The sequence below is a fragment of the Phocoena sinus genome, chromosome 3, assembly GCF_008692025.1.
Source record: "Phocoena sinus isolate mPhoSin1 chromosome 3, mPhoSin1.pri, whole genome shotgun sequence".
Classification (NCBI taxonomy): domain Eukaryota; kingdom Metazoa; phylum Chordata; class Mammalia; order Artiodactyla; family Phocoenidae; genus Phocoena; species Phocoena sinus.
In genome coordinates this window covers 10,346,468-10,490,646 of record NC_045765.1, presented here as the reverse complement: position 1 = coordinate 10,490,646, position 144,179 = coordinate 10,346,468, and the positions used below count along the sequence as shown (strand labels likewise).

General features: G+C 45.3%; 2 protein-coding genes and 1 pseudogene across 2 annotated transcripts; 1 reads left to right on the top strand and 2 right to left on the bottom strand.

The window, feature by feature from the left end:
* The first annotated feature begins 58,549 nt into the window (after window positions 1-58,549).
* On the top strand, window positions 58,550-114,591 carry MUC16 (mucin 16, cell surface associated). The gene is given in 25 exon segments (XM_032625601.1): window positions 58,550-82,124; window positions 83,754-83,858; window positions 91,830-92,063; window positions 92,066-92,122; window positions 92,207-93,458; window positions 93,460-93,736; window positions 93,739-94,497; window positions 94,684-94,720; window positions 95,553-95,677; window positions 95,771-95,838; window positions 99,266-99,438; window positions 101,559-101,594; window positions 101,816-101,881; window positions 101,966-101,982; window positions 102,729-102,737; window positions 102,900-102,967; window positions 103,792-103,841; window positions 103,844-103,867; window positions 103,870-103,935; window positions 105,468-105,628; window positions 106,535-106,602; window positions 110,897-111,063; window positions 112,804-112,845; window positions 113,048-113,127; window positions 114,490-114,591. Coding segments are annotated over 25 exon segments (27,618 nt in total).
* A 2,238-nt stretch (window positions 114,592-116,829) lies between these two features.
* On the bottom strand, window positions 116,830-117,392 carry MBD3L1 (methyl-CpG binding domain protein 3 like 1). Its single transcript, XM_032625600.1, is given in 5 exon segments — window positions 116,830-116,938; window positions 116,940-117,117; window positions 117,120-117,304; window positions 117,306-117,359; window positions 117,361-117,392. Coding segments are annotated over 5 exon segments (558 nt in total).
* Window positions 117,393-119,871: 2,479 nt separating this feature from the next.
* On the bottom strand, window positions 119,872-120,682 carry LOC116750664 (annotated as a pseudogene).
* Window positions 120,683-144,179: the final 23,497 nt, after the last annotated feature.

Here is a 144,179-nt window from a genome sequence, read left to right as displayed (position 1 = left end):
CCTCTGCCTCCCTTCTCCTCCTGAACATCCACTTAGAGAAATCCTTAGGGGCTTGTTCGAGGTGTAAATGCATTGCTATGATTAGAAGTGCTTAGAACAGGGACTATCACATCGCAAGTGCTCAGTAAAATCTGTTGTTGATAATAATACTGTTGGATTATTACCATTGTCCACACAGAGATAACAAGACCAACCCCAATTTCAGGAGATTAGATGAGGAGAGTGGTAAAAGTTGCCTTAGGTTATGGAGAGGCTGTGACATACAGCTTTTGAGGGAGGAATGGACCCTGATGCCTAAGAAATCTTTGTGATGCTTGAGAAAATAGAAACAATTTCCCATGGTGGGAAAAACCTTTGGCAAAGGGTTTTGGGTGGAATTATGAAAGGAAACTGAAGTCTTTTGAATTGTGTGTAATGTTATGTGTGTATCTGTTAGTTCTCACTGGGGTCCACAATCTCCCCCCACAAAAGTTCAATAACCATTCATTCACTCATTCATTCAATAAATGTTTATTCATTATCTATAATATGCTAAGTACAGATTCAGAGGTCAATATAAGAGGTGGTATAACTATTATGATTAATGATTATGTAAATCTTTATAATTATTAGTCATATTTAGGTTAAGAAATATTATTGCAACTGCTCACTTGTGTATGTTTGGTAGTCAAAGAAACCAAGGCTCAGAAGGATTAAACAACTTGCCAAGAAACATAACCAGTAGGTCACAGAGGTGGGGTTTGAAGGTCTAGGTCCGGGGGGCGGGTCCAGGTCCACATCTGTCTTCAGCAGGAGAGGAAAGGTAAGGGAGGACATTTGGGGGTGGCTAAGAGGAGGAGAAAGATCTGGGGTGAAGGGGAGAAAGAGGACAGGAGAGAAGAATTTGAGTAGAAGCCCTTTTCCATCATTTATTCATTCCACAAACATTCATCGAGCATACTGTGTGCTAGGCACTGCACTGGGGATGTAGTGGTGAGCAAAATGGACATTGCCTTTGCCGTCCTGGAGTTGATGTTCCAGAGAAGAAGGGGTCGACAAACGAGCGAGGAAATGTATCATGTCTGGTGGTACTAATGCTTTGGGAAAAAGAGAAGAGAGAGAGTGGGTGACAGGGGTGTAGGGATGGTTCTTGAAGAGGTGACATCTGAGCTGAGGACTGACCAGGGTGAGAATGGACTCATGTAGGTATTTGGCAAAAGGATGTTTCAGGCAGTGGGAACAGCAGGTGCAAGGGCCCTGAGGCAGGACTGAGTTTAAGAAACAGTAATGAGATCAGAGTAAGGCACAGTGAATGAGTGGGAGAGAAGGAATTAGGGGAGGGACACAGGCTGGGGGTTGGGGGTGGGGAGATAAATTAATAGGTCCTCATAGGTCATTGTAAGGAATTTGGCTTTTACACTGACCAAAATGCAGGGCCATAAAGCTTGGCCCATGGTGCTCTTATTCTTATTTTTTAACAGTGTTCTTCTGGCTGCTGCCTGGAGAATAGACTGGTGGGGGCAAGGGCAGAAGGCAGAGAGGCCGTTAGGAGGCCACTGTGATCATCCAGGAGAAAGGAAGATGACTGGGCTTGGGAGGTAGTGAGAAGCGGTCGACTTGTGAATAGCTTTTAAAGACCTTGAAGGATTTGCTGATGGACAGGTTACTGGAAATGGGGTACATGCATGCAGGGAATTCAGGTGGTTGAGAAGAGAAATTAAGCAGTGCCCAAATTAGTATTTTCAGAAGGGTCTGTGGGGTGAAAACCCTCAGTAGATAAAAAGCATACGCTTTTTATCACGTTCATGGAAGCAGGGAAAATGTGGCTTTGCTCTTGAGTGATGGGAAATGTCCTCCATCCTTGTTAGATGGTCCAAGAGGCCTGTGAGAGGAAGCTCTGGGGCCAGGTAGGTATGGAAGGTGAAGACTTGGGAGATCCTGGATCTGTTGAGATGTGTGAGGTTGGGGAAGGGGCAAGTAAGAAAGATAACTACAGATCCTTTTTACTGAGCGCTCATTATGGTTGGGGCATGCACAGAGGGATTTAAAGAAGATATTAATTCATATAATGACCTCTACAGCCCTCCAGTGTGGCAGCCATGCTCATCCCCATTTTCCAGATCAGTAAAACTGAGTCAGAGCACATAGGAAATATACCCAAATTAATAGCTTCTTTCTGGTTCAACAAAACAGACACAGTCTTCCATGTTCCTGGAGCTGAAATTCTGGAAGCAGGGATGGACATTAAACAAAGATGCAAATATATAACAACAGGTGGAACTAAAGGGATAGTGGGTGACAGAAGGAAAGTGGAATGAAACCAGCCAGGAATTTACCTGAGGTGGGTGTGTTGGAAGCAGAATCACAGAGTCATTGGATTTCTGACATCTCCTGCCTAAAAGTCTTCTGTTGGTGGGTTCAAGCTCCTGGAGGGAGGTAATAACAGATCTGGTCCTCAGGGTGAGGGCTGTTCTCCACCTGGTACCTTCGTTGAGGTCTCTAGAGTTGAAATATCCTTTCTTTCCATCCCTGGCCCAGCGTTCTCAGCTTGGTGGGGGCAGCTCCCTCTCTTTCCAGTTTGCCTGGCACCCCCTGGCTTCCCTCTGATGGCTCTTGTGTTCTTTCTAGGCTGCATCTGTAGTTTGAATCCATTTGCCAGAGCTGTGCAGTCCACTAAGATAGCCACTAGCTTCCCCTGGCTACTGAGCCCTTGATATGGGGCTGGTCCAAACTGAGTGTGAGACAAAGGCTTAGTTAAGAAAATTAAACAGAGTAAAGGAATGCAAAATTTCTCATTGACACTTTTTTTGACATTGATATTAAGTCAAAACGATACTACTTTGGAAATGTCAGGTTCAATAAAACACATCATTTGAACTAATATCATAATCGTGACAAAAACCCTCTTCTTGATCAAACTTTAGTCAGGCTCTCCTGAGTCCTCTTCTTGAGTTGACCTTGACCTTGGCTTTCTGTTTCCATTCTATCCTTGTCAAGGCTGCCTAGCCCAGTCTTAGCAAGAATCTGGCTAAGGCAGTTTATCAAGAATCCGCCCATCCTTGATATCTGATCAACCCTGACATCTGATCAGTTTCCTCATCCCTCACCTTTGCTGTACAAATCTTTGACCTACCTTTAGCAAGAATCCTGGTAGGCCAGTTAAGCAAGAATCCCCCTCCCCTTGAAGTCTCCTCAGTGATTTTTCCGTGCATGGACCCCCCTGACCCTGCTCCTTGGCTGTAAATCCTCACTTGTCCTATTGTATTCTGAGTTAACCCTGATCTCTCTCCCCTACCGGAATTCTTCTATTAAATAAAGTAATCCTCACCATTTTAACAAGTGTTGGAATATTTTTTCTTTTAACAGTAGAAAATTTTAAATTATCTATCTGGCATTTGTGGCTCATAGAAATAATGCTCATATTTCTAAGGCAGAGCACTGCATTGGAAGGTGGCACAGTATCCTCCCCTCCTACCCTGGGGCAGATTTTCCCAGACCTACTTTCATTGCTGACGATGAACTTTAGTTTCTTCTTTCCATTCATCAATCTATCTCTCCAGTCTGCTTAGCATCCCTAGGTAAAGGTAATGGCTGGCACACCTATTTTTGAAAGGTTGCTCCTTCCTTCCTTCCTTCCTTCCTTCCTATATTCTGCCAGTGTTAAAGAAAAAACAATACTTAATGACATTTTTTAAACGTGGTAATAAAGACTTTACACAAGGGGAAGACTATCAGGTATAGGGCCCACTGTGAATGAATTCTCCACTCGGGAAGTGAGATTGGGCTTAACTCCATAAACAACATGGGCCAGTGGAAAGTTATAGCTAAAGAGCAGGATGGGGGTGGGGCAGGGTCAATGGATAAAAAATTACTAAGAGGAAACATCAGGGGCAAGGAGGATTTTGGCAAAACCAGCTAGATAATAGACATTATTATATTATATTACTATATTAGGCATTAGATATTGAAAGTGATCGGAGCGGAGAGGTTCTTGCTAAAATTTAATTTCCCAAGGAAGTGCACACATGCGGCTATGAGAAGTTTCTGAAGTCTGATTAAAGTTTGGTCAAGCAAAGAATCTTTGTCACCAGCCAACCACCCAGCTAGCCTTCTGTGATATTGTAATTTATAATAAGAAGTATATATTAGGTCTCCATCCAGTTTCTGGCACAGAGCTCCTAAAACCCTTGGAAGTGTTGAAAGTGATCAAGTTGTCTTTTGTTACGTTAATGAGGTGACTTTTGGTCCTCACCTAAGGATGGGGGCTGGTTGCCAAGGACACCTAACTGTTGATTAGAGGGGGAGAGGTAAGGGGCTGGAGGTTGAATCAGTCTCCAATGGCCAATGATTTAGTCAGTCAGGCCTATGTAATGAAGTGTCCATAAACACCCAAAAGGACAGGGTTTGGAGAGTTTCTGGGTCAGAGGAGATTTGGGGAAAATGGCAAGCCTGGAGAGAGAGTAGAAGTTGCATCCTTTTGCAATACATTGGCCTGTTCACCTCTTCCATCTGGCTGTTCCTAAGTTTTATCTTTTTATAATAAACTGGTGATCTAGTAAGTAAACTATTTCTTTGAGTTTTGTGTGCCATCATTTCTAGCAAATTACTCAAACCCCCAAAAGGGGTCATGGGAACCTCTGATTTATAGCCAGTTGGCTGGAAGCACAGGTAACGACTGTGCTTCTGAAGGGGGTGGGGGCGGGGAGGCGGGCAGTCTTGTAGAACTGAACGCTTAACCTGTGTAATCTGATGCTACCCCTGGGGAGATAGTGTCAGAATTGAGTTGAACTGAGTTGAAATCTGCTGGTGTCTGAGAACTGCTTGTAGGTGTGGGAGGAAACTGCCACATACCCTCACCATATTGGAATTTGAGTCTCAGGGCACCAAAAGACCTTCTATATGCCAGGCTTTATGCTGAGCCCTGGGATTACCACTCCTTGGAGGAATGACTTCACGGTGTTCCAGGACAGCTTCAGATGCTAAGGACACAGTGATGAATTTGGCTGAGAGGAGAGACAATTTTCGGCAGCAATGGAGAATCTGAATGTCTTAGTCTTCTCAGACTGCCAGAACAAAATGGACTGAGTAGCTTAAACAATCAAAATTTATTTTCTAATAGTTCTGGAGGTTGGAAGTCCAAGATCAAGGTGCCAGCAGCGTTGGTGTCTGGTGAGAGCTCGCTCCTTGGGTTGCAGGTGGCTGTCTTCTTAGCTTCTCAATGTGTTGTCATATGGCCTTTCCTCTGTGCCTTCGTGGAGAAAAGAGAATCTTTTCCTATAAGACCATTAATCCCATCATGAGGACCACACCCTCATGACCTAATCTAATCCTAATTGGATCCCAAAGGTCTCATCTCCAAATACCACCAACTGGGGGTTAGAGCTTCAATATATGAATTTTAGGTGGAAGCAAACATTCAACTGAAGCTTTGTTCTACACATTCAGGGTTGGAGATGCCTCGTAGGCATCCACAAAGAGATGTCAAGCAGTCTGGTACAGGAGAATAGAGCTCAGTGGAGAGAGAGAGAATGAGAGAGAGATTTTAATTTTAAGTGATTGACTCACACAGTTATTGAAGCTGACAAGTCCCAAAATCTGTAGGGTGAGTCAGGAAGCTGGAGACCCAGGAGAACAGATGGAATAAGTTCCAGTCTGAGTCTGAAGGCCTGAGCACCAGGAGAGCCAATGATGCAGTTCCCGTAAGAAAGCCTTGAGAGCCAGAAACAACCAATGTTTCAGTTTGAGTCCAAAGGCTGGAAAAAGCTCATGTCTCGCTCCAAAGCTAGTTAGGCAGGAGGAATTCTGTCTTAGTTGGGGGAAGGTCAGGCTTTTGATCTCTTTAGTCTTTCAACTGATTGGATGAGGCCCACCCACTTTAGGGAGGGCAATCTGCTTTACTTGGTCTACCATTTCAAGTGTTAATCTCATCCTAAAACACCCTAACAGAAATATCCAGAATCATGTTGACCAAACATGTGGGCATTCGTGGTTAAGTCAAACTGACACATACGCTTAACCATCACAGAAGACATTGATGATTCTTGTTGAATCTGTTATTCAACAGATGGTTGCAAAATGTTGGTTTTCTAGCTCTACCATTTCTTCTGCATTTATTGGCTGGCATTCTACTGTGAGGAAAGCTTTCTCTTTTCCTTCATTTAGGTAAATATTATTCATTATTAATTTATGTTAGCGTAAACTCTTGATTCTTAGTGCATTCAATGGAGTATCATTGGTTACTATCATTATTTATGCTGATGCTCAAATGATCTCAGCTTTAGCCAATAGGAGCTCTTCCAGGATGCCTCCTTTGTCCTATCAACATGTCCCCATTAATATATGAGCACTTCCTTACTTTCTGGTACAAGATATCCCAGGACTTTTTACTTTTGATACCCTGCAAGACAGGAATCTTTGTTTTGCTTGTTGATGTTTCCTAAATGTTTAAAACAGTTCCTGGCACACCGTAAGCACTCAATATGTCTTTGTTGAAAGAATAAATAAATGAATGAGTGAAGTGTCCCTGGCTAGAGTTTGAGAGGGATCAGAACACTCCCTGCTTGTCTGTCAACGCCCTTGGTCTCATGTATATTTGTCTCCTCACTAAGATCTTGGTGTACATATGTATGCGTAGTTAAGGGAGTGTGGGCATGTCCATGAATTGGTATATGTCAATATACAAACTTCTGTTCTCTTTGTGGTTAAATCTATGTGCTGATCAGTGGGTAGTGATGCTACTGTTTGCCTGGGGGTCATTCAGTATCTGGGGGTCAGTTCCTTATTTGTGGGTGTACATTCAGGGAGCTGGGGGTTCCTGTGTAGAGCATCTGTTAGAAAAGTGTGTTTTGGTTGAGGAGACTGAATGTCTGTGAATATATTTGAGAGTAAGAATTTATTTTTTTTAAGTTTTAATTGCAACATAATTAACATGTTATATTAGTTTCAGGTGTACAACATAAAGGTTCAATATTTGTATATATTGCAAAGGATCACCACAGTAAGCCTAGCTAACACCCATAACCCCACATAATTACAATTTTTTTTTCTTGTGAAGAGAACTTTTAGGATCTAGTCTCTTAGCAACTTTCAAATATACAATCCATTATTATAAACTATAGTTATCATGCTGTACATTACATTCCCAGGACTTGTTTATTTTAAAACTGGAAGTTTGCATCTTTTGATCCCCTTCACACATTTTGCCCATCTCTTACCCCCTGCCTCTGGCAATTATCAATCTGTTCTCTGTATCTCTGAGTTATTGTTTTGTTTTTAGATTCCACATACAAGTGAGATCATATGATATTTGCCTTTCTCTGTCTGACTTATTTCACTTAGCATAATGCCCTCAAGATCCATCCATGTTGTTGCAAATGGCAAGATTTCCTTCTTTTTACAGCTGAATAATATTCCATTATATATATGTGTGTATATATATGTATATATATGTACACACACACACACACACACATATATATATATCACATTTTCTTTATCCATTCATCCATCGATGGACACTTAGGTTGCTTCCATATCTTGGCTATTGTAAATAATGCTACAGGGAACATGGGTGTGCAGATATCTTTTTTTTTAAACAAAATTTGCACTTTATTTATTTATTTTATTTTACTTTGTGTGTGTGTGTGTGGCTGTGGTGGGTCTTTGTTGCTGTGTGGGCTTTCTCTAGTTGCGGAGAGTGGGGGCTACTCTTCGTTGCAGTGCACGGGCATCTCGTTGCGGTGGCTTCTCTTTGTTGCGGAGCAGGGCTCTAGGCACGTGGGCTTCAGTCGTTGTGGCACATGGGCTCAGTAGTTGTGGCCTGCGGGCTCTAGAGCACAGGCTCAGTAGTTGTGGCACACGGGCTTAGTTGCTCCGCGGCATGTGGGATCTTCCCAGACCAGGGCTCGAACCCATGTCCCCTGCATTGGCAGGCGGATTCTTAACCACTGAGCCACCAGGGAAGTCCCGCAGATATCTTTCTGATTTAGTGTTTTCATTTCCTTCAGATAAATACCCAGAAGCGTAACTGCTGGATCATATGGTAGTGCTATTTTTAACTTTTTGAGAAACCGCCACACTGTTTTCCATAGTGGCTGCACCAATTTACCTTCCTACCAACAGTACACAAGGAGAACTTGTTTATTTTTGCTTGCTAACATTATTACTGCTGTCAATTGCTATGTAAAAAACAAGCAAGCAAACAAAAAACTCCGAAATGTGGCAGCTTGAAACAACAACCATCCAACATTTCATGGTTCCATGATTTGTCTGGGCTGATGCGGGAAATTCTTCTGGCCACAAAGTGTTAGCTGAGGCTACAGTCATGTGAAGCACTGACTGGACTGGACCTTCCAGATGGTTCCCTCCCGTGGGTGGGAGCTTGGTGCTGGTTGTCAGTGGAGCTATTGACCAGAGCATCTCGACTCTCCTCCACTTGGCTTGGGCTTCTCACAGCATGGTTGATGGATTCCTAGAGGGAGCATTCCAAGCCCGCATAAATGGAAGCTACAGACGTCCTAAGGCTCAGCTTCAGAAGTCTCACAGTGCCACTTCTGCCATGTTCTGAGTTGGCTAAAACAAGTCACGCAGCTGAGCCCACCTCTCGATGGGAGGAAGAATTTGGGGCCATCTTGCGCCCACTGCAGCTCTTGCCATCGTCACACGTCAAAAAATTAATGATGCTTCCTAAACATCATCAAACACCCAGTCCATGTTGGAATGCTCCTGTTATCTCTGATACTGCTTTTACAATTGGTTTCTTTGAATACGAGAACACAGGGTCCACATATTTGGTTTTGTTTTTTTCTTGACTCTTTTTTAAAATTTATTTTACTGAAGAATAGTTGATTTACAGTGTTGTGTTCATTTCTACTGTACAGCAAAGTGATTCAGTTTTACATATATATATTCTTTTCATATTCTTTACATTAGGGTTTAATCACAGGATATTGAATATAGCTCCCTGTGCTATACAGTAGGACCTTGTTGTTATCCATTCTATATATAATACTTTGCATCTACTAATCCCAAACTGCCAATGCACCCCTCCCCCACCACCCCTTCCCCCTGGGCAACCACAAGTCTGTTCTCTATGTCTGTGAGTCTGTTTCTGTTTTGTAGAGAGGTTCATTTGTGTCATGTTTTAGATTCCACATAAAAGTGATATCATAGGGTATTTGTATTTCTCTTTCCAACTTACTTCACTTGGTATGATAATATCTAGGTCCATCCATGTTGCTGCCAATGGCATTATTTCATTCTTTTTTATGAATGAGTAATATCCCATTGTATATATGCACCACATCTTCTTTATCCATTCATCTGTCAATGGACATTTAGGTTGTTTGCATGTCTTGGCTATTGTAGATAGTGCTGCAATGAACATTGGGGTGCATGTATCTTTTTGAATTAGAGTTTTCTGTAACAGACATGGGGTAACTTGTGATCTGGCAGGGTAGATTTAATAATTACAGAGGACTCCTACTGTCTGTTTCTGGTTGTGTACGTCTTTGAAATGTGCAGTTGTAGAGAGAAATAACAGTGTAGTATGTTTCCAAGGGGATGGGTTTGTGTGAAATTCCTGTGGAGGTATGTTTCTGAGTCTACGTGTCCCTGAGGGAGCATACCTGTGGGGGGTGAGGACCTGTGAGCAGCTAGGTGTGTAGTGCAGGTTTGGGACGAGTGAGTCTGGGTGTGAATATCTCTGATCACAGATCAGTTTGGCTTTAGTGATAGGTGAGTGTGGCTTTAAATAGGAGGACTCCACAGGCAAGGCAAAGAGGTAACATTCCTCTTTATCTTTTTCCTGAGAGGCTGGCCCCTGAAGTCCCAGGAAAGGTATTCACTCTGACCAGCTGATGACCTTTCTGCTGATAACAGGTGTCCCTGGAAGCTGGGTGGTACCCTTAGCTCTGTCTCTAGGGCCAACCACATTCAGAGAGAGAGAGAGAGAGAGAGAGAGAGAGAGAGAGTTTTGTTTACTTTAAACCCAATCATCCAGAAACACAATTGTGTTTTGTTCCACACGTCACTTTTTCTTCCACTTGATGTTGGCAGATATTTCCCTCTTGCTATGGGACTGGGCTCCACGGGAGGAAGCTGAAGACTCGCCCTGGATGTTAGTCTGTTGGGGAGAGACAGACAAGTCCAAACGTGTTGTTCAGCTCTTGGCTTTCTCTGTCCAGTGCAGACAACCTTGGTGCAAGTGCTCCCTCCTGGTGTGGGGGGCTGGGGTCTCTGATCCTCAGATATCCTTCCCTAGACTTCCCCTACTGATGTATGAGGAATTTCGGGGCCATGACAGTGGCTAGGTACACTGGCTTTGGAGCCACCTGTTCTTTTTTTTTTTCTTTAATTTTTTTTGGAGTATAGTTGATTTACAATGTTGTGTAAGTTCCTGCTGTACAGCAAAGTGAATCAGTTATACATATACATATATCCACTCTTTTTTAGATTCTTTTCCCATATAGGTCATTACAGAGTATTGACTAGAGTTCCCTGTACTATACAGTAGGTCCTTATTAGTTATCTATTGTATATACAGTAGTGTGTATATGTCAATCTCAATCTCCCAATTTATCCCTCCCCCTTACCCCGGCTGCTTCCCCCACTGGTAACCATAAATTTGTTTTCTACATCTGTGACTCTATTTCTGTTTTGTAAATAAGTTCATTTGTACCATTTTTTTTTAGATTCCACATATAAGCTATATCATGATATTTGCCTTTCTCTGTCTGGCTTACCTCACTCAGTATGACAATCTCTAGGTCCATCTATGTGGCTGCAAATGGCATTATTTAGTTCTTTTTTATGGCTGAGTAGTACTCCATTGTACATATGTACCACATCTTCTTTATCCATTCCTCTGTTGACGGACATTTAGGTTGCTTCCATGTCTTGGCTATTGTAAATTGTGCTGCATTCGGGTGCATGCATCGTTTCGAATTACGGTTTTCTCTGGATATATGCCCAGGAGTGGGATTGCTGAATCATATGGTAGTGGAGACACCTGTTCTTTATTCAGATCTCAACTCTGCTACTCACCAGCTGGAGGACGCTGGGCATGTTACTTAACCTCTCTGTGCCTCGATTTGCTCCTCTGAGAAATGAGGGTAATTATAATACAACACTGCCCAACAGAAATATAATGTGAGCTACATGTGTAATTTAGATTTTTCGAATAGCCGTATTTTTTTAAAGTAAAAATAAAGAAGTTCTATGGCCTGAATGGCTGTGTTCCCCTCACCCCCACCCACCCAGGCTTAAATTCATATGTTGAAATCCTAAATCCTAACGTCCAACGTGATCACACTAGGAGGTGGGGGCCTTTGGCAGGTGATTAGATCATGAGGGCCAAGCCCTCATGAATGAGATTAACGCTCTTATAAAAGAGACCCCAGAGACTTTCCTGGCCTCTTGTGCCATTTGAGGATATAAGAAATCTGTGAACTGGAAACAGAAATAGACTCACAGACAGAGAAAACAAATTTATGGCTACAAAAGGGGAAAGTGGGAGGGAGGGATAAATTAGGAGTTTCAGATTAACATATACACACTACTAAGTATAAAATAGATAACCAGCAAAGACCCATTGTATAGCACAGGGAACTATAGTCAATATCTTCTAATAATCTAATAGGGAAAATAATCTGAAATAAAACGGAATCACTTTGCAGTACACCTGAAACTAAAACTAACATTGTAAACCAACTATACTTCAATTTTTTTTAAAAAAAGGAAAAAAACGAGACTTCCCTGGCAGTCCAGTGGGTAAGATTCTGCACTTCCAATGCAGGGGGCATGGCTTTGATCCCTGACTGGGAACTAAGATCCCACATGCTGCATGGCGCAGCCAAAAAAAAATTTTTTTTAATTCTTTTTTAAAATGAAAAAAAAAGAAGAAATCTATGAACTGGAAGAGGGCCCTCACCTGGCCATGCTGGTACTGTGATCTCAGACTTACAACCCCTAGAAATATGGGGAAAAAATTTCTGTTGTCTATAAGCCACCCAGTCTTATAGCAACCAGAATAGACTAACACTCAAGTAGCATTAATTTTAATATATTTTATTCAACCAAATTTATCCAAAATATTATCATTTCAATCTGTAATAAAAAAATACTCCTGAGGGGGACTTCCCTGGTGGTCCAGTGGGTAAGACTCTGCACTCCCAATGCAGGGGGCCAGGGTTCGATCCCTGGTCAGGGAACTAGATCCCACATGCATGCCACAACTAAAAGATCCCACATGCCTCAGCTAAAGACTAAAGACCTGGTGCAGCTTAAATACATAAATAAATATTTTTAAAAGCTTTTAAAAATATTAATGAGGCAGTTTACAGTTTTCTTTTTTCGGCACCAAGTCTTAAAAATCAGGTGCATATTTTATACTTACAACACATCTCAGTTTGGACTAGCCTCATTTTTGTTGGAAATACTTGATATAATAGCTGAAAGTGTAGATTCCCATCCCCAAGTTGTCCCAAACAAACTTAAAAGTTTTCTAATAACTGAATTGAGGATCAGTTTTTAAATCTAAATGAATTAAAATTAAACAAAATTAAAAGTTCAGTTTTTTTGTCACACTGGCCACATTTCAAGTGGTCACTTGGGGCTATGGGCTGTCATATTGATCTAGTATGGAATTTGTGGAATTGCCTTATGGAATTGGTTTCAGTATTAAATGAGTTAGTACCTTTAAAGCACTTAGTTAATCCCTGGTGAGTGCTACATAAGTGTCTACTGCATAACAAATATATGCAATTAATATTTATTGAGCACCTACTTTGTGCCCAAGTACTGTGTGGGATGTTGGGCTTGGGTAAGTAAGTCAGATAAGTCAGACCCAGTTTGGCCGTCACGGAGCTTGTATTCTGGTGGTGGAAGTCATAATCAGACCATCACAAACTTTGTGTGTGGTTAGGCATTGCACTGAGACCTACAGAAAAGACAGAATCAGTACTAAGGAATCGTTTCCAATGGGTGGATAAGGAAGGGGCCACCTGAGTCGCATCATCCACAGGCTGAATCTGAAAGATACACAGGCAGGAAGAATGCTCCAAACAAACAGAGTAGATGGTGGGAGGCAGGTCACTGCAGGAGAATCTGATAAATGGTCGGTGTGGCTTAAGTGGAGAGAGCCAGGCAGTAGGGATGGGATGTAAGACTGGAGTCAACATTTGCACAACCTTGGAAAATGGAGAACAGCATTTGGTCTAGACTGTGAGGGTCACAGGTTCGAATCCTGATTACAGCTCTGTGACCTTGGGCAAGTTATTGAACCTCTGTGAGCCTCAGAAGGAAGGACCTAGCATGTCGGAGGTGCTTGAAAGTGCTGGGTGCAGCCATTGTAGCAAAGGTGGCCCAGCCCCTTCATGCACTTCTGCAGGGCCTCCTGGGGTCTTCTGATCAGCCCCAAGACTGTGTCTTCTTTCCTTTTTTTTTTGAATGTCACTAGACAATGAATTAAGCACACCTTTATTGAAGCTTAAATTGTGGTACAAAAATACATTTCAACTGATTTAAGTCCAACACCATGAAGAGAGAAATTATGGCACCAAAATTTTCCCTCCTCTATCATATATTCTAGGGCTAATTTAGATTACTATTCAATCTATATTTTTCATTTTTCTAGGCTTTGTTCCATACAAATTTGTGCAGTTTTTCAACACTAAATAGAAATCTTAAATCTATTAGGGAAAGAAAAAACATCAAACCTCAAGCCAATAAATGTCGTCAAATCTACAGGGACACTGTTCAAGAACAAAATCCACTTTGAGCATTGGTCCTCATAATAGCACCGAAACGTTAGGTACTGTGCGCTAATTAAGACTGTCTCTTTAAAAAAAAAATGTCATGAAGAACCTAGGGGTAAGACAGGAACAAAGACACAGACCTACTTGAGAATGGACTTGAGGATATGGGGAGCGGGAAGGGTAAGCTGTGACAAAGTGAGAGAGTGGCATGGACATATATACACTACCAAACATAAAATAGATAGCTAGTGGGAAGCAGCCGCATAGCACAGGGAGATCAGCTCGGTGCTTTGTGACTGCCTGGAGGGGTGGGATAGGGAGGGTGGGAGAGAGGGAGACTCAAGAGGGAAGAGATATAGGAACATATGTATATGTATAACTGGTTCACTTTGTTATAAAGCAGAAATTAACACACCATTGTAAAGCAATTATACTCCAATAAAGATGTAAAAAAAAAAAAAAGACTGTCTCTTCTTTTTTTTTTTAATTAATTAATTTATTTATTTTTGGCTGTGTTGGGTCTTCCTTTCTTCTCTAGTTGTGGCAAGCGGGGCCACTCTTCATTGTGGTGCGTGGGCCTCTCACTATCGCGTCCTCTCTTGTTGTGGAGCACAGGCTCCAGACGCACAGGCTCAGTAGTTGTGGCTCACGGGCCCAGTTGCTCCGCGGCATGTGGGATCTTCCTGGACCAGGGCTCGAACCTGTGTCCTCTGCATTAGCAGGCAGATTCTCAACCACTGTGCCACGAGGGAAGCCCCAAGACTGTCTCTTCTTAATGTGGTCCTCCATTTCTCCCTGTATCTCCTCCAAGGCTGAAGCCAAGGCTCAGAGAGGTAGACTTGACCAAGCCCCACACCCTTGGGTTCCAGAGCCCTGATGTGAGAGAACTCAGGTCCATGGGTTCCAGTGTGGGCATATTTCACCTCTTTGCAGTATGAATTCCTGTATCTTTTAATCTATTCACTTGTGTGACCACAGCCTGCCCCAGCACCTAGAAGGAAATTCTCTACCCCCTGCCAGGCTGTCACTCCTACTCATTCAGCCTCCACCCATCACCAGCAGACCAGATCTCTTCCATCTTCTCCAGGGTTATTCCATGGGCATTAAAAAAATCTTCTCCTTCTGTACAGTAAGTGTTCTATTCAAAGTCCTTTCCAGCCATATTTAAGACCTTACAATTCTGTGCAGTGAATAAATGAACTTATGCCTGTTATGCCTTCTGGAAGTTTCTACTTTGACATGAAGCTCCAAAGCCAGTGTTCTTAACCTTTTGTGTGTGTCATGGACCCTGTTGGCAATCTAGAGACAATCTGGTCAAGCTAGGGATCCCTTTCAGAATAATGTTTTTTAATGCAAAAAATAAAATACACATAATTACAAGAGAAACCAATTACACTGAGACATGGTTGTCAAAGTAGTTCTGAAAAATAAATGTGTAATATAATACTATGTTTTTATTAATGTATTAAATTTTAAAATACAAACAAATTAAAAATAAATTTATCTTTAAAGACTTAAAATATTAAAAATTAACTTCTCTTAAGAAACATGGGTGACTTTTATTTCCACACAATGATCCCACCTGCCAAGAAAAGAACCAAGACATAAAACCTCAAGACTCAGGGCATAGCTCGGGGACCAAACTTCTCAGGTTTGAATCCCAGCTGTGCCACTCACCACCTGTGTGACCCTGGGGAGAGTTGCTTGAACAGGGTTTAGATGTAGGAGGTGGGAGCACTAAGCATTGTACATTGACCCTGACATCTGAGGGCTCCCTGGACTGCAAACTTCTCCAGAAGAAAAGTTGTGTTTTCTGCCTTATCATTTCCTGGTACATAGTGCCTGAAAAACAGCAGGTGCTCAATAAAGGCTTTTGGATGGATTGAATGCCTAGTTAAACACATTTAAGTTTGGTACTTTGGTAGGCACTGGGATACAAAGATTAAAAAATAAACAACTCAGTCTCTCTTTTGCTTTACAAGGTTAAAGGTATAAGGGGGGACATGGGGCTCCAACAAGTGGCTGAAATAAACAGCAATGGATGTTATGTTGGGGGAAGTACAGCATAGGGAAGAAGATAGGGTGGTTTCTGGGTCTTTGGGACAAAGGAGTGGTTTTTAGAATCATTAAAGAAGAAGAAGGAAGAGCAGTATTGGGGCATGAGAGATAATCATCTCTGTTGGACCCCTAAAGGATTTGAGGTCATTGATGTATCTCAGAATGTTCAGCTGGGTATTTGGTTCTGGAAATACCCTCAGAAAAAGAAAGAGGTGGGCTGGCATTAGAGTGTAGAGATGCTGAGTGTGTGAGAGGCAATTGAAAACATGCCATGGCCTTTAAGGGAAAAGAATCTAAAAAAGAGTGGATACATGTATATGTATAACTGATTCACTTTGCTGTACACCTGAAACAAACACAACATTGTAAATCAACTATACTCCAATACAAATTTTTTTTTAAAAACTAGATAATTGTGAAAAGGTAACCCACCGAATGGGAGAAAAATTCAAAAATCCCATATCTGATAAGGAACTTGTATCCAAAATATATGAAGAGTTCTTAGAACTCAATAATAAAAATAGGGACTTCCCTGGTGGCTCAGTGGTTAAGAACCCACCTGCCAATGCAGGGGCTAAGAGTCCACCTGCCAATGCAGGGGTTCAATCCCTGGCCTGGGAAGATCCCACATGCTGCGGAGCAACTGAGCCCATGTGCCACAACTACTGAGCCCACGTGCCACAACTACTGAAGCCTGTGCGCCTAAAGCCCGTGCTCTGCAACAAGAGAAGCCACCACAATGAGAAGCCCACGCACCGTAACGAAGAGTAGCCCCTGCGCACCGCGACTAGAGAAACCTCACGTGCAGCAATGAAGATCCAATGCAGCCAAAAATAAATAAAATTTAAAAAAAAAAAATAAAAATAACCCAATATAAAAATGGTCAAGATATCTGAATGGATATTTCTCCCCAAAAGATATACAAATGGCCAATAAGCACATGAAAAAATGCTCAACACCATTATTCATCAGAGAAATGCAAATCAAAACCACAGTGAGATACCACTTCATAACCACTAGGATAGCTAGAATCAAAAAGTCAGATAATAAGTGTTGGTGAGAATGTGAAGGAACTGGAACCCTTATATGTTGCTGAGGAATATTATCTGGTTCAGCTGCTTTGGAAAACAAGTTGGCAGTTCCTCGAAAGTTAAACAGGGTTACCATATGACACAGCAATTTCACTCTAAGTATACATATTCAAGAGAAATAAAAGCATATGTCCACACAAAAACTTATACTACAATGTTTATACCAGCACCATTCATAAAAACCAAAAAGTGGAAACAACCCAAACGTCCATCAACTGATAAATGGATAAATAAAGTGTGGTATATGCATACAGTGGGATATTACTTGGCCATAAAAAAAATGAAATACTGATACATGTGACAACATATATGAACCTTGAAAACATTATTCCAAGTGAAAGAAGTTAGTCAAGAAAGACCACACAGGGGCTTCCCTGGTGGTGCAGTGGTTGAGAGTCCGCTTGCCGATGCAAGGGACGCTGGTTCGTGCCCCGGTCAGGGAAGATCCCACATGCCGCGGAGCGGCTGGGCTCGTGAGCCATGGCCGCTGAGCCTGCGCGTCCGGAGCCTGTGCTCCGCGGCGGGAGGGGCCACAGCAGTGAGAGGCCAGCGTACCGCAAAAAAAAAAAAGAAAAAAGAAAATAAAAAAAAAGAAAGACCACACATTGTATGATTCTGTTCATATGAAAATGTTCAGAACAGGGCCATGTATAGAGACAGAAAATAGATTAGTGGTTTCTTAGGGGTAGGAGTTGATGGTGGGGTTGCGGGTGATAGCTAAAGTACAGGGTTTCTTTTTGAGCTGACAAAAATGTTCTAAAACTGGTGATGGTTTTGAACATTGTCAGATTGTGCATTTCAGATGGGTGAATTGTACCATATGTAAGTTGTATCTCAATAAAGCTGTTAAAGAAAATAAACAGAAGGCTAGGGAAAAAATAAAATAAAATAATAAGAAGAAGGCATGCCATGACCTAGGAGAGTGTTTGGTGTGACACGATCAGGATCTCGGAGAGACAGCAGTGAGCAGTCTTGAAGAGAGATATTAGTTCCCTGCCCAGGAATTGAGCCTGGGTAGCCTGGATAAAAACCAGGAATCCTAGCTGCTAGTCCCACCAGGGGCTAGAGGCCAGAAGCAAAGTTGCCCTGGCTCTTGCCCAATTTGAAAGCAAGAATGTTTCAAGGAGGCAAAAATTGTTAAAACAGGTACCAAGTTTATTATTATTAGCACAGCACAATATGTGGGAGAGCACACAGAGAAGTAGTTTATTTAAGACAGAAGCAAGGCAAGGGTGTTGTGTCCTCCCTAATGAGGAGCAGTGCAGTAAAGAGGCATTTAAGTCAATTATACAGGGCAGTTCTCAGGGTCTTTGTTCTCCTCTGGCAGGTTATCTTGTTTCTTTTCCCACACCTGACCTGTCCAAGGCCTTCCTCAATATGCATGCACATCTTTTTACCAAGATGGATTCCAGCGCAGAGGCTAATGGGAGGTTTGACATCACCTATTATGGGGTGGCGCCCCCTCCCTTTATGACCCCCAAGGAGCCTTCCTGCACATGTGCAGTCAGGGAGGTTCCCCTTACCTCAGGAGTGATAGATGTGGTCGTCCTATCTCTTTACTCCAGCAGAGCTCAGTTCCTGCCACTAACTTTGTCCTTGGCGTTGTCTAAGGAAGACAAAGCTCCAAATTACTCTGCTTGACAAATTCCAGCTGCTCAGCCCAGGGACCCGTTTATCTCCTACCTCAATCAGAAGGGATGAGCTTAAAATTCTTGCATTGTTTGTACCAGCTAGCAAGAGATGGTTGTGAAATTCTCCATAACCTTGAAAGCAAGTTGATACACACAACCATTATTAAAAATGATATAAAGTTATAGTTGTTACATTAAAATAAAAGTAATCAATACTCAAAACTCATCACTTTCTAATTACTTTACAACATTTTCACTTTTCTAAAGTCACACAGGTTAGGAGACCCAAGACTCTCAGAAAAGGGGCTTTTTCATTCCACCCAAATGGTCACTATCATAGTTCAGAGGAGGAAGAAAAGTTTTCTGGGTTAATTACACAGGCTCATTTTGACTATTTTTCTTCACCTGTTGAATAGAGGTCTACATTCAAATGCACAACCCTAAAACTATCTTCACGTATTCACTCAGCAAACGGGTACTGAATACTGAGTGGACTGATTCATTTATCCATTCAGCAAACAGGTATTGCACCAGGCACTCAGCTCCACCTGGGGTAAGCTCGCCTTCAAGGAGTTTATGGAATTGAAAATCTAACCACACCATACAAAAGCAACTGACTGCTATTACTTTTTATATTGTTCTTTTGTGGGTATTTACATCTTTTGGGTATTTGAGAGTGTCTTATTTTTACAATTTTTTACCAAAACATTTACATATTTGTAATATTATAGAAATCATTCTGCATTTTTTTCCTTTTACACTGATGACACAACTTTTCAAATTTCTCATCAGAGTTGTAAGGTACCTCTTTCCAATTAAAAATTAAACAGCTGTGGTTGCCAAGGGGGAGGAGAAGTGGGAGAGGGATGGATTGGGAGCTTGGGGTTAACAGGTGCAAACTAGTAGATATAGAATGGATAAACAACAATGTCCTCCTGTATAGCACAGGGAACTATATTCAATATCCTGTGATAAACCATAATGGAAAAGAATATAAAAAAGAATATATATATATATATATATATATATATATATATATATAAAAAACTGAATCACTTTGCTGTTCGGCAGAAATTAACACAACATTGTAAATCAACTATATTTCAATTTAAAAATTAATTAATTAAAAAAATTTAAATAGCAACTTTGAGCTTTTCCCCTGCTCCTCCTAAATGCATGAGGGTGAGCCTTTAATTACTCTGATTGCTGATCAGACTCTTTCTTCTGAATGAAGGAAAATTCAGTCTATCATGATCTGAAAATGATACTGATAATTGATCAAAACTGACTTTATTTCTTTTGGATGTATACCTGAAATGGGATTGCTAGATCATATGGTAGTTCTATTTTTTAATTTTTTTGAGGAACCACCAGACCATTTACCATAGTAGCTGCATCAATTTACATTCCCACCAATAGTGCAACAGGGTTCCCTTTTCTCCACATCCTCACCAACACTTGTCATCTCTTGCCTTTTTGAGAATAGCCATCTAACAGGCTTGACGTGATAGCTCATATGTGGTTTTGATTTGCATTTCTCTGGTGATTAGTGATGTAGAGCACCTTTTCATATACCTGTTAGCCATTTGTATATCTTCTTTGGAAAAATGTCTATTCAGGTCCTCTGCCCATTTTTCTTTTTTCTTTTTTTTTGCTCTACATGGGCCTCTCACTGCTGTGGCCTACTCCCGCTGCGGAGCACAGGCTCCGGACGCGCAGGCTCAGCGGCCATGGCTCACGGGTCCAGCCACTTCGCGGCATGTGGGATCCTCCCGGACTGGGGCACAGAACCCGTGTCTCCTGCATCGGCAGGCAGACTCCCAGCCACTGCGCCACCAGGGAAGCCCTCTGCCCATTTTTCAATTGGATTACTTGGTTTTCTTGCTACTGAGTTGTGGAATCTTTTTTTTTTTTTCCCCCCCGCACCATGCGGCTTGCAGGATCTTAGTTCCCTGACCAGGAAGTGAAAGTTTGGAGTCCTAACCACTGGACTGCCAGAGAATTCCCTGAGTTGTGCAATCTTAAAAAACAACAACAAAAAGCTGAACTCATAGCAACAGAGAATAGACTGGTGGTTTACCAGAAGCTGTGGGATGGGGAAAAGAAGATTAAAAAAAAAAGTAGCATGGCGGTTACAAGGGGCTTGGGGGAGGGGGTCATGGGGAGTTAGCATTTAACGGGGACAGAGTTTCAGTTTTGTAAAATGGAGAGTTCTGGCGATGGATGGTGGTGATGGTCGCACAATAATATAAATGTGCTTAGTATCAATATACTGTACACTTAAAAGAGGTTAAGATAGCAAATTTGTTACATACATTTTTAAATAAATACAATCAATAAAACATTGAAAAATAATTAACAAAATATTTTGTTGTATTGAGCAGTGACTACACACCATGTGAATGATCTCTCTCAATCCCCACAGACACCTCAGGCGATAAGCATTACGTGGAATCACAGGAAATTGTCGATATTGGTTTTCAGCCACAAAAAGGACAATTTAATAAGGTTCCACCTATTACTATCTTCATTTTAAAGATAAGGAAAGTGAGTCATAGAGGCATTACGTGACCTGGTAAAAATTGTAGAATTTAGGCAAGGAGAGAGGCCAGGGTTTCAGCCAATTTGACTGATTTTAAAGCCCAAACTTGACCGTCTCCAGGGCCTTTCTGCCAACAGCTGTTAGGAGGGAAAAAGGCAGATATTTTTCCACAGAAGGGACAACCCCAAGGGCCTCCTACGTAACTAAGGGGTTTCACTGTCACATGTGACCCCAGCCTGGGCCTTGCTAGCTGCCCATGAAGAAAGGCTTGGGCAACACCAAGCTCTTCATTGCTCTGAGTGTCCTTTTCAGTTTGCTCTGGACAAAATACCTACCCAGGAGTTTCCATTTCTCAGTTGCATGCTTGAGATCTTTTTTTTTTTCTCTAGGTTTCTTGAGCTACAATGGACATATAACATTGAGTATGTTTAAGATGTACAATGTAGTGATTTGATACAATGATATATTGCAAAATTATCACCATCAGAGTTCAGCTAACTCCTCTATCACATCATATAATTACCATCTCTTTTTTTGTGTGTTGAAAGCATTTAAGATCTTCTATAGCCAAAAAAAAACAAAAACAAAAACGGAGCGGAATATACATTTTCCCAGACATACAAATGGCTGACAGGTGCTGGGCATCAGTAATCTTGGGGAAAATGCCAATCAAAACCACAGTGAGGGCTTCCCTGGTGGCGCAGTGGTTGAGAGTCCGCCTGCCGATGCAGGGGACATGGGTTCGTGCCCCGGTCCGGGAAGATCCCACATGCCGTGGAGCGGCTGCGCCCGTGAGCCATGGCCGCTGAGCCTGCGCGTCCGGAGCCTGGGCTCCGCAAAGGGAGAGGCCACAACAGTGAGAGGCCCGCATACTGCGAAAAAACAAAAAAACAAACAATAAAACAAAAAAACCCACAGTGAGATATCCCTTCACACTTTATTTTTATTTATTTTTTAAACTTACTTTTGTCTTTATTTCATTTATTTATTTATTTATTTGGCCGGCAAAGCATGGCATGCAGGACCTTATTTCCCTGACCAGGGATCGAACCGGTGCCCCCAGCAGTGGAAGCGTGAAGTGTTAACCACTGGACCACCAGGAAATTCCCCCTTCACACTTTAGAATGGCTGATATCAGAGACCACAAGTGTTGGCAAGGATACATGTTTGCGAACTTATCCTTTAGGGAACATTATGTGCCCCATTCCTGTGGCTTTCTCAAGGGCCTTGGGGGCCCATTCAATTAAACATTGAATGTTTAATTTTTTAAAAGCTTTCCACTTCAAATCAGGCTTCTCTGTGTCTGCTGAGCCCATTAACCTCCCAGGTGTGTGTGCATGACCCTGGTCACTCATCTGAAGAGGAAAGTGGTGAGTTAGCCCCAAGTCAGGAGGGGGCCAGCCCTCTGGGGATGCTTTGCCCTAGAATAGGTTCTTTTCTTCTGGGCGCTCACACCTGCTGTTTCCTCCCCCTCGGGTGTCACCCCAGCACTTAGCAAGGTGTGTGATGACCTGTCTGGGAAACACCTTTCCTCTGGTTGCAGGGAAATAAGTCTTGCTGGCTTTGAGAGATGGGCACTATATCTATTCCCCACATATTTCTGTATCATCAGCGTGGAGTCTGTCCTATTTCCTAGGATATGCCAGGCTGATCTGCAACTGTGATGCTTTTCTGGGAATATTACTTTGTTACAAACAGCACCCTGACATTTGCTAGCTCTGTGACGCTGCCACACCTTCTCCCTGAGCCTCAGTTTCCCTACCTGTAAGGTGTCTCTGGGTAACACCCACCTTGCTGGTTGGTTATGACAATTATTATAATTAAACAACAAGAATGACCTTTACCCAGATCCTGCTAGGCAGCAGGCACCAGGCCAGAAGGCTTTTCAAAGTCATGCTGGCATTTAATAACTGGCATTTAGGGATTCCAGTATTAAAAAAATTTTTTTTGAGTAGGCTGAAACTGAGACAGGCTGGGACCTGAAACCTGGGACCTGGGACCCTTTGCTGCAGTGCTTGCACCTGGACACACATCTCCTCTCCTCCCGCAACAAAATACAAAGAAACTATAAGGTACTAAAAATAACTGCGTGCATGTGCAGTTGGGGCAATTTCTGGACAAAAGATACAAAAAGACCAAAAAACCCAACTGCCACTTCTGAGGAGTTGGGAGCAGAAGCAGGGTACTGTGCATGCCCACTGCACACAGCACCACCAAAGGGTGGGCAGATCACCCCTCTGGCCTGACCCCTGGACCCACCTCTACCCTCACCCCAAAAAAGGGATCAGCTTGCCCCCCTCAGCAAGCAAGGGAACCTGTTACCTGTTTTCACTCCAAGCCTTGCCTGAATTTCCTGCCTGGCCTCTTATCAATTTCTATTAATTAAGGAGTGTAAGAACCCTGGTCGGTTACAAAACCATTTCAATAAATTCCCTATGGACTCAAATGTTTGGTCCTTGGTGAGCCTAAAATTGCACTCTGAGGAAATTACTGAAGAAAAAATGGGGAAGGGGAGAGAGAAAGAAAAATAGAGGGAAAATATTGGCCTTATCTTGGGGTATTCCCTTAGGACAATGGAACATACAAGCAGGTTACATTTCTCCCTTTACATTGGCTCAGAGTCAGTTATACCCAATGTTGACTTAATATAAGGCGCTTTGTTAACATGAAAGATAGGCATAAACGTTTTTAGACATTGCTTCATTTTTTTCCTCTGATCTCCTCACTTAAGTTTTAGCTTGCTGTGTGTAACTCTATATTCCTTTTTCACTTTGAATGAGGAGGGGTCTACATGCATAAATACTATATTAATGAGAAAAATGCCTTAAAGATGCACAGACCATCCAATTTTTTTAAATTAGGGGTTTTTAGACTGAAGTCCATAAACTCCTGTGTAGGGTATAAATAAGACTACAGATGGTCAGTAATCTTCCTGAATATTTAGGAGGGGCTTGGGTATCTGTGCATCCCCTCTCTGCACCCAGAGAATTAATAGATTTCATCAGTTTCTCCAATGGATCCACGACTCCCTAGTTATTATGCACCTCTGCTGTAGATAGGATAAATGTAATTCTTGGATCAAGCCAGACCACCAGAAAGTAACCTGTATCCCTCATTGGTATGGCCCACCATCAGCAAGCTTTAATCCATTGGGTCCAAACTGGGCTGATTCTGCCCCCAGGGGACATTTGGCAATGGCTGGAGACATTTGTTTGTCACACCTGGAGAGAGGGGCAGATGCTATGGCATCTAGTAGGGAGAGGCCAGGGATGCTGCTGAACATCTTACAATACACAGAACAACCCTGACAACAAAGAATTATCCAGTAAGTTCCAAATATCCATAGGGCAAGTTTGAGAAACCCAGCTTGAACAAAATCTTCTGTTGAAACCTCAATCCTGGTTTGCGGCCAGGGGCGTTACAGAATCTAATGCTTTGAAAGGCAACATTGCATTTATAGTACCAATGTCTCAGTGCACACGATCTGTTGGGCATCACTCAGCACCCCATCTGGCCCAATTGCAATGATCCATCTGAGAAATTTCTTTCAGAATCGGCGTCAGCCAAAGCTTGGGCTCTCTTGAGCAAGAAGTGTTAGTAAATACAATTTCATGTGCCTGATGCACAGTGAACCCAAACAAACCTAAACGTCAGAGTTTGGAGCAGAGAAAGGTTTATTGCAGGGCCAAGCAAGGAGAAAGGCGGGAAGGAGGGGTGTTGGGCAGGGGGGTGCTTATGTTCCAAAAAAACTCCCAAACTCCCCGAAGGATTTCAGCAAAGCATTTTTTAAAAACATCTTTATTGGAGTATAATTGCTTTACAATGGTGTGTTAGTTTCTGCTGTATAACAAAGTGAATCAGCTATACGTATACATACATCCCCATATCTCCTCCCTCTTGCGTCTCCCTCCCACCCTACCTATCCCACCCCCCTAGGTGGTCACAAAGCACCGAGCTGATCTCCCTGTGCTATGCAGCTGCTTCCCACTATTTTATATTTGGTAGTGTATATATAAGGCAAGGTGAGAGAGAAACGTGGTCGATTGTTGCAAACTTCTTGGTTCAGGAATCCTTTGTTCTTACAGCTGCCCATGTAGGTCAGGTCATGATGTTCCTGTAAACCTCCCACAAAACAAATGCTATTCTCTGTTCTGCAACTTTTTATCTCTACATGAATGGGAAAGTGTTATACCCTTGATGGTCAGAGCCTTGAGAATGAGCTATCCTGTATATTTCAGGCTATAGGCACCATTCTTAACTCAGAGCAAAAGCCATGGAATACTAAGGTTAAAGTAAAAGAAACAGATCTAATATGAAGTCAGATTTGTTCTTCCCTATAACAGAAGTGTGACTGTAATTTCTAAATACAGGGCATTTGTTCATTCAATAAGTATTTACTGCCTTGCCTGTCCATTGCCAGCCACTGTTTGGGCTCTGGGGACAAGCAGTGAGCAAAATGGATACAATCCCTGCCTTCCTGAAGCTTTCACTCCAGTGAGAAGACAGACACTAAATGAGCTACATAATGTATGATATAATTACTGGCTACAAGGGAGAAGGAGTTACTTGGGTACAGAGAGACCAGTCTGTGCAAAGACCCTGGGGTAAGAAGGAGCACTGCAGCTTTAAAGAATCACTGGCTGGCAAAGTTGTGGGAGCCCTGAGGGCAAGGAGGTAAATAGTACAAAAAGCTAAGAAAATAGATAGCAGCCAGACCATGCAGCCTGGACCTGGCTGGCTTTGATCTTTGTCCTGGAAATGGAAAGTTAAGAAACACCTTAAGCTATTAGAAGGATGCACTGTAGAGGGCAAAGTAGATACAGAGAAAAAGGAGACTTTGCAGTTTTTTGGAGCTAATGATTGCTTTGGCATCCATCCAAATCACTGAATGTCAGTTTTGCCTAAATACTCATGCTTTAAATCTGTGCAAGGACCGTGGAGAAGCAACAGCATCCGGGGGCTTGTTAGACATGAAGAATATCAGCAGGACTTACTGTATTAGAATTTGCATTTAAACAAGTGATTTCCATGTGGATTAAAGTTCAAACAGCCCCACCATTAATATTACCAATACTGACAAGGGTCGTCATGAGGCGTGGGATTTAGCATGGCCAGTACCTGGTATAAGCTGGCAACTCAATAAAGGGTAGTGCTACCATTTTAAAATCTGTAATATTGCAGCTTCAAGAATTGGGCTGCAACTCTGGCTGCTTCTGGGTAGTTGTTTGCCAGGCTCACTTGTAATGATGGGTATTTGTTATTTAGGGAATGTTTATAGAGGCATGCCTCATTTAAAAAAATTTTTATTGAAGTATAGTTGATTTACAATGTTGTGCTCATTTCTGCTGTACAACAGTGACTCAGTTGTACACATATATACATTCTTCTTTTATATTCTTTTCCATTCAGTTTTATCACAGGAGACTGGATATAGTTCCCTGTGCTATACACTAGGACTTTGTTGTTTATCCATCCTATATGTAATAGTTTGCATCTGCTAATCCCAAACTCTTAATACTTCCCTCCCCCACCCCCATCCCCCTTGGCAACCACAAGTCTGTTCTCTATGTCTGTGAGTCTGTTTCTGTTTTGTAGATAGGTTCATCTGTGATGTATTTTAGATTCCACATATAAGTGGTATCAAGGTATTTCTCTTTCTCTTTCTGACTTACTTCACTTAGTATGATAAGCCTCTAGGTCCATCCATGTTGCCGCCAATGGCATTATTTCATTTTTTTAATGGCTGAGTAATATTCCATTGTATATATGTACCACATCTTCTTTATTCATTCATCTGATGGACACATTTCTTAACCTGTTGACCCTCAGCATCTTCATCTGTAAAATGTGGTTGTAAGAGCAATGCCTCTCCGCTGGGTTTCTGTGAACGTGTAATGAGATAACATATGGCAAAAGCTTAGCACAGTGCCTGGCTCACAGAAATCATTAGCAGGAGGACGACTCCCTAAAGCCATTGGCTGGGGACCCTCTAAGTCATCACCTCCCTGAGACTGAATGAGTTCTTCGTATATTTCAGGAGAGCCAGCACACTTTTGCCTAGGCTCTCCTGGTCTGGCCCCACCTGAACACTTCCTTACAGCCCTGCCCAGCTGCTTCTGTGGCCACTTGGGATCAGCAGCCCGTCATGGTGTTACCTGAGCTGGCTGACACCCACAGGTGTGGCTGGGAGACCACGGAGGCCAGTGGGGCATGACAGTCACTAGACCAATTTTGCAGCCGGAGGGAGTCCTCCTTGCAGCTGAGAAATGCCACACAGCCTCTGCTAGGGATGAAGGAAGTGCACGCTGACCCCTGCCTGGCCAGCCAGCAAGAGCTGGGCACAGGGTGGTGCTGGACATTTGGGGATGAATGTGGCACCAGCTCCTGCCCTTGCTTTGTTTTCCAGCTCAAAGCACCAAGCAGACGTGTCTCGTTGACACCAGCTTTATTCACTCATTCACTCTTCCGGCAAATATTTATTGAGCGCCTGCTTTGTGGCCACACTGGTGCCGAGCACAAGCGATGCACAGCAAGCAAAACGATCAAGGCCTCTGCTCTCATAGAGGCAGAAAAAAGTGAACATGGAACTGGGTGAGCAAGGGGCTGGGTGAGACTTCAGACAAGGTGGTCAGGGAAAGACTTTGTAGCTCTAGAGGTCAGAATTTGGACCAATAGAGGGATGTTATCATGATTAAGCATAAGAGTTTTGATATATCATGATTAATCATGAGTTGAATAAGGTAGTGAGCTCCCCATCGCTAGAGGCATGCAAGTAGAGGCTGAAAGACTCCACATGGGGAATGTTGTAGCAGGTCCTTATAGGCTGGGCAAGACCTGAGCATGTCCATGTAATTAAAATCTGTCACTGTGGCACCATTGTAAAGACCACTCTTGGGAAGTTCTTCCTTGAAAGAAAATGGGTGAATAGTCCTGAATACCTAGGTGATAGTCTGGGCGGCTTCAACCTCTCAGATGTGGATTCTTTGTCCCCATCCCTGCATGTCCAGGCTCAAGGACTCCTCAAAGATTCCTTCCCAGAGACGTCAGTGCCGCCACCTCCTTGGAGGAGGGTCCCTGGGGAAGGACATCTCAGCTGCAGGGTTGTGGATGCCTTTGTGAGTACATTCATCTGTTTAACAAATGCACACTGAAGTACATGCATGCAGGCTCTGGACTCAGACCTGTCTGGGTTCAAATCCTGCCTTTGCCTCTCCTCCACTGAATGATTGATCAAGTCAGACGATTCCTCTGAGCCATGGTTTCCACGTCTGTACAAAGCCGGAAATATTGTGTAACTGTTAAGTTTGTTGTGAGGCTTAAAGAAATAAAACAAGTTCCTGCCAGTAAGTGTCTTCGTATACAGTAAGTGCTCAAAAAAATAAAGTGGTGACGATGGTGATGAGGGTTGCCGACCTGTTTTTTTTTTTTTTTTTTTTTCGGTACGCAGGCCTCTCACTGCTGTGGTCTCTCCCGTTGTGGAGCACAGGCTCCGGACGCGCAGGCTCAGCGGCCATGGCTCACGGGCCCAGCCGCTCCGAGGCATGTGGGATCTTCCTGGACCGGGGCACGAACCCATGTCTCCTACATCGGCAGGCGGACTCCCAACCACTGCGCCACCAGGGAAGCCTCCGACTTGTTTGTTGACTCATCTATTCACATGGTCTTCTGGCAAACATTTCTTGGAGGCTGGGCGTTCACATCCCTCTGTGCTGCCTGTGGGGAGCTGGCATCAGTTCTCTGAACCTCCCCCGTGAAGTTCCTCCTGACTGGTCAGTCTCCTGGTGTATCAGTTTCCTATGGCTGCTGTCCCAAATCACCACAAATATAACGCCTTCAAACAAAACCAGTTTATTTTTTTCTTGGAGTATAATTGCTTTGCAATGTTGTGTTCGTTTCTGCTGTAGAACAAAGTGAATCAGCTATATGTATACATATATCCCCTCCCTCTTGAGCCTCCCTCTGACCCCCACCCCGTCCCACCCCTTTAGGACATCACAGAGCACTGAGCTGAGCTCCCTGTGCTATACTGCAGCTTCCCACTAGCTATGTATTTTAAACATGGTAGTATATATATGTCAATGCTACCCTCTCAATTCGTCCCACCCTCCCATTCCCACCCTGTGTCCACAAGTCCGTTCTCTACGTCTGTGTCTCTTTTCCTACCCTGCAAATAGGTTCATAAGTACCATTTTTCTAGATTCCACATATATGTATTAATATATGATATTTGTTTTTCTCTTTCTGACTTACTTCACTCTGTATGACAGACTCTAAGTTCATCCACATCACTACAAATGCCCCAGATTTGTTCCTTTTTTATGACTGAGTAATATTCCATTGTATATATGTACCATATCTTCTTTATCTATTCATCATCTGTCGATGAATATTTCGGTTGCTTCCATGTCCTGGCTTTTGTAAATAGTGCTGCAAAGGACATTGTGGTACCTGTATCTTTTTGAATTATGTTTTTCTCAGGGTATATGCCCAGTAGTGGGATTGCTGGGTCATATGGTAGTTCTATTTTTAGTTTTTTAAGGAACCTCCATACTGTTCTCCAAAGCGGCTGTATGAATTTACATTCCCACCAACAGTGCAAGAGGGTTCCCTTTTCTCCACACCCTCTCCTTGTAGATTTTTTGATGATGGCCATTCTAACGGGTGTGAGGTGATACCTCATTATGGTTTTGATTTGCATTTCTCTAATAATTAGTGATGTTCAGCATCTTTTCATGTGTTTGTTGGCCATCTGTATGTCTTCTTTGGAGAAATGTCTATTTAGGTCTTCCACACTTTTTTTTTTTTTTTTTTGCGGTACGTGGGCCTCTCACTGTTGTGGCCTCTCCTGTTGCAGAGCACAGGCTCTGGACGTGCAGGCTCAGCGGCCATGGCTCACGGGCCCAGCCACTCTGCGGCACGTGGGATTTTCCCAGATCGGGGCACAAACCCGTGTCCCCTGCATCGGCAGGCGGACTCTCAACCACTGCGCCACCAAGGAAGCCCCCACCCATTTTTTGATTGAAACAAAACCATTTTATTATCTCACAGTTCGGGAAGTCAGATGTCTGGAAATGGGTCTCCCTGGGTTAACATCAAGGTGTCAGCAGGACTGCATTCCTTCTGGAGACCCTGGGGGAGAACCTGTTCCTTGCTTTTTCCAGCTTCAAAAAAGTTGTTCACGTTCCTTGGCTCATGGCTCCTACCTCTATCTTCAAAACCAGCAGTGTAGGGACTTCCCCGGTGGTCCAGTGGTTAACACTTCATCTTCCAATGCAGGGTGTGTGGGTTTGATCCCTGGTTGGGGAACTGGGATCCTACATGCCTCGAGGCCAATAAACCCAAAACATAAAAAAAAAAACCCCAGAAGCAAAATTGTGACAAATTCAATCAAGACTTTAAAAATGGTCCACATTAAAAAAAAAATCTTAAAAAAAAAAAAAAAGCAGTGTATCATCTTCAAATCTCTCTCTGACTCTCCAACCTCTGCTTCCCTCCTCACATCTCCTTCTCTGACTCTGACCCTCACGCTTCCCTGTTACAAGGACCCTCGTGATGACTTTGAGTCACCTGGGTAATCCAAGATAATCTCTCCATCTCGAGATCCTTAATGCAATCACATCTTCAAAGTCCCTTTTGCCATGTAAAGTCACATTTGCACATTCTGGGGATGTGGACGTGGACATCTCTGGGAGGCCATGATTTTCCCAACCACATCTGGGTCCACTGCCTTGGCCCCCGCCACCTGGCTCTCTTGATTCTTTCCAGGTCTCTCTTCCCATGAAAGGAAACTTCTGCCCCAGGTCACTCAAGTCTTTGGGCTTTGGTATATCATCCCATCTGTCTAAATGCTCCTCTGCTCTCCCTTTGTCTGGTGTTACTCACCCTTCACATCTCCACACCACCCCCTCCTTCCCCCCACCCCACCCCAGTTTCACCAAGTCCCCAGATTAGATTAAATCCCCACCTTGTAAATCACCTGAAGTCACAATGGCATGCGTGCTACTCCTTACTGCCTGCCTCCTTCCGGTCACTCTAAAGCACCCTAGGGGCAGGGGCTGTGACTCTTGCTTACTGCTACATCCTCACACCTAGCACAGCACCAGGAGTGTCGCAGCCCTTGGAAACAACTTGTTAGTTTGAATTGAGTCGTTGCCTTTTCTCGTCCTGCCCCATGGCTGGCTTCCTTGTTGCTATATACAGGGGTATTCACTTCTTAGGGATGCTGTCACAAAACATCACAAGCTGGGTGACTTCAATGACAGAAATGGATCATCTCAGAGTTCTGGAAGATAGAAGTCCACGATCAACGTGTTGTCAGGGTTGGCTCTATTTGAAGGCTGTGGTGGAGACAGAGTCTGTTTCATTCCTCTCTCCCTGCTTATGGTGGTTTGCCGGCAATCTTTGGCAACCCTTGTGTTATAGATATATCACCCTGATCTCTGCCTTCACCTTCACATAGCCTTCTCCCTGTGCATGTCGGTCTCTGTGTCCAAATTTCCCCCTTTTATAAGGACACAGTCATATTGGATTAGGGCCCACCCTCATGACCTCATTTTAACTTGATCATCTGGAAAGAACCTATTTCCAAATACAGTCCAAAATCCCATGCACAGGTACTGGGGGTTAGGACTTTTAACATCTTTGCAGGGGGGACACAATTTAACCCATAACACAAGGCTTCTGCCCTCAGTCACCCACACTTGAAACCTCAATCATCTTTGCCTCCACTTTCATATAATTCAGAAAATATGGGTAAAGGGACTTACTAAGTAAAAGAGACCCTTAAGCTGAGTCTTTTTTTTTGGTCACGCTGCACTGCATGCGGGATCTTAGTTCCCCAACCAGGGATCAAACTCATGCCCCCTGCAATGGAAGCCTGGAGTCCTAACCACTGGACCACCAAGGAATTCCCTAGAAGACATCTTAATCCTGCTTTCAAGACCTGCAAGTGAGGAAGAGCAGATGTGCCTTTGGAATTCCTATTTCTCAGGCTGTATCACCTGGAGGAATGAAAATGAAGAGATTTATTTATTTATTTATTGCAAATAATTGCAAGAAAATATTTCCTTGGCTTGGCCCTGCCCTACCATCCTCTTCCACTTTTCTGAAGTCTCTCAAGTTCTCGCCCCAGGTCGATTGCAGGAGATGTCTCACAGACACTCCTAGATAAGTGTACTTTTCGCCACCTCTTGCACCACTAGCTTTGCTACACCGGGAAGAGGTTTCTCATTTCAGCCCCAATGGCAGTGTTGCAAAACAGGTACTTCCAATGTCCAGTTTTTTTGCCACCCACATGATTCTTTTTTTTTTAATTGAAGTATAGTTGATTTACAATGTCCTGTTAGTTTCAGGTGTACAGCACAGTGATTCAGAGATATATATATATTCTTTTTCAGATTCTTTTCCCTTACAGGTTATTACAAATATAATATAGGTTATTATATTGAGTATAGTTCCCTGTACTATACAGCAGGTCCTTGTTGATTATTTTATATATAGTAGTGTATACATGTTAATCATAAACTCCTAATTTATATCTCCCCCCCTTTCCCCTTTGGTAACCATAAATTCATTTTCTATGTCTATGAGTCTCTTTCTGTTTTGTAAATAAGCTCATTTGTATCTTTTTCTTTTCTTAGATTCCGTATAAGCGATATCATATGGTATTTGTCTTTGTCTGGCTTACTTCACTTAGTATGATAAATCTTTAGGTCCATCCATGTGTTTGCAAACGCCACTGTCCAGTTTGAGATGCACAGAACGTGAGGTCGTTGTCCAAGGCTGCACACTTGCAAAGTGGTGGAGCCATGATTGAGCCCTGTGTGTCTGACTCTAGGACTTGCGCCTGTAACCCTGCCTTAATAAATCACAGCCCCAAGTTGATGGGAGGAAAAGCAGGTCCAGAGGAAGAAAGGGCACAGCATGGTCAGAGGTGAATCTGACCCCAAATCCATATAGACTATTATCTTTTCCCTTTTTTAAGGAATTAGAACTTATGAACAAAAACATGCATGGTCCAAGGCATCGTTTTCCAATACCTTCTTATGAAAAATTTCAAACATATAGCAAAGTTGAAAGAATGTTGCTGTGAACTCTCATATACCCACCACCTAGATTCTACTTTCATATTTTGCCATACTTGCTTTATCACACATCTGTCTATCCATCCATCATCCACTCATCAATCGATCCATCCATCCATCCCTTCATCCCACTATCTGTCGTATCTAAGCATCTTAATTTTGATGCTTCCAAAGAAGTTGCATTATCAGTACCATCCCCCTCTAAGTAGTTCATCACGCAGAGAGTTAACTAGAATTCAATATTTGTATATAGATTTTTATCTTTTGAGATCAAATTTACGTTAAGTGAAATGCACAGATCTCAGGTGTAATTTGCTAACTTTGGACAAATGCCTACTTCGGTGTAACCCAAATTTCTCTTGAACTGTAGAATATCACCAACCTCACCCCACAGAGATATAACATATTACCCTCCATTTTTTTCTTTTATATGGAAGTATAATGTATACCCAGTAAAGTCCACAAATCCTAAGCGGATAGCTCAATGAATTTTTATATGAACGCTAAGCTTTTAACCCCTGGGCTGCACTTGGAGTCACTTTTCTTCTTGCTAACTGGATTTTGTCTCTGGGGTAGATTCTTTGATATTAATATAAATCAATTAGGTTTTTCAATTAAGAGTGATTTTGCTCCCAGATGACAGTTGGCAATATCTGGTGGCATTTAGGTTGTCACCACTTGGGAGGTGCTACTGGCATTTTGTAGGTAGAGGTCAGGGATGCTGCTAAACATCCTACAATGCACAGGACAGCCTCTTCCACCCACCCCACCCCCCCAGCAAAGGATTATCTGGCTCCAAACGTCAATAGTGTCAAAATGAAGAAACCCTGATATCAATAGACCTCAAATCTTCCAATCCATCCATCCTCCAGCATTACCCAGATGTGTCTGGATTTGAGACTGAATCAGCTTAGGCTCCATCAAGGGGTCCTGCACACCATATATAAATAACTACACACCAAGATCAGAAGGGGGATGAAGCATCAAAGAGGCACAGAAACCACAGAGGAGGTGCAGTGGATCTGTTTCATTCGCCTCTTTATGTACAGAGCTTGGTGCCTGGTGACTGGTAAGTAAATAAATGAATTGGTCAGGAAACTCCTTTACTGTTATTTTTTTGCACACCTCCTGCATGTCAGGTACCCTCTGTGGTATTCACAAATCTAGGGACTGTAAGAGATCCAAACCCACATGTGTGATCGTGTGGTCAAACTCTTTCACGGAGGAAGTTACAGAGTGCTCTGGAAACCGGAATGGGAGGTAAGCATGCTGTCTGTGGGAGGTGGAGGTGGGGAGCGAGGGCCCTTCATGAATCATAGGACCTGTAAACAAAGCATTTGAAGGAATGTGTCAGGTGAAGAGAGGGAGAGCAGTCCTGACAGAGGGAACAGCCCGGGCAAAGGCTTGGAGGGGAGAGATCATGCCAGATGTTGTGGGCATGGGAGGATGCTCTGGCACTGCTGAGTCCCTGGTTTATGGGGAAACAATGCGCTCAGGCGAATGCGCGGGGGCGGGGGTGAGGCTGGTCCCAGATCACGATGAGCCTTAAGAGCCAGGCTGGGGACTTTGGACTTGATCGTGAGGGCAATGAGAAGGCACAGAAGAATTCAGACCAGGGGCGGGGCATGGACAGTTTTGCATTTTTGGAAGGTCATTCTGGGTGGGTGGAGGCAGAGGATGCGTAAAGAGGCCGTTTCAAAAAGTCAGAGATGACGAAGGCTTGAACTCAGGTGGGGTTTGGGGGCAGAGGATCAAGAATGACGTAGAAGTTTCCGAGGATGGAAAGAGTCCAGGACAGGGTTTCACATAGCGCACCCCCAGAAGGCTGATTTCCCAAGGCTGCTAAGCCCTCATAGAGCTAAAGTAAATAGAATAGGGTGCCCTTCTCAACTCCACTGAGGAAATCCTAGGACTTTATTTTTTTATTCAACAAGTATTTGAGGGCCCATTGTGTGTCATTCACGGGGGATAGAGCCATGACTAAGATAGACCCAGACCTGCCCCCCAGGGGGAAATGGAGACAATAAGCAAGTGAACAAATGGATGATACAATTTAGAAAATTGGCTTGGGCAGGAGGGGCATATAAAAAGAGGATGATAAAGTGGCACATGATGGATAAGGCAGGACAGTTTGGAGGGGTGGTGAAGGCAAACCTCTCTGGCGAGGTGATATCTCAATGGAGGCTTGAGAGATGGGAAGGTGCCAGTTGTGTAGAGTCAGGCAGAGGTAAGAGCAGGTGCAAAGGCCCTGAGGTGGGCCTGAAGCGTGAAAAGAAATTGTCCTGAGGCGAGTCAGGCACAGAGGGAACAGCATGTACAAAGGACCTGAGGTTGCAAAGCCCTCACATGTGCAACTTCCAGCAAAGAGACCAGTGTGGTAGATCAGAGAGAGAGGGGAGAGGAGAGGGAAAAAAAGACTAAGAGGTGGCTGGAGCCAGACCCGAGGGCTGTGGAGGTCTTGGTGAGGAATTTAGATTTTATTCCACATGTGGTATGAGGAGGACATTGGAGAGTCTGAACAGATGCACTGTGGAGAGTGATTTGGAGCAGAGCAAGAAGGGAGGCAGGGAGCCAATGAGCAACGTGTCCTCATTGTTCAGGTGAAAAACTATGGGCTGGCCCAAAAGTTCGTTCGGGTTTTCCCATGGGATGTAATGGAAAAACCCGAATGAACTTTTTGGCTAGCCCAATATTATTCGGACAGGCCTCAGTTCAGCACCGCCCTCTGCCAATTACATCTAAAAATTTCTAAATATTATATGATATCACTTATATGGGAAATCTAAAAAAAAAAAAGATACAAATGAACTTATTTACAAAACAGAAACAGACTCACTGACTTCAAAACACACTTATGGTTACCAAAGGGGAGAAAGGTCCGGGGGAGGGATAAATTAGGAATTTGGGATTAATGTATACACACTATTATATATAAAACAGATGATCAACAAGGACCTACTGTACAGCACAGGGAACTCTACTCAAGATTCTGTAATAAGCTATAAGGGAAAAGAATCTGAAAAAGAATAGGTATAGGTATAACTGAATCATTTCGCGGTACACTTGAAACTAACACAGCATTGTAAATCAACTGTACTCCAATATAAAATAAAAATTAAATTAAAAAAATAAAATTTTAAAGTTAATTAAAACCTTTTTGTTGAGGTATAACATCTACCCACTGAAGTGTACAATGCCCTGGTCATAAGTGGATGACTCAATGAAGTTTTACTTACGAGTAACCTCCACACCGCCCAAGGTATAGAACATTCCTTTCCTTTAGAACATGGTTTCTCAAGCCACCACAGTACTGATGTTTGGCGTGGGATGATCCTTTGTTGGGAGGGGCTGTCTTGTGTACTGTAGGATGTTGACCTCGACCCCAGCCAACACCCACTAGATGCCAATAGCACCCACATCACACCTCTTACTTGTTTTTTTGTTCCCTGGAAGTTTGTGCATTTTGACTACCTTCACCCATTTCCTGCACCCCTCCCCCCCCCACCTCTGGCAACCACCAATCTGTTCTCTGTATTACTGAGTATGGTTTGTTTAGATTCCACATGTGAAATCATACGGTACTTGTATTTCTCTGCCCTGCTTATTTCACTTAGCATAATACCCTTCAGGTGCATCCTTGTTGTTGCAAATGACAAGATTTTCTCCTATTTATGGCTAAATGATATTCCAGTGTGTGTGTGTGTGTGTGTGTGTGTGTGTGTGTGTGTGTGTGTGTGTGTCTGTGATGCTTTCTTTATCCATTCATCCATTGATAGACACTTAGGTTGTTTCCATGTCTTGGCTATTGTAAATAATGCTGCAATGACGTGGAGGTGCAGATATCTCTTTGAGATCAAGATTTTATTTCCTTTGGATAAATACCCAGAAGTGGGATTGCTGGATCATATGGTAGTTTTATTTTAAAATTTTTAACTGTAGGGGCTGCACCAATTTACATTTCACCAACAGTGCATGAGGATTCCCTTTTCTCCACATCTTCACTAGCATTTGTTGTCTTGTCTTTTTTTATAGCAATTTATATATACATATATATGTGTGTGTGTATATGATTATTTTAAGGTGCTGAATAATCATATATATATGATTATTTTAAGGTGCTAAACACTGTTTTTCTTTACTTTTTTTATTGAAGTATAGTTGATTTACAATATCATGTTAGTTTCAGGTATACAGAACAGTGATTCAGTTGTGCATATATATATATATTCTTTTTCAGATTCTTTTCCCTTATAGGTTATTACAAATATTGAATATAGTTCCCTGTGCTATACAGTAGGTCCTTGTTGGTTATCTGTTTTACATATAGTAGTGTATATGTTAATTAACCTCCTAATTTATCCCTCCCCCGCCTCCTTTCCCCCTTGGTAACTATAAGTTTGTTTTCTATGTCTGTGAGTCTCTTTCTGTTTTGTAAATAAGTTCATTTGTATCTTTTTTTATTAGATTCCACACATAAGCGATGTCACATGATATTTGTCTTTGTCTGGTTTACTTCACTTAGTCTGATAATCTCTAGGTCCATCCATGTTGCTGCAAATGGCATTATTTCATTCTTTTTATGGCTGAGTAATATTCCATTGTATATATGTGCCACATCTTCTTTATGCATTCATCTGTCGATGGACATCTAGGTTGCTTCCATGTCTTGGCTATTGTGAATAGTGCTGCTATGAACTATCTCGTCTTTTTGGTGATAGCCATCCTAAGAGGTTGAAGCAACATCTCATTATGGTTTTGATTTGCATTTTCCTGATGATTAGTGACATTCAGCACCTTTTCATGTAACTGTTGGCCATCTGTATGTCTTCTTTGAGAACACTTCCCAGTTTGGACAGCTCAGAATGTCCCCAGACAGTGCCAAATGTCCCTGGGGAGCATAATTGTCCCTGATTGAGAACTGCTGCTCTAGAAGTTTCCCTCATGCTCCTTTTCCAATGTCCCCATCCCCAGCACATCATTGGCTTTCATTCCCATCTGTTAGTCTTGCCTGTTCTTGAACATATTATGAATGGAAACATAAGCTGCCTCACTGCAGTCTTGTGTGATTATAGAGCTTCTTTGCACCTCAGTTTCTTTCTCTGTGAAATGGGTTGATGAATGCACCACCTCATAGAACCAAATGAGCCATTAAAGCCTGTAAAGGAAGGAGCTCAGAGAAAACATTGAATAAATACTGCGATTTAATGTCAGCGCCCTTAGCTCCTGGCACACTTCTTCTTGTTTCCCTAATGGCTGGCATACAGTAGGTGGTCAGTAAGCATTATTATTATTGTAGTCATTATCGCTGCTGTAGAGTGACAAGGATTTGAACCCAGGCTACCTCTAGCACCAGTCTCATACCCTCTTGACTTCTAAACCTGACAACCTGGCCTTGCCCATTTTCCTGCATGGAAACAACTGTCTCAAGAATCACTGATAGCTTCTCCTGAGCTTCTTCCACCTCTGCTATTTTCTTTTGTTGTTGTTGCACACAAGCAGGATCTTAGTTCCCCAACCAGGGATCGAACTCATGCCACCTGTAGTGGAAGCGTGCAGTCTTAACCACTGAACCGCCAGGGGAGTCCCTACCTCTGCCTTTTATACGACATGTATATGGTAGTCTCTCCCTTGCCCTCAAAACCCACTGCTCCCGCAGGTTCAGTGATGACCGACCGTGTGGGTTACCCCTCCTGCTTCTCTGATTGTGCCTCTACCACTAGCTTCTCTCTCCCTTTCTGCCCAGGCAGTATCCTCAGCCTTCTGTCTTGCTCAGACAGCCCAGCCCAGCCCTGACGTTTCCCTTCTTCCCCCAGCAATGCCATCGGAAAGCAAGGCTGGCACAGGCCACACGGTCATTCTGGGTCCAGCAGAAGCCAGAGGTTGCTTTGCCCCTTCTCTGACCCTGCTGTTCTCTCCATGTCCCCACAGAAGGGCAGGCAGACCTCTGAGAGAAGAGCATCCAGAGACCTGCCCTCATCTTCCCCCATTCCCAAGTGGTCTTGCTGACGTAGCTCAGCATCGTCAAGGGTAGAGAAGGGAATATGGATCCCACCCCATCCTTGTCATTGGTGCAGGAACTGCCAAGCCGGGGGAGACAGAACAAAGAGAGGCAAAGGTATTTATAGTTAAGATGACTAAGATTAAATAATAAGAATAATATCTTAAATAATTAACATTATTTATAGTGGGGAGCACTCAGATCCCAGACCAGTGTTATCCAATAGAAAGAGAACCCAAGAACCCAAGTCACATACGTAATTGGAGATTTTCCAGTAGCCACATTAAAAGAGTAAAAAGACACTGGTGCTGTTCATTTTCATCATCTATTTTATTTAACCAGTATATCCAAATAGTTTTCATTTCAATCAGTAACTAGTATAAAATGACTAAGGAGATATTTTACATTATTTTCTCATACTACATCTTCAAAATCCGGTATGCATTTTCAACTTTATAGAGCATCTCATTTCGGACACTAGATTTGTAATCTGAACTCTTGATCTGTATTTAGATTTCATAAAGCTCCAGTAGAAAAAGTACATCCGCTGATTATTAGGCACATGCTAATCAAAACTACAGTGAGGTACCACCTCACACTAGTTAGAATGGCCATCATTAAAATGTCTACAAATAACAAATGCTGGAGAGGGTGTGGATAAAAGGGAATCCTCTACACTGTTGGTGGGAATGTAAATTGGTGCAGCCCCTATGGAGAACAGTATTGAGGTTCCTTAAAAAACTAAAAATAAAGCTAACATATGATCCAGCAACCCCACTCCTGGGCATGTATCTGTAGAAAACCATACTTTGAAAAGATACATGCACCCCAATATTCATTGCAGCACTATTCACAATAGCCAAGACATGGAAACAACCTAAATGTCCATCGACAGACGAATAGATAAAGATGTGGTACATATACACAATGGAGTATTACTCAGCTGTAAAAAAGAATGAAATAATGTTATTTGCAGCAACATGGATAGACCTAGAGATAGATTATCACACTAAGTGAAGTAAGCCAGACAAAGACAAGTATCATATGATATCGCTTATGTGTGGAATCTAAAGTATGACACAAATGAACTTGTCTACCAAAAAACAACAGACTCACAGATATAGAGAACAGACTTGTGGTTACCAAGTGGGAGGGGGAGTGGGGGAGGGAAGGATTGGGAGCTTGGGATTAGCAGATGCAAACTATTATTTATAGAATGGATAAACAACAAGATCCTACTGTATAGCACAGGTGACTATATTCAACATCCTGGGATAAACCGTAATGGAAAAGAACATGAAAAAGAATGTACATATATGTATAGCTGAATCACTTTGCTGTACAGTAGATATTAACACAACATTGTATATCAACTATACTTCAATAAAATAAATTTAAAAAAAGAAAAAGTACATTCACATGCTTAAGCTGTTCCAAGCCTACTCATAAATTTTCTAATAACTCAACTGAGGATTGTTCTTTTTAAAATTCAGATTAAAGAAAATTAAAAATTCAGTTCCTCAGTCACACCAGCCACATTTCAAGTGCTCAGTGGCCACGTGTGGCTCATGGTGGGTGGTCCTGTTGGATGGCACAGATATAGAACATTATCCAGAAAGTTCCACTGGACAACAGTGTGGCTTTAGACCAAGTTTTTTGTTTTCTTGGGGGGGGGTTGTTTGTTTGTTTGTGTTTTTTTATCAGTGTCAGTATTGACATTTGGGGCTGAATAATTCATTGTCAAGTGTGTTTGTCTTTTGCACTGTAGGATATTCACCAACATCCCTGTTCTCTATCCACTAGATGCCAGTAGCAGCCCCCCTTCCCCTCATGACAACCAAAAATGACTCTAGACATTGCCAAATGTCCTCTGGGGGGTGGGGGGAATAACCCTTAGGTGAGAAACACTGTTTTCGATCAAAACAGAGTTCAAATCCTAGTTCTGCTCTGTGCTAGATGAGTGACTTTGGGCAAATCCCTAAGCCTCGGCATTCTCATCTGTGCAATGGGGCAATGAGTAGCAACCACCTTATAGAATCACTGTGAGGGTAAAACCTAGCTTCAGGGTCATGGGGATGACTGGAAGCCATGCCCAGCGCATAGTAGGTGTTCAATAAACAGTAGTTGTGATTACCCATTGTGAACCTAAACCCATAAACCCCTGTGCACCCGTTGTAAGAGCAGGGCAGCTCCTGGACTCTAAGGCCTCTCTGATGGTGTTCGGGGGTGCTCGTTGACATGTCCTGGAGAGACAGAGGATTTAAATCCAGGCCTCACATGTTTAAATAGGCAGAGTTCGGAGAGTCCAAGGATCTGGGGTCTGGTCCCAGCTGTGTCACTGATCTTGCTGGTTCTGGTACTTTTTGGGTGCCCAACTTTCCCCTCTGTGAGGTGCGTGGAGCTGACCACCGTGATCTCCCACTGGACCCTCTAGCTTGGCCTCTATTTCTGATTGTTTCCTTAAGGAAGGGAAGAGGTGCCCGGGTAGACAACAAAGGGAGGGGGTTTGGACAAAAGCCAGACTCCACTCCCTGCTTCCTGCTGCCTCCAGTCTTTGCTAACACTGTGTCTTTTCCCTGGAAAACTCCTTTCTCTACTCCCCACCTCCCCTGGCCCAGCTGGCTTCAGCTTATCCTTCAGGACTTGGTGTATGTGGCACCTCCTCCAGGAAGCCTTCCCTGATCCCCTGCCCCTTCCCAGTCTGGGACTGGTGTCTCCCACCGACTTCTATGCTTCTGCCACCCCACCTTGATCATTTGTCCATCTTGGCCAGGCTGCATGCCTGAAGTGTAGTAGGGGCTCAGCAGAGTGTGTCTATGCTGAGAGCGAGTGAACGGCATCCAGGCAAGAAAGGTGGAGAGTAGGTTAGCAGGACGCCGCATTGAGCATGAAGGACCAGGGGGCAGGGGTGGTGGGTGGGTGTTCGGATAAGCTCGCCTTGGCTACAGGTCCATGGAGTTTGGCTCTGGGTACCAGATGCAGGAGAGATGTGAGGTTTCGTGGGGTGGCCACTGCCTGCCACCTTCACACCTGCGTGTGCCGTCCCCTGGATGAGAAGATAAACCCACCTGTCTGGCTGTTAGAGGCTTGAGGGGTGGGCCAGGAGGGAGGGTGAGGGTCTCCTGAGTGCCTGGACGAGGGAGGAGCATGGGGGACACTGGGGATCATGTACCTAAGGAGGGTCGCCCTGGCAAAATCTGTTTGGCAGACGGTGGGGGAGAAGGGCAGCTGTTGTAACAGCCCAGGCCTGGGGTGACAAGAATCCCTGGAGGCTGCAGCCTTGTCAGGGAGGAAGCAGAATCCCACGCCAGCCCCTCCTGCTCTTCTCTGCCCCTGGAGCCGCTGAAGGGCTTGGCTGGGGAGTGAGCACTGCAGCCCCCATGCTGGCCATTTGGGGCCTGGAGGGGTACAGGGGGGGCACAGGGTGGCTCTGAGGGACTCCCCAAGTGGACAACACCACCAGCCCTCTGCTTCCCTGGCTGCCAGGGAGTTCCCATGTGGGAATGCAGTCTCCCACTCCGCACATTCCAAAACCCTGGGAGCCAGCCGTGCCTCCCCCAGGGAGGGTCCACCCAGCTCGGTCTGGTGGTGCCAGCCCCTGAGCAGGAAGTTGTCAGGTAGAACCCAGGGGACTTGAAAGATTAGGACAGATCTATGGTCATCCTTCTGTTCACCTTTAAGGCCAGCCGGACCCTTGGGTGGGGGGCAGGGGTAGGGGTGGGGTAGGGGGGCGTCTCTTGGTCTGGCAACAGGCATTTTGGGAGCCAGGCTGAGTCTGGTGGGGGGGGATCCCCTGGGCCCCTCTTCACAGAGGGTATCAGTCGGCGGGCGTTAGTCGCCACGAGGGCACTGAATAATGCCAGCTGAACTTTGCCAGCTGCCGAGTCAGTGCTTCCTCCTAGGGCAGGCCCTGCCCCTCTCGGGAAGCTCAGCAAGGCGTGTCCTCAACGCCCTCCCAGGAGCCTGGCTGGCTCGACTAGGCTGGGTTCAGTCACTGGGACTTGTTCGGGGTGAGGCGCACTTCCCTGGGCGGGTGGGCAGGAGCATGGGCAGGGAAAGCCCTGCACACCTGGGGCGCCATCGGCGAGGGCAGATGCTGGCTCTGACCGTGACCCTCCTCCTCACCTGTGGGCCAGGTAAGCCGGGCTGAGCTGGGGCCAGCAGAGGAGTCGGACAGATTCCTGGAAAAGAGGGGCAGATGTGACAGGCTCCTCAGCTTCCCAAGCACCCCTCCAGGGGCAGCCACAAGGGCTTTTGCTTTTCAGCAAAGGCTTCCATCACAGCCAGCCAGGTGAGGCTACGTTTTCCAAACTGACTGGGGAGATTTCATACAGTGGCTACGTCATGAATTAAATATTGCTGGATCAGAGATACCCAGGCACCTCTTCTTTCTCTGGCTCACTTATACGTTCGTTCCCTAGGGTTTGGGTGTGGTTTTTTTGTTTTTTATTGGAGTATAGTTGATTTACAATGTTGTGTTAGTTTCAGGTGTACAGCAAAGTGATTCAGTTATACATTCATTCTTTTTTAGATTCTTTTCTCATATAGGTTATCAGAGAATACTGAGTAGAGTTCCCTGTGCTATACAGTAGGTCCTTATTGGTTATCTATCTGGGTTTGTTTGTTTGTTTATTGACACCTCGGATCCCAGTACCTGTGCTCAGCTCTCAGGTGGGAAATGAGAAAGCCACAGCCCCAGGCTTGCAGGAGCTCCAGGCTGGTGGGCGAGGCAGAGGGGTGCCCAGGCTCTCTTGGTACAAGGCTGAGCAGGAGGTTTGCCACCTTAGGGGTTCTGGAGGTGAGGGTTTGCCTAAACTGCAGGGTGGTGTTTTGTTGGCAGGGATTTCTACAGGTGCAATTAGTGGAAGAAGGAAAAGGGCACTCCTGGCAGGGAGAATGGGTGGGCAGAGGCCAGGAGGCAAGAAGGCGCAAGGTGTGTTTGGGTCATTCAATGTGATGTGAGCGCATTTGGGCTGCTTGAAGGGGGGATGCTGAGGGGAGGGGTGGGAGCAGAAAGGCAGACTGTGAGGGTTAGGGGAGGTATGTTCTTGGCTCTCAAGGGGCACTTTGCAGGCCTGTTGGTCATCTGAGGGATCAGCTTAGATCTGGCTAACCAGAGAAACTCACTGGCCTCAGGAAAAGCTCAGAGTCCAGCTTGGTGTTGGGCTCTCTCCCCTACAGAAAGAAGGTCCAAGATCCTCCACGTGTGGCTCCAGGGCTGCCTAGACCCCCGGACTGTTTTACTCCAGCTGCCTCCTTGGGCAGGAAGTCAGTACTTTCCAGCCAAACCGCTCTGGTGTCCAAGATAACCTGAGAACGGGCATCTACTATGTGCCAGGTGCTTAAATATCTGTTCGTTTACTCCTCCCAGGAGAAAGGACTGTCCTCAATGCTTGTCTGGGAAATGGAAGCCACTAAGGCCTGAAGGAGAGTGATGGTGGGGTCATCCTGCTTCCCCATCCTGAGGACTTCAGGCCCTGGACACTGGCAGCCCAGGAGCCACCCAGAGTAGGTGGGCTGCCTCCTCACCCACTCAGGCCTCACTGCAGCTCCTGAAGCAGGTGGAGAGGGCCCCCCAGCCCCCCAGCCCTGAGTCACCCAGGCCAGCCCTTGCCCCTGGAAGAGCTTTGTGGTTGGATGCCATTGTAAGGCACCCACACAATGGTCTGAATTGTGGGCGGGTTTGTATCAGACAATTCCACCACCTCTGATGGGGCGTGTCACCCTGAGCTGTCCCCAAAGCACATCACCACAAACAGAGGCTGTTTAACTGCTTTTGACCCCAAGGCTCCCTCAGAGTCTGATGCTGAGGGCTGTTTTAACTGAGCAGACTCTTGCTCCTGCCCAGTGAGGGCTGGTTGCCTGGACTAAGGGTTGACACCCCTCCCCAATTCCCCATCAATTCCACAGTAAACAGGACGCCTGTCAGGGCAGGGATCCCCCTGGAATATCAATTCAGACACCCTTCAGGACTCTTGATTTTAACGCTGGGAAAGACTCCCTTAATCCCTGGGCATTGATGAAAAGAAATCTAAATCCAATGCTGACAGGCTGTGTGTCCTTGGGCTTGACACCTAACCTCTCTGAGTTTCTATCTCCCCAAAGAGTAATTTTAAAAATTCCAGAGCCGGCGGAGATCCATTCCCCACTCACCTCTCCCTCCACCCTGGATTCATCTGGTGCATCTTCATCCACCTCTGCATCTTGTGCTTTTTCCCTCTTTGCCCCTGTGGCTGAAACACCCCAAGATCCCAGAGGACTGCAATAATCATCATTTTGTATTGCGTGCCTACTATGTGCCAGGGCTTTTTTTTTTTTAACATTATTAAGTATAATTGCTTTACAATGTTGTGTTAGTTTCTGCTGTGTAACAAAGTGAATCAGCTATATATATATACTACCAAATGTAAAATAGATAGCTAGTGGGAAGCAGCTGCATAGCACAGGGAGATCAGCTGGGTGCTTTGTGACCACCTAGAGCGGTGGGATAGGGAAGGTGGGAGGGAGATGCACGAGGGAGGGGACATGGAGATGTATGTGCCAGGGCTTTTACCTGCGTTATCTGGATTGAGCTTGTGTGGGTGAGAATAGGGGTATATTGCCTCCCATTTTACAGAAGAGGAAACTGAGGCTCAGAGAGGTTGAGCCTTTTGTTTAAAGTCACACAGCAGGGATCTGAACACCCATTTCTAGATGATTCCTAAGTCCTGACCTTTACCCTCTGCCTGGGAAGAGACTGAGGGTTGAGGAGGATTTCTCCTCTCCTGGCTGTTTCCTGGCCCTTGAGTACCTCCCCCAGGGGAGACAGCTGTCCTCCACTGCCCCTCTGAGCAGTATCCTGACAGCATAAAGATCTTGCTGTGCTGTTGAGCCCCTTCCTGCGTCCCTGGACAACAGTCATCGCCCCAGTCCAGGCTTGGCTGAGATATCCGAGGTCCAGGGAGGGAGATTATCAAGGGACAGGGCATTGGAGGGAGTAGGTGTGTGTGTGGAGGGTATCTGGAGCTGAGAGGTGGGCTCCAGAGTGTAACCTGCTCTGGCCAGAATTTCAGAATCTTTCACCACCTGTGACTCAGCTCCAGGAAAAGAGGAAAGGTTTGCTCATGTTTCCTCCCGATCACAAGGAATAGAGTCACCTTTCTTTCCAGTTACTGTGTGGCCTCCCCCAAAAGGAAGGTGCTGGATCCAGGCCGGCAGGGCAGCCCTAGGCTTCTTTATACCTAGGTTGTCCTTCTGGTCACTTGATGCTCCCAAGGTTGCCCCAGGCGAGCAGGTAAATGAACCCCTCCCGCCTTCAGGGAGACCCAAAGTTCCAGAGTGATGTGAATGGCCATCACCATTTCAGAGGTTAGGGGACAGAAGCTCAAAGAAGAAGGTTTCTCATGTGACCAGGGTAGATTTGGGCTTCAAACCCAGTGTGTCTGACTCCAAACACTACACTCTGCATCCCACTATCCAGGTCTGGCTTCTCGGCACATGTACCAGCCCGCTTCCTCATCTTCCTGCCCCTGCTCAGGGCTCAGAGCTGTCCCCAGGGACCTTAATGCATCATAAGCCCAGAGCTGTGGGAGGCAAATGCCAGGCCAGCTGTGATCAAGAGAAAGATCCTTGCTGAGCTGATATTCTAGCAGGGGGAGACAGACCATAACCCATAACAATAGTAAGTAAATTAGGTATTTAAGTATTAAGAAGGTGATAAGGAGAAAAATTTGGGACAGAGAATCTGGGGTGCTGGAGTGTGTTGCGGGGCGGGTTGCTCTTTTCAGTGGGGCGGGGTTGGGGGAAGGCTCCCTGAGAAGCAAAGACTTGAAGGGGGAGGACGTTATTGCTGTGGGTCCATGACTAACACATCCCAGTGAAACCCAGTGCAACATGGGGATAGATATTCTCTGATGTTATTTCTGCTTTAAAGATGGTGAAACTGAGGCTCCATGAAGTGAGCTGGGGCAGAACCAGGATGAAATCCAGGACTCCAGGACTTGAGTTCCAGCTGTGTGTGTGCGTGCATTTGTGCGCGCGCGTGTTACTGAATTTGTATGTGTGCACAAGTATGTGGGAGAGTGCGTGTGTGTGTGTGTGTGTGTGTGTGTGTGTGAGAGAGAGAGAGAGAGAGACAGAGAGAGAGAGAGAGAGAGAGAGAGAGAGAGAGAGTGAGAGCTCTTTCTTTCTTGCAGGGGGGTCCTCCTCTTTCTCTCCTGGCAGCATGTCCTCACTTTTCTCAGGTGGGAAGAAGAGCCTTTAGGTCTTTCCTTCCAGGGCACATAGGACTTCTGCCCTGGGGAACAGTTGGTGCTGAAATCCCCAAAGGACCACCCCCACCAGCAGTCCCTTGTGGGTGCAGGATGGGCCAGCAGGGCAGGGGAGCAGTGGGCTCTGCCCATTATCGGAGGCCCCTCCTGCAGGTGGGGATGGGCTTGGCATTTCCCCTGCTGTCCTGGGCTGGGTGCCTCCGCCCTGCACCCCCCTGCTGGGTCCATGCCTGGGAGGAGATGCCCAAGGAGCTTCCCCAGCTCGTCTGACCCCATACCTGCGTGGAGCCGGGCCTCACAACGGTCAAGGGAACAGACATTGCAGTGGGGCATCCTGCCTGGCTGTCCCCCACCCTCTCTGGACCTCTCATCCCACACTGACCAGTCTCATCTACCTCCATTGGACCACGCTGCCCCTTACAAGGGCTGTTCTGGGACAGCTGTCCTTTGGGCGTCCAGCTTTGTGACTCCCCAACATACAGTGAATCTGACCCCTGCTTCCCATCATTGATTCTTATCCTGGTCCCCACTTTCTCTGATTCTGACCCACTCCCTAAGAGTAACTCTGATCCAAGTTACCTCCTCCCTCTAATAATAATAATAATAATAATATTGTGATAAGTGCTATGCTAAAATGAGTTGTAATAATATCTTTATTATTTTATTTTATTTTGTATTTTTAAATTTTAATTCACATAAAGTTCAGTCTTTGGTGAATTTTGACAAATCATATTCATACAACAGTCGAGAACACTGTCGTGTGCCGGACACTGTTTTAAGCCCTTTGCATAGATTAATTCATTTAATACTCTTAGTGACCTGATGAAGTACATATCATTATCATTTCCACGTTGCAGATAAGGAAACCGAAACCGAGTTTCCTTTTTAGACTGGGACGCATAATAAGAAATACATTGTACCCTATGACCAGTTATGTGTAAGGCAGCCTGTCCCAGTACCTGGAACATAGTAGGTATGCAGTAAATATTCATTGCATAAATAAAGGAGGAGGAGACTACTGGCCTGCAGCCTCATTCCCCAGTCATGACAGATGCCCTGATAACCTCAGGGGATGCTAGTTCATCTGCACTGTCCAAAGTAAAACCCAAGCTCAGGTTGCCAGCACTGGCATGAAGACGAGCAAAACATCTTTTCTGACAGCTGCAACCTCCTCTGAGAGCCCCAGGATGAACTCAATCCTCAACTCTCCTGAGGCTCTTAGAGAAGCATCCAGCTTTGCCCCCTCTCCCTCTGTACCCCCCTCCATCCTCAGAGGGCCCTCTGGAAGAGCCCTTGGGTTTGTGTCAAGTGGTACCCACATGCCCCCCAACTTCAGCCAGGGCTCTGTCCCCAATCCTGTCATGGGTCCAGCTTCTCCTTTTGGGGACATTCTTGGGGACAATGTCCAGCCTAATTTTTGAGTCCCTACCTTCTTCACAGCCTGTCTCTGAGAACATGGCTGATCTGGGGCATGAAGCTTGGAGGACGCTTCAGGGACAAAGAACTGTCTTTTTAAAAATTTTTATTGGAGTATAGTTGATTTACAACATTGTGTTAGTTCCAGGTGTACAGCAAAGTGAGTCAGTTATACGTATACATATATCCACTCTATTTTAGATTCTTTTCCCATATAGGCCATTACAGAGTATTGAGTAGAGTTCCCTGTGCTATGCAGTAGGTCTTTATTAGTTATCTATTTTATATATAGTAGTGTGTATATGTCAGTCCCAATCTCCCAATTTATCCCTCCCCGCCTTTCCCCCTTGGTAACCATAAGTTTGTTTTCTACACCTATGACTCTATTTCTGTTTTGTAAATAAGTTCATTTGTACCATTTTTTTTAGATTCCACATACAAGCGATGTCACATGATATTAGTCTTTCTCTGTCTGACTTATTCACTCAGTATGACAATCTCTAGGTCCATCCATGTTGCTGCAGGTGGCATTATTTCATTCTTTTCATGGCTGAGTAATATTCCATTGTATATATGTACCACATCTTCTTTATCCATTCTTCTGTTGATGGACATTTAGGTTGTTCCCATGTCCTGGCTATTGTATCAATAAATAGTGCTGCAGTGAACATTGGGGTGCATGTATCTTTTTGAAGTATGGTTTTCTCTGGATATATGCCCAGGAGTGGGATTGCTGGATCACATGGTATCTCTATTTTTGGTTGTTTAAGGAACCTCCATACTGTTCTCCATAGTGGCTGTACCCATTTACATTCCCACCAACAGTATAGGAACTGTCTCTTAGAAACACAATTACCAGCAGCAACCATGCCTGAGCTTACGACCCAGGCAGTTCACAGCCCCCCATGCTGGGGAGAAACCCAGCGGGATGAAGGAAAAGCGCTGGGCTTTGCCTCCTTCCAGCATCACTCAGTTTACAAGGAATGAGCCTCTGCCTTCTGTGGTGTCCTGGGCCGTGCGGGTGGGCAGCTTTCCCCTGGGTGGATGAGCAGGAATTCTGAATTCTGGCTGCGTTCCTGTTTCAGGATCTGTTCTGAGTTGTCTGAGACTCCCTACTTCCTAGATTTATTACCCTCATCAACACAGTCAGTTTCATTTTTGCTTTTTATTTTTTTATTCCATCCTCCTCATCTTTTTTTTTGATAAAAGTATGTTAGAAATTTATTAGAAATATAAATGCATTAATCTTACAAAAATAAGAATTGACACTTAAAATGTGTAACAAAACTCCATGTTTTTTTCTGGTTAAATATTCAGAATCCTAAGAACATATTTCCATACGTGTGCTTATTTAATGAATATTGTGATAGGGTTATCACAATAGATGTATTTACCTAATATTTTAGGTTTGCTGAATGAAACAAATGAAAGAAGAACAAGAAAAAGCCAGACTGACAGACTAGAAGAAAGAGATCAAACCTATCATTATTGTTAAGAAGTAGTGTAGCTGTAGGGTCATTTTTTTTTTTTTAAATCTTGAGTCCCTAAGTTTGTAGGCTAGTCATCATCCCCTGGGTTATCAAGGGCAAACTCCTGCAAGATCCCCCGGAGTCTGGGGGTCTTGCCCTCAACCACCACCTCAAAGGAAGCCATTTATGTCTGATTGCACCCCTGCTACTTATAAGCAAGGCTGGCTCCTCAGCTCTAGGGGTGAGAGAGCCTGCAATTTGCCTGCTGGGGAGGAAGGACCAGACCTCTGGTATCTGGGACCTGGCAGGGTGGATGCAACCAAACGAAGAGGTACTCCTGGCAGCAACCAGCAGTGGGATGGGGAGTCCAAGAAACATAGACCCAGTCATCAGCGTTGCCCTTCATTAGCTACATTACCTTGGAAAGTGTTGCCACTCTGTGCCTCAGTTTGTCCATCTGTAAAATGGAAATAATTTCACTGACTAACAAAGAAGGCATATGGAAAGCACCCAGTGCAGGCCTGTGACCCTCTGGAGCCATTCAGAACCAGTGACTAAAGATAATAACACAAGGAAGCCCCAGGAGACAATAAATTCTGGACCTGCAGGTCACTGCATCCCTATTGCACTTTCCTTGTATTAATTTTTGAGTGCTAGTTTGCATGTTTGAGTGCTTAGCTCAGTGGGACCTGATAGCAGATGAGTGCTACCTGCATCTTAGCTCTACTGAGCTTTAAGGGCAGAAAGCACCCTAACCTGGACGCTGAGAAAGAAGCAGCCTGCTTAGGATAGGACAGAAGGCCCCAGAGAAGTAGGGTCACAACAGAACTGGATGTGGACCCTCACTCAGAGCCCTTGCCGCTACGGAGCTGAATCCCTGCTCACCCTTGGGGCAAGAGGAGGAGGCAACTTCTTGCTTCTTCTAGTTGAAGTCCCCAAAGGATTCAGACTGTGCATAAAGCCACCTCTCTTTAGGATATGTGCCTTCTTATTTGGGGTTCAGCCAGTCAGTATGAGGGGGGCTGGGATGGCCCTATCTTATCACAGATTCTTCTCCTCCCTTGGGTTCTAGGAAGCTGGCTCCTTCCAACCCAGAAGCTTATAGGGTGGAAATAATGATAATGAATTATTATATTATGTGGATAACTTAGTTCCATTCAGCAGGGGTGTGTGTGTGTATGCTGGGGTTCTTGGCATTGGTGGCTGTGTGTCCTTGGGAGTAATGTCCCCAATGTTCTCCTTCCATTTGCTTATCTCTCTCAGGGCTTCTGGGAGCATTTACACAGAAATCAATCCAACTCGATCATGATGTATTATTCTGCCATTTGCAGCAACGTGGGTGGGCCTAGAGAATATTATGCTTAGTGAAATAAGACAGAGAAAGACAAATACTGTATGGTATCACTTATATGTGAAATCATATCACTTATATGTGAAATCTAAACAAATATATAAATGAATGTATATGCGAAAGAGAAACACACTTAACGATATGGAAAACAAAAGAGTGGTTACCAAAGGTGAGAGGGAAGGGGGGAGGGGCAGGTTAGGAGTAGGGGGTTAAGAGATACAAACCACTGTGTATTGGGTTGGCCAAAAAGTTCGTTCGGTTAATGAATACGTTCGATAAAGTTCTTGGTGAAACTGAAAAATGTGTCTTATTTTTGCTTAAAACCAAACGAACTTTTTGGCCAACCCAATATAAAATAGATAAGCAACAAGGATATATTGTATAGCACAGGGAAGTATAGCTGCTATCTTGTAATAATTTTTTTTTTTTTTTTTTTTTTTTTTTTGCGGTACGCGGGCCTCTCACTGTTGTGGCCTCTCCCGTTGCGGAGCACAGGCTCCGGACGCGCAGGCTCAGCGGCCATGGCTCACGGATCTTCCCGGACCTGGGCACGAACCCGCGTCCCCTGCAACAGCAGGCAGACTCTCAACCATGTCGCCACCAGGGAAGCCCTCTTGTAATATTTTTAATGGAGTGTATATAAGCTGTAGAAATGCTGAATCACTAGGCTATACATTTGAAACTGATATAATATTGTAAATCAACTATACATCAATTTTAAAAGTCACCTCATTAACATGACAAAAGGCACCTTTATTGCTCTCATCGTGCAGGAAATTCCAAGGGTATTAAGAGCTCTTTGCCAGAAATGCGGACAAAGACCAAATACATATTTCTTATTATAAATTACAATATCACAGCTTTAAAGAACACTTTCCAGAGGAGGAGATACTTGAACTGTGTGGGGTTTTTTTTTTCATTTATTGAGGTAACATTGGTTTATAACATTATATAAGTTTCATGTGTACAATATTATATTTCGACTTCTATATACACTACAGCATGCTCACCACCAAAAGCTTAGTTTCCTCCATCACCATAGAGTTGATCTTCTTAACCCATTTCATCCTCCACCCATTCCATTTCCCTTCTGGTAACCTGTACTATGTTCTCTGTACCTATCTGTTTGTTTTTGCTTGGTTTGGTTTGTTCACTTATTTTTTTAAATTCGGTTTTATTTATGCAGTATTCTATTTATATGTTTGTTTTTTATATTCCACAACTAAGTGAGATCATATGGTATTTGACTTTCTCTGTCTGACTTATTCCATTTAGCATAATACCCTCTAGATCCACCCATGTTGTCACAAATAGCAAGATTTCATATTTTTTATGACTGAGTAGTAGTCCAGTGTGTATGTGTCACACACATTCTTTATCCTTTCATTCACTGATGGGCATTTAGGTTGTTTCAATATCTTGGCTATTGTAAATAATGCTGCAATGAACAGAGGGGTGCATATATTTTTTTTAGATTAGTGTTTTGATATTCTCTGGATAAATGCTCAGAAGTGAAATAGCTGAACCATATGGTAGTTCTATTATTAATTTTTTGAGGAATCTTTAGACTGTTTTTCATAGTGACTGCACCAATTTACATGAACACCAACAGTTTACGAGTGTTCAGTGCAATCCCTATCAAAATTCCAATGACATTTTTCACAGAAATAGAATTTTAAAATCCTAAAATTTATATGGAACCACAAAATACCCCGAATAGCCACAGCAGTCAGAGGAAAAAGAAATAAAAGGAATCCAAATCGGAAAAGAAGAAGTGAAATTGCCACTGTTTGCAGATGACATGATACTATACATAGAGAATCCTAAAGATGCTACCAGAAAACTATTAGAGCTAACCAATGAATTTGGTAAAGTAGCAGGATACAAAATTAGTGCACAGAAATCTCTTGCATTCCTAGACACTAATGATGAAAAATCAGAAAAAGAAATTAAGGAAACACTACCATTTACGATTGCAACAGAAAGAATAAAATACCTAGGAATAAACCTACCTAAGGAGACAAAAGACTTGTAGGTAGGAAACTATAAGACACTGATGAAAGAAATTAAAGATGATCCAAACAGATGGAGAGATATACCATGCTCTTGGATTGGAAGAATCAACATTGTGAAAATGACTATACTACCCAAAGCAACATACAGATTCAATGCAATCCCTATCAAATTACCAATGGCATTTTTTACAGAACTATAACAAAAAATCTTAAAATTTGTATGGAGACACAAAAGACCCTGATTAGCCAAAGCAGTGTTGAGGGGAAAAAAATAGAGCTGGAGGAAGTAGACTCCCTGACTTCAGACTATACTACAAAGCTACAGTCATCAAGACAATATGGTACTGGCACAAAACCAGAAATATACATGAATGGAACAGGATGAAAATCCCAGACATACACCCATGCACCTATGGTCAACTAATCTATGACACAGGAGGCAAGGATATACAATAGAGAAAAGACAGCCTCTTCAATAAGTGGTGCTGGGAAAACTGGACAGCTACCTGTAAAAGAATGAAATTAGAACACTCCCTAACACCATACACAAAAGTAAACTCAAAATGGATTAGAGAACTAAATGTAAGACTGAACACTATAAAACTCTTAGAGGACAACATAGGAAGAACACTCTTTGACATAAATCACAACAAGATCTTTTTTTTTTTTTTTTTTTTGCGGTATGCCGGCCTCTCACTGTTGTGGCCTCTCCTGTTGCGGAGCACAGGCTCTGGACGCGCAGGCTCAGCAGCCATGGCTCATGGGTGCAGCCTCTCCGCAGCATATGGGATCTTCCCGGACCAGGGCACGAACCTGTGTCCCCTGCATCGGCAGGCGGACTCTCAACCACTGTGCCACCAGGGAAGCCCAACAAGATCTTTTTTGATCAACCTCCTAAAGTAATGGAAATAAAAACAAAAATAAACAAATGGGACCTAATGAAACTTAAAAGCTTTTGCAAAGCAAAGGAAACTACAAACAAGACAAAAAGACAACCCTCAGAATGGCAGAAAATATTTGCAAATGAATCAACGGACGAAGGATTAAACTCCAAAATATATAAACAGCTCATGCAGCTCAATATCAAAAACACTCCAATCCAAAAATGAGAAGACCTAAATAGTCATTTCTCCAAAGAAGACACACAGATGGCCAAGAAGCACATGAAAAAAAAGGCCGCTCAACATCACTAATTATTAGAGAAATGCAAATCAAAACTACAATGAGGTATCACCTCACACCAGTTAGGATAGGCATCATCAGAAAATCTACAAACAACAAATGCTGGAGCGGGTGTGGAGAAAAGGGAACCCTTTTGCGCTGTTGGTGGGAATGTAAATTGATACAGCCACTATGGAGTACAGTATGGAGGCTGCTTTAAAATATTAAAAATAGAACTACCATATGACCCAGCAATCCCATTACAGGCCATATACCCTGAGATAAACCATAATTCAAAAAGACAATGCACCCCAATGTTCATTGCAGCACTATTTACAACAGCCAGGTCATGGAAGCAACCTAAATGCCCATCGACAGACAAATGGATAAAGAAGATGTGGAACATATATACAATGGAATATTACTCAGCTATAAAAAGGAATGAAATTGGGTCACTTGTAGAGACGTGGATGGATTAGAGACTGTCATACAGAGTGAAGTAAGTCAGAAAGACAAGAACAAATATCGTATATTAACGCATATATGTGGAACTTAGAAAAATGGTACAGATGAACTGGTTTGAAGGGCAGAAATAGAGACAGAGATGTAGAGAACAAACATATGGACACCAAGGGGGGAAAGTGGTGGTGGTGGGGTGGTGGTGGTGTGATTAATTGGGAGATTGGGATTGACATATATACACTAATATGTATAAAAGAGATAACTAATAAGAACCTGCTGTATAAAATATAAATTAAATTAAATTAAAAACAAAAAACCAAGCAACCCAATCCAAAAATGGGCAGAAGACCTAAATAGACATTTCTCCAAAGAAGATAAACAGATTGCCAACAAACAGATGAAAGGATGCTCAATATCACTAATCATTAGAGAAATGCAAATCAAAACTACAATGAGGTATCACCTCATATACATCAGAATGGCCATCATAAAAAAATCTACAAGGGCTTCCCTGGTGGCGCAGTGGTTGAGAGTCCACCTGCTGATGCAGGGGACACGGGTTCGTGCTCCGGTCTGGGAAGATCCCACATGCTGTGGAGCGGCTGGGCCCATGAGCCATGGCTGCTAGGCCTGCACATTTGGAGCCTGTGCTCCACAACAGGAGAGGCCACAACAGTGAAAGGCCTGCGTATCGCAAAAAAAAAATCTACAAACAATAACTGCTGGAGAGGGTGTGGTGAAAAGGGAACTCTCTTGCACTGTTGGTGGGAATGTAAATTGATACAGCCACTATGGAGAACAGTATGGAGGTTCCTTAAAAAACTAAAAATAGAACTACCATACAACCAGCAATCCCACTACTGGGCATGTACCCTGAGAAAACCATAATTCGAAAAGAGTCACGTACCACAACGTTCATTGCAGCTCTATTTACAATAGCCAGGACACAGAAGCAACTAAGTGTCCATAGACAGATGAATGGATAAAGATGTGGCACGTATATACAATGGAATATTACTCAGCCATTAAAAGAAAGGAAATTGAATTATTTGGAGTGAGATGGATGGACCTAGAGACTGTCATACAGAGTGAAGTAAGTCAGAAAGAGAAAAACAAATACCGTATGCTAACGCATATATATGGAATCTAAAAAAAAAAAAAAAGGTTCTGATGAACCTAGTTGCAGTGCAGGAATAAAGAGGTAGACATAGAAAACGGACTTGAAGCTGGGAAGGCAAAGCTAGGGCGAAGTGAGAGTAGCACTGACATATATACACCACCGAATGTAAAATAGTTGGCTGGTGGGAAGCAGCAGCATAGCACAGGGAGATTGGCTTGGTGCTTTTCGATGGCCTAGAGGGGTGGGATAGGGAGGATGGGAGGGAGGCTCAAGAGGGAGGGGATATGGGGACGTGTGTATGCATATGGCTGATTTGCTTCGTTGTACAACAGAAATTAACACAGTATTGTGAAGCAATTATATTCCAATAAAGATCTATTAAAAATAATAATAAATAAAGAGACCTAGGAATGAGGGCTCCTGGTCTAGGAATGCATAAGAGTATGGCTGGTCAAGAGGGACCCAAGTCCTCGACTGCAACTGTCTAGAGCAACTTCAGTGTATTGGCTGTGCACAAAGTCTGGTGTGGGGAGGACAGATTTCCTATTTGAAGTTAATATCCTTGAGGTAATTGCCTATGGTTGGGCCTGAAAAATCACACACAGCTTTCTACCTAGGAGCCAGACTCCTCAATAACTACAACAATTTTGCTGGATTTAACTCATGTTATATATGAATATTTCAAAATGAATAAAGGTATAATAGAGTGATGAAGACCCTACTTGTTCTAAGGAGACAGATAGTTTTAAAAATTTATATGTTGAGACCAATCAGATCAGAAGTCCCCACAATTAACAAAAAGCTTTCCATCCCTTATGAACATCTTGAGGGTTTGATTTAATGTAAAAAAGACAGTTACTCTTTAAATGCCTTCTCAGAGACAAATGAGGGCACTGCTAAGCCAGTGTCTAGTGAGAATGTTCCTTATAGGTCCGTATTCTTAGGGAATGCAAAGGTAACACCTCTATCTTTTACTTCAGGCCCTGATGAGTCTGTGGCAAGCACCACCAGGGAGCTGAGTCAAGGAGAATATGGAAGTACCACTTCGCCAACCAGTAACCCCTCATCTCTTATGAATATGATCAATGTGGGTAAGTAAGAGCATATCTCTATTTTCTTCAAGTCTAAGAGGACCCATTTGGGTCCTCTCTCTTCATCCTTGGGGTCAAAAATTGGATTGTTTAAGGAAGTAAAATGACTAGGTTTGAAATCGATTTCTTTGGCTTCTTGTCACTCTAAAGTTGGTTATTTTTTTCCTAGAGATTGTATTAACGGAACACTGTTATTGCTTCACTCAGTAATTTATATGATTAGTAGCCAATCAATTCAGCAGGAGAAAATGCCACAAGGTCAGTTCCCTCCACACTTTCTCTTGCACCAGGGTGAAGGATCTTTCTAAATCGGAGATCCTCACTGGAATTTTGTGTTGACAGGGAGGGCACAGACAGACTTGAGGTGATACAGTCTTCTTTTGTTACAGTAGAGGAAGGGATCATGGTCCTTGGCTATGCCAAGTTGGTGAGGATAATGTAAAAAAGAGTGCTCTTAGGTCGAGCTTTCCTTATCCCTGTGGCAGTTACATGCCCTTTACCTCAACGATAGGAAAAGGGTTCGGAGAGGGAGATGAATTTGAAAGAGGATGAAGGTAAAGGAAAAGAATTTTATCACCCTTCTATTCTGTTGCTTCTCAAATATAAATCCTTAAGTGGCTTTTCAGTGAACTAAGATTTGGGGCATCTAGCGGAGGCTCGAAGTTATAAGCTGAAACTGGTTCCGCAAGGGCAGGCTCCAAGGAGAAAAGTAAAATAGGGTAGGGGAAGCCTCGTGCATGGGTAGAGTCCAGGTTCATCACATCCTTCCTTGTACAAAGAGCCCTTCTTTGTAGGGTATGTAGTACACTGAGTTCCAGGTAACAATTTCTTCTGAGTAAACAAGAGGGTCAAAGCCCTCACCCCACTAACCCTAACACTTTGATCCATCTTTGGGGATGGTCAGTATGTTCCCTGGTGTCCAGAGTCTTGAAATGTGGTATGAGAGGGTTAACATTTTCTTTTCTGGAGAAATAGGAAATAGTTTGAGTTGAAATCACAGGAAGGAATAAATGATACTGTCAATCAGGACTCCTGTACCGTTTGCATATCTCCTACCAATTCACTTTCCAATCACAGGTATGTCCACAAGAAGCCCAGAAATGGCTACAGCCTTCAAAATCATAAGTTCCAAGGAGCCCAGCACCAGCCCAGAAATGAAGTACACTCTGGGACATTCTTGGAATACTTCAACAGCAACTGTCCCTATGAAGACCACAGTGGAACCAGTCACACTTCAGTCCACAGCCATAGAGAGTAGCGGCATCAGCCTCTCTCACCTGCCCACAGGATTCATGACACCAGCCAAGTCACCAACAAAAGGGACAGCAACTACAGAATGGGTCTCACTCTCCCAATCTGAGGTTGGGACCAACCCCCATCTTGGGACTCCAGAAGGGACCAAAAAGTCATTGGGCACAGTGTCCTCTGTCTCCCGAGAGTCAAATCCTAAAGGCAACATAGGGACTGGTCCACAAACAAGCCCAAATCTGATTCCAAGGACAACTGGAATGAATTTATCCACGTGGCTTGGCTCCACTGGAGGGACCACCGTGGACACACATGTCTCTCTGAACACATCTTCCACTAGTCCTGAAGACCCTGTGGCCATCCCGGACTCTGTGACAACCCAGATGGTAACCATGAGCTCAGTGACAGATAAATCTGAATTTATAACCAAGACAAGGGTCAACATCACAGTCATTCCTTCCACTGTTCTGAGTAAAGATACAATGACAGATGAACAACAGGCAAGTATATCTGTGAGTGAGGCTTATTCATCTGCTAGCCCATGGTCAGAGCAGACAACTGGGAGTAACCTGATTCTTGATAAATGCCCTGAGGCCAAAGACACATTGCATAAAACCTCCGTAGAACAAACCACATTAGCATCTCTGACCTCTGAAAGCCAAGACATTACCAGCATCACCAATGCCTCAGGAGGAAAAATGAGCTCTTTACCATCTGTCACATTCCCCTCCGTGGGGTCTACGACACTGGCAACCATCACAAGTGTAGTAAATAGTGATGCTGCCTCTACTCTTGGGCAACTATCACAGACCTCATACCGTGCAGGAGTGAGCAACATGGAGGTAACCATAGCTCCCACTCCACTTGTCACCACCACGATCACCACTATGGAAACCAATTCAGTCCTGACTACTATGCCCGGCCCAAAAGGAAGTGTGAGCACCATGGACAGCACCCTGGCTACAGAGACCAGCACATCTGCCCTACAGCACCCACCCACCTGGTCATCCACAGCTGCTCCTGCCCCAACAGGCTCCAGGACTATCACAGACATGGCTTCAATCTTGGAAGTCACAGGTTCTCCTAAAGCAATTTCTGCAATGAGCACAACTTCATCCATAGCGTCAAGCACTGAATCAGGCTCTGTGTCTACCCCCCATGGCCTTGTGACTGTCAGTGGAACCAGCCTAACCATCCCATCCTCCTTTGCTTCAGCTGAAAAGACAGAGGCCAGCACAAGTGTAAGGACATTGAGTCCTTTAGACACAACTGCATCTATGCCCACCTCAACTTCTGGTGTCGAGAGGATGAGCACCTCAGTTCCTGACATTTTAAGCACAAGTTGGACTCCCAGTAGAAGAGAAACAGAAGCCTTGCATGTTTCAGTGGCTTCCATGGACCATCCAAATACAAAGACTATCCCAAAGATCCTCCCATCCACTCCTCTGCCTGATTCTCTGCCCACTCTTGACTGGGCCACTGGGAGTTCTGTGTCATCAGCCATAACCTCTACCTCAGTTCTTCAGGAGGTTACAACTCCTTCAGAACTCCCTTTGGAGAACATGATCAGCCCAACTACCTCACAGCTGCCCTCCTCCACAGAGGACATTACAAGTGAGGTCACACCTGTTACAATGGTAAATAGCTCTAAAGTCACTTTATCAGGGAGGCCAGATCTTGCCAGCAAAGAAGTAGAGCAGAGTTCTACCCAGCTTCACATCACAGCTTCTGCAGATCCAGGGTATATGTCTAGACCAGAAGCAACAACTCTGGACTTAATCCCATATACAGTAAGAACTCCATATTCAACTCCCCAGGTGAATGGGATAAGGACTCCTACAACAGAGGCAAGAGCTACATCTCATTCCTGGATGAGGGAAGAAGAATCAAGCTCAAGCACATCTCTGAACACTGAGGTGATAAATGTCTCTTCTGTCTCAGGAGGGACCATCAAGGAGGTTACTGACTCCCCAGGCTTATTAAAGACCACAGATATACTGGGCATAAGCTTGGAATCTGGGACAACTTCATCTCCAAATTGGAAAAATGGCACATATGAGAGAATAGCCACTTCTGAACCTACCACAGACAAAGAGACAATTCACCCATCTACAAACACAGCAGATACAACAGTATGGCCCTCAAATTCTGAACATGATCTTCATTCCACTGTCCCAGCACACTCAGAGTCATCCATGGGCACATATCCAATGAATACTACCTCCATCATGCTGAATACCATTGTTTCCACATCAGCAACTACCTGGCCAGAATCCACAAGGGCTGGAAGAGAGTTTGATTACCCCCTGACCACTGAACTGAGGGAGTCCAGTATTTACATGGATACCAACTCAACCACAGAGATAAGTAGTGTCCATTCCCTAAGTTCTTTTGCTATTACTAGGGTGTCCGGGACAGAAGTCACTACCTCTGACAGAATTTCCAGCCCAGATCTAGCTCAGTCCACAAGGTCATCAGACATCACCAGGCCCTCTACCTTCCCTGACATAACAGACTCTGAAAGAATGACCATCACCATGCAAACAGGTCCTTCTGGGACTACATTGCTGGGTGCACCTACCATGGACACATTAGCCACAGACTCCTTGTCAGGGACTTACTTGGCTGTGACTCAGGGATTTCCACAGTCAAAGATAACCACTCAAACGAGCAAAGGTCCTGAAGGTGTGTCATGGACAAACCCTCCCTCTGTGGGAGAAACCACCTCTTCCTCTTCCCTAGCACCTATCTCTGACACAACCTCATCTTCTCATGTTTTGTTGACATCACAAGGGCAAAGTACCTCCTCTACTCTACCTGAGACCTCAGGTCTCTTGCCTGAGAACTTCGGCTTGGGGAAGACCAGAGACATGTTGAGGACGAGTTTGGAAACTGATACCAGTTTACCCCCAAATTTGAGGAGTAGCTCAGATGAGATGTTTGTCACCACAGATATAGAAGCAATTCATCCTTCCACAAACACAGCAATGACACATGTAGAGACTACCAGTTGTGAACATGAATCACATTCTCCTGTCCTGGCCCCCACACAGCCACCCAAAATTAAATCTTCAGTGGTTACCTCCTCTACCATGTGGGACACTACTGCTCCCACATCAATGTCTGGCTCATCTGAGACTATAAAGATTGAGAGAGAGTCAGTATCCTCTCTGAATACTGGACTTAGGGAGACAAGTACCTACCAGGAGACCAGCTCTGCTACAGAGACAAGCACTGTCATTTCCAATGTGTCTACAAATGATGCTACTACTGAGGTCACCAGGACACAAGTTACCTCCTCTAGCAGGATATCTATCTCTAGCCCTGCTCACTTCAAAACTTCTCCAAACACACCTACAGAAAGCAGAACTAGCCCCTCTATATACATGTTCATGATAGAATCTTCGGGAATGACCATCACCACCCAAACAGGTCCCCCAGGGGTTACATCACAGGACACACTTACCTTGGACATATCGACCAAGGTCTCTGGGGCAGGGACTCATTCGAATGTGACTCAGAGTTTTACAAACTCAGAGATGACCAATCTCAGCAGCAGAGGTCCCGAGGATGTGTCTTGGCCAAGCCCTGCCTCTGTGAAAGAAACTGGCTCTCCAACCTCCCCAGTAATTGTACCTGCCAAGACAACACCCTCCCCTGAGACAACCACATTACCAGGGAGGAGCCCCTCCTCTCCTACACCTGTGACCTCACTTCTCAACCGTGGTCTGTGGAAAACCAGAGACACATTGGGTACAAGTGTGGAACCTGTGCTCAGTTCACCTTCAAGTGAGATGAGCACCACCATTGAGATACTGTCCACCTCTGAAGCCTCCACAGGTACAGATGCAATTCAGCCCTCCAGAAACACAGCTGGGACCCACCGGGCCAACACAATTTCTGGACATGAAGCACATTCCTCTGCCCCAGCTGAATCAGAGCCATCGAATGTCACGTCCCCAACGGTTACTCCTTCCGCCTCTAGGGACACCAGTGTTTCTACATCAATGCCTCACTCTTTAGAAACTACAATGTTTGAGACACACTCCACATCCTCTCTGACTCCTCCACTGAGGAAGCCCCGCAACGTCCAGCAGAACAGCACAGTCACAGAGAAAATCGCCGTCCCTTCCAAAGTACCCACTGATACGACTATTGAGAACTCTAGGACCGAACCGATCTCCCCTAGCAGCATGTCCATCCCTGGCCCTGTTCGGTACACGTTGTCGCCAGACATTCCTGCAGGCATCATCACCGGGCCCTCTGCCTCTCCTGTGCCAACAGAATCTGCAGAAGTCACCATGACTACCCAAACAGGTCCCACTGAGCCTACATCACAGGACCCACTTGCCTTGGGCACTACAACCAACACCTCAGGGACAGAGATCCACTCGACTGTGACTCACAGTTTTACGCACCCAGAGATGACCACTCTCAGCAGCAGAGGTCCCGAGGATGTGTCTTGGCCAAGCCCTGCCTCTGTGATAGAGACTGGCTCTCCATCTTCCCCAGTGATTGTACCTGCCATGACAACACCCTCCCCTGAGACATCCACATTACCAGGGAGGAGCCCCTCCTCTCCTACTCCTGTGACCTCACTTCTCAACCGTGGTCTGTGGAAAACCAGAGACACATTGGGTACAAGTGTGGAACCTGTGCCCAGTTCACCTTCAAGTAAGATGAGCACCACCATTGAGATACTGTCCACCTCTGAAGCCTCCACAGGTACAGATGCAATTCAGCCCTCCAGAAACACAGCTGGGACCCACCGGGCCAACACAATTTCTGGACATGAAGCACATTCCTCTGCCCCAGCTGAATCAGAGCCATCGAATGTCACGTCCCCAACGGTTACTCCTTCCGCCTCTAGGGACACCAGTGTTTCTACATCAATGCCTCACTCTTTAGAAACTACAATGTTTGAGACACACTCCACATCCTCTCTGACTCCTCCACTGAGGAAGCCCCGCAACGTCCAGCAGAACAGCACAGCCACAGAGAAAATCGCCGTACTTTCCAAAGTACCCACTGATACGACTACTGAGATCTCTAGGACAGAACTGATCTCCTCTAGCAGCACGTCCATCCCTGGCCTTGTTCAGTCCACGATGTCGCCAGACTTCCCTGCAGGAACCATCACCTGGCCCTCTGCCTCTTCGGTGATGACAGAATCTGCAGAAGTGACCATGAACACCCAAACTGGTCCCACTGAGGCTACATCACAGGACCCACTTACCGTGGGCACTACAACCAACACGTCAGGGGCGGAGATTCACTCGACTGTGACTCAGAGTTTTACGCACCCAGAGATGACCACTCTCAGCAGCAGAGGTCCCGAGGATGTGTCTTGGCCAAGCCCTGCCTCTGTGATAGAGACTGGCTCTCCATCTTCCCCAGTGATTGTACCTGCCATGACAACACCCTCCCCTGAGACATCCACATTACCAGGGAGGAGTTCCTCCTCTCCTACCCCTGAGACCTCACTTCTCACTCGTGGTCCGGGGAAGACCAAAGACACATTGGGTACAAGTGTGGAACCTGTGCCCAGTTCACCTTCAAGTGAGATCAGCATGACCAAGGAGATACTGTCCACATCTGAAGCCTCCACAGGTACAGATGGAATTCGGCCTTCCAAAAACAAAGCTGGGATCCACGGGGCCAATACAAGTTCTGGGCATGAAGCACATTCCTCTGCCCCAGATGACTCAGAGCCATCCAATATCACGTCCCCAATGCTTACTCCTTCCACCCGTACGGAGACCAGTGTTTCCACATCAATGCCTCACTCTTTAGAAACTACAGTGTTTGAGCTAGACTCCACATCCTCTCTGACTCCTGAACTGAGGAACACCAGCACTGTCCAGCAGAACCGCTCAGCCATAGAGAAAATAGCCGTCCCTTCCAAAGTACCCACTGATACGACTACTGAGATCTCTAGGACCGAACCGATCTCCCCTAGCAGCATGTCCATCCCTGGCCCTGTTCAGTACACATTGTCGCCAGACATTCCTGCAGGCATCATCACCGGGCCCTCTGCCTCTCCTGTGCCAACAGAATCTGCAGAAGTCACCATGACCACCCAAACAGGTCCCACTGAGCCTACATCACAGGACCCACTTACCTTGGGCACTACAACCAACACCTCAGGGGCAGAGGTCCACTCGACTGTGACTCACAGTTTTACGCACCCAGAGATGACCACTCTCAGAAGCAGAGGTCCCGAGGATGTGTCTTGGCCAAGCCCTGCCTCTGTGATAGAGACTGGCTCTCCATCTTCCCCAGTGATTGTACCTGCCATGACAACACCCTCCCCTGAGACATCCACATTACCAGGGAGGAGCCCCTCCTCTCCTACTCCTGTGACCTCTCATCTCAACCGTGGTCTGTGGAAAACCAGAGACACATTGGGTACAAGTGTGGAACCTGTGCCCAGTTCACCTTCAAGTGAGATGAGCACCACCATTGAGATACTGTCCACCTCTGAAGCCTCCACAGGTACAGATGCAATTCAGCCCTCCAAGAACACAGCTGGGATCAATGGGGCCAACAAAAGCTCAGGACATGAAACACATCCGTCTGCCCCAGCTGACTCAGAGCCATCCAATGTCACGTTTCCAATGCTTATTCCTTCCAACTCTAGGGACACCCGTGTTACCACAACAGTGCCTCACTCTTTAGAAGCTACAATGTTTGAGCTAGACTCCATATCCTCTGTGACTCCTGAACTGAGGAACACAAGCACCGTCCAGCAGAACCGCTCAGCCACAGAGAAAATCGCCATCCTTTCCAAAGTACCCACTGATACGACTACTGAGATCTCTAGGACAGAACTGATCTCCTCTAGCAGCACGTCCATCCCTGGCCTTGTTCAGTCCACGATGTCGCCAGACTTCCCTGCAGGAACCATCACCTGGCCCTCTGCCTCTTCGGTGATGACAGAATCTGCAGAACTGACCATGAACACCCAAACTGGTCCCACTGAGGCTACATCACAGGACCCACTTACCGTGGGCACTACAACCAACACCTCAGGGGCGGAGATTCACTCCACTGTGACTCAGAGTTTTACGCACCCAGAGATGACCACTCTCAGCAGCAAAGGTGCCAAGGATGTGTTTTGGCCAAGCCCTGCCTCTGTGAAAGAAACTGGCTCTCCATCCTTCCCAGTGACTCTACCTGCCATGACAACACCCTCTCCTGAGCCATCCACATTACCAGGGAGGAGTTCCTCCTCTCCTACCCCTGAGACCTCACTTCTCACTCGTGGTCCGGGGAAGACCAAAGACACATTGGGTACAAGTGTGGAACCTGTGTCCAGTTCACCTTCAAGTGAGATCAGCACGACCAAGGAGATACTGTCCACATCTGAAGCCTCCACAGGTACAGATGGAATTCAGCCTTCCAAAAACAAAGCTGGGACCCACGGGGCCAATACAAGTTCTGGGCATGAAGCACATTCCTCTGCCCCAGCTGACTCAGAGCCATCCACTATCACGTCCCCAATGCTTACTCCTTCCACCCGTACGGAGACCAGTGGTTCCACATCAACACCTCACTCTTTAGAAACTACAGTGTTTGAGCTAGACTCCACATCCTCTCTGACTCCTGAACTGAGGAACACCAGCACTGTCCAGCAGAACAGCTCAGCCATAGAGAAAATAGCCGTACTTTCCAAAGTACCCACTGATATGACTACTGAGATCTCTAGGACCGAACCCATCTCCTCTAGCAGCACGTCCATCGCTGGCCCTGTTCAGTCCACGATGTCGCCAGACATCCCTGAAGGCCTGATCACCAGCTCCTCTGCCTCTCCTGTGACAACAGAATCTGCAGAAGTGGCCATGACCACCCAAACAGGTCCCATTGAGGCTACTTCACAGGACCCACTTACCTTGGGCGCTACAACTAATACCACAGGGGTGGAGATTCACTCGACTGTGACTCAGAGTTTTATGCACCCAGAGATGACCACTCTCAGAAGCAGAGGTCCCGAGGATGTGTCTTGGCCAAGCCCTGCCTCTGTGATAGAGACTGGCTCTCCATCTTCCCCAGTGATTGTACCTGCCATGACAACACCCTCCCCTGAGACATCCACATTACCAGGGAGGAGCCCCTCCTCTCCTACACCTGTGACCTCACTTCTCACTCGTGGTCTGGGGAAGACCAAAGACACATTGGGTACAAGTGTGGAACCTGTGTCCAGTTCACCTTCAGGTGAGATGAGCACCACCATTGAGATACTGTCCACCTCTGAAGCCTCCACAGGTACAGATGCAATTCAGCCCTCCAGAAACACAGCTGGGACCCACCGGGCCAACACAATTTCTGGACATGAAGCACATTCCTCTGCCCCAGCTGAATCAGAGCCATCGAATGTCACGTCCCCAACGGTTACTCCTTCCGCCTCTAGGGACACCAGTGTTTCTACATCAATGCCTCACTCTTTAGAAACTACAATGTTTGAGACACACTCCACATCCTCTCTGACTCCTCCACTGAGGAAGCACCGCAACGTCAGGCAGAACAGCACAGCCACAGAGAAAATCGCCGTCCCTTCCAAAGTACCCACTGATACGACTATTGAGAACTCTAGGACCGAACCGATCTCCCCTAGCAGCACGTCCATCCCTAGCTCTGTTCAGTACACGTTGTCGCCAGACATTCCTGCAGGCTTCATCACCGGGCCCTCTGCCTCTCCTGTGCCAACAGAATCTGCAGAAGTCACCATGACCACCCAAACAGGTCCCACTGAGCCTACATCACAGGACCCACTTACCTTGGGCACTACAACCAACACCTCAGGGGCAGAGATCCACTCGACTGTGACTCACAGTTTTACGCACCCAGAGATGACCACTCTCAGAAGCAGAGGTCCCGAGGATGTGTCTTGGCCAAGCCCTGCCTCTGTGATAGAGACTGGCTCTCCATCTTCCCCAGTGATTGTACCTGCCATGACAACACCCTCCCCTGAGACATCCACATTACCAGGGAGGAGCCCCTCCTCTCCTACTCCTGTGACCTCACTTCTCAACCGTGGTCTGTGGAAAACCAGAGACACATTGGGTACAAGTGTGGAACCTGTGCCCAGTTCACCTTCAAGTGAGATGAGCACCACCATTGAGATACTGTCCACCTCTGAAGCCTCCACAGGTACAGATGCAATTCAGCCCTCCAAGAACACAGCTGGGATCAATGGGGCCAACAAAAGCTCAGGACATGAAACACATCCGTCTGCCCCAGCTGACTCAGAGCCATCCAATGTCACGTTTCTAATGCTTATTCCTTCCAACTCTAGGGACACCCGTGTTACCACAACAGTGCCTCACTCTTTAGAAGCTACAATGTTTGAGCTAGACTCCATATCCTCTGTGACTCCTGAACTGAGGAACACAAGCACCGTCCAGCAGAACCGCTCAGCCACAGAGAAAATCGCCGTCCTTTCCAAAGTACCCACTGATACGACTACTGAGATCTCTAGGACAGAACTGATCTCCTCTAGCAGCACGTCCATCCCTGGCCTTGTTCAGTCCACGATGTCGCCAGACTTCCCTGCAGGAACCATCACCTGGCCCTCTGCCTCTTCGGTGATGACAGAATCTGCAGAACTGACCATGAACACCCAAACTGGTCCCACTGAGGCTACATCACAGGACCCACTTACCGTGGGCACTACAACCAACACCTCAGGGGCGGAGATTCACTCCACTGTGACTCAGAGTTTTACGCACCCAGAGATGACCACTCTCAGCAGCAGAGGTGCCAAGGATGTGTTTTGGCCAAGCCCTGCCTCTGTGAAAGAAACTGGCTCTCCATCCTTCCCAGTGACTGTACCTGCCATGACAACACCCTCTCCTGAGCCATCCACATTACCAGGGAGGAGTTCCTCCTCTCCTACCCCTGAAACCTCACTTCTCACTCGTGGTCCGGGGAAGACCAAAGACACATTGGGTACAAGTGTGGAACCTGTGTCCAGTTCACCTTCAAGTGAGATCAGCACGACCAAGGAGATACTGTCCACATCTGAAGCCTCCACAGGTACAGATGGAATTCAGCCTTCCAAAAACAAAGCTGGGACCCACAGGGCCAATACAAGTTCTGGGCATGAAGCACATTCCTCTGCCCCAGCTGACTCAGAGCCATCCACTATCACGTCCCCAATGCTTACTCCTTCCACCCGTACGGAGACCAGTGGTTCCACATCAACACCTCACTCTTTAGAAACTACAGTGTTTGAGCTAGACTCCACATCCTCTCTGACTCCTGAACTGAGGAACACCAGCACTGTCCAGCAGAACAGCTCAGCCATAGAGAAAATAGCCGTACTTTCCAAAGTACCCACTGATATGACTACTGAGATCTCTAGGACCGAACCCATCTCCTCTAGCAGCACGTCCATCGCTGGCCCTGTTCAGTCCACGATGTCGCCAGACATCCCTGAAGGCCTGATCACCAGCTCCTCTGCCTCTCCTGTGACAACAGAATCTGCAGAAGTGGCCATGACCACCCAAACAGGTCCCATTGAGGCTACTTCACAGGACCCACTTACCTTGGGCGCTACAACTAATACCACAGGGGTGGAGATTCACTCGACTGTGACTCAGAGTTTTATGCACCCAGAGATGACCACTCTCAGAAGCAGAGGTCCCGAGGATGTGTCTTGGCCAAGCCCTGCCTCTGTGATAGAGACTGGCTCTCCATCTTCCCCAGTGATTGTACCTGCCATGACAACACCCTCCCCTGAGACATCCACATTACCAGGGAGGAGCCCCTCCTCTCCTACACCTGTGACCTCACTTCTCACTCGTGGTCTGGGGAAGACCAAAGACACATTGGGTACAAGTGTGGAACCTGTGTCCAGTTCACCTTCAGGTGAGATGAGCACCACCATTGAGATACTGTCCACCTCTGAAGCCTCCACAGGTACAGATGCAATTCAGCCCTCCAGAAACACAGCTGGGACCCACCGGGCCAACACAATTTCTGGACATGAAGCACATTCCTCTGCCCCAGCTGAATCAGAGCCATCGAATGTCACGTCCCCAACGGTTACTCCTTCCGCCTCTAGGGACACCAGTGTTTCTACATCAATGCCTCACTCTTTAGAAACTACAATGTTTGAGACACACTCCACATCCTCTCTGACTCCTCCACTGAGGAAGCACCGCAACGTCAGGCAGAACAGCACAGCCACAGAGAAAATCGCCGTCCCTTCCAAAGTACCCACTGATACGACTATTGAGAACTCTAGGACCGAACCGATCTCCCCTAGCAGCACGTCCATCCCTAGCTCTGTTCAGTACACGTTGTCGCCAGACATTCCTGCAGGCTTCATCACCGGGCCCTCTGCCTCTCCTGTGCCAACAGAATCTGCAGAAGTCACCATGACCACCCAAACAGGTCCCACTGAGCCTACATCACAGGACCCACTTACCTTGGGCACTACAACCAACACCTCAGGGGCAGAGATCCACTCGACTGTGACTCACAGTTTTACGCACCCAGAGATGACCACTCTCAGAAGCAGAGGTCCCGAGGATGTGTCTTGGCCAAGCCCTGCCTCTGTGATAGAGACTGGCTCTCCATCTTCCCCAGTGATTGTACCTGCCATGACAACACCCTCCCCTGAGACATCCACATTACCAGGGAGGAGCCCCTCCTCTCCTACTCCTGTGACCTCACTTCTCAACCGTGGTCTGTGGAAAACCAGAGACACATTGGGTACAAGTGTGGAACCTGTGCCCAGTTCACCTTCAAGTGAGATGAGCACCACCATTGAGATACTGTCCACCTCTGAAGCCTCCACAGGTACAGATGCAATTCAGCCCTCCAAGAACACAGCTGGGATCAATGGGGCCAACAAAAGCTCAGGACATGAAACACATCCGTCTGCCCCAGCTGACTCAGAGCCATCCAATGTCACGTTTCCAATGCTTATTCCTTCCAACTCTAGGGACACCCGTGTTACCACAACAGTGCCTCACTCTTTAGAAGCTACAATGTTTGAGCTAGACTCCATATCCTCTGTGACTCCTGAACTGAGGAACACAAGCACCGTCCAGCAGAACCGCTCAGCCACAGAGAAAATCGCCGTCCTTTCCAAAGTACCCACTGATACGACTACTGAGATCTCTAGGACAGAACTGATCTCCTCTAGCAGCACGTCCATCCCTGGCCTTGTTCAGTCCACGATGTCGCCAGACTTCCCTGCAGGAACCATCACCTGGCCCTCTGCCTCTTCGGTGATGACAGAATCTGCAGAACTGACCATGAACACCCAAACTGGTCCCACTGAGGCTACATCACAGGACCCACTTACCGTGGGCACTACAACCAACACCTCAGGGGCGGAGATTCACTCCACTGTGACTCAGAGTTTTACGCACCCAGAGATGACCACTCTCAGCAGCAGAGGTGCCAAGGATGTGTTTTGGCCAAGCCCTGCCTCTGTGAAAGAAACTGGCTCTCCATCCTTCCCAGTGACTGTACCTGCCATGACAACACCCTCTCCTGAGCCATCCACATTACCAGGGAGGAGTTCCTCCTCTCCTACCCCTGAAACCTCACTTCTCACTCGTGGTCCGGGGAAGACCAAAGACACATTGGGTACAAGTGTGGAACCTGTGTCCAGTTCACCTTCAAGTGAGATCAGCACGACCAAGGAGATACTGTCCACATCTGAAGCCTCCACAGGTACAGATGGAATTCAGCCTTCCAAAAACAAAGCTGGGACCCACGGGGCCAATACAAGTTCTGGGCATGAAGCACATTCCTCTGCCCCAGCTGACTCAGAGCCATCCACTATCACGTCCCCAATGCTTACTCCTTCCACCCGTACGGAGACCAGTGGTTCCACATCAACACCTCACTCTTTAGAAACTACAGTGTTTGAGCTAGACTCCACATCCTCTCTGACTCCTGAACTGAGGAACACCAGCACTGTCCAGCAGAACAGCTCAGCCATAGAGAAAATAGCCGTACTTTCCAAAGTACCCACTGATATGACTACTGAGATCTCTAGGACCGAACCCATCTCCTCTAGCAGCACGTCCATCGCTGGCCCTGTTCAGTCCACGATGTCGCCAGACATCCCTGAAGGCCTGATCACCAGCTCCTCTGCCTCTCCTGTGACAACAGAATCTGCAGAAGTGGCCATGACCACCCAAACAGGTCCCATTGAGGCTACTTCACAGGACCCACTTACCTTGGGCGCTACAACTAATACCACAGGGGTGGAGATTCACTCGACTGTGACTCAGAGTTTTATGCACCCAGAGATGACCACTCTCAGAAGCAGAGGTCCCGAGGATGTGTCTTGGCCAAGCCCTGCCTCTGTGATAGAGACTGGCTCTCCATCTTCCCCAGTGATTGTACCTGCCATGACAACACCCTCCCCTGAGACATCCACATTACCAGGGAGGAGCCCCTCCTCTCCTACACCTGTGACCTCACTTCTCACTCGTGGTCTGGGGAAGACCAAAGACACATTGGGTACAAGTGTGGAACCTGTGTCCAGTTCACCTTCAGGTGAGATGAGCACCACCATTGAGATACTGTCCACCTCTGAAGCCTCCACAGGTACAGATGCAATTCAGCCCTCCAGAAACACAGCTGGGACCCACCGGGCCAACACAATTTCTGGACATGAAGCACATTCCTCTGCCCCAGCTGAATCAGAGCCATCGAATGTCACGTCCCCAACGGTTACTCCTTCCGCCTCTAGGGACACCAGTGTTTCTACATCAATGCCTCACTCTTTAGAAACTACAATGTTTGAGACACACTCCACATCCTCTCTGACTCCTCCACTGAGGAAGCACCGCAACGTCAGGCAGAACAGCACAGCCACAGAGAAAATCGCCGTCCCTTCCAAAGTACCCACTGATACGACTATTGAGAACTCTAGGACCGAACCGATCTCCCCTAGCAGCACGTCCATCCCTAGCTCTGTTCAGTACACGTTGTCGCCAGACATTCCTGCAGGCTTCATCACCGGGCCCTCTGCCTCTCCTGTGCCAACAGAATCTGCAGAAGTCACCATGACCACCCAAACAGGTCCCACTGAGCCTACATCACAGGACCCACTTACCTTGGGCACTACAACCAACACCTCAGGGGCAGAGATCCACTCGACTGTGACTCACAGTTTTACGCACCCAGAGATGACCACTCTCAGAAGCAGAGGTCCCGAGGATGTGTCTTGGCCAAGCCCTGCCTCTGTGATAGAGACTGGCTCTCCATCTTCCCCAGTGATTGTACCTGCCATGACAACACCCTCCCCTGAGACATCCACATTACCAGGGAGGAGCCCCTCCTCTCCTACTCCTGTGACCTCACTTCTCAACCGTGGTCTGTGGAAAACCAGAGACACATTGGGTACAAGTGTGGAACCTGTGCCCAGTTCACCTTCAAGTGAGATGAGCACCACCATTGAGATACTGTCCACCTCTGAAGCCTCCACAGGTACAGATGCAATTCAGCCCTCCAAGAACACAGCTGGGATCAATGGGGCCAACAAAAGCTCAGGACATGAAACACATCCGTCTGCCCCAGCTGACTCAGAGCCATCCAATGTCACGTTTCCAATGCTTATTCCTTCCAACTCTAGGGACACCCGTGTTACCACAACAGTGCCTCACTCTTTAGAAGCTACAATGTTTGAGCTAGACTCCATATCCTCTGTGACTCCTGAACTGAGGAACACAAGCACCGTCCAGCAGAACCGCTCAGCCACAGAGAAAATCGCCGTCCTTTCCAAAGTACCCACTGATACGACTACTGAGATCTCTAGGACAGAACTGATCTCCTCTAGCAGCACGTCCATCCCTGGCCTTGTTCAGTCCACGATGTCGCCAGACTTCCCTGCAGGAACCATCACCTGGCCCTCTGCCTCTTCGGTGATGACAGAATCTGCAGAACTGACCATGAACACCCAAACTGGTCCCACTGAGGCTACATCACAGGACCCACTTACCGTGGGCACTACAACCAACACCTCAGGGGCGGAGATTCACTCCACTGTGACTCAGAGTTTTACGCACCCAGAGATGACCACTCTCAGCAGCAGAGGTGCCAAGGATGTGTTTTGGCCAAGCCCTGCCTCTGTGAAAGAAACTGGCTCTCCATCCTTCCCAGTGACTGTACCTGCCATGACAACACCCTCTCCTGAGCCATCCACATTACCAGGGAGGAGTTCCTCCTCTCCTACCCCTGAAACCTCACTTCTCACTCGTGGTCCGGGGAAGACCAAAGACACATTGGGTACAAGTGTGGAACCTGTGTCCAGTTCACCTTCAAGTGAGATCAGCACGACCAAGGAGATACTGTCCACATCTGAAGCCTCCACAGGTACAGATGGAATTCAGCCTTCCAAAAACAAAGCTGGGACCCACGGGGCCAATACAAGTTCTGGGCATGAAGCACATTCCTCTGCCCCAGCTGACTCAGAGCCATCCACTATCACGTCCCCAATGCTTACTCCTTCCACCCGTACGGAGACCAGTGGTTCCACATCAACACCTCACTCTTTAGAAACTACAGTGTTTGAGCTAGACTCCACATCCTCTCTGACTCCTGAACTGAGGAACACCAGCACTGTCCAGCAGAACAGCTCAGCCATAGAGAAAATAGCCGTACTTTCCAAAGTACCCACTGATATGACTACTGAGATCTCTAGGACCGAACCCATCTCCTCTAGCAGCACGTCCATCGCTGGCCCTGTTCAGTCCACGATGTCGCCAGACATCCCTGAAGGCCTGATCACCAGCTCCTCTGCCTCTCCTGTGACAACAGAATCTGCAGAAGTGGCCATGACCACCCAAACAGGTCCCATTGAGGCTACTTCACAGGACCCACTTACCTTGGGCGCTACAACTAATACCGCAGGGGTGGAGATTCACTCGACTGTGACTCAGAGTTTTATGCACCCAGAGATGACCACTCTCAGAAGCAGAGGTCCCGAGGATGTGTCTTGGCCAAGCCCTGCCTCTGTGATAGAGACTGGCTCTCCATCTTCCCCAGTGATTGTACCTGCCATGACAACACCCTCCCCTGAGACATCCACATTACCAGGGAGGAGCCCCTCCTCTCCTACACCTGTGACCTCACTTCTCACTCGTGGTCTGGGGAAGACCAAAGACACATTGGGTACAAGTGTGGAACCTGTGTCCAGTTCACCTTCAGGTGAGATGAGCACCACCATTGAGATACTGTCCACCTCTGAAGCCTCCACAGGTACAGATGCAATTCAGCCCTCCAGAAACACAGCTGGGACCCACCGGGCCAACACAATTTCTGGACATGAAGCACATTCCTCTGCCCCAGCTGAATCAGAGCCATCGAATGTCACGTCCCCAACGGTTACTCCTTCCGCCTCTAGGGACACCAGTGTTTCTACATCAATGCCTCACTCTTTAGAAACTACAATGTTTGAGACACACTCCACATCCTCTCTGACTCCTCCACTGAGGAAGCACCGCAACGTCAGGCAGAACAGCACAGCCACAGAGAAAATCGCCGTCCCTTCCAAAGTACCCACTGATACGACTATTGAGAACTCTAGGACCGAACCGATCTCCCCTAGCAGCACGTCCATCCCTAGCTCTGTTCAGTACACGTTGTCGCCAGACATTCCTGCAGGCTTCATCACCGGGCCCTCTGCCTCTCCTGTGCCAACAGAATCTGCAGAAGTCACCATGACCACCCAAACAGGTCCCACTGAGCCTACATCACAGGACCCACTTACCTTGGGCACTACAACCAACACCTCAGGGGCAGAGATCCACTCGACTGTGACTCACAGTTTTACGCACCCAGAGATGACCACTCTCAGAAGCAGAGGTCCCGAGGATGTGTCTTGGCCAAGCCCTGCCTCTGTGATAGAGACTGGCTCTCCATCTTCCCCAGTGATTGTACCTGCCATGACAACACCCTCCCCTGAGACATCCACATTACCAGGGAGGAGCCCCTCCTCTCCTACTCCTGTGACCTCACTTCTCAACCGTGGTCTGTGGAAAACCAGAGACACATTGGGTACAAGTGTGGAACCTGTGCCCAGTTCACCTTCAAGTGAGATGAGCACCACCATTGAGATACTGTCCACCTCTGAAGCCTCCACAGGTACAGATGCAATTCAGCCCTCCAAGAACACAGCTGGGATCAATGGGGCCAACAAAAGCTCAGGACATGAAACACATCCGTCTGCCCCAGCTGACTCAGAGCCATCCAATGTCACGTTTCTAATGCTTATTCCTTCCAACTCTAGGGACACCCGTGTTACCACAACAGTGCCTCACTCTTTAGAAGCTACAATGTTTGAGCTAGACTCCATATCCTCTGTGACTCCTGAACTGAGGAACACAAGCACCGTCCAGCAGAACCGCTCAGCCACAGAGAAAATCGCCGTCCTTTCCAAAGTACCCACTGATACGACTACTGAGATCTCTAGGACAGAACTGATCTCCTCTAGCAGCACGTCCATCCCTGGCCTTGTTCAGTCCACGATGTCGCCAGACTTCCCTGCAGGAACCATCACCTGGCCCTCTGCCTCTTCGGTGATGACAGAATCTGCAGAACTGACCATGAACACCCAAACTGGTCCCACTGAGGCTACATCACAGGACCCACTTACCGTGGGCACTACAACCAACACCTCAGGGGCGGAGATTCACTCCACTGTGACTCAGAGTTTTACGCACCCAGAGATGACCACTCTCAGCAGCAGAGGTGCCAAGGATGTGTTTTGGCCAAGCCCTGCCTCTGTGAAAGAAACTGGCTCTCCATCCTTCCCAGTGACTGTACCTGCCATGACAACACCCTCTCCTGAGCCATCCACATTACCAGGGAGGAGTTCCTCCTCTCCTACCCCTGAAACCTCACTTCTCACTCGTGGTCCGGGGAAGACCAAAGACACATTGGGTACAAGTGTGGAACCTGTGTCCAGTTCACCTTCAAGTGAGATCAGCACGACCAAGGAGATACTGTCCACATCTGAAGCCTCCACAGGTACAGATGGAATTCAGCCTTCCAAAAACAAAGCTGGGACCCACGGGGCCAATACAAGTTCTGGGCATGAAGCACATTCCTCTGCCCCAGCTGACTCAGAGCCATCCACTATCACGTCCCCAATGCTTACTCCTTCCACCCGTACGGAGACCAGTGGTTCCACATCAACACCTCACTCTTTAGAAACTACAGTGTTTGAGCTAGACTCCACATCCTCTCTGACTCCTGAACTGAGGAACACCAGCACTGTCCAGCAGAACAGCTCAGCCATAGAGAAAATAGCCGTACTTTCCAAAGTACCCACTGATATGACTACTGAGATCTCTAGGACCGAACCCATCTCCTCTAGCAGCACGTCCATCGCTGGCCCTGTTCAGTCCACGATGTCGCCAGACATCCCTGAAGGCCTGATCACCAGCTCCTCTGCCTCTCCTGTGACAACAGAATCTGCAGAAGTGGCCATGACCACCCAAACAGGTCCCATTGAGGCTACTTCACAGGACCCACTTACCTTGGGCGCTACAACTAATACCGCAGGGGTGGAGATTCACTCGACTGTGACTCAGAGTTTTATGCACCCAGAGATGACCACTCTCAGAAGCAGAGGTCCCGAGGATGTGTCTTGGCCAAGCCCTGCCTCTGTGATAGAGACTGGCTCTCCATCTTCCCCAGTGATTGTACCTGCCATGACAACACCCTCCCCTGAGACATCCACATTACCAGGGAGGAGCCCCTCCTCTCCTACACCTGTGACCTCACTTCTCACTCGTGGTCTGGGGAAGACCAAAGACACATTGGGTACAAGTGTGGAACCTGTGTCCAGTTCACCTTCAGGTGAGATGAGCACCACCATTGAGATACTGTCCACCTCTGAAGCCTCCACAGGTACAGATGCAATTCAGCCCTCCAGAAACACAGCTGGGACCCACCGGGCCAACACAATTTCTGGACATGAAGCACATTCCTCTGCCCCAGCTGAATCAGAGCCATCGAATGTCACGTCCCCAACGGTTACTCCTTCCGCCTCTAGGGACACCAGTGTTTCTACATCAATGCCTCACTCTTTAGAAACTACAATGTTTGAGACACACTCCACATCCTCTCTGACTCCTCCACTGAGGAAGCACCGCAACGTCAGGCAGAACAGCACAGCCACAGAGAAAATCGCCGTCCCTTCCAAAGTACCCACTGATACGACTATTGAGAACTCTAGGACCGAACCGATCTCCCCTAGCAGCACGTCCATCCCTAGCTCTGTTCAGTACACGTTGTCGCCAGACATTCCTGCAGGCTTCATCACCGGGCCCTCTGCCTCTCCTGTGCCAACAGAATCTGCAGAAGTCACCATGACCACCCAAACAGGTCCCACTGAGCCTACATCACAGGACCCACTTACCTTGGGCACTACAACCAACACCTCAGGGGCAGAGATCCACTCGACTGTGACTCACAGTTTTACGCACCCAGAGATGACCACTCTCAGAAGCAGAGGTCCCGAGGATGTGTCTTGGCCAAGCCCTGCCTCTGTGATAGAGACTGGCTCTCCATCTTCCCCAGTGATTGTACCTGCCATGACAACACCCTCCCCTGAGACATCCACATTACCAGGGAGGAGCCCCTCCTCTCCTACTCCTGTGACCTCACTTCTCAACCGTGGTCTGTGGAAAACCAGAGACACATTGGGTACAAGTGTGGAACCTGTGCCCAGTTCACCTTCAAGTGAGATGAGCACCACCATTGAGATACTGTCCACCTCTGAAGCCTCCACAGGTACAGATGCAATTCAGCCCTCCAAGAACACAGCTGGGATCAATGGGGCCAACAAAAGCTCAGGACATGAAACACATCCGTCTGCCCCAGCTGACTCAGAGCCATCCAATGTCACGTTTCTAATGCTTATTCCTTCCAACTCTAGGGACACCCGTGTTACCACAACAGTGCCTCACTCTTTAGAAGCTACAATGTTTGAGCTAGACTCCATATCCTCTGTGACTCCTGAACTGAGGAACACAAGCACCGTCCAGCAGAACCGCTCAGCCACAGAGAAAATCGCCGTCCTTTCCAAAGTACCCACTGATACGACTACTGAGATCTCTAGGACAGAACTGATCTCCTCTAGCAGCACGTCCATCCCTGGCCTTGTTCAGTCCACGATGTCGCCAGACTTCCCTGCAGGAACCATCACCTGGCCCTCTGCCTCTTCGGTGATGACAGAATCTGCAGAACTGACCATGAACACCCAAACTGGTCCCACTGAGGCTACATCACAGGACCCACTTACCGTGGGCACTACAACCAACACCTCAGGGGCGGAGATTCACTCCACTGTGACTCAGAGTTTTACGCACCCAGAGATGACCACTCTCAGCAGCAGAGGTGCCAAGGATGTGTTTTGGCCAAGCCCTGCCTCTGTGAAAGAAACTGGCTCTCCATCCTTCCCAGTGACTGTACCTGCCATGACAACACCCTCTCCTGAGCCATCCACATTACCAGGGAGGAGTTCCTCCTCTCCTACCCCTGAAACCTCACTTCTCACTCGTGGTCCGGGGAAGACCAAAGACACATTGGGTACAAGTGTGGAACCTGTGTCCAGTTCACCTTCAAGTGAGATCAGCACGACCAAGGAGATACTGTCCACATCTGAAGCCTCCACAGGTACAGATGGAATTCAGCCTTCCAAAAACAAAGCTGGGACCCACGGGGCCAATACAAGTTCTGGGCATGAAGCACATTCCTCTGCCCCAGCTGACTCAGAGCCATCCACTATCACGTCCCCAATGCTTACTCCTTCCACCCGTACGGAGACCAGTGGTTCCACATCAACACCTCACTCTTTAGAAACTACAGTGTTTGAGCTAGACTCCACATCCTCTCTGACTCCTGAACTGAGGAACACCAGCACTGTCCAGCAGAACAGCTCAGCCATAGAGAAAATAGCCGTACTTTCCAAAGTACCCACTGATATGACTACTGAGATCTCTAGGACCGAACCCATCTCCTCTAGCAGCACGTCCATCGCTGGCCCTGTTCAGTCCACGATGTCGCCAGACATCCCTGAAGGCCTGATCACCAGCTCCTCTGCCTCTCCTGTGACAACAGAATCTGCAGAAGTGGCCATGACCACCCAAACAGGTCCCATTGAGGCTACTTCACAGGACCCACTTACCTTGGGCGCTACAACTAATACCGCAGGGGTGGAGATTCACTCGACTGTGACTCAGAGTTTTATGCACCCAGAGATGACCACTCTCAGAAGCAGAGGTCCCGAGGATGTGTCTTGGCCAAGCCCTGCCTCTGTGAAAGAAACTGGCTCTCCAACCTCCCCAGTAATTGTATCTGCCAGGACAACATCCTCCCCTGAGACATCCACATTACCAGGAAGGAGCCCCTCCTCTCCTACACCTGTGACCTCACTTCTCACTCGTGGTCTGGGGAAGACCAAAGACACATTGGGTACAAGTGTGGAACCTGTGTCCAGTTCACCTTCAGGTGAGATGAGCCCCAGGATTGAGATACTGTCCACCTCTGAAGCCTCCACAGGTACAGATGCAATTCAGCCCTCCAGAAACACAGCTGGGACCCACCGGGCCAACACAATTTCTGGACACGAAGCACATTCCTCTGCCGCAGCTGAATCAGAGCCATCGAATGTCACGTCCCCAACGGTTACTCCTTCCGCCTCTAGGGACACCAGTGTTTCTACATCAATGCCTCACTCTTTAGAAACTACAATGTTTGAGATACACTCCACATCCTCTCTGAGTCCTCCACTGAGGAAGTCCCGCAACATCCAGCAGAACAGCACAGCCACAGAGAAAATCGCCGTCCCTTCCAAAGTACCCACTGATACGACTATTGAGAACTCTAGGACCGAACCGATCTCCCCTAGCAGCATGTCCATCCCTGGCCCTGTTCAGTACACGTTGTCGCCAGACATTCCTGCAGGCATCATCACCGGGCCCTCTGCCTCTCCTGTGCCAACAGAATCTGCAGAAGTCACCATGACTACCCAAACAGGTCCCACTGAGCCTACATCACAGGACCCACTTACCTTGGGCACTACAACCAACACCTCAAGGGCAGAGATCCACTCGACTGTGACTCACAGCTTTACGCACCCAGAGATGACCACTCTCAGCAGCAGAGGTCCCGAGGATGTGTCTTGGCCAAGCCCTGCCTCTGTGATAGAGACTGGCTCTCCTTCTTCCCCAGTGATTGTACCTGCCATGACAACACCCTCCCCTGAGCCATCCACATTACCAGGGAGGAGCCCCTCCTCTCCTACACCTGTGACCTCAGTTCTCACCCGTGGTCTGGGGAAGACCGAAGACATTTTGGGTATAACCTTGGGGGCAGTGACCACGTTACCTCCAACTTTGAGTAGTCCCACAGTTGAGATAATTTCCACCTCTGAATTCTCCATAGATACAGCGAAAATTCTTCCTCCCCTATACACAATAATGAGTACTGTGGGTTCCAGCAGTTCTGGACATGAACTAAGTTCCTCTGTCCCAATTTTTCCTGAGTCCTCCAGCACCACATATCCTATGGGTACTGCTTCCTCCGTGTATGAGACCACTCTTTCCACATCAATGCGTTCCTCCTTTGAGACGAAGACACTTTCCCATCTGACTCCTAGACTGAAGGAGACAAGAATAGTCTTGGATTCCAGCTCAAGCACACTCACAAACACACCTTCATCGCCTCTGTCCACTCATGGTTTGAAGGGTCCCAGGACTGATGCTACGTCTTCTGTGAAAGTATCAGCACCAGATCAGCCTCTGTCTACACAGTATACAGACATTCCAGTGGAAACAGTCACACGCTTTTACACTTCCCCCTCCATTACAAGGTCTGCTGGCATAACTGTCCCAGAATCCCATCTTTCTGTGCCTGTATCAGAAAATACACGTTACCTAAGCATAGATATGCTGTCTTCAGCTGAGACCATTTTTGCTAATAACACACTAACACCTTCTTTGTCAGAGGCCACGGCTTCCTTTGCTACATCTGGAGTTCCAGGTGCCATTTCAGTCAGTCCATTTTCTAGGACAGAATCAGGCCCTGGGGATGCTACTATGCCCACCACTGCAGAGACTCTACCTTCTTCAGCTTCAATACCATTCCCCTCTTTGACCTTCCGTACCACTGATTCTTCAACCAGCCCACTCCCCCATTGGATTACTTCCTCACCAGCTACCCCAAGAATAGTAGACACCAACCTTGAGGCAGAGAGCCAAAGCACTGCTGCATTACCCTTGGTTACAGCCAGTACTTTGCAGACTTGGACGCAGCCAGTCAGGACAACTTTACCACCCATTACGGATACCAGAATGACAGAGAGTGTTGGTTTGGGAACAGTGACAAGTTCTTCTCAAGTTCTTCCACACTCAACCCGGTTGACAAGTAAGGACCCACTGCTCCTACACTCATTATTTGGGGCTCATAGAAAATGGCTTCTTTTCCAACAGGTAAAAAGGAGTTAATTAGGAGTTTATTACTGCACCAGAAATTCCTTTAGCAAACATATATGTTGATCTATTTTCATGTTCAGGCATTGAAATAAGCACTGGGGGAACAAAGCTAAATAAGCAAGTAGTTGAATAATTATAGTACCATGATGGATGTTGTAACATTACAGCTAATGTTGATGATGACAATAATGATAACAACAAATGTTTATAGAACACTTATTCTGTGTCAAATGCTGTTCTATCAAATTCCTCATTGGAACACAGTTTGAGAAGGGACTATTATAAGCCCATTCTACAAATGAGTCAACTGATACAGAGAGAGGTTGAGTAATTTGATCAAGATCATTAAAGCTGGTAAGTGATAAGAACTCAGATTATATGGCAACTAGGAACCCATGTTCTTAGCCATTAGGCTAGGCAGGAGTGGTCCAAGAGATAGGAGGAAAAGCAAGAGATTCTGGCCTCACAGAAGCCAGAGGAAGAGAGAGTTTTAGGAAGGAGTGATGGTCAGTTCCATCAAATGCTACAGAATAGCCAAATTGCAATGAGGTGAGAAGTTCTCTGACAACATTCGGGTCCTCAGGGATTCTAATGAAGGGAGCATCAATGAGTTTTAGAGGACTGAAACAACAGATAAAATAATACATTGATAAAAGGAGAGATTCCTCCTTTAAACTGAGCATGTTTCTATATTGAGAAGAGAGTCAGCAAGGGAGAAGGGAAAGAAAAAGGTGAGTGAATGAAAATCGAGGGAACAAAGTACCTGTGGATGTGGGAGGTACTTAGGACCTAGGAGGAGAAACACCACCTCCAAAAGAACAGTAGATGAGGTAGGGAACTTCTTGGGAGGATTCCATTCCTTGTATAAGTTGAATTTGACGCCAGATTTTGTTCTGGACACAAATCCAACAAGGCCCTCCAACTACTCCAGCACCTGTTCACTAGACAATATGTACAGAAGGTTGATTTGATTATTTCCGAAACTAGTTTTAACAATTCACAAGCAGGTTAGACACACTGATGGCTATTGACCCATGTCTTAAAACGTGGCTTGATAGTTGAGTGATGGGTGTTCAGTAAGCAAGTGATGAGTGGAATGGAAAGAAGGTAGAACTGTGGTTGGATGGGAGGAAGGAAGAAAGGAAGAATGGAGTGATAGATAAATGAAAGAAGAAAAGATGGATGTATAGAAGAAAGGATGAATGTATAGAGGGAAGGGTGAAAATAAGGAAGATGGGTGGAAGAAAGGATTGAAGGAAATACTGTAGGGATGAAAAGTTGCAAAGAAAGGAAACAGGAAATATGAAAGGAAAGATGCATGGTAGGAAGAAAGGATAAAAGGAAGGATGGATGGAAGAATAAATGGGTAGATATAAGGATAGATGGACAGAAAGATGGATGAATCTCTGTGTCAATGGATGAACACAGCCCTGGTTCCAATCCATACAGATGGTTGAGAAGAAATGCGTTGTGTAGTCAAATTAAGTGGATCTATTTAGACCATGTTATCCTTCTGGACGAGATGAGTTACTCTAGGTCTCTTCCCTACCCTCTCCTGCAGGGACTGATGGCATTGTGGAGCGTATCACAAAGATACCCAATGAAGCAGCACATGGAGACACCACCGTCCATGTCCCCCTGGCATCCATGTCTGCTAGTCTTAGAGGTAGGTTCAACTTTGCTTACTTCCCAGTAATCTGACTTATGCCTTTATTTCCTGTTCCAGAGGGATGAAATGTTTGTTTCTTTAGAGAAAGAACTATGTGGAGTTGCCATGGGCTTCCCTGTCTCAACTGAATCTTTGTCAAGTTGTTACCAGGTAGATGTTACTTTTCATTCCCTCATAACATGCTGAGTGAGTTTAGTTCAAGGTTGGATATGTCAGCTTCACAAATCCGACCCAGTTTAACTTAACTCTGAAAGTGCTTATTAATAATTTACTGTGTGTTAGAAACTATGACATAAACTAAGGATGCACAGATGAAAATAGATCGGCATTGCATCCATGGAGCTCTCAGTCCAGTACAGGAGACAGCAAAGGAAAAAAATAATTATGATGCAAGTTTTAAAAAACACTTTATTGGAGTATAGTTGATTTACAATGTTGTGTTAGTTTCAGGTGTACAGAAAAGTGAATCAGTTACACACATATACATATATCCACTCTTTTTTAGATTCTTTTCCCATACAGGCCTTTACAGAGTATTGAGTAGAGTTCTCTGTGCTATACAATAGGTCCTTATTAGTTATATGATGCAACTTTAAAGTACTTGAATGGTAGAAGGAAGGCTTCATGGAGGAGGTAACATTTGAGCTGGGTTTGAAACGATGAAGAGGAATTTAGCAGGAAGACAAGGAGAACTGATGAAGACGTTCTGGACAGAAGGGAGAGCTGCATGCAAAGGCACAGGGAAGGGTAAAATCTGGACATATTTGGGAGGTACAAATAATTCACCTTTGCTAAACTATGAAATATACAGATGAGATGGTGGGAGATGAGACTGTAGATGGGCAGAAAACAACATTCAGAAAACCTTTTAAGCCCTCGTAATGCTTGGATGCCCTTTAACAAAAGGACAAAAAGTTTGTGGCCAAAAAAGTCTGACAAACATGTTGCTCCTGGAAATTCCCTGGCGGTCCAATGGTTAGGACTCTGTGCTTCCATTGCAGGGGGCACGGGTTCAATCCCTGGTCAAGGAACTAAGATTCCACAAGCTGCATGGTGTGGCAAAAAAACAAAACAAAACAAAAAAAAACGTTGCTCCTTCCTAGAGGGTAATAACATGCATAAGCATGTTAAAGGCTCTGAGATATCCTGCTGTAAAGAAACTTGTTTAGCCTTATTCAACACAGGGTTTTACATAATTATTTGACTGTATAATTTTTTTTGCTGAAAAGCACCTACTAACATGTTACAGTATTATTGGTCTGCATGAGTGTTTAAGAGGTGCACGGTGAGGAGAGGGGTTCTCCTCACCACATGGCTAAAAGGTAAAGTTCCCCATACCCATTAAGTTTCTTCCAACATTTTTTTAAATTTTCTTTATTTATTTATCTGTTTATTTATTTATTTAGTTTTGGCTGCGTTGGGTCTTCGTTGCTGCACGCAGGCTTTCTCTAGTTGCGTCCAGCAGGGGCTACTCTTCATTGCGGTGTGTGGGCTTCTCATTACAGTGGCTTCTCTTGTTGCAGAGCATGGGCTCTAGGCATGCAGGTTTCAGTAGTTGTGGCACGTGGTCTCAGTAGTTGTGGCTCAGGAGCTCTAGAGTGCAGGCTCAGTAGTTGTGGTGCACAGGCTTAGTTGCTCCACGGCATGTGGGATCTTCACGGACCAGGGGTCGAACCCGTGTCCCCTGCATTGGCAGGCAGATCCTTAACCACTGCGCCACCAAGGATGTCCCATTTTCCAACATTTTTAGAGACCAGACTATTTTACCAGTACATTTTGGAAGCTTTTTGCCAGATCCAGGCTTTGGACAGAGTCACTACCAGTCAGGTTATTAGTCTTATCCTGTGACCCAGGTATCTTTGGTTGGCTCCCCGCAGAAGCAGACATGAGTTAAGGATGTGGGCAAGTAGTTTATTTTAGGTGGGGGTTGGTCCCAGGAAGCGCTGGAGAAGAGAAGGAAAGGAAGTCAATGCAAGGTGCTTTCCTGAGCAGGTCACAGCTGTGGGCAAAAGAGTGTCAGTTCCACTCGGGACCTCTAGGAGACAGCACAGAACACCTCACCTAGCTAAGTGGCTGGAGTGTTTATCATCCAACTTCCTTCCATTGCTGGCCATGGGCTGCTTGGTCCTGGAGGTAACCCTCAGCACTTCCAGCCTGCCGGACACACAGGCTAAGTGAAAGCCCTTAGGTGCAGAGCTACAGGGGCTGCATTAGGATCCCGTTGTGATTACGTACTGCAGCAGTGAGTGCTTGTGGGATATGAGTGAGGCATTGCCAGTTGGCTACACCAGATCACTTGGAAATGGATCACTGAGCTTCAGGTGATAACCAATATTTAGATGGCAAAGTTTATGAGGTATAGCTAACCATATTCATTGGCTTCTTTCAATATAGAGTGGGATTTCTCAACCTCAGTACTATCGATATTTTGGGCAGATAACTACTTGTTGTAGGGGGCTGTAGGATGTTCAGCAGCATCCCTGGCCTCTGCTCACAGGATGCCAGTAGCACCCTCCGTATACACACAGCTGTGACAACCAAAAATGCCTCCTGACATTGCCAAGTGTCTCCTGGGAGCAAAACTGCCCCAGGCTGAGACCACTAAATTAGAGAATCCTTGAGGACCCCACCCCCATGGTCATCTTCTCCTTACATCCTTCCTTTCCATCCTGGCCCCCATAAGGTCCTGAAACTTGGTTAGGGAATTAATAACCTGCAGTGGTTGAGAGCATAGGTCTAGGATTCAGAGAGAACTATGTTCAAATTTCCACACTATCAGTCAGTAGCTGTGTGATCTTGGCAAATGATGATCTCTGAGTTTCTGTCTTTCCCTGATCTGTAAAATGACAAGAATAATAGGATATACACTCAGTGTTCTTGTGAGGCTCAAAAATACAAGGCATGTTAGGTAATTTGCTCATCATCATCTTCATCATCAAATACATATTAAACACATTAGGACGTGTACTCTTGGAGATGTTTTTTAGGGTATACCCAGCAACACAAGGACATTGTTCCACCATCAGAGTCCAAATCCTCCTCCTTTTGTCCCTCTCCCTGCAGCAACCTCCAGTAGGCTTTGTGGTCTTTATAGAGAAGCCTCCCTGTAGTTGTTCCTCCTTCCTGGGGACCTTTTCTGAAGGCCTGGTGAGTAGCTGCTGTCTCAGCCAATATCACTCTACTCTTCCTCAGAGACTGAATTCCAGTCACCTTGGCCGGCTAGCATGGCTCCTGGCAAATTCAATTTAGTAAACATTTATTGTATATTAGAAGTCCAAAGAGCAGGAGTAGTAATAATGTGTGGTTGTAGCTACTAACAGTAGCAATAACTCTAGCAATAGTAGGTAATAGCAGGCAGCAGCAGCAGTAGTAGCAATAACAGTAGTAATAGGTGGTAATAGTAGTAGTAACAGCAGTAACAGTAGTAATAGGTGGTAACAGTAGTAGTAACAGCAGTAACAGTAGTAATAGGTGGTAACAGTAGTAGTAACAGCAGTAATGTTAGGTAGTGGCAGTGGTAGTAGTAATAACAGCAGAAATAGTAGGTAGAGGCAGTGAGAGTAGTAAGAGTAGTAGTAGTAGGTAGTAGCAAGAGTAGTAATAACAGTGGTAATAGTAGATAAATAGTAGTGGTAACATCTTATTACAAAACAGGAGGCATTGTGCTTGGGGCATTTTTATCAAGACTCTGAGATGACCACTGTACTTATTCCTACTTTATAGATAAGAAAATGGAGGTCTAGCAAGATCTGACAACTTAAAGAGCCACACATCTGTTTAGTGGAGGAGTCAGAACACTAATGTGGCGTAAGAGCCCAAGCTCTTAAGCACAAAGATACATGATCTCTCTCAAGCCAGAGGAGACCTGCTAATGTACATATTCATCCACGCATTTGTTCATTCATTCAACAAATACTTGTTGAGCACCTACAGTATGCCAAGCAGTCAGACATTAGCAGATATTACCAGGCAGACTGGGAGGGGTGGTACAGTGCAGGTTCAGACAGTATGATGAGGAAACAGTGAGAAGGGAGAGATGGATTCCTACATGGATTTGTAAAGGTAGATTTGAGCTAGGGTTTGAAGAAGGGCAGAACATAAAACCTATGAGAGATGGGCATGGCAGGTAGAGAAAACAGCTTGAACAAAGGCTCAGAGGGAGAGTACAGAGAACATCTGGAAACAGGGGGTGGTCAAGAATTCATGGAGGAGTTCCCACATCTACTTCTCTGACTGATATGCATTGAGGAGACAATAAATATATCAGAGAAATTTATAGAAAGTGACTAGAACTTTGAGGATTTTGTTTTATAAACACACACAAAAAAACAACCTGAAACCCATTTTCAAAAATCCATTTGTGGGCTTCCCTGCTGGCGCAGTGGTTGAGAGTCCGCCTGCCGATGCAGGGGACACGGGTTCGTGCCCTGGTCTGAGAGGATCCCACATGCCGTGGAGCGGCTGGGGCCGTGAGCCATGGCCGTTGAGCCTGCGCGTCTGGAGCCTGTGCTCCGCAACGAGAGAGGCCGCAACAGTGAGAGGCCCGCGTACTGCAAAAAAAACCAAAACATCCATTTGTGTGGGACTTCCCTGGTGGCACAGTGGTGAAGAATCCACCTGCTAATGCAGGGGACACGGATTCAAGCCCTGGTTCAGGAAGATCCCACATGCCGCGGGGCAACTAAGCTCACGCGTCACAACTACTGAGCCCACATGCCGCAACTACTGAAGCCTGCGCACCCTAGGGCCCATGCTCTGCAACGACATGCCACCACAATGAGAAGCCCGCGCACCGCAACGAAGAGTAGCCCCCAACTCACCGCAACTAGAGAAAGTCTGAGCGCAGCAACGAAGACCCAACGCAGCCAAAAAATATTTTTTTAATCCATTTGTAACCTCATTCCCTAGCGAATGGCAACGTTAACCACAGTCTTGTGGGTTATCCGTGCTTGGCCAAACTTCCCAGGATCTCCTTCTCACTTCCTAAATAGTTTATCGAAAAAGGTAAAGTTCTTAGACTTACATGAACAACAGTTTAAATCCTAGTCTTGACACTCTAGATGTAATTAAATATCAAAAATCTCTGCGGGGGCTTCCCTGGTGGCGCAGTGGTTAAGAATCTGCCTGCCAATGCAGGGGACACGGGTTCGAGCCCTGGTCTGGGAAGATCCCACATGCCGCGGAGCAACTAAGCCCGTGAGTCACAACTACTGAGCCTGCGCGACGGGAGAGGCCGTGACAGTGAGAGGCCCGCGCACCGCGATGAAGAGTGGCCCCCGCTCGCCTCAACTGGAGAAAGCCCTCGCACAGAAACGAAGACCCAACACAGCCAAAAATAAATAAATTAATTTAAAAAAAAAATCTCTGCGGGGCTTCCCTGGTGGCACAGTGGTTGAGAGTCCGCCTGCCGATGCAGGGGACACAGGTTCGTGCCCCCGTCCGGGAAGATCCCACATGCCGCGGAGCGGCTGGGCCTGCTGAGCCTGCGCATCCGGAGCCTGTGCTCCGCAATGGGAGAGGCCACAGCAGTGAGAGGCCCGCATACCGCAAAAAAAAAAAAAAAAATCTCTGCGTACTGGTTCCAGTAGCTACTTACTTGATGATCTTGGATATATTGCTTAAGCTCCTATCTGTAATGTGTGGGGAGAAATACCTACATCAAAATAGGTATTGGGTGCATTAAATAAAGTCAAGTCTTCGGATGTACTATCTAAAAATTTTAACCTCCCTGAGGATCGGCTCTTTCATCCATAGAATAAAAGTGATTACTATGTAATCATAATTTTAAAGGTTTAAAATGATAATTAATATAGGATACTTAACAAATGAGAGGTCTCCAGTTATGATATTATTATTTGTAACCGAAAGTGGGGCCCAACTGCTTACCGCTCAAAAGCCAATAAAGAGGCAAGGTTGGTGGAAAGTTTGCTTTATTTTGGATGCCAGCAACTGCAGGGAGAGGGGAGGGCAGACTCCTGTCCAAAGGCCAACTTCCACCCCCACAACCAGTGGGCAAGAGCTTTTATAGACGGAGGGATGGGGCTACATGCAGAAACAGCACAGTCAGCTCTCACAGTCATCTTGAAATTGGTCATCAGTGGTCTGACCAGCATCATCTTGATTGTTTTAAGTACAGTTTTAGGGCCAGTTTGTTTCCATTTCTTTGAGGCAAATTCTCGGAATTGTGTCAGCTTATGTCATGGCTATGGTCTGGTCATCATGTAATTTCTTCCACCTGGTAGGGGTTTCAGTCTCTACAAGACAGCTCACAGGATACGGCTCAGAATATTATCTATAGCCCTTGAGAAGGACCTAAAGGTCCTTGACTTTGCTTAATGACTAAACTATCATTTAGTCTTGTTTGACTGCTTTTCTTTGCTTCTGCATTTTCTCACTTCTCTGATTAAACTTATTCTTTGGCTAAAGTGTTTCCACAGACAAAAGGCACGCTGAGGACATGGGGGTCAGCGACAATAGGGTCCTGCTCCATTTCAGTATCATATTCTCAACTGTCAGTTCCCAACCAGAGATGCGTATGAAGAAACTGCCTGTGGTGACAGAACACTTGCCCAGATGATAGCCTGACTGACAGACTCAGGATCTCTGTGAGGGTGTGTTCAGAATAGATAGATATTTTTTTCAAAGCTAAACAAATAAATATCATCACAGCTCTGGTTAAAAAATGAGCAGTGGTCTAATTTTCTGGATCATACTTTTTCTCTCTTCCTTCTCCTACTTTCACTCATTTTAGATTAGTGATTATTCCAATATGGTCCTGAGGTATTTATACTCTCTTGAACTTGGGCAATATAGCTGCCACCTGTGTCTATAGTTAATAAAAAGAGCAATTAGATTTATTCGGATTTCAGAGAGTTCTTTCATTTTATGTGCATGGATCTCATTTTTTTAAGATTTATTTATTTAATTTATTTTTGCCTGCGTTGAGTCTTAGTTGTGGCATGCAGGATCTTCTCTGAGGCATGCAGGATCTTTCTTTGCAGCACACGGGCTTCTCTCTAGCTGTGGCATGCAGATTTTCTCTCTCTAGTTGTGGTGCGCAGGTTCCAGGGAGTGTGGGCTCTGTAGTTGTGGTGCGTGGGGTCCAGAACGCATGGGCTCTGTAGTTTGCGGCATGCAGGCTCTCTTGTTGAGGCCCGCGAGCTCAGTAGTTGCAGCATGCAGGCTTAGTTGCCTCACGGCATGTGGGATCTTAGTTCCCTGGCCAGGGATCGAACCCACATCCCCTGCATTGGAAGGTGGATTCTTTACCACTGGAGCACCAGGGTAGTCCCATGCATGGATCTTTTTTAAGGAAAGTTTTACTCCATTATGTTTTTGAGTTTTGTTTCTGTTGTTATTATTCTGATTTCCACCTGAGAAAAAAATAATAAACCTTATGTCGGTTTCCATTTTCAGTTTTTTCACTGTTCTCTTTTTATTTTCATGCTCTTAATATTTATAATAAACTCATAAACTGATTTTTTAATATATTTTCTTGGCCGCCGCACAGCATGTGGGATCTTAGCTCCCCAACCAGGGATCGAACCAGTGCCCCTTGCTTTGGAAGTATGGAGTCTTAACCACAGGACCACCAGGGAAGTCCTATAAACTGATGTTTTAAAATTCTGTTCCTGTTCTAAATAAATACTTTTAAACAAACAAACAAAAAAAGAATTCATGGAGGAGTTGCAGCCCAAGATGAGTCAGGTAGGGTGAGGGAATGCCAATCACAATTCCTTTTCCTATTCCAGAAGCATCACTGGCACACCCCAGGCAGACATTTCTCTCCCTTTCCTGATGTGGAGAAAAAATAAGCGATTGCCAACCCAGCAAGTAGTAATCATGTGTCCCTCCTACAATTCACAGAACTATCAACAGGAGGGAAAGAGAGGGCAGAGACAACTTCCATGGTTCTGAAGACCACTTCCACAGTGACTTTGACTACCAGAGTCTCTACTCCCACTTCAGGTATGCTGTCTCTCCTTAGGACATCAGATAAAACAGCCAGCATAAGCACAACAGGAATGATCCTCACAACCCCAGATGTTCCAAAGATGACAGCCTCATTTGTCACCAGACCTGGAGACAAGACCAGCACAGTAGTTCCCATGACAACCCCATCTATTTTCAATAGAGGACCACAGACTACACCCTCACTGGTCCCTAGTTCTGGGGCAGAGACCAGTGCAGCTGTTCCAACTCTGTTTCCTCTGGTGAGCCAGAGACCACAACCTCATGGGTCACCCATCCTGTAGAGACTAGCCCAACTGTTTCCAGGGCAATCCTGAATGTTTCTCATAGTGAATCAGACAGCACACCCCCAACAGCTACAAGTTCTGGGGAAGAAGTCAGTTCAGCTGTTCCAACTCCGACTGTCTCCCCTGATGTACTGGGGGTGGTGACCTCACTGGTTACTAGTTCTGGGACAGAGACCAGCTCAGTTGATCAAACTCTGACTGTTTCCCCTGGTCAGCCAGATGCAACAACCTCATGTCTCCATTCCACAGAGACCAGCACACCTGTTTCCAAAACAACTCTGAATTTTTCCCCTAGTGAATTAGACACCACATCTTCAGCAGCCACCATTCCCGGGGCAGAAGCCATTTCAGCCACTCCAGTGATGACTGGCTCACCTAGCATACCAGCGATGGTGACCTCACTGATCATTAGTTCTGGGACAGACACCAATATAATCTTTTCAACTCTGACTGAGTCCCTGCATGAATCAGAGTCAACAGTCTCCTTGGTCACCCAACCTGCAGAATCCAGCCCAACTGTTCCCAGAACAACCTCCGATGTTTCCCATAGCACACCCTCAATGGCCACCAGCCTTGGGACAGAAGCCAGTTCAGCTGTTCCAACTACATGTATCTTCTCTGGTGTACCAGATATGGTGACCTCACAGGCCACTAGCTTTGAGATAGATGCTAGTATGGCTATTCCAAGTCTGACACTTCCTCCTGTTGAGCCAGTGACCACAGCCTCACTGGTCACTCAACCTGGGGTGCAGACCAGTCCAGCTGCTCCAACTCCAACTGTCTCCTCTACTGTGCCAGGGCTGGTAACCTCACTGGTCACAAGTTATGGGGCAGAGACCAGTACAACTTTTCCAATTCCAACTGATTCCCCACACAAACCAGAGACAACAGCCTCTCACGTCACCCACTCTGGAACAGAAACAAGTTCAGCTATTCAAACTATGACTGTTTCCCATGGGAAAACAGATACAACAGTCTTACTGGTCACCCATCCTGAAGAGACCAGCCAAAGTATTCCCAGGACAACCCCCAATGTTTCACATCATGAATCAGACACCACATTCTCAATGGCCACCAGTCCTAGGGCAAAAGCCAGTTCAGCTGTCCCAGCTACAACTGTCTCACCTGGTATGCCAGGGATGGTGACCTCACTGGTTACCAGTTCTGGGGCAGAGACCAGTACAACTTTTCCAACTCTGACTGATTCCATGCACAAACCAGAGACAACAGCCTCATGGGTCACCCATACAGAAACAAGTTCAGCTATTCCAACTATGACTGCTTACCCTGGGAAGCCAAATACAACAGTTTCACTGGTCACCCATCCTGTAGGACTAGACTGTTCCCAGGACAGCCCCCAATGTTTCCCATAGTGAATCAGACACCACATTCTCAGTGGCCACCAGTCTTGGGGCAGAAGTCAGTTCAGTTGTTCCAACTCCTACTGTCTCAGCCGGTGTACCAGATATCAGGACTTCACAGGTCACTAGCTCTGAGACAGACACCACTATGGCTATTGTACCTCTGACTCTTTCTCCTGGTGAACCAGCAACCACAGTCTTATTGGTCACCCATTCCAGTGCAGAAACAAGCACAAGGTTTCCTGCTTTAACTAAATTATTTTTCCTCATTTACCAGAGATCACAGCCGCACCATCCATCCCACCTGGGTTGGAGACTAGTACAGCTCTTCCAAATCAGACTGTTTCTCTCAGTCCACCAGAAACATCCTCTCTCTTCTCCACAACTGTGACCAAGACAGCCAGAGTTAATCTAACTCCAACAGCTTCATTTGGTGTTCCTGCAGAAACAGCCTCACTCTCCACCCATCCTGGGACAGACATCAGCGCAACTATCTCAGCTTTAGCTCTTTCCCGTGGTTTACCAGAGACCACAGGCTTACTGGCCACCAGGCCTGCAATAGAGGCCAATACAAGTACCCCAGCTCTGACTGTTTCCCCTGGCGTTCTTGGGCCTTCCAGGACCCCTGCAACAAATGTTGGGCTTTATCCTGTACCTTCCAGAATGTTGGGCTCTATCCTGTACCTTCCAGAAACCTCACCACCTACAACCTCAGTTGGACTCCCAGAATTTCCCAAGACTGTGACAGGGGACACCGTGACCTCGATAGCATCAGAGACCCCAACACCACCTAAAACCAGTCATGGGGAAGGATTAAGTACAACCACTGTCCTGAAAACCACCACTGCTGAGAACACTCATTTAGCTGCCACAGGTTCAGGTCCCACTGTGGCCGAGACCACAATCACCTTCAATACACTGTCTGGAAGTCCTTTTGCCCCTGTGACTACACCTGGAACCTCTACCTTGGCCTCTGTGAGTGTGACTTCAGGAACAAGTAAGAATAACTTTATTGTGGTCAAATATAATTTATTTATATATATATATGAAATAATATTTGCTATTGTAACCATTTAAAATGTACAATTCAGCAGCATTAATTACACTGACAGTATTGTGTAACCATCTCTACTGTTCTCAATCACCCTGAACAGGGTATGTGAACCCATTAAGCAAGAATTCCCCCTTCCCCACTCCCTCTAGCCCCGGGTGACCTCTAATCTACTTACTGTCTCTATGAGTTTGCCTATTATAGATAATTCATATAAGTAGAATCATCCAAAGTATTTTTCCTTTTGTGCCTGGGTTATTTTGCCTAGCATAATGTCTTCAAGGTTCATCCATGTTGTAGTGAATATCAGAACTTCACTCCTGTTTAGGAGGAATAATATTCCATTGTATGGATGTAGCTCATTTTATCTGTCCATTCATCTCTTGATGGACACTCAGGCTGTCTCCACCTTTTGGCTATGGTGAATAATGCTGCTATGAACATGGGTGTACACCTGTCTGAGTTCCTGTTTCCATTCCTTTTGGGTATACACCTAGAATAGAAATTGTTAGGTCATTTGGTGTATTAGTTTGTTAGGGCTGCCTTAACAAAGTACAACATACTGGGTGGCTTAAACAACAGAAATCTATCATCTCACAGTTCTGGAGGCTGGAGAGGGACCCTGAGAGAATGCACAGAACATGTACTTTGGAGTTATCCTATCTTGGTGGTGAGGGAGCTGGGGTATTTATCCACCAACTCCCATCAGTCATTGCTAGATGGATGATCCCTGGGCCTAAGTCCCCTAAGACAAAGAGATGCAGGTGCGTGCTGAAATGGTAAGAGCCAAGGGGAAGTGGGAGTAGGGTGACCAACTCTGCATCCCAGGAATTCACATAGTCCCAGCAAACTGGGATGGTTGGTCACCTTATGTGAGAGGGCCCTGGACAGGGATTGCTACATGAGGTGTCTCAGGTAGGCCAGCCCCCCAACTAGGCAACGGAGTTAAGGTATGTCCTCAGAGCCTTACCTCCTGCCCCCAGACCAGGCTTGACTCATTTTACTATCCCCACCACTGCAGCTGCAATTCCTTTCTTGATGCCTTTTACTGTCAACTTCACCATCACCAACCTGCAGTACACGGAGGACATGGGAAACTCGGACTCTGAGATATTCAATGCCACTGAGAGAGACCTGCAGCACCTGGTAAAAGACCCCCACCAATGCCCACCTTGCCCCAACACTACCACACCCTGCTATCTTGGTCCCTCCTGCTAATCCCCCTCTCATTCTTTCCAGCTCAGTTCTCTGTTCAAAAAGAGCAGCGTTGGTTCCCTGTATACCAGCTGTAGACTGACCTTGCTCAGGTGAGACTTCCTCCAGATCACCTCCAGAAACGTCAATTCTCTCCTTTCTTGGTCCCCCACACCCTGGTCAACCACAGCTACTTGTGTATCATAGAGGATCAAAAGTGCTTGGGTTTAGGGGCTTCCCTGGTGGCACAGTGGTTGGGAGTCCGCCTGCCGGTGCAGGGGACACGGGTTCGTGCCCCGGTCTGGGAGGATCCCACATGCCGCGGAGCGGCTGGGCCCGTGAGCCATGGCCGCTGAGCCTGCGCGTCCGGAGCCTGTGCTCCGCAATGGGAGAGGCCACAGCAGTGAGAGGCCTGTGTACCGCAAAAAATAAATAATAATAAAAATAAATAAAAACACAGTGGAAAGGAAAAAAAATAGAGAGTGGAAAGTTTCATTCTCTGACTAGGAAGAAAAAGCAGGTTAAAAAAAAAAAAAGTGCCTGGGTTTAAAGCCCTCCTCTCCCACCTGCTAGCTGTGTGATCTTGGGCAAGTCACAGAACCTCTCTGTTCTTCAATCACATTATCTATAAAATGGTGATAATAACAGTACCTTACTCTTGGGGTTGTTAATTGTTCATCACAATACCTGACCCACTGTGAGCATTCTATTAATGGGATCTCGTAGTGCCAGCTAGTGTAACATCTTTGCCAACTGTGTTGCCAGAATCCCTGACACTCTCACTGCCCCCAGCTCATCTCTATCCTGCTGGGGACAAACTCTAGACACTGCAGCTCTGCAGTTTATTCCCTGAAAAGAGGTACTGAACCAAAGGGGGACACAAAACAAATATAGATTACCAGTAGGATATATTGCAATTTAAAAACTCTCAAATGGGCCTGAACTCTGCAGAAATGGCCTCTCTTCTCCTCTCTGTCCCCTGAGGTCAGTGTGCTCAGGACCCATTTCTTACACTTCATGATGCTATGGCCTTTCCACAAGGTCCTTCATTCAGCCAATTCAGTCATCCTGCTGAAGAGGTGGGTTCTCTGCCCCCATCTCTCCATAAGATGGGAGAATTAATAATAATAATAATATTGCCCATACTACATACCACACAATAATCCAAGTGGTTTGCATGTTTTCATTCATTTCATCCTCACAAGAACACGATTATTATTCTACCTTGCAGACGGGACACTAAGGCTCAGAGTAGTCAAGTCACTTGCTTGAGAGGAGTCAGGGTTTGAACCCAGGTGTTCTGGTTCTTGAGTCGCCCCTTTTAACCACAATACCAGCAGTGCTCAAGCTTGCTGGGCTCAATAGCATTTTACATTCTTAAAAAGTACCCAGGGACTTCCACGGTGGCAGAATGGTTAAGAATCCGCCTGCCAATGCAGGGGACACGGGTTCGAGCCCTGGTCCAGGAAGATCCCACATGCCACGGAGCAACTAAGCCCGTGCGCCACAACTACTGAAGCCGGCACGCCTAGAGCCTGCAAGCCACAACTACTGAAGCCCGCGCCTAGAGCCCGTGCTCAACAAGAGAAGCCACCGCAATGAGAAGCCAGTGCACCACAACGAAGAGTAGTCCCTGCTCACTGCAATTAGAGAAAGCCCGCGCACAGCAACAAAGACCCAATGCAGCTAAAAAGAAAAAAAAGTACCCAGAACTCCAAAGAGCCTTAAGGGTTATATCTGTCCATCTTTACTGTATTAGAAATTTAAATGGAGAAATTTTCATTTACTTCAACCAAAAGAGAGAGAGAGAGAAAACTCAGTAAGTTGTAAGCAAAGATTTTGTCTTTTCTGAAAATTGTATATATTCTTATTTGATTCTACACCAAACTGCATCAAACTCAGTTAATGGTAATTATTAAAAGTTGGTTGCAATCTGGAATCTGAAACCATATTAAAGAACTTTATGTGCTTACCAAAAAATGGATAAATTTTATAAAGATCTATTCATTAATTCACTAAAAATGATAATCCCATTACAGGTTAGCATAAATAACATATTTTTATGAATAATAGCCATATTTCTCCTACCGCCCCCCCAAAAAAAGTGTAATGAGAAGAGGGTTATTGCTTATATTTTTCCAAATTTTTTAAATGTCTGGCTTAGTAGAAGACACAGAAGGATATCTGCTTCTGCATTCCATATTTTACAATATTTCACCTGTGGCCTCTGGAAAAAATCTCACTGTATACTCCTGAAAGAGTGAGAGTGAAAATAATGTCTTAGTACTACTAAGCAATATTTTTCACTTGGTGGATGCCCTGTGAGTTTTGGGAACTTCAGGGGTCTTTGGGCCACGCTTTGAGAACCACTGCACTATGCTGTATAGACATATCATGGGAATGCTTTGGATAGCATGGATAATAGCAAGTAGAATTCCCAGACAGGGGAGGGATGGGAACTTTCTTCCTACCTGCAAAGCTGGGTGAATCACTGTAGGGTCAGCTTAAATTCAGGACAAAGGTATTTTTGAACCATCTTTCCCTTTATTACTTAACTAATTTTCTCTGTTTCTCTCCAAACCTGGTTGCCTACCCAACATGTGTTCCCAAAGAGTTGACCTCAGCCTTTGGACTTTCCAACTTGAAATAAAGCCCCTCCTTTCAGGCTCCACAATAGTTGTCACACAACATCACAGCCAGCCATGGGGGTGATTCACTCACATTCTCCAAGGTCTCTGATCCTCTTGCTTTTCCCTTGCACATGCTACCTGGCCCCAGGATTCTCAGGAGTTTCCTCCCTGGGAGCTTTACATCCCCAACCCCAGGGCCCAAGCAGGACTCAACTGTTAACTAGAGTGGACACTATCTTTATTTACCTTCGTGAGTGGACAGGGAAGGTACTAGGGGCTGGTAGTGAAACAATGAGCTTGAAGCAATTAGTAAAAAGAACAGGCAGAAAAAGAAGAAACTGAGCTAAGGAGTAGCCCTAGAAAGTACTGCACTTAAGGAGGTGAGGGGATCTGGATCCCCACATGAGACAGAAAAAGACATGTTCAAGAAAGCAGATAAAACCTAGGGAAGAGTGCCGATCTAAAGGAAAAAAAAGGGTACAAATGAACTTATCTACAAAACAGAAATAGAGTTGCAAATGTAGAAAACAAGTACCTCTCAAACCAGGGAGTAAGAGAGGGGGAGAGATAAATTGGGAGATTAGGATTGGCATATACACACTATTACGTATAAAATAGATAACTAATAGGGACCTACTGTATAGCACAGGGAACTCTGCTCAATACTCCATAATGGCCTACAGGAGAAAAGAATCTAAAAAAGAGTGGATATATGCATACGTATAACTGATTCATTTTGCTGTACACCTGAAACTAACACAACATTGTAAATCAACTATACTCCAATAAAAAAATTTTTTTAATTAAAAAAAATAAAACCCAAGGAGTACAATTGAAGGAAGGTGTTGTCAAGAGTATCTAACCCTCAAGTGTCTTTCATGTTCCTACTCCCATGTCCCTCCTTCACCAGGGCTGACAAGGATGGAACAAGCACCAGAATGGATGCGGTCTGCACCTACCGCCCAGATCCCACAGGCTTCAGGCTGGACAGAGAACGGCTGTATTGGGAACTAAGCCAACAGACACATGGTATCACTCGGTTGGGCCGCTACACCCTGGACAGGAACAGTCTCTACGTCAATGGTGAGCAGTTCTGCTGGCTGTAGCTGGGGTCTCCTCTTGCTCCCTAGATGGGGTCTCCTTGCAGTGTAATTTCTCTGTACCCACCTTCATAGTTCTGGACCAACCTAGGATTTCCATGGAGGCTCAGTTCTCTCCCCTGAGAACACCTAAAAAGGAACTTTCCAGGTCTGGAAATAAAGGTTTCCTCCAAAGTTTACTTCATTTCAATGACCTTTCACAGAAGCCCAAATAGAACATGCAGACATCAAAGAAGAAAAAGGGTAAATAAAGCAAGCCCATGGTGGCCATTGGGGTTAACTCTTCCCCAAGGGGCAATGGGTTCCCAATGCAGTGACTGCACTTCTTTCTCTTCCTTATGGCAGCTTGTGGCCCTTTACTCACTCTCCAAGGGCCAGCTGGAACTACACCCCACCTAAGCAACACACAACAAAGCTGTTAGTAATGCTTTTGGCAACAAATTCCTTTGCCACAATGCTCTTAGCAACAGCACCCGCAATACCACCTGTACTAAAGGCTAATATTTATTGAGGAACTCCTATGTTCTAAAGCATTATATGTATTATGTCTTAGTAATCCTGCCCAGCACTCTATGGGGTATTATGTATATTTTACAGAGGATCAAACAAAGCTCAGGGACGGAAATCCATTTTCCCAAGATCAGACAGCTAATACATGTGGTAGAATCGAGACTCAAACCTAAATTGACTCGAAAATCTAAACCCACCTAATTACTAGGCTACAGCTCAGACTAACCCAGCTATAACAAACCTCAAATCTCAGGATGGAAAAGTATATTAAGGGGCCCCTAATACAACAATTTAAACTAAGTAATTATGTCCCCACTATATCACCTTGGACAATTTCTTTCTACCTGGATTAAAATCTGTTTTGTATTTCAGCAGTCCTTGGGAATTACCTAAAAGTAGTAGTTAACCACTATGGGTTTTGGTGAATTATAGGTCTTGCTTTAATTTAGCCCTGGTCCTGCCTATTGCTTACTCTGTGGCCCTGGGCAAGTCATGACCTCTCCACACTTTGTCCATTTTTAGAATGGAATTTTTTAAAAAGTCACCTACGAACTTGGACTGGAACTACACCATTGACTTTCCTGGGTCGCCAGCTTACAGAGGGCAGATCTTGGGACTTTTCAGCCTCCATAATTACATAAGCCAATTCATTATTTAAAAAAAAAAGTCACCTAAGTGTGAGTCAAATAAGATGAAACCTGAATAACCCCAGTAAACCACAGGCTCCACTTGGTCAAGTCTCAGAGAAGAGTTTCATTTCAAGAAACCCAATGAGACTATTAAATATAAAATAAGTCTAAGTTTTACTTGCATTTCTTACAGAGCATCAAAGAGGATCCAATCCATTATCCAGAACCATACTTATTCAAATCCTCTTTCCTCCATTTTCTCATATTCTCCAACTTTATACTCTCTGGCTGACCCCCCAAGTCTGTCTCTCTCTCCATCTCCCTCACTATTCTCAGTCCAACATTACAGAAGTCCAAGAACTATGCTGTCAAAGGTCAAACTTTGTCTTTGGAGAGCTGGGTATTGGGAGAAACTCAATGAGCAAGGACAAAATTATATGTCATGGATGAAGAGAACACAAATAGGGCTGGAAACACACATAAAATTGCTGTCATTATTTATTTGATGAGGTTGATATTATTCCAGGCACCTAGTAAATCTCCACAATATTGAGGGTGATTTGATCATTATTTTCTTTAAGGTTAATGGTTATGAGGATGAAATTATCAGGAGCATCAGAGTATGAGGCAGTTAACTCATAAAGAATAGCCATCTTTATTTACTGATGAATCTCAAAGAAAGCACTCAGTAAGGTCTGTGAGCTTGTGTTTCCAGTTCTACACTTCATTCCTTTTTTTTTTTTTAAGTCTTTACTGAATTTGTTACAGTATTGCTTCTGCTTTAAGTTTTGGTTTTTTTGGCCGTGAGGCATGTGGGATCTTAGCTCCCCGAACAGGGAATGAACCCGCACCCCCTGCATTGGAAGGTGAAGTCTTAACCACTGGACTGCCAGGGAAGTCCCCCTTCACTCCTTTCTTAACCTTCTCCCATCATCTTACTCTTTCTTTCTGCCTCTCTCTGCAGGTTATAACCATCAGTACTGGATCCCCACCACCAGCAGTGAGTAATGAGGGCTCAGATATTCCCATGACCCTGGGACCCTTCCTTCCTCAGCCTGCTCCCTGGGAGGAAAGTATGCCCCATCCCCCAGATACTCAGCCCCACAATAGCCTCAGACCAGCAAAAGTCTCAGGTTAAGCTAAGGTAGAGATGCAAGTTTCCATTAATAACTCTAGCCTCTCGTTGCTTCATGATAGGATCCAACAGTTTTATTCTTTCAGCTCCAGTGACCTCTGCATTCTCTCCAGGACCTCCAACATCTCTGACCTCCACCCCCACCTCCACAGGTCTAATCTCTGGGTCATGAAATTTCAAATCCCATCTAGTGGCTGATGGATTCTTGCACGGTCTGGACCCTGATGCCCACACAGCCTCAGCCTGTCCCACTGTATAGCTTGCTCCCTAATCCAGCCTCACTTCTGTTCCTGCAGGGCCCAGACATCCTTCCATTCTCATGCACTTACTGTTTTTGGAACTCAGCTGTGCTTGGTTCCTCCTTGTCCTCCAAATCTCATCTCAGCACGTTCTTCCTCAGACCATCTCCTAGAAAACAGCTTTTCCCCATAGCTAATCTCTATTCTATTCCTATTGATATGAACATTTCCTTCCTGGAAATTACTGCTATTCTGTGGGCAAGGATGTGGATAAAAGGGAACCCTTGTACACTGTTGGTAGGAACGTAAATTGGTATATTCATTGCAGAAAACAGTATGGAGGTTTCTCAGAAAACTAGAAATAGAACACTATATGACCCAGCAATTCCACTCTTGAAAAAAACAAAAACTAACTTGAAAATATTCCTGTGCCCCAGCGTTCATAGCAGCATTGTTTACAATTGCCAAGATATGGAAGCAACCTAAGTGTCCATCAACAGATGAATGGATAAAAAAAGATGCGTGTGTGTGTGTGTGTGTGTGTGTGTGTGTGTGTGTGTACAATGGAATACTACTCAGTCATAAAAAAGGAAAAAATTTTGCCATTTGCAGAGACATAGATGGACTTGGAGGGTATGATGTTAAGTGAAATAAGTCAGACAGAGAAAGACAAATACTGTATGATCTCACTTATATATGGCATCTAAAAAATACAACAAACTAGTGAATATAACAAAAAAGAAGTAGACTCACAGATGTAAAGAACAAAGTAGTGGTTACCAGTGGGGGTGGGGGGAGGGGCAACACAGGGGTTGTGGAACTCAGGTCTCCCTTGCTTCAAGACCTATGTTTGTTCTTCCACTGGCTCCAGTGGCCCCCTCCAGCCCCAAGAGACCTCCATCGCACTCACTCTCCCTACCCTTTATTCCAGGTCACAAAACTGTACAGAGGCAGCCAGCTACAAGACATATTCCACTCCTGCCTGGTCACTAACCTGATGTAAGCTGAGATTGGAAGCATTGGCTGAGCTGGCGGCTTGAGGCTCTGACCCCCTGTTGGCACACCCTTGAACTGGAAGGTTCATTGATGTGGTGCCCATTCTTCTCCATGTCCCTGACAGCTAATCTTACCATCTCCTTCCGTATGTCTTCAGGGTGCAGGAAAAGGATTAACCTCATGGAGCCACCAACCCCTTGCACCCACCTCCTTCTTGGGAAATACAACTTTCAGCTAATAATAGTCCAATAATAACATTCACCGTGGCCAGGCTCCCTGCTGAGTACTTTCATGCAAGATCATCTCATTTAATTCTCATAACATCCCCCAAGAAGTGAATGCAATGTTCATCCGCAGTGTTCACATGGGAAAACTGAGGCTCAGAGAAGTGAACAGCCCAAGAGCTGTCAAAGTTGGGTTTGAACCCAGGTCTCTGAGGGATGGGTAGAGGAACTAGGACATCAATACTAGAGAAAGGGAGGATCATGGGACACAGTGCTGACTTTGAATGTTACCAAACTTCAGTTCCTTTGTCTTTAAAATGGGGATAGTTATAATAATAGCTTCCACCAGAGCGATGGGGAGGGAATGTGGAATTCACTTCTTAGAGGTGCACAGTAGACATTCATTATTGTTACTGTTATTGCTTCTATTCCCAACCCCTAGAAGTCTTTCCCTTTTTGGTCAGGGTCTCTTCTCTTGCCTGGGGGAAGAGGCAGTCAGATACCCACAGTGCTTGTCCCTAGGTCTTTGGCTCTATAAAACAGTAACTCAGGAGACACTGCTGGTGTTGGGTGCTGGCTGAGTTCCATGGCCTCTGTTCCTAGGCTGGATCCCATGTCAGTCAGCATCAAGGTACTGTTCTTCTCCAAACTGGACTCCTGATGAAGCAAGTGTTTCTAGACAGACCCTTAATGCCTCATCCCACTGGCTGGGTGCCACCTACCAGTTGACAAATGTGCATGTGACAGGTATGAGATAAGGTGGGGGAATAGGTTCATGGCTGGAAAAGATGGTTTTATGAAGAAGGATAGGGCTTCTGGGTAGCAGTGAAATGGATAGAGGCTGCAGAGGAAAAAGGGGGGCTTTCTGGAAGCCCATGTTGATGATTCATGGCAATGTGTCATCCAACAGGATGCAGGAAGAGAAAATGCAGCGATTGCAACCAAGGAAATGGTTATTTTACATGTCAGTTTTTCGAACCCAGAATGTAAAGGATCCTGTGTTTCCTTCTTAGGCTGCAGTTATGAGTCATGCATTGGTTGATTCATTCATTCATTCAATGTATACACCATGAAAATAAATAGGCACTGATGATACACTGTGATAACCACTATAACAGGGGAATTTCAAAAGTCTGTGGGAACCCCCAAAAGGGATACACAATTCTCTCTTGGAAAGTTTTCTAGAGGAAGTGATGAAGAAACTGAGATCTAAAGGAGAACAGGACCTAGTTGGGGGAAAGAGATGGGCAGCTGTGCTACATGTGTCTATAACCTAGAGTATAGAAAGAACATGTCATTGGAGGAGGCTTTAAGAAGTTTGGTGTGGCTGGAGCATACACCTTGACATGAGACATGGGAAAGCTGTAGCTGAAGATGTGGGCAGGGACTTTCCTGGGCACTGGAATGGTTTGTGGAGGAACAGAACACACCCAGAATTCTACTTTAGAAAGCGCATCCTCTCCGTGTTACAAGGACAATGACTGGGGACGGGGAGGAAGAACAGAGGCAAGAAGACACATTAGGAACCTAGGTCAACAAAGGTGTGTGATAGATGCCCACTGAGGTGGTCAGCACCTGCACCTGCCAACTCTGCCCCAGAGAAGCCCAAGCTCCTCTTCACCACATCCTAGTGAACTCTCATAATGCTTGGTGGAGAGTTGGACAGGCAGACAGATGAATGGATTCAAGGTGGACAGGTAGATGAATGGTCTTCTGTAGGCCACTTTTTTTTTTAATTTTATTGAAGTACAGTTGATTTACAATGTTGTGTTAACCTCTTCTGTACAGAAAAATGACTCAGTTATACATATATATATTCTTTTTCATATTCTTTTCCATTATGGTTTGTCACAGGACATTGAATATAGTTCCCTGTGCTGTAGAGAAGGACCTTGTTTATCCATCCTATATATAATAGCTTGCCTTTGCTAATCCCAAACTCCCATTCCCTCCCTCCCCCACCCCCCTCCCCCCTGGCAACCACAAATCTGTTCTCTATGTCTGTGAGTCTGGTTTTGCTTCATAGATATGCTGATTTGTATCGAATTTTAGATTCCACATATAAGTGATATCATACAGTATTTGTCTTTCTCTTTCTGACTTGCTTCGCTTAGTGTGATAATCTCTAGGTCCATCCATGTTGCTGCAAATGGCATTATTTCATTCTTTTTGAGTGTAGCCCACTTCTAAAATCCCACCTCAGTCCACATTGCCAGGAATAAGTAGACTGGCTGTAATGACTTCTTTGTTAAAAACTTCATACTTTCTTTTTATTCTAGAAGTGGAGCCATCAATTCATATACCAACAGACCAGCCAACAATCAGTCCCAGCTTCCAGGACTTCCAGCTGAATTTCACTGTCACCAACTTAATCTATTCCCAGGACATAGCCCCAGGCACCCCCAAACACCAGCGGAACAAGAGAAATATTGAGGATGCGGTGAGAATGGGGTTGTTTGTCCACCCTGTTCCCATGTAGAGACTGACCTATGGACACTGGGTAGTCAGAGGGCGACTTTTTTTTGGTGTGCACATTTATTTTTTTTCAGTTTGGCAAGCTGGCCTTTTTTTTTAACATCTTTATTGGAGTATAATTGCTTTACAATGGTGTGTTAGTTTCTGCTTTATAACAAAGTGAATCAGCTATACACATACATACATCCCCATATCTCCTCCCTCTTGCGTCTCCCTCCCACCCTCCCTATCCCACCCCTCTAGGTGGTCACAAAGCATCGAGCTGATCTCCCTGTGCTATGTGGCTGCTTCCCACTAGCTATCTATTTTACATTTGGTAGTGTATATATGCTGGACATTTTAAAAAACTGAAGTATAGTTGATTTACAATATCATGTTAATTTTGGGTGTACAGCACAGCAATTCAGATATATATATCCTTCTTCAGATTCTCTCCCTTAAAGTTAATACAAAATATTGAGTATAGTTCCCTGTGCTATACAGTAGATCCTTGTTGGTTACCTGGAGGGTGACTTTTTTTTAACATTTCATGAAGACAGGTTCTTATTCCCATTTTACAAACTAAGAGACAGCCATAGAGGGGTTCACTTGCTAGCCCAAGTCATACCCTGGAACAGGCCCTGGGCTAGTGTTTTCTTTTTCGTTTTCGTGTTTATTTGGGGTTTTTTTGCCGTACCACTCAGCATGTGGGATCTTAGTTCCCTGACCAGGGATCAAACCCATGCCCCCTACAGTGGAGGCACAGATTCTTAACCACTGGACCGACAAAAAAAAAAAAAAAGATGGGGAAGTGTGTTCTTTGGTTAATTGGCATTCTCCGATGCCACTGTGCCATGGATTCTGACCAAGGAAATGTTGCCCTGTCTTTCAGCTCAACCAGCTCTTCCGAAACAGCAGCATCAAGAGTTATTTTTCTGACTGTCAAGTTTCAGCATTCAGGTGAGTTCCAACTCAGGACCCAATCATTTTGGAGGTTTGTTCTGTCCTTTGAAAGTGTCCCACTGCCATAGTCTCTCAGTTCCTAGCTGTTATAGAGGAGAGCCCTAGGAATATAGAGCTGTTACCCAAACATCAGCTTGTTCCTGAACCAGCGAGTACAACTGGCTAGAAACTCAGAAGAGCTTGTGTCAACCTAGCTAGGCATGAAGGTGGCTGGTGCTGGGGGCCATGGAATATAGAGTGTAGCATTCATGTCTTAAGAAATCGGCCACTGAAGGCAGAATCCATGGGAGCTAGGGGTTAGAACCAGATGACTTGGAATCCAGCAGTCTAACCGTGCTGTCCAATACTGTAGCTACTAGCCATAAGAGGCAATTAGACACTTTTATACACCTCTTGGGATATGTTTCACATACCATAAAATTTACCTTTTTGATGTATGTAATTTAGTGGTATATTTATATAGTGTTACAACTATCCCACTACCTAGTGGAGGGAGGAACATTTTCATCACACCAAAAAGAAATCTTGTACCTACCCATTAGCAGTCACTCATTTTTCCCTCACCCCCACCCCCTAGCAAACAATTTACTTTCTCCCTCTGTAGATTTGCCTATTCTGAACAATAGGCATTCCATTTATATGAAATGTATATAAATGGAATCATACACTATGTGGTCTTTGTGACTGATTTCTTTCACTTAGCATAATGTTCTCAGGATCATCCATGCTGTAACATATATCAGTCCTTCATTCCTTTTTAGGACTGAATAATATTCTATTGGATGGCTGTACCACTTTTGTTTATCTGTACATCCACTGATGGACATTGGATTGTCTCCACTTTTTGGCTATTATGAATAATGCTGTTATGATCATTAATATCCAAGTTTTAACATGAACTTATGTTTTCAATGCTTTTGGGCATATAAATAGGAATGGGTATTGTAGGGTCATAGGGTAACTATGTTTAATTTTTGAGGAACTACTGAGTTATTTTCTGCAGAGGTTCCACCATTTTATATTCCCTTAAGCAATGTATGAAGGTTCCAAATTCTTCACATCCTCACCAACGATTATTATTGCCCTTTTTTTCCCCACTATAGCCATCCTAGTGGGTGTGAAGTGGTAGCTCATTGTAGTTTTGATTTGCATTTCCCTAATGATTAGTGATGTTGAGCATTTTTTCATATATTTATTGGCCATTTTTATATCTTCTTTGGAGAATTGTTTATTCAAGCTCTTTACCCATTTTTAAAATTTTGTCTTTTTAATGTTGGGGTATAATAGTTCTTAATATAGTCTGGATACTAGACTCTTACAAGATACATGATTTGCAAATATTTTCTCCCATTTGAAAGGTTGGATTTTCATGTTCATGATAGTATCTTTTAAAGCACAACAGTTTTTCATTTTGGTGAAATCCAATTTATCTACTTTTTCCTTTGGATTCTTGTGCTTTTAGTACCATATCTAAGTAAGCAATGACTAATCCAAGGTTATGAAGATTTACTCTTATGTTTTCTTCCAAAGGTTATATAATTTTATCTCTTACATTTAGATCTTTAATTTATTTTCAGTTAATTTTTGTATATGCTGAGATAGGGGTCCAACTTCCTTCTTTTGCATGTGAATATCTAGTTGTCCCAGCTCTATTTGTTAAGTAGCCTATCCTTTCCCTGTTGTTTTGGAAACTTTGCTGAAAATCAGTTGTCCATAATTGCATGACTTTGCTTACAGACAGTAAATTTTATTCCATTGATCTGTATGTCTTTTTGCCTGTGGCAGTGTTTTGAGTACTGTAGTTTAGTAGTAAGTTTTGCAATTGGGAAGTGGCGCTGTCCAGCGTTGTTCTTTTTCCATATTGGTTTGGTTATTCGAGTCCCTTGAAATTCCATATTAATTTTAGTATCAGCTATCAATTTCTGCAAAAGAGCCAGCTGGGATTTTGATAGGCATTGAATTTAATCTTTAGGTCAATTTGGGGAGTGTTATCATCTTAATAATACTAAATCCCCAATTCATGAACATAGGATGCCTTTTCATTTATTTAGGTCTTTTTAAAAGTCTTAGAACAAAGTTTTATAGTTTTGAATATACAAATCTTACATTTCTTTTGTTAAATTTATTCCAAAGTGTTTTGTACATTGTTTGATGCTATTGTAAATGGAACTGCTTTCTTAACTTTATTTTCAGAATGTTAATAACTAGTGTATAGAAATACAATATAGATTTTTGCATATTGCTCTTATATCCTACAATCATGCTGAACTAATAGGATTTAGTAGTGTGTGTGTGTGTGTGTGTGTGTGTGTTTCTTGGGATTTTTCTATATACAGTATCATGTCATCTGCAAATAGAGAGTTTAACATCTTCTTTTCCAACCTAAATGCCTTTTATTTCTTTTTCTTTCCTAATTGGCCCCATAAGAACCTTCAGTATGATGTGAATAACATATAAGAGGAGGGCAGACATACTTGTCTTGTCCTTGGTCTTAAGGGAAAAGTTTTCACTCTTCCACCATTAAGTATGATGTTAGGGGTAGTCTTTGCATGAATGCTTTTTATCAGGTTTGTAAAGTTTCTTTCTACTCCTAGTTTGTTGAGTTTTTTTTAACCATGAAATTATATTTTGTCAGGTTTTTTGTGTCTATCGAAAACATGTGGAAAAAAAGAAAACATGTGGTATTTGTCCTTTATTCTATTAATATGGTATGTTACATTGATCAATTTTTTTAGATATCAAGCCAACCTTTCAGCTAGAGGTAAGAGTTTGAGGCCTTCTCAAGTCTTGCACAGCACTCTGTGGTCTTCTGGATACCCAGGAATACACTGGAGCTTTTCAAAGCCCCCTGTAGACATCTCATTCCCCAATTTTTTCTTTTAAATTATTAGCTCACCTCTTGCTTGCCTCAACTGGTATTGCTCCCTTGGGCAGATATAGTGTAAAACAATTACCACTGACTGTGGCAAGTGCCATGGGGTTAGGCTTTCCTCTCTAAACAAGCTCTGAACTACCATATGACCCAGCAAATCCCACTACTGGGCATATACCCTGAGAAAACCATAATTCAAAAAGAGACATGTACCACAATGTTCATTGCAGCACTATTTACAAAAGCCAGGACATGGAAGCAACCTGAGTGCCCACTGACAGATGAATAGATAAAGAAGATGTGGCACATATATACAATGGAATATTATTCAGCCATAAAAAGAAATGAAACTGAGTTATTTGTAGTGAGGTGGATGGACCTAGAGTCTGTCATACAGAGTGAAGTAAGTCAGAAAGAGAAAACCAAATACTGTATGCTAACACATATATATGGAATCTAAAAAAAAAAAAAAAGGTCCTAAAGAACCTAGGGGCAGAACAGGAATAAAGACGCAGACGTAGAGAATGGACTTGAGGACACAGGGAGGGGGAAGGGGAAGATGGGACGAAGTGAGAGAGTTGCATGGACATATATACACTACCAAATGTAAAATAGATAGCTAGAGGGAAGCAGCTGCATCGCATAGGAGGATCAGCTCGGTGCTCTGTGACCACCTAGAGGAGTGGGATAGGGAGGGTGGGAAGGAGATGCAAGAGGGAGGGGATATGGGGATATATGTACACATATAGCTGATTCACTCTGTTATACAGCAGAAACTAACACAACACTGTAAAGCAATTATACTCCAATAAAACTCTGAGTCAAATAAAGACAAGCTCCGAAAATAAGGCTTTTTCAAGGAACTGCCAGATAGGTCAAATAATGACAATTCAATGGTGATGGGCCTTTTGGGGAGCTCTAAACCCATTATGGTTTTCAAAGTTACTGAGCCCCTTATGAGAGCAGGATGAGAACTGTGCAAGTTATAACACCATAACGTTTACTCCATTTACCAAGATTCAAACATTTTTTCTTAACTAAATGCTGTTTGAATTGTTACAAGCCTTCGGTTAATTTCTAGACTTCTGAAAAAGTTGATTTTGACCATGTTTGCCAGTGTTCTCATTGTTTTTACAGATTTTCAGAAGTTTTTACTCCAACATTTCAAAATGTTCTCCCTGCAGCTAGTTATTTATAAATTAAGTCAATTAAATAAAATGAGACATTCAGCATCTCACTCACACTAGCCATATTTTAAGTGTTCGATAACAACATGGGGCAAATAATGACTGTATTGGATAGTACAGACACAAATGTTTACATCATTGCAGAAAGTTCTCCTAGACAGGACCAGAAGCAGGGAACCAGGAATCGGGGTAGAATTCCAGATATCCTTGTTCATCCCTTGTGTCCTTCCAGGTCTGAGCCCCGCAGCAACCACACTGGGGTAGATGCTCAGTGTAACTTCTCACCATTGGCTCAGAGACTGGACAGAGTTGCCATCTATGAGGAATTCCTGTGGCTGACCAAGAACGGTACCCAGCTGCAGAATTTTACCCTGGACAGGAATAGTGTCCTTGTGGATGGTAAGGCTCCCTGATCATTGGGGCAGAAGTGGGGGCTTCCAATTTCCTCACCTGGGGACCTTCCTGGGAATCTGGAGACTTTGGGATGAGTCAGCACTGAACTTTCCCAGGCTGGCAGGAGGTGCATACTCCCACAGATTTTACCCACTACTGAGGGAGAGGAAAGGACATTCAGTGGGATATAGGAGACGCTCGCCTTCTCCTAGACTGCACCATGCAATAGAACTCTCTTAGTGAAGGAAATGTTCTATATCTGTGCTATCCGGTGCATAAGCCACGTGAGGCTCTTGAGCATATTAAGCACAGCTATTGTGACTGGCTTTTATGGTTAATGATTTTTAATAGTACCGACTACCAGATTTTTAAAATTTCACTTAATTAAAATTAATTTTAATTTAAAAAGGCACTTGTTGAAGTAAGTCAGAAAGAGAAAAATACCGTATGTTAACACATATATATGGAATCTAAAAGAATAATGGTTCTAATGAACCCAGGGGTAGGACAGGAATTAAGACACAGACGTAGAGAATGGACTTAAGGACACGGGGAAGGGGAAGGGGAAGCTGGGACAAAGTGAGAGAGTAGCATTGACATATACACTACCAAATGTGAAACAGATAGCTGGTGGGAAGCAGCTGCATAGCACAGGGAGATCAGCTCGATGCTTTGTGACCACCTAGAGGGGTGGGATAGGGAGGGTGGGAGGGAGACCCAAGAGGGAGGGGATATGGGGATATATAGCTAATTCACTTTGTTATACAGCAGAAACTAACACAACACTGTAAAGCAATTGTACTCCAATAAAGATGTTAAAAATTTTTTTTAATTTTTAAAAAATTTTTAAAAAGTAAAAAATTAATTAATCACAGCATATATTTTGTAAACCTGGTTTGAATGGAAGTAAGAATAAACCTCCAAGTAGATGTAGAAAAAAATAAATAAATAAATAAATAAAATAATTAAAAAGCACTTGTTCCTGCTCGTATCAGGCAGCACATCTTAAGAATTTGCCTGGGGTTGTACGAGCAGGGGGACCTGAAACCCTCTCCCATTACCCAATGGGTGCTATGTGTCCCTACCCTCATAGAGTTTGTGTTGCAGTTGAAAATAACAAGAATAGGCAATTTAAAATTATAAATTATTTGATGTGAACCAATCCATACTTGGGAGTGGTAATCAGAAGGCTTCCTGGAGGAAGTTACAGTATAGGTGAATCCTGGAAAATAAGCATTAAAAACTCAGTAAAGGAGAAGGGAGAGAATGTATTCATAGCCAGAGAAGAGAGTTTTGAGTGGGAATTTATAAATTTAAAGAGATCCCATGGTCTTGTCAACTGTGATGATCCATTCTCCCCTCCACTAGCATAAGAGGGTCCAGCCCATCATCAGTCATCCATTCCCAGAGGTATGATTTGAAATATCACTCTTGTAGTGTGATAATGGCTTTGTTATTATGTAGCAAAATATCCTCATTTTCCAGTGATGCAAACTAAAATGGAGTGAATCATCATTATGGCTACATGACTTTAATATTTCAATGGAATTATGGGATGATGCAAGGGTAGCAAGTGTTACTAATTTATACATTGGGTACGATACTGTTTTAACTGGATAAATTATATATTGTTATTTCTAGGTGATGGACGTTTATAATGTGGTTCTATTTTTCTGTGTATTTGAAAAGTTTTATTTAAAAAAGTAAAACACACTCACATGCATTCTCCATTTCATTCACTTTCAGGGTATTCTCCCAATAGAAACGATATCTTGACTGAGAATTCGGGTAAGCCTCAAAGACGCTCCAGCCCAGGATGGGGAGGGAATATTTTGATTCTCTGCCTCACTAAAGGGAACCATGTACCCAGGGTACTGGATGATGATGAATGTTGGCCAACCCATGCTAAGGACTTTGAGGCACAGTAGGGGGGATCAGGAGCCCTAGGGGAATGATAGGAGGTGGCTCACACAAGTACTTGTCTCCCCAGACCTCCCCTTCTGGACCATCATCCTCACCTGCCTGGCAGGACTCCTGGTGCTCATCACGTGCCTGATCTGCTGTTTCCTGGTTAGAAAGAAAATGCTGTTGTCTTCTTACTATCAGGTTGTAAGAACCCTTTATATATTACAAATACCTGTCTTCTGCTGGGGATATGTTTTGCAAATATTTTCTCCTAGTCTGAGTGTAGTTTGCCTTTTCCTTTTCTTAACAGCATTAGTCATTAGGGAAATGTAAATGAAAGTCATAATGAGATACCACTACACATGAGAATGGATAAAATTAAAAAGATAACAAGGGTTGGTGAAGATATGAAGCAACTGGAACTCACATATAGTGCTGGTAAAAAATAACATGGACACATCTTTCAAAGTTACATTGGGGTTAGTAGATGCAAACTATTACATATAGAATGGCTAAACAAGGTCCTACTGTATAGCACAGGGAACTATATCCAATATCCTGAGATTAAACCATAATAGAAAAGAATATAAAAGAATGTATATATGTGTATAACTGAGTCACTTTGCGGTACAGCAGAAATTAACACAACATTGTAAACCAACTATAGTTCAATTAAAAATAAATTTTAAAAGAAGTTACATACATCTATGCAACCATCCAGTCCTAGGAATTTATCTAAGAGAAATGAAAACATATGTCTACACAAAGACTCATACACAGATGTTCATGATAATATCTGTACTAGCCAAAGACTAAAAACAACCCAGAAGTCCATCAACAGGTGAAGGGATAAACAAACTGTGGTATATCCACACAATTCAATACTATTTAGCAATAGTACTGGATTAACACATACAATGATTAATCTCAAAATAATTATGCTGAATGAAAGAAGTCAGATGAAAAAGAGTACTTACTGTATGATTCCATTTATAAACAAACTCTTGAAAATACTAGCTAATCTCTGAGGCCAGAAATCAGATCAGTGGTTGTCTGGGAATAAGAATGTGTTTGTAAATAGCAGGGGAGGAGGAATTGCAAAAGAACATGAGGACGATTGGGGGGATAATGAGCATTCCTTATTTCGATTGTGGGGATGGTTCAATAAGTTTATAATCCAAACTTATCAAATCATTCACTTTAAATGTATGCAGTTTACTGTATGTCAGTTATACATCAGTTAAGCTGGGGTGGGGGGAGGAAAACAGAAGATATGAAGGGGATATCAGAGAGAAAATGGTAGGAAAAAAAAGAGAGATAAAAGGAAAAGAGAAGAAGAGAAAGATGTGAAAGAGGGAGAAAAGAGAGGAAAAGGGCTGGGAGAGAAAATTAAGAGAAAAAGAGAAAAAAGGAAGAGAGACACACAGGAACATCAGGTCTCTGTGGCTGTGGCCATGTCCCTCCCCTGTAACCCCCAATACTTGGCAATGACTGGTCCATTCTGATGCCCTCTGCTCACCCTCACAGGTCACTGTCTCCAGGCAGGAGGAGGAGGAAGACTGTGAGGCTCAGCAACAACACCTGGGCTATTATTACCTGCCACACCTGGACCTGAGGAAGCTGCAGTGACATCTGCTTGAGTCCCCTTTTCCCAGTCAGGTTCCAAAGGAGCTTGGCCGGAAAAGAAGAAAACCACATTGGTCAGACACAACCTCTGGGTCTTTCTTGAACTGGCCCTTACCTGGTTCACCCGGTACTGAGATAAAATTTTTCCCCTTCATTATGTCCTAAAGACAACTGCAACTTCTGTCTTACGGTTTCACGCCATATCACCCCTCAGGGACACAAGGATTGGTGAAACAGGCACAGACGTTGTCAATGAACAAAATCAACATCCCACTTAAGTGTGAGGTTTGCCTACCTAGTCACGCACTACACACGTCTCTCCTTGACTCCTGCGCAGCCATCACCCCATCTCTATTCCTCCATATTCTGCACCCCCTTCCCTGAAGCCCTGACAGTCTCAAGTTCCCCTTGAACTACTTCATTCTCTGATGTTCAGATTCACCAGGACGTCCAGAAAATCTGCCTTGGTGACTCCTTTCCCTCATCACAGGTCCTCCAAGGAGGGAAACAGACCAAGAAGGAATGAGTGTGTCTGACATGACTCTGCAGTCAGCCTTGGGACTTGGGAGCTGAAATGACTAGGTATCTGGGAAGACTGAATCCCTGAGTAATACCAAACTCTAGAGAGATAGGGTCTGCTCTGTATTTAAAGATTAATAAAACTCAGGGGAAAGGTCTGACAGAAAAAAAGATAGTCTTTTTTTCATTATTTTTTGCACTGAATCTAACCAAACAGTTAAAGCAGAAACTCTCTAACAGGCAGTGTGAAGCATCCCAGGCATGAAACAAATACTACAGATGCTCTATTATTGTTTAACACCTCGCTCTCAGAAACTATAAATCCCTCAGACAAAAGTCAGTCATGATAAAGAGGATTTGAATAATACAACATGCTTGATGAGGCAAACAGGCAAATAAATCACAAAAAGCAGTGACTTATTATTAGATTAATGATGCTGAAAACAGTCTCTTTTGATATCATGATACCCCAAATGGCATGTCAATTTTCATGAATCAAATTTTCAACACATAAACATCTTTAAAAATAAGGAAAAAAGGGGCTTCCCTGGTGGCGCAGTGGTTGAGAGTCCGCCTGCCGATGCAGGGGACACGGGTTCGTGCCCCGGTCCACTCTCCGCAACGGGAGAGGCCACAACAGTGAGAGGCCCGCGTACCGTAAAACTAAGGAAAAGTTTGGTATCTCATTATATGCAACTCTGAATTAGCATGCAACAACACAAAAATAGAGACCTAGTAGTAGATATCTTATTTGAGAACATAATTATAACAGCTCTTTAATGAAATATTATTGTGGAATCTACTGGGTATTATACAAAAGAAGTATAACCTATTGTGAAAAGGTAGGTTTTATTCTGTGATGGTAAGGGCAAAAATACTAAATAATCCCATAACTTTGATAACTCTCTATTGACTTTAAAATACATATAAATAACATACACAGAGAGGAAAATGAGATAACAACATGAAGAGGAAAGATCTCCTCTTCTCACCAGAAACCAAATCACTCCCCTCAAAAAGATCAATGTCGGGGCTTCCCTGGTGGCGCAGTGGTTGAGAGTCCGCCTGCCGAGCAGGGGACGCGGGTTCGTGCCCTGGTCCGGGAGGATCCCACATGCCGCGGAGCGGTTGCGCCCGTGAACCGTGGCCGCTGAGCGTCCGGAGCCTGTGCTCCGCAACGGGAGAGGCCACAACAGTGAGAGGCCCGTGTACCGCAAAAAAAAAAAAAAAGATCAATGTCTAGGGAATTCCTTGGCGGTCCAATGGTTAGGACTCAGCGCTTTCACTGCCGTGGGCCCGGGTTTGATCCCGCGTCGGGGAGGCCAGCAAAAAACAAACAAACAGGGCTTCCCTGGTGGCGCAGTGGTTGAGAGTCCGCCTGCCGATGCAGGGGACACGGGTTCGAGCCCCGGTCCGGGAAGATCCCACATGCCGCGGAGCGGCTGGGCCCGTGAGCCATGGCCACTGAGCCTGTGCGTCCGGAGCCTGTGCTCTGCAACGTGAGAGGCCTGCGTACCGCAAAAACAAACAAACAAACAAACAAATATAAATAGATGACTGTCTATATTTTCTATGCCACACAAAAGAATCTAATGAAAGAAAAGTATTGGTTTATTTTAAAGTTTCAAAAGCTCAAAGCAAGAAAAACTTACAGACACTGCAGAGAGTCATTAATAAAGTGCTGTGGTGTACCATTTCATCTGCACCATTTTCTCTTTTTTTTCAACAGTGTTTGTCAGGACATCCTTCTTAGCCCCTCACTTTTTCTGCCTTGATAGCTAGCCTGTCTGCAATCAATGCTATCCTCAGTCTCTCTCTTGCCATCTTCACCTTCCTGTTTCCTGATATCTTCCTCAGTCACCGGAAATTGTTTGCAGAGGAGCTGTGAGATACCCAGACCAGCTCCTGGAATCATCTCTGCCAAATCTGAAGACTGGGTAGGGGTGGGCCTGGGGCTGGAGTTCAGACCACCTGTGAGAACTCCTGGCAGAGATTCACCTGTGCAACTAGTTGCAAGGCTTTGGCAAGATCCAAAGTACTTAAGGGTTCTCTGGTTCCACTGAAGACCTGGAATCCATGCAGTCTCTTCTGCCAGAGCACTTGCTGAGGCTTATCCAAAGTTTCCTCCCATTGATGGCATCTGATCTCATTGCCAGGATAGGATATGATTCTAGTAACTAGCCTCTTCAATATGTACAGACATTCTCAAAAGGATGGAGGTGCTTAAGCCACGCTTTGCATTGGTTTCTATGATCACGTTGCTTCCTCTGTGAAGTCTTGACCATCATGCTTCTTTTCTTTTTATCCTATAAAATTAATCATGGGGGCTTCCCTGGTGGCGCAGTGGTTGAGAGTCCGCCTGCTGATGCAGGGGACACGGGTTCGTGCCCCGGTCCGGGAAGATCCCACATGCCACGGAGCGGCTGGGCCGGTGAGCCATGGCCGCTGAGCCTGCACGTCCGGAGCCTGTGCTCCGCAAAGGGAGAGGCCACAACAGTGAGAGGCCCGCGTACCGCAAAAAAATAAAAAAATAAAATAAATAAAAAATTAATCATTAAATTGTACAGGACAAAATAGTTCTAACATCTTATTCCTAAGGAGAAACAAATATTATTAAATATATATATATATTTTAACATCTTTATTGTAGTATAATTGCTTTAAAATGGTGTGTTAGTTTCTGCTTTATAACAAAGTGAACCAGCTATACATATACATATATCCCCACATCTCCTCCCTCTTGGGTCTCCCTTCCACCCTCCCTATCCCACCCCTCTAGTTGGTCACAAAGCACTGAGCTGATCTCCCTGTGCTATGCGGCTGCTTCCCATTGGCTATCTATTTTACATTTGGTAGTATATATAAGTCAATGCTAGTCTCTCACTTCGTCTCAGCTTACCCTTCTCCCTCCCCGTGTCCTTATATATATATATATATATATATATTTTTTTTTTTTTTTAAGTGCCAATGTAGCCATTGCCCGGGCATTAAAAACTCTTATCCACAACACTGCCATTTTCAGGAAAGATCCAACAGTTGATGTGATTCCCTTTTTTGAAACCCTCACTGGTGGGTAGTTGCTTTACTTTAAGCATGATAACCCTACGAAAACTTCCAACGGAATCACCATTCTGAAGCATAACATACTTCACACAGCTGGTACCCTGTAAAAACGTTTGCATTGCACTGGAAAGCAGCATCTGGAGTAGACCTATTTCCTCTTCTAGTTCATTTTCAAGCCCTATTATCAAAAATCTCTTCTCTAGATGGAGAATGCTACTCTTGGTATGGATTTTACAGGCGTTCTTCCCTCAACTTCAGATTTCTCACAAAGACGTTTGTAACAACAGCTGGTCACTGCTATGCCTCAGTGTGATCTGACGTTCACTTTCCATTTGAGGGCAAAGGAGGGAGACAGAGATGAGGGAGTGAAAAAGAGAGCTGGCTTCCGCAGCCCCTAGAGCTGCTAGACAGTGCTGCTCTGTTCTTCCCTACTGCTGCCTGCACATTGGTCGTTTCTTTCAACGTTCGCTACTGTGTTAAGCATAAAAGAAAATCCAAATCTGTTACGTATTGCAGGCTCTCTGTTACATGTCTTTACCCACATTTATCTTGCTCCGTTTTTCCACAACCAGGAGAATATAAACACAGAGCTTATTACTAAACTTTCAAGATTATTAAACACAGGAACTAGATCTACATTTCCAAAAGGAGACTGATATTTCTTCAAAGTCCCAGACCAGGGCTGAGTGTGGTACATCATTAACAGTCAATGATGACAGTGAAATATATATATTTGACCCTGTTTGGCTGCTTCTGTAGTGGATACTTTATGGGGTGACACCAGCCAACATGTGACCTGGTGGATGAATGCAGCCAAACAGGTTTAATTAGATCAGAGACACAAAGGGCTATTCCCTCCTTCGATAACAAATAAAGCAGCTGTAAGCACCTACAATAGCAGTCGAGAAACAAAGGCAGCCAAAACAGAACCATAATTGGTCCTTCTCCTAGCTGGCCTGTGATTTACCTGTAACGTGGGAAGTGACAGCTGGAGCAGGAGGGAGCAGGAAACTCAGCTAGAAGCCAGCTCCAGAAGATGAATTGCTTGGGGATGGGGAGGAGGGAGGTAGCAAAATCTCTGTTTTGTAGCCCAAATTTACTCAACTATTTGTTACACATCATAGAAGGCTGCTAGGTTTTAGCCTGCTGCTCCCAGACCTGGTCCTGATTTCACCAGCTTTGCACGCTAGGAATCCCATAAAATAAATCACCCCCTATTCCCGGATCCCACAGACAGCTCAGCGGGGTTAACACCACCACAAACCGGCTCTGGCCTTAGTACAGGGCATCCTCCAAGCCCAGGCTGGGAGGCGAAGCGGGTAGGAGGCAATGGCAGGCGACGGTACTCCGACTTTTCTCCACCCCCGCGCGCATTAGAAGCGTCGATTTTTGGATCCAGGTCTAGCAGGGATTAATTGTCAGGCAAGTCAACAGTTTACTCCACTTCAGAAAGGACGAAAGATTGAGCGGGCGGACAGGAATCTCCCCCTGCCAAAGGGCTCCAACCTGCTCCCTCTTCCTCCTCCGTCCAAGATAACAAGCTCAAGCCAAAACCTGCGCATTTTGCCAACTCTCCGTTTTCTAAATGGCCCAGGAGCCCAGACAGGGACCACAAGGTGGTGGAAGAGGAAGTGAAGGAAGGGAGGGGGCAGCAGGTGCTGCGAACAGCTTCGCCTCACAGCTCCGCACTCAGCTCGCGCATCAGCGCACCACCGCCTTTCGGTCCTCCTCCTCCCGGCCTGGCGCAGTCTGCGTGGCGTTGCGTTCGCCCTCCTCCAGCTCCGCGGGGTGCAGATGCTTGGCGAGCTCCCGCAGCGCCGCTGCACGTCCGAAGTGGTCGTTGTGCCGCTTCTCCATAATCAGGTCCTCCAGGCTCTGGAACTCGAGCTCGTGGTTGCGCTGGGCAAAGAGCTGGTTCTGCACCCCACAGGGCTGCTGGCCGAAGCGCGGCTCGTCGCCGATCTTGAACCCGTGCTGGCCTAAGGGGCATCAGTCGGGTGAAGCTCTCCGAGTGGCGTCTGCTCAACTCGAGTGGCGTCTGCTCAACTCGCGCTGCGCACCGTGGCGCTGGGGCTCCGCGGCTCGTAGCTGTAGATGGTTCACCACGCGGCTCGCGTCGGGTGGGAGGCTGTTGCTCACCTCCAGCCGATGCAAATGCACCACCTGGAAATTGCCCACGTATACAGTCCAGTTGCGGGTACTGCGCCTGCCACACGAACTCCCCCAGGTCGCCAGGTCGGCATTGTTGAGCAGGTTCTCGGGCGTGTAGGTGTTCAGCGTCACGGAGCCCGCGCAAAGCTTTTCTGGTAGGTGTAGTCGTAGCGGTAGAACTCGGAGCGCCCCACCTCGCGCAGCCGCGGGTCAGAGGTCCACGGCGCGGGCAGCGGCTGCGGCTCCACGGCCTCATCACCATTGGAGAGGATGTAGGAGATTCCGATGTGGGGCCCGTCGGGTCGGCTGTGGGAACTTCCTAATAACTTAGGCGGGTCATTTACTCCGCATGGTTTCCCATCACACTGCGGACGCAAGATCACACCGCTGAGGGAGGAGAAAGCGGAACCGCCACTAGGGTCATTGGCACAGGTCTCCGGACAGGGACTGAGACCACCCGCGAGAGGTGGAGGCCGTGGGGAATTTTGGGGAGGGGGGCGCTGCACCCTGAGACTTCTAGGGCAGTTTGCAAGTGTGGGATCCGCAGTTCCTCTCCTGGCGCAGTGGCAGCGAGGCTGGGCAGGGGGAAGGGACACACGTCTTGCCCTTACAGCTACATCGCGCCTCAAGACTTGAAGGTAGGAGGGCACTGCCTGTACACACCATCCCCTCCCTCCTGCTGGGGTTGCTGCTCCCCCTCAACCTGCTCTCGGGGAGGTGGGGCTCCAGAAGGAGAAGGAAGCAGCCTTGCTGCCTGCCATTGGCAGCTCCTGCTCAGCCCTGTGAGCAACAAGCACCAGATCAGGAGAGCTGGGGTTGTACGTAGATCCTGCTCCCCTGCTCCCGGCTCCCCCAGGGGAAGGAATACAGACTATTAATACAGGGAGGTCTGTTGTTCCTCAGCTAACAAACTGCCTAGAAGGTAACAATTGTATAACTTTCCCCCTCAACCAGACTCAAAATGTACTTTCAAAGGCCAAAGCGTTTTTCACTGCGGGCACTCCTGTCCCTCCTCTTGCACATGTGCCTGAGGGGGCTGGGAGTTCTTGGGTGAGCTAGACCTCCATCCTCCTGGTAGTTCATGGTGATGCCACTGACTGTCCCCTGTTGTTGCAGGCAAAGATGAATCAACTCTTAAACTAAATGAGGCCTGCAGGATGGGTACCCTCCAGGAAGATACAGTGTAGAAGCCTGTGAAATCCATGGTACCTACCAGGGAGAAATGTCTCCTACGTGGCCACATTGCTGTCCACCTACCCCACTTCCAACACCGCCCAACAGTTACTGGACCAGTGGTTCACTAGGTGAGTGTGGCCCCCTCAGCACAGTGGTGACTTGCCCACTGCTAGCTGTGTGTTTGAGGATGTGACCAAATCTCTCTGAGCCTCGGTTTGCTCCTCAAAGTGGGGTGGTAGAGGATAAACCTCACAGAGTCCTCCTTGTAAGGACTACTGGATCACCTATGGCAGGTGCCTGTCTGGTGCCTGGCTCTGCAGAAAGGGCTGCTTGACGTGCCGGGGTTGTTCCTCGTTATTATTTTCCCCTCCCCCATGAAAGGCCATCTGCCACACCCCCCTGGTCTGTGGCCTTCCTGAGTTTAGAAAAGCACATGGAAAGCAACCTGCTATTCCAATGCAAAGGTTTGAGATTCCATCTTGCTGATCCTGGTCCTTGTCCTTGGTGAGGCCAGAGTAGGGATCTCTGTGGGCAGGATGAGAGGCCCCAGGCCCACTCAGATACCTGGCATGGTTCTGGTTGAAGTTCATTCATTCCACAGTATATATTAAGCATCTACTACATGCAGGCACTTTCTGAGACACTTAACAAACTCAGTGAATGAAGCAAACACAATACCTAGGCCTCAATATAGCAGAAGAGTCACAGTCATACTAAACATCATTTGCAGGTCCTGCCCACTGTACATCACATGTGATGCCCTCATCTAGATCTGCAAGCACTCTCCCATATTCTACCTGGGATGATGAACCACAGGACCAACTAAAAACCTGAGTGGTGTCTGGGCCCAGAAGAAGGGCCTCCTGTCCCCACAAAACAGATGGGGAGAGTATAGGGGCTGTGTGTAGGGAGTGACTGGCAGAACCGTGGATCTCACACAATCTTTTGATTTCCCTGGGAGGGCTGAGGTCTGAAAGCTTCTGCCTCAGAACAGGAGGAAAGAGAACTGTATATGGGGTCCCAGGTCCCTTGAGAATCAAAGGGGAGGATGGGTTGAGCACCCCCTGAAATAACCATCCCCACCACAGTCCCATCTTGATCTACCTGGCCCCCTCCACATCCACCACTCCTGACACCCACCATCAGGCCCAGGACAGGAGACGTGGGAGAAATGTGCTCACGGGTCTGCCTCAATCCTCAGTCCTGACTCCCAGATGCATGGAGGACTGAGGTGGGAATGCATATTTGGTCAACAAGCACAAGAAAGGCCTCAAAAGATTCAGGCCAATGTTTCCAAGACAATGAAAATTAATCTGTACAGAGGCCAACAAGGTGCTCATTAAGCCCAAAGTAGTCAAATACAAGATGTTAAAAAGTGCCAGCCCTAAATTAGACAGTCTCACCCATATCATCCACCCCAGTCGCTGGAAGTATGTTGTTTTTCTTTTCCCATATAGTCAAGAGTACTACACTTTGGCAATCACAGACCATGAGCGAGGCCAAGGTCAAAGCGAAGGCCAAGGTCCCAAAAAGTTCCTCCAAAGACTCCAGGAAAAAGGCTTTTGTCCATTAACTTTGAGGATCAAAAATGGTACAAAACTTGGACTACTGCCCGCCTGGGCAGGTATCTCCCTATGCAATTTATAGAAACACAATATAAATTCCATCCCCCACCCCCCACTTACCATAAAAGAGAGATAATCATATAGTTTTTACCCTGAAATATGTTAATACAATAAATCATGTTAATATTTAACTGTCCTTGCCGTTATGGAATAAACTCTACTGGATCATGATGTATGTCTTTTAAATACACAGCTGGATTTATTTTGCTAATATTTTATTCTGAATGTTTACTTCTCTAATCATGTGTTAGAGTGGGCTAATGTTTACAATAGCAAAAAAAAAAGAAAACAAACAACATCCATCAGATGGAGAACAACAGAATAAATTATGGTGTAGTATACTATGGAATGTTACTCAGCTTTTTCTTAATTTTGAGAGGTCCATTGACTAACCCAAAGAGATAGCCATGATATACTCTTAAATGAATACAGCAAGTTACAAAAAGTCTATATATGTGTGTATATATGCTTATATATTTTTGAGCAAAGAGAAAGATGTCGAAAAATACTCAGTGTTGGTTAATGTTGGCTACCCCAAGGAGTACAGTGGAGAAGGGAGAGACCTGAGAGGGGAGGAATATATTAACTTTTTCTTTATTCACTCCTGGTTTGTTTAGTGATTGCAAGCAGAGTATTCCTTTTGTAATTTTTTCTTTTAACAAAGGTAGGATGGTGGGGGGGGGAAGAAACCCCAGTTATCTATTAAAAGTGATGTCAATTAACATCTGTTGAGAACCAATAAATAGCTACAATTAATACATCCAAAAATGAAAATAGAATAAAATTATCAAAAGCAAGAAGAAGAATCATTATGAAGTTCATTTACCTGAAAATACAAAGCAATCAATCTGGAACCAAAGTTACATAGACGTGGTCTTTCCCAAGTGCATTAAGCAAGACATCTTCAGGAAGAACTAGTTTTTCATTTACAACTAGCACAAAATTATCAGTTCATGGATATGAGGACAACCAAGGATAAAACAAAGAGAAAATGAGTCAAGTCCACTTAAAGGAAAATATTTAAGGAATAATTGTACCCATCATACATACACAGATTAGCTGAAAAAGGCAAAATATTACAGAAATCATTGAAGCTTGGGGAAAAAAATAACATTCTGAATAGTCAGCTTGTCATCTTCACTAAAGAAAGAGGGGCAAATTTTTTCCTAGTATGTTATTTTATATTTTACACCGTAAATAGACAAGTCCTTTTTACTAAATCACAAAGGAAAACCAACCACCTTGACCGATCGCCACATATGAAACAACTTAAAATGAAAACTTACAAAAAGCTATCAACATAGAGCATGGGGCCGGGTGGGGGGGGAGCGATAAAGTTCTCACACTCAGAAAGTTGCAGTTACTCACAAAAGTGAGAAATGTTTGTAAAACTTGAAAATATTTACATAATCGAATTTTTTAAAATTGTCAAAGGTCTCATTCTCTCTAGAAAAGCTGTGGTTTGCTATTTCACCAAGGAGATAAAAATTTAATTTTTGTCAGCTCTGTGGTGGTTAAAGGAGAATAGTACAGAAAGAAATGCGTACTAGGAGTCTGCCCAACAGAATTTTTGTCCTAAAAGTTTTTGACTAAGTTTACGGTTATTCAAGTACTCTTTCTCTCAGCTCTTATCAAATCCTTCATAAAAGAAAATTTCAGGACACAAATCAGTAGCCGAATCGCCATGGGCTCCGTTGGCTGCCCACTTCGCCGTCTCCCGCTCGCCTCGTCCCTCTCCCTAGAGCTCAGGCGCTGGAGACGAACGCCCACCCATCCCGAAGCCACCTTTCCCGCCCGGCTCGCCAGTCTCTTACCTGCAGCTCCGAGTTGCTCTTGGCACGTGGGGGTCAAGCCCCAGGCCCCGGGGTCTCCCGTGAGGCTGGCGCCGCCCGCGATTCCCCGAGCACCTCGCCGCGCTTCGCTGCCTGAGGTGAAACTGCGCCCGGCAAAGCGATGCGGCCCTCTCCTGTCAGCGGCCCTCTCCTGTCAGCGGCCGCCTCACAGACGCCGGCTCTCCGCCTCAGCTCTCAGCTCTCAGCTCTGAAGTGAGCGCTCAGCTGGGATGCGAACGCGGCCGGGGGCGGGGCCTCGCGGAGCATGCGCGGAGGGCGATGCCGGAGGCCGTAAGGGCGACCCCTGCCCTGCGCTCAGAGAGCTCTCAGCTTCCCCTGCGGGGGGGGGGTTGGGTATCACTGGCCCGCGTTGCCAGAGCCCAATTGAGCGGCACCCGGGAACCCGCAGTTCCCGGCCTCCCGGTGGCGCCGCCTTTGCGACGGGGCTATTGCACCCTCCAAAGAACGGGCAGCCCTGCCCTCTCCACAGTTTATGGGTGATGAGCAGCTTCGAGAGAGAACGGAGACCAAACCGTTCTCTGCGCGGAGAAGGTGAACCCTGGCTCTGCCGCCCTGTGAGGTTTGGGCATTCCTCTTTTCCTCAGGGGTCTCTGACTGGTGGGGTCCTTGGTATTTTGTGAGGAAGAGGAAGGGGAATTCAATAGATCTCCAGGTCCTAGATAGTTCAGCTCTGCCCCCAGGGGTGAGGTCGCGCTGGGTGATGCTGTTGTCACGTGCGCCCATTTCTGAGCCAGTCCTCCTGCTTTGAGGGCCGGAACGTTCCTTTAGATGCCCCCCTCCCCCACCTCAGCACCTCACAGGCACAGGTGAGTCATTGGTCCTTATAAATGTCAGTTATTCTTTCCTTGATGCTGAGCTGTAATCTGTAGACTGTTTGAAACGCCACAATTGGCTGAGGTGGGAATCGAGGGTGAGGTGCAAAAAGCAGCCCTGGGGGGTGGGGGTGGGGAGGGAAGAGAGAGAAGGCCGACTGTGTTGTCTAGAATCACCGCTGAAATTCACCAACGCCAGCCCGAGAGCCTGTGGTGAAGCTGTGACACTCCTTCTGTCACTGCCAGGTTGGACAAGAAGTAATGCGGGTTTTTTTTGTTTTGTTTTGTTTTCCGGTACGCGGGCCTCTCGCTCCGGACGCGCAGGCTCAGCGGCCATGGCTCACGGGCCCAGCCGCTCTGCGGCATGTGGGATCTTCCTGGACCGGGGCACGAACCCGTGTCCCCTGCATCGGCAGGCGGACTCTCAACCACTGCGCCACCAGGGAAGCCCAGGAATGCGGTTTTGAGAGCTAGTCATCAAGGCACAGAAAGCCCCCATATTAAAGCCTCCTTGAAGGTCCTATTTCCCCCATTTGCCTCCACATAGATCCTCTTCCCTTTGACTCTTCTTTCCCTCGCATCACAGAAGAGGAAGCCAACTGTGAAAGATATCTGGACATACGTTTTCCTCATGGGCTGTAAGATGACGCAAAGCAATCATTGTCACATACTCTTCCTGGTTAGTCTTTCCTTCCATCAACTGAGACGACCTTTTGTGTTCATCCGGTCCCTAATGAGAAGCCTAATGAGAAGTGACTGTTAATAGATAACCCAAATTACTTCAGTCAAGCAACCTGTTCCCTGGTGTTTCTAGGAAAGGTTGGTTTGGTAAGTCCTTTGAATCTACTTCAGGACTTTCTTTCATTTCCCCCCCCCAAAGTTAGTATGAATTTCAGAATAATACAGGAGATTGAATATGAAACCATTTCCAAAATCTAGTCTCTACAGTGAGTGCTTGAAAAGTTAGAACTAGAGCAGCTTTGAATACTATGGCTAAAATGGCAGGGTGAAGGATTGGTAGATGGAACTTTCTGGTGATAACTCCAAAAACTTAGATTACTCTAAAATGGATCTGTCTATGGTGATGGAGGCAGAGTAGTGATTACTTTGGGGGAATTGACTTGAGAGGGGGCAGGAGGGAGCCTTCTGGGTTACTGGAAATGGTCAGTATCTTGATTTGGTTAATGATTACAAAGGTTAACATATGTGCAAAAAGATTTGTGTCCTTTACTGCATATCAATTCTAAAACTTTTTTTAAATTTTATACACACAAAGAGGCATTACAACATGATCATGATTGGAATCTGGAAACTTGGGTTTGAATCTCAGTGTCACTCGCCAATTACCAGCTATGTGAACTTGAGCAAGTCTCTGAGCCTTCTTTTTTTCATCTAGCTAATATGGGTGATGTTACCTCACAGGATGGTTGTAAGGATCAAATCAAATTATGTTTGCAAAATACTTAGCACTAACCCTGCTAAATAATAAGTGCTTGGGAAACAGTAGCCATTGTTACCTTATCTTTCTTACACTCACATTTACTCTACTCCTCTGGTCTTTTTAATTTATTTTAAATATTACTTTGTACCACTGAACTAATAACATTCCTTTCCCCCAAAATAACAAAAGGCAGTCAGAAGTGTCAAGTGTTGGTTTTCAAACTAGCTCAGGTGGCAGGACTTAGAAATTAGGGTAGTCATTGTGGAACCCTATGAAATGTTGATGGATTTAATTCTTCCACATGGACTTCACACAAATTTACTAACACTAAATTTGGCTATATTTTGTTTATGCAGATCTCCCACATATTAAAAAATGTATTTTAAGAAATAATATGTCTGCCTTTTCCCTTTTTTTAAAATTTTATTGAAGTATAGTTGATTTTGCTTTTTTCCTTTAAAATTTGTTGGCAACTCTTCACAAGATAGAAAGTATCAAACATTTAAGAACAATTCACAAAATGCAAACCTTTAAATCCATTCTTCCTGAAAATTAAGAAACCACTGTAATTGTTCAGTTTTAGCAGCAGAGCTCTTTAGTGGGCAAAAGCAACAGGCAAAAAGCACATCTGTTTGTCTGGCACAGACACTTTTAGGCACAGACCTCTTCCTCAGTTCTCTACAGAGTTTGAAGGTACTTGGTATTGACAATGTAAATTCTGTAAAAGACATTTCGACTGGGAAAGGGGGGAAAATTAAGTTCCATTTGGAACTTTCTACAGGTGGAACCCTAGTTTATTTCCAACCCATTCCCTTCTAGTTTATTCATATACTCCTGAACACATATACAAAGTTGATTATGAAAAAATTTAAATGCACAGTATATTACAAGAGCATTTTTCCCCGAGAGAGCTGAAAATCACTATTCAATTCCTAATTGCAACTCACCTTTAAGATCTGATCTTTGAAAAAAGAAAACTATGTTTCTTATTACTAGTATCAGCATTTCCATTTTCTATTCATATTTATAAATGGTGATAAAAATGTAATGAAATGTTCAAACAGTCATATAAACAAATACCTGTAAATGAAGATGCTGCCAAAAATAAACTCTTGACTGGTAGGCTGTGCCACTGTGTAAGAGCTTAAAACGTTCATTCAGCAGCAAATGCAAGTATGTCACAATTCCATGTATTAAAAGATGACTAAGGAATGGCATTGTAAGAGAAACTCTAAGTTGATCTAAAGTTGAAACCACAAACATTGATGACCACCTATTTTGCACTCATTGTTGACACATTTTTTTCAGACAGTACACTAAAGAAATTACAATTCTGTCATCATCAAGGGTACTTACTGTACCCAAATACAAACATGACACCACTGACCCACCACTAATAAGAAGTTTGAGTCGATTCTCCAGTGTTGTATGGGTTTTATTGAACCTGCAGATCCCCTTACTCAAAGCACCTAAGTACTTACAAGGGAGTTAAATATTAGGAGGAACCATTGGCAGCAAAGGGAGCATGATTGGCCTTTACAGAGAATGACCACACAGTCATATGGTTTGGTACCATAGCCCTTATCAAGTAGCAATGAGTAAAGGGAAGAATACAGTAGAGTTGTGTAAACTGTCTTTATTTTCTTTCATATAATGGAATACCCCTAATTTCTTTGAATCCAAAATGGCTTCAGACAAGAGATGAATTTTTTTTAATATAATTGAATTATAGCTTTGTTGATGTGAAATATAAAGAGTTTTCAATTATAAAAAAAAAAGAGGTGAGAGGAAGAAAAGTGAGGGGAAATAAAGGTTTCAATTGGACTTTATCCCACACATCTGAAGCCCATGTCACAGTTTCTCTAGGTTGAGTGAACCAAGCCTGATGCGCAGTGTGAAAGGAACAAAAAAGGAAGTCGAGAGTCAGAATTCAGCAGAAGAAAGGGAGTGGGGCATTTTCATGTTACGTTGCCAACCTAATAATTGTAATGAAATTTCATTCAGGTGTAATTTGGCTATCTGAGAGTCTCATCTATCTAAAGTACAGCAAAGAACCAAGGAAATAAAAGAGATGGAAAAAGCCCTCTTCAGAAATAAAACAGAGATCACCAAAGTCCATGCCCTAAAGATCAAGCCCATTACTCCTAGAGATTCATCAAAGCCCTTTCTCATAGGTTATTAATGTTTACTTGGATTCAATTTTAAAGGACCTAGCAGTCCGGTTTCCAAACTCATAAAAAATTAAAATCGGTAAACTAGAAGTGGGAGGAGAAACTATCCCATGTGGGCATGCAGATAGCAGTAAGAAGACTGGAAGTCTATAAGCAGGACAGAGATAAAAAAAGGCATAAAAATTGACTTAATGATCAAAAAGCACTGCAATTTAGTGTCTTTAGGGGGAAAGAGTCTTACACCTCTATAGGCCTTGTGGAAGAAATGTTAAAATCTGATTCTATATTAACCTTGAGTAATCAAGAAAATTAAATTATGTTCACTATACAGACATTCTCTGAATTATGCAGCGCTCAACTTTATGTAAATAGCTCTATAAGGCACACAATACATTTTTGAAATTTTGAAGATGATTTTATATGACACTGAGAAATACAAAGAAGTCAAGTGTATGTTAATGGTTAAATAAATTATGACATGAAAATTTGATGGGCAATTATGAAATCATAAAAACTATTAGTGAAGAAATGTGTATGACACATGAAGTTAAAAAAACAGGATACAGAATTGTATACGCAGCATAATCTTAATAATGTGTAAAACACGTAGAAAGAAGATCTTTTGATCTCATTAATAACAGCCACAGAAAAAATGTTTTAAACCTCAGAACAAACTCTATGTGCAATACACACACACAAAAAAACTATAAATATTCACTGAAGGAAATTTTTAAAACTGTGTAAACAAAAGGGCATACCACATTCCCTAATGGGAAGACTTGATCTGGTAAAGGTGCCATTTTACCCAAAGAGTTTACAAATTCAATGTAATTCCAATCAAAATTACAATAGGATTTTTAACAAAATTGATATGCTAATGCTAAAACTCATCTGGAAGAATACATACTTAAGAAGAGCTAGACATTTTTTAAGCATACTGAGGGGCCTCTAACTACCAGGTATCAAAATATACAATCACAGTCATTAAAGGATGATATTGGGTCACAAACAGAAAAAAAAGATTAACAGAAGAGAAAAGATCATGAGCTACTGACACAAAATTGTGGATAGCATTTCAAATAATTGAGAATAGGTGTTGGGACAATTGGTTATCCATTAAAAAAAACAAACAGCTATATCTCTACATCACACTGTTCAAAAATAAATTGATTAACTTTCCCTTCCCAGCAACTGGCATGGTCAGGGCCAAGGCCTGAAGAGGCAGCAGCCAGCACCGTGGAGGCTAACGGGGACTGGGATGGGCACAGCTGGACCAAGCAGCAGGCAGCCACAGGGGTGAGGCAGAGGGGACAACCAGCATGGCAGGGAGATCTGTTATCCACAGGGGTATTGGGAAAAATAAGGAAATACATGGAGGATGGTGAGAGCAGGTTTCTCTCTGTCATAGGATGGAGTTACAAATATGGAAAGTGAGAAGCTTAAAAAGAACTCTGTGAGGTTGGACTGGAGAAATTGGTGTGAACTCAAAGTTTTACATATCTATGTTCTGATTTGGATGCTTGTGTTAAGGTTATGTAGTGGGAGCAGAAAGAGGTACGGATACTCGGGGGGAGAGGAAGAGACTTTGCTGAAAGGAGTCTGGAGACATTACAGTTGCTTGTCCCATCCATAGAATAAGACACACACACCTATATATATATATATATATATAAACATATAAATGTGTGTGTGCGTGTTTATATATACCCATACAATTACATGTACATGAATGTGTATGTATGTATATGTACAGATATATGTATATATATGCCTGCTTGAGGCTGCAGGTTCCACCTCTGCTCCATCCACACCTCACAGACTTAGGGCTTTGCAGATACTTCTAAGATATTCCCTTTGATTTTCATCTTCCTGTTCCTGCATTTTCCTTTGTCTGCACTTTGGCTGATCCCAGCAGCTTTCTGAGAATAAACCCAGTGTATACAAAGAAGGAGACTGGTTATTGGTGTTTTCTTCCCCTTTTTTATATTTCTCCTATAGAGTGGGATGTTATTTTCCAGCAGGAAGTGCCTTTCTACTTATTCATTTTCTGCTTGATTATTATGATGAATGATGCCTAGGGAATCTGTGGGTGGATGAACCAAGGCTCTCTGCATCACCTGTCCTGTCCTTTCCCCTGCACCCCGACTTCCCCACAACTGTCCATAATTATTTTGTCTCTTTCCACCCACTTCACTGTTTCCTTCAAAGTGGGAGATGAGAATTTTTATGTTTTCTGATTTCCTTCCTTTTCGCATCCCCTTTTCAGGGCTTAATAAGACAGTACAATGTACCCAATGTTAGAGGCCTAATATTCTAGAATATTCCCTCCCCGGCTGGTGGCTGAACAGTTGACTTTGATGGGTGCGGTGAGCAGCTGGCTCTCAGGGAAGCCTGGGTGGACCCAGCTTTCTCATCAGCTGCCCCACACCTGCCATTCCCTGATAAAGAACCTGATGATCTTGGTCCAAAGCCCTATTCCCCCCACTTCCCACTGCGTGACCTGAGCAACTTTCTTTTTTTTTTTTTTTTTTTTGTGTTACGCGGGCCTCTCACTGCTGTGGCCTCTCCCGTTGCGGAGCACAGGCTCCGCACGCGCAGGCCCAGCGGCTATGGCTCACGGGCCCAGCCGCTCCACGGCACGTGGGATCCTCCTGGACCGGGGCACGAACCCATGTCCCCTGCATTGGCAGGCGGACTCTCAACCACTGCGCCACCAGGGAAGCCCCTGAGCAACTTTCTTAATCCCCAAATCTTCGTTGTCCAATGTGGACAGTAGAGGTGGACACTGAGAGAGCCTGCTGCACAGGGTGGCTTTGCAGATTAATGAGGAAGAACAGATAGTACGTTGGGTGGGGCTGGTCCTTTGAGGGTGGGAGGTGAGCTCACTGAAGTGCTTCCAGGTCCTGGGATCAATCATCCATTTGCCCAGGAGGCCTCAACAGCCTCAGCATTCATTAGGCACCTGGTGTGTACTTGTCTTATGGGAGACAAAGACCCTGGTTGTAGCAGCCATGGGAGAATGTCCATCTGAATGGGGAGTCAGACCCGAGGGGTGATCAGAATGAGTGGAAGATGCCCCTTGAGATGGGCAGGTGTGAGTCATGTTTCTGGTGCTTGGAAGAAGTGAAGCTGGGCTGGATGCAAATGCCACTCCCCCCTCCCCAGTACTGTGTCCTGTGTCATCCTGTGCTGGGCATCTTCACTGGACATAAACAAACCCAGGGACTCCAAGAAGCTTCAGGTCACATCCTCAGCTTCCTGAGCTCCAGCTCTGACCAGAGACCCCGGTGTAGAACCGTGAGGAACTGCAGATGCTAGCTGTGGTGTGGAGGCTGAGTGACACTCTTCATCCTCCCCGGGAGCTGTTCAAGAAGGTGGTGCCCCATCACTGCCTGGGCTCCATCTGGTCCCAGGGGACCAAAAGGGGCCATGAGCACCTGGTGCCCACTGTCCACAACACCGTCACCCACTTCCAAAAGGTGGTCAACTTTATCACCACCACCTACCTCGGGAACCCAATTATGACAGCCCAGAACAGGGCCGAGGTGGTGGAATTCTGGATCCAGGTGGCCAAGGTATGCTGTAGGAGGGCCCAGGGAGCACTCTCCAGAGCCATGGGCACTGCCCCTTCTCCTTTCTCAGCTCTCAGGATTGAAGTCTGGGGTCTGAGTTCCTACACAGTCCCTAGGCCCCTCCTGCCAGGGGCACACTGACCTTGACATTCAGATCCCAGTGATGGGCTGCTCACTTCCTCCTTGGGTTGAGCTAAAACCCTCGGGTCCCAGGTGCACCCTCCCCAGGGCCACTGGGCATCTTTCTCATCCAGGAGAGAAGTTAATGAGGGGACAGAAGCCAGAGGAGCGGGGTTCCAGCTCTCTCCTCACTGACCATTCCCTTCCTTCCCCAAGTGTGCAGAGGCCTGAGGAATACTCCTCTCTACAAGCCATCATTTTGGCTCTGCAGAGGCCTCCATTAAAGCGCCTCAGAAAGACATGGGGACAGGTTTCTAGGTGAGTAGGCTGCTTTCCATCTGAGCACCAGAGTAGACAAGACACTACCCACCATGTTGCTGGCTGTGTCCCCTCCGTCAGCTGGGAGCTCCTGGGAGACAGTGGACCCTGGGGACAGGAAGCCACCTGGTTGGTGGGACTCTTGAGTCTCTCTAGGACCTGAGGCCTGTGGTTCTGCTTAAAAAATTAGGATCTTTAAATGTCAGATCCTGCATTGAACCAAGTGGGAGATTTTCAAGTGTTTACTTACCAGCGACAGAACTCTATCCAACTGAAACCAACACTGGTCAAAACAGATCTGCTCAGGAGTGAAGGGAACAAAGGCCCCAGGAGACAGCCTCCTCCCCAGTCCCACAGAGACCCCTGGGCCCAGACGACACAAGGGATACCCTCATGAGGCCTGTTAATTTTCCAGGTATTCAAAAAGGATTTGCTCTCAAATCCCTGCACATTATTCCCCTGTTTTCTTCCTTCTTTCCCATCCCCTCAGGAAGAGCTCCCAACAATTTGAAAAGTTATGCCGGAAAAACAAACTGCTGAACAGGACGATCATTGAGGTGAGGTGGAGGCTGTAGATCTGGAAGGAGGGGGGACCAGGCAGGATGTGGTGTGGGTAGCTTATCACAAAAAGTTCTCCGAGAAATTCAGTCTGTCTTGTCCAGGTTGACAGGAAGAGGGATGTGTGAGCTCTACAGGCAGGTGGGGGCTGTCTGGGGCAGGAGGCCTTGGTCATGGGATGTAGCAGTGTTGGCTGGACTGTTTCAGGAGGGTGAGAAGCTGGTAGAATTAGTAGTTCTCTGGATTCCTTGCTGGTCCATCAGCTGCCACTCATCTTCCTACAGGCTGTTGGGTGGACGGTGCAGGTGGGGGTCCTTTCTTCCTAAACTAGCCCAGACTGTCTTCACTAAGCCAGGCCGCTGCTGCTCCTTCTGTCTTCACTGTACCTCGCAGAAGAAGGGGACCCTGGCTGCAACAGGGATGGACACAGCGAGAATCCCAGGGACCAGGGGGACGGGGGCGGGGGGCGCTGCCCAGCCTGAGACAGATTATGCGTGCTTTCTGAAACTCCCCACTCTGTCCTACAGAGTCACTGCTAATCGATCCCAGAGGGATTCTTGCCTGATGCCTTTTTAGCAATGATAGTTGCCCCAGATGGTGATGAGAAGTATCTGAGGAACTGATAGATTCCTAATGGATCCTTCCTGACTGGACTTCAAAGGTTGCCACAAAAAAGGTGGAAGTTATGGGCTTCCCTGGTGGTGCAGTGGTTAAGAATCCGCCTGCCAATACAGGGGACACGGGTTCGAGCCCTGGTCTGGGAAGATCCCACATGCCGTGGAGCAACTAAGCCCGTGTGCCACAACTACTGAGACTGCGCTCTAGAGCCCACAAGCCAAAACTACTGAGCCCACGCGCCACAATTATTGAAGCCCGCGCACCTAGAGCCCGTGCTCCACAACAAGAGAGGCCACCGCAATGAAAAGCCCACGCACCGCAAGGAAGAGCATCCCCCGCTCGCTGCAACTAGAGAAAGCCCGCGGGCAGCAATGAAGACCCAACGCAGCCAAAAATAAATAAATAAAAAAGCATTTACCCGCTTCTGGACAGGAGGTCTGGAGTCGTAGGTGTTTCAGGGTTCCTATTTGTAAGTAAATGGAATCCTTAATCTTGAAAGTGTAGTGTTTTTAAAAAAAAAAAAAAAGTGGAAGTTAGTGCTCTGATCGCCCACTGCCCTGTCAGTCAGAGCACCTCAAGGGTCCCCTTTCTGAGTACATGAAAAAGGATTTCTGTGCAAGGGAATGTCATGAGGGGTTCTTAGGGAAGTGAGGCTTTAGCATGGCCTCGGGTCAGCCTAGGGTCAGAGGACAGGAGGCTAGGGCAGTCAGGAGCCTCTCAACCAGGCCCCCCAATATACCCTGTTAATTTTCCTCCATGGCTCTGCTCCTCACTGGGAGCCTGGACACTCATTAGTCCAGAGGTTAGGACTGTGGTCAGTGGTGGAGCCGGGGGTGGGGTGAAGGCATCCAGGACAGGGCCTATGGCTGGGAGGGGTAGTGGCCTCTCCTCTGTGGACCCCTCTGTAAGTCACTCACCTCTGAGGGCCTCAGTCCCCTAAACCGGGGAGATCTGGACAGAGATGATTCTGTACTTAGGCTGCACAAGGAGGTTCAATAAGTAGGATCAAGGGAGGAAAAGAATGTGTGGAGCTTTGTGATGGCTCCACCTGGACGGGTGAGGGCAGTGATGACAGTCACAGGACACTGAGCGCTCAGGAGACCCAGGGACGCCGGCAGAGTTCTCACACGGTCCAGATGAGGATAGAGGCTCAGGGTGGCCAGGTCACACAGCCAAGGTCACACACAAGTGAGTGTTGGAGCTGGGGTTGTTCTAGAATAAGAGTTCACTGGAGGTTGGGGCAGCAGAGGTACCGGGTCACTCAGGCCACATGTCCAGGGGTTGAGATCAGGAGCCCTTGGGGGTAAATGTGGGAGGGTAGTATGGCCACAATGACACTGTCCTCGACCCTGCAGGAGGCAACCTCCTTGTTGGCCACTGTGGAGGCGGACCTCCAGGGAGCTCGGGAGACACAGCAGCAGCAGGTGAGCCTGCCTGCGGGGGAGGGGCGCAGGGGTCAGAGCAGAGGGTGCTCCTCCCTCCCAGCTGGAGGCATCCACCAGGAGAGGGGTGCTTGCCATCTGCAGACCTGCCCCTGGTACCACAGGACCTGAATTGACTGCAGTGGAAGTGACCAGGAGGAGGGATTTGGGGAGGGATGGGCCAGGGACCGCATAACCTGGGATTTGCCAAATGCCGGCCCCAGGAGGTGACTGGAGGAAGTTTGGTGCTCCTGAAGGGGAAGGGAGGGGGTTCGGAGGAGGCTGCTAAGAGTCCTGGGTTACTCCGTGTGGGGTCTGGGGGTGGGATAGGAAGCTGAGAGTGAGGGGTTTCAGGGGACCTTCAGATGGCCCCCGAGAGGGGGGGCTCATCACCATTCCTATCCCGACGGCAGAGTGTCGTCCCTTTCCTCAACACCTTCCTCAGTCACCTGCTGCTGCTGGACTACATAATGGACGGTCATGAGAAAGTGAGCCTGGAGTGGGGGGCTGGGCAGGATCCCGAGGCTGGGAAGGAGACAGCCCTACCCTGAGCCCTTAGCTCTCAGCACGTGGCAAATCTCCTCTCATGGGAGCCTAACAACCGCCCTTAGGAGCAGGGACTTAGGCCCGTCCTAGTTATGAGTGAAAGGAGCCTCCGAATAAGCCGCCCTCCCAGTTCCCTGGGCCGATGAAGCTCAGAGCTGCCTGACTGCAACGCTACAGGAGGTTGACTCTGAGCTGGACTCATCCACTCCCTCAGACCCTGCCCGTGACGGGGAGTGAAGTCTATCCTTCCAAGTCAAAAAACACATCCTGGACTTCCCTGGTGGCGCAAAGGTTGAGAGTCCCCCTGCCGATGCAGGGGACACGGGTTCGTGGCCCGGTCCGGGAGGATCCCACATGCCGCGGAGCGGCTGGGCCCGTGAGCCATGGCCGCTGAGCCTGCGCGTCCGGAGCCTGTGTTCCAAAACGGGGAAGGCCACAACAGTGAGAGGCCCACGTACCGCAAAAAAAAAAAAAAAGCATACTATAAACAGTTATACACAAACTAATTGGACAATCCAGAAGAAATGGATACATTCCTAGAAACAGACAACCTAATATGACTGAATCATGAAGAAACAGAAAATCTGAATAGACTGATTACTAGTAAAAAGATTGAATCTGTAACCAAAACCTCCCAACGAACAAAAGTCCAGGACCAGACGGCTTCACTGGTGAATTCTACCAAACATTTAAAGAAGAATGAATGCCAATTCTTCTCCAACTCTTCCAAAAAATAGAAGAGGAGGGAACACTGTAAAACTCATTTTACAAGGCCAGTGTTACCCTGATACTGAAACCGTAACAGCCAATTTTGACTGTGTGTTGGACCTGTTTCTTTGACTTTAGCCTTTGCTTTTCGTTGCTTTTGTTATTATAATCACACATGATGGCCTGCCTCAGGGAACCCTACCCACCTGTGAATGGCTTCAACAAAGAAGAAATTAACACATCCCCCTCCCCAAGGCTGGCCATCCCAGATGTTTGCCCTTTTTACTTCACTTCCTCTCTGCCTCTCCATTCTGCCTTTTCACTTTACTTCCCTCTCTGAGTCTATAAAATAAACTGACATCCAGACCCCAATAAGATGGTTATTTTGAGACACTAGTCTGCCATCTTCTCGGTCTGATCTCGGAGAGGCAGCAGTGAGTGGTGGCGTGGAGCGAGATCTTAATTCCCTGTCCAGGAATGGAACCTGGGTAGCCTGGATGAAAACCAGGAATCCTAGCCACCATACCCCCTGGCTCTTGCACCCAGTGAAAAATGCATTTCTCACAGAGGCAAAAACTGTAAAAACAGGTGCCAAGTTTATTATTAGAGACACAGCACAACAACAAGTGGGAGAGCACACAGAGAAACAGTTTGTTTAGTTAAGATAGAAGCAAGGCAGAGATGCACACCCAGAGAGAAAGGGTGTGGGGTTCTCTCTAAGGAGGAGGAGGGGTGCAGTAAAGAGGTGGTTAAGTCATTCATATAGGGCAGTTCTTCCGGGTCTTTACCTTTGGCCGATTATCTGGTTTCTTTTTCCACACCTGACCAGCCCTAGGACCCTCCCTAACATGTGTGCGCACCTTTTTTCCACGATGGATTTCAGCCCAGAGGCCTATGGGACAGCCTTAGCATCACGTATTATGGGTGGTGCCCCCTCCTTTTTGACCCCCAAGGAGCGTTTCTGCACATGTGCAATGTTTCCCTTGCCCCAAGGATGGGAAATGTATGACCTCTTGACCTTTTCCTCAAACAAGGTTTAGCCCCTCTCTGTTTCTGCCATGACTGTTATCTTAAGGCGTCCACAGGAGACAAAGCCTGCCTATTTACCCTGTTTCTCTTGTTACTTCCATTTGGAGAGCAAACAGGAGGCTGTTTTTTTTTTTTTTAACATCTTTATTGGAGTATAATTGCTTTACAATGGTGTGTTAGTTTCTGCTGTATAACAAAGTGAATTAGCTATATGTATACATATATCCCCATATCTCTTCCTTCTTGCATCTCCCTCCCACCCTCCCTATCCCACACCTCTAGGTGGTCACAAAAGAGCTGATCTCCCAGCTACACGTAAAAGAATGAAATTAGAACACTCCCTAACAGCATACACAAAAATAAACTCAAAACGGATTAAAGACCTAAATGTGAGGTCAGACACTATCAAACTCTTACAGGAAAACATAGGCAGAACACCCTATGACATAAATCACAGCAAGATCCTTTTTGACCCACCTCCTAGAGAAATGGAAATAAAAATAAACAAATGGGACCTAATGAAACTTCAAAGCTTTTGCAAAGCAAAGGAAACCATAAACAAGACCAAAAGACAACCCTCAGAATAGGAGAAAACGTTTGCAAATGAAGCAACTGACAAAGGATTACTCTCCAAAATTTACAAGCAGCTCATGCAGCTCAATATCAAAAAAACGAACAACCCAATCCAAAAATGGGCAGAAGACCTAAACAGACATTTCTCCAAAGAAGATATATAGACTGCCAACAAACGCATGAAAGAATGCTCAACATCATTAATCATTAGAGAAATGCAACTCAAAACTACGAGATATCATCTCACACCGGTCAGAATGGCCATCATCAAAAAATCTACAAACAATAAATGCTGGAGAGATTGTGGAGAAAAGGGAACCCTCTTGCACTGTTGATGGGAATGTAAATTGATACAGCCACTGTGGAGAACAGTTTGGAGGTTCCTTAGAAAACTAAAAATAGAACTACCATATGACCCAGCAATCCCACTACTGGGCATATACCCTGAGAAAACCATAATTCAAAAAGAGACATGCACCGAAATGTTCATTGCAGCTCTATTTACAATAGCCAGGACATGGAAACAACCTAAGTGTCCACCAACAGATGAATGGATAAAGAAGATGTGGCACATATATACAATGGAATATTACTCAGCCATAAAAAGAAACAAAATTGAGTTATTTGTAGTGAGGAGGATGGACCTAGCCACTGTCATACGGAGTGAAGTAAGTCAGAAAAACAAATACCGTATGCTAACACCTATATATGGAATCTAAAAAAAAAAAAAAAATGGTCATGAAGAACCTGGCGTAAGACGGGAATAAAGACACAGACCTACTAGAGAATTGACTTGAGGATATGGGGAGGGGGAAGGGTAAGCTGGGACAAAGTGAGAGAGTGGCATGGACATATATACACTACCAAACATAAAATAGCTAGCTAGTGGGAAGCAGCCGCATAGCACAGGGAGATCTCAGTGCTTTGTGACCACCTAGAGGGGTGGGATAGGGAGAGTGGGAGGGAGGGAGATGCAAGAGGGAAGAGATATGGGAACATATGTATATGTATAACTGATTCACTCTGCTATAAAGCAGAAACTAACACACCATTGTAAAGCAATTATACTCCAATAAAGATTTTTTTTTTTAAAAAAAGCACATCCAGGGCTTCCCTGGTGGCGCAGTGGTTGGGAGTCCGCCTGCCGATGCAGGGGACATGGGTTCGTGTCCCGGTCCGGGAGGATCCCACATGCCGCGGCAGCGGCTGGGCCCGTGAGCCATGGCCGCTGAGCCTGCGCGTCCGGAGCCTGTGCTCCACAACGGGAGAGGCCACAGCAGTGAGAGGCCCGCATATCGCAAAAAAAAAAAAAAAAAAAAAAAAAAAGCACATCCAGCTGTAGTGTGCAGAGCAAGCAGATCATGGGGGCAAGAGCAGCAGTGGGAAGCCAGCAGGGATGCTATAGCAAGCAGCACAGGCGGGGTGAGGGTGGTTTCCAAGACCAGGGGAATGGCAGTAGGGCTAGCAGTACGGAGTTTTTCAGCACAAAAAGTTACATATAAAAATGTAAATATTAAAGAAAATCATGTAAAATCTCAAAAAAAAAAAAAAAAAAAAGACTCCACGCTTCCACTGCAGGGGGAGAGGGTGCGTGGGTTCAATCCCTGGTCAGAGAACTAAGATCCTGTATGCCGTGTAGCGTGGTAAAAAGAAAAAATAAAAAAATTTACAGGACAATATACTGATGAACATAGATGCAGAAATTTTCAATAAAATATTAGCAAACCAAAGTCAACAATACATTAAAAGGATCCCAATTCCAGGGATGTAAGGATGGTTCAACATCTGCAAATTAGTAAATGATACACCACATAAACAAAATGAAGGGTAGAAATCACGTCACCTCAACAGATATAGGAAAAGCATTTGACAAAATTCAACATCCACTTATGATTAAAACTCTCAACAAAGAATAGAGGAAACATACCTCAACATAATAAAGGCCATCTATAATAAGCCCACAGCTAACACTACCCTCAATGGTGAAAAGCCAAAAGCTTTTCCTTTAAGATCAGCAACAAGACAAGGATCTCCACTCTTGCCACTTTTATTCCACACAGTATTGGAAGTCCTAGCTAGAGCAATTAGGCAACAAATAGAAATAAAAGGCATTCAAATTGGAAAGGAAGAAGTAAAAGTGTCACCATTTGCAGATGACATATTATATAGAGAAAACCCTAAAAACTCCATCAAAAAATTGTTAGAACTAATAAATGAATTCAGTAAAGTTACAGGATACAAAATCAATAACACAAAATCTGTTGTGTTTCTATATGCTAATAATGAACTATCAGAGAAATTAAGAAAACAATCCCATTTACAATTGCATCAAACATAATAAAATACTTCGGAATAAATTTAACCAAGAAATGAAAGACAAGACAAAAATACAAGAAATTAATTAAAGAAACTGGAGACACAAATAAATGGAAAGATATTCTGTGTTCATGGACTGGAAGAATCAACATTGTTAAAACGTCTACACTACCCAAGCAATCTACAAATTCAGTGCAATCCCTATCAAGATTCCAATGGCATTTTTCACAGAAATAGAACAAACAATCCTGAAACTTGCATGGAACCATGAAAGACCCAGAATAGCCAAAGCCATCCTGAGAAAGAAGAACTCGGCAGGTGGCATCTCATTCCAATTTTAAAGCTATACTAATTAAAATTACAATATGGTATCCAGGTAAAAACAGACACATAGATCAATGGAACAGAACAGAGAGCCCAGAAATAAACCCACACATAAACCTGGTCAAATAATTTATGACAAAGGATCCAAAAACATACAATGGAGAAAGGACAGTCTCTTTAATTAATGGTGTTGGGAAACTTGGACAGCCATATGCAAAAGAATGAAACTGGACCACACTAACACCATACACAAAAATCAACAAAATGGTTCAAAGACTTGAACATAAGACATGAACACTCCCAGAAGAAAACACAGATGGCAAACTTCTTGACACAGGTCTTGGCATTGAATTTTTTAATCTGACACCAAAAGCAAAAGGAAAAATAAACAAGTGGAGATACATCAAATTAAAACCTGCTCAGCAAACGAAACCATCAAACAACATGAAAAGCAAAGTACTGAGTGAGAGAAAATATTTGAAAATCACATATCTGATAAGGGGCTAATATCCAAAATATCTAAAAACTCATACAACTCAATAGCAAAAAAAAAGCGATTAAAAAGTGGGAAGAAGATACATTTTCCCAAAGAAGACATATATATGGCCAATGGTACATGAAAAGATGCTCTACATCATTCATCACCAGGGAACAGCAAATCAATACCACGATGAGATATTACCTTTTTCATAGCTGTTAGAATGGCTATTATCAAAAAGACCAAAAGTAAAAATGTTGGCAAGGATGTAGGAAAAATGGGAAACCCTGTGCACTGTTGGCGGGACTGTAAATTGGTGCAGGCACTATGGAGATCTGTATGGAGGTTTCTCAAAAATTAAAAAGTAGAAATACCGTATGACCCAGCCATTTGACTTCTGAGAATTTATCCAAAGAAAATGAAAAAACTAACTTCAAAAGATATATGCACACCCACGCTCATTGCATCATTATTTACAATAGCCAAGATATGGAAACAACCTAAGTGTCCCTTGATGGATGATGGATAAAGAAATTGTGGTGTGTGTTTGTGTGTGTGTGTGTGTGTGTGTGTGTAATGGGATATTATTAAGCCATAAAAAAACTTGCCATTTGCAACAACGTGGATCAACCTAGAGAGTATTATGCTAAGTGAAATCAGTCAAAGAGAAATACTGTATGATTTCACTTATAGGTGGAATCTAAAAACACAAATGAAGAAACATAACAAAATAGAAACAGAGTTATAGATACAGAAAACAAACAGGTGGTTGCCAGAGGGGAGGAGAGGGAAGGGAGGAAAGAAATAGGTGTGGGAGATTAGGAGGTACAAGCTTTCAGTGTCAAAATAAATGAGTATGAAATGTACGGTGTGGGGAACATAGTAAAAACAGGGCCCTGTTAGAGCACATGGCCTTGTGCCCATGAATACGTTATGACTGCTTCTGTTTCCCTCTCGGCTCATAGTCCCATGGTGTTGTCTCAGAGAAACTTTCCAGAGTGGGGTATACATAGATTTTTAAAGATGTTCAAAGTGAGCAGAGACAAGTAGGCTTCAGTTAAAAACAAATTGCCAAAAATACTCTAAAGATGGCAATGGAAAGAAATTACGCTGATGCTCATGAATGAGGATACCCCTAGGCAGATTCCACTTGGGATACACCTTTATGTTTCAGAACTGCAGAATTTCCAAAGATCTGTCCAAAGATCCTGGTTTAAATTCAGATTCTAAAAGCACTCTCACTCCATTCTTAGTTCATGTGATGAGATGTAGACAGGTGCAGCCCTAGAGAGTGTTTTCTCAGTGCAGGTTGGGCTCCAAGAAAGGCCCGTTGTGGCCCATGTTCTTCTTCCCCAGTCCTGCAATTCTTCCTAAGGATCCCACAGTGGTGAAACAGAGCTGAACACACAAAATTCAAGGTTCAGGAGCTTAACACTCTCCTATCATACAAAAGCACATCTGCGGTTCTGCATCTTTGGATTCAACCAATTGTATAGTATTGAAGTACATATTTAATGAAAAAATCCTCGTATAAGTGGACCCGCACAATTCAAACTCATGTCGTTCAACGGTCAGCTGTAATAGCCTCTCTCTACAGCTCGCTTCAATTATTCCTCAGATGATAGCCTCTAAGCATCAACAACTCTTTTTGGTGTTTCCACTGAGAAATCACAGTAGGTTTGCATAGGTAACACTTTATTCACAGAATAAACTCAGAATGAGCTGGAACTGTGTAGATGAATGTAACCATTTCCCTAAATGGGAGAAACTCCATGGTTTAATGCAGCAAAATGAAAAAGCCAAATACTGTAACATTTAAACATTTTAAAGGGAAATGAAAATCCTCTCAAATGACATTAAACACAAATAGGTACCACAAACATCTATGGCCCAAATCAACAGGCAGTCCCAAGCCCTAGAAAACAATATCCAAGATCATGACTATATATTCTACATACAAAATGTATAACCATTGCAAAAATGAAGATGAACCATGTCTATACTTTTGGGTAATCTTGACTGTGAATCCAGAATGCAGGAATTTATTGTTGCACTCTATTTACTTCCACATCCAAGTTTTTCCTCAACCAGTGTTCAAGATGTACCACCTGGCACAAATTCAAGTGATCACTGACATCATCATTCACTGAGGCTCTTACCCTCAGAGAAAAGATTTATTAACACCGCAGCATCTCTATG